The sequence below is a fragment of the Pempheris klunzingeri genome, chromosome 14 (assembly GCF_042242105.1).
Source record: "Pempheris klunzingeri isolate RE-2024b chromosome 14, fPemKlu1.hap1, whole genome shotgun sequence".
In the NCBI taxonomy this organism is placed as follows: domain Eukaryota; kingdom Metazoa; phylum Chordata; class Actinopteri; order Acropomatiformes; family Pempheridae; genus Pempheris; species Pempheris klunzingeri.
The window spans coordinates 8,049,072-8,178,264 of NC_092025.1; the positions used below are offsets into that span (position 1 = coordinate 8,049,072).

Sequence of the window (129,193 nt, forward strand, 5' to 3'; positions counted from 1 at the left end):
AATGGTCATAAATCTGGTGATTGTATTACATGTTCATACACGGACAGAAGTTTAACCTGCAATAGTGGTGTTTTTGTGGCCACTTTTTTTTAGCAGCATAACTGAGCTCTAAAAGCAACTAAGTTGATATGATGAACTAGACAGCAAACAGTTGCCTATTAACACATTCAGCAGCAAAATTAGTATTCATTTGGTATCATGTTTCTATCCACTTTGCAAATTATAAGTCCAATAGTCATAGCTCTGTTTTTGGTCTCCACCAGCTCCTGAAGGAAATATCTGTCTCTTTAGGTGCTAGATGCTCCACTGTGTCCAACATCTAGGCACTAACTTTGTCTGTCAGCAGTTTGGTGCTTGGCAAGTGGCAAACTGTAGGTTTTTAGAAATGTAATTATGATGAGCGTGGTGAAAATTAATAATTAAAATAGCAAAGATTCAGGTTGGACAACCAAAACAGTGAGCTGAAAGATGCTAAATGGCTTCGTAGAGTTGTGGGGAACTGCAGTCAGGTCATAATTCCCTGTGAATTTCTTTTCAAGTGAGCATACTGTTAGCATACAAGTAGTCATGTCATAAATTGTTAATATATAAATATCGACTGAAGCCGCTTGAAACGCTTGGATGATTTTAACATTCATTCAGATCAAACACCAAACAAGAATCAATGACATCTTAAAGATACATTCTTAATAGATTCACCTTAGAGAAGAAATAAGCAATCAATATTCTGATCATTTCTAATTCAAATTCTGAAAAGCAGTCAAACAAGAGACATTGCAGTATTTGACAAATAGACCTTTTTCACTAGACATTTTGACTTGTCGAAGCAGAGAAAGCACACGTGAAAATAGTAACACGGCTCTATTCTATGATGTGTCCCACTAGGACATGTCAGTGATTGAGCCTAGACAATACCAGAGCGCTGGAACTGGCTCACCTAAATGGAATTCAGCTATTATTATAAATATCACCTTTGCTTTTAGTACTTTGACAAGACAAAATGTCTGCTGTTAAAAGGGTCTAGACCAGAGTCTAATTTGAAGGATTTAGGACAAAGTGAACATTCTCCAAACCACATAATCAGGGAATCTGAGTCATTCCTGAGGTGATTCACAGTAACATTTGGGTAATATCAGCAAGAACCTCACTGGCGTGAACCAATCTGGAATTAAGGACTACAAAGGTCATACTACCTACTCACCTCACTTATCACTGCTGAGTGGAGGTGGTTCAGAATCAACCACGTTAATAAATCACGATGAGTTCTGTACAATCGTGTAGTTATTTGTGGATGACGCACCACTCACTGTGTTCGTTGAGGAGTAGTCAACCTGACACTTGAACACTCATCCTGACACACACACACACACGCATTGAAAGACATCTGTGAAAGACTTTCTTCCTTTCAACAGCACACAGCTGCTCCGCTGATGAAGGTTCGTCAGTGAGGTTAATTAAACAGCATGTCTCATCACATCCCCACAGTTTTCCTTTCTCTCGTCTTCCTCATCCTCCTCACCTCGCAAAGCGCAGTATTCAATGGGTTTACCTGTGGGATGGGCTGAAGGACATTCGGCAAAATATCTGTGATGGATTTTCTAAATCATAAATACTACGGCAAAGACAATGTTATTATAAGACTCTTTTAAATATTGTGATTTGAAATGACCATTTACCAAATGTTGTGGTCTAAATTATTGAGAAAAGGCAAAAAAAATTCCTTAATGTCCCGTCTACACAAAGAGTGCCGTTTTTTCCCATCTCATCCTTTGTCGAGTATTCTCTCACATCGTATTCACCACACCCTTCAATAACATTTCTTTTAGTGTAAACTCAGGAAATTAAGTACTGTACACAAGTGGTTGAAGAAAAAAATAGTTTTTGACATAATTGTCATGACATTGTTGAAGCCTTGCTTTGAGAATTTTCAAGGTTTCCTTAACTGTCAAGAGTCATGTGTTTTCAGGCAAAAGCAGAAAAAAGGACCAGTAAACACTCATAACACTTTTTTTTTTTTTTTTTTTTTAGCTTTAGTTTTGTTAAAAGCTCAAACTTGACACTTTGAAATGATGGAAAACATCAACAGCCATTTGCATTTTTATGGTTAATCGTAGTTGGTCTTTGCCTGGCAACATGTCTGTGAAGATTTTCAGTCATCTGGGTCAGGACAACATGTGCTGGTTTTTGCTGTTTAGGGATTATTCATGGTTAAAATCAGTGTCGTTCGTTTATTTTCATCTGGTTCACTCCAATGCTTCATCTACTTCTTTTATCCTGCCACTTCACATTGTGCCATTGACATGAAGCAGCGTGGCCTCTCCTTTGAAACTACAAAGAAGTTAGACAGTATAGAATTAGGTTAGGAGAATAAATAAGATTGTTGTTTGCTGTTGTTGCTTAAGGACCAGCAATATTTATTCAAACAGAGTAGTTAAAGTGACATTGTATATTTGTTCAATATATAACTTACAGAAAAGGGCTGGACAATATGACCAAAATCTATAACACAATGTAGATTTAACTTTATAGCTATAATTAACAATATATATTTTCTTTATATATCAGTGCTTGGTAATGTTCACCCTCTTGTTGACGCTCTAGTATTCCAGTTTAAGGATGTGGAGCTGTGCACTGTGGGCAGACTGACTGGCTGAACGCTTGGTTAGAATGGTTGTTGTAGCTACTCTCTGTTTTATTATATGGGACTTAGAGTATTTGATGTATTGAACATTGCTATATGAGTGAATTTAGGTCGGTGAGAGATTAATCACCAGTAATTTGATAAATTAAGAGTATTGTCCAGCCCTACTCCTGTTATGGCCGTGGTCAAAGGGAACATAGGACTAAATGAAAAGGACTCAGTGTAGAAAACAATAAATGGAACCAGTCCATGACCAGGGCAAAGCAGTCAGGGTATTAAGTAAAACCTCCTACAGGTGAATCTGCATGCAATTCTCTCAGTACACACAACAGATAGTTCAAATCTGAATGAAAGCAGCTCAAATGTACGCAACTGAATGCACAATCACAATCAACTGCTGAATTGATTAACAAGACTCCAAAGACCGATTTCCTCCAGACTGAAATTCATATAATAATGACATAGAATAAAATTACGTGATTGTGCTTTTATAACCAAAGTCAACAAATAATACAAAGACAAGATGTACATCACTTATAAAACATTAACACTGTTATATAAAATTTGAATTTGAAGCACTTCCGTGGCAGTAAACAATTTCAAGAATTTACAAGATGGCTGGTAATGACTGAATAACAATTACAGTAAAATAACAAGACAACTGACGAGCAAAGATCATGTATGGACCGCATCAAGCAGTCGTCATGGAAAACATTAGTGTAGACACTCACAACCGCCATCAAATGTGCATTCATCTTACTTTACTGAGCAACCAGTGGTTCAGGCTCCTGGAAACCGGTCGCCCAAAAAAGACATAAACAATAAACAGTGCGTCAAAATTAAGTCCATTGACTTAACAATGAGAACACGTTTTTTTTCTTTTTTTCCAACATCTAATGAGAAAATTTGAAGTACAAAACAATAGCATGTATTGTGCAGTCTTTTTCCGTACGGTAAAGGTCAGAGTCCTTCGTCTGAAGCAAATGTGGGATATTCCTTTTGTGCTCACGTCGCTTCTTAGCTTTGCAGGAACTGTGAAAACAAAACGGTGTCATACTTCTCTTCTCAGATTTCTCAGGTAACGTGTATCACAGATAATAAGAGACAAAATACACCAAAATACACCAAATAGCTGACAGAGAATTAGTAGAAGTTTGACGTTTTGATTTTACCTCTTCCACCTGTCCTGTAGGTGCCACTTGCCCTCTCTGTTTGGTCCTTGAGTCTCCACACGACATAAAGCTGGATGAATTAGTATCATCAGGCTCCCTCTGAGCTTGACCTGATGGGAAAGAGGGACGACTGTACAGAGAGATGTCCCCAAATTCTGGAGACAAGAAAGAAGAAGAGAGAACAACTTTGTCAGCGTGTCACTCAATCGCTTATCAGAAAGTTCCAAAATGTGCAGTAGAATCCGGTCACTACCTGAATGCTGTCGGCTTTTGCTGCTACCTTTTCCTCCGAGTGGAGTCCTGTGCTTGTCGGGGGCCTCTCTCTGCTCATGCGGAGCCTCCCGGACCCTGTGAGTGCCAGTGCTTCCTCGTCGACCTCGGGCCTCCCCGGAGCCCATCCGAGGCAGAGTGGCGCCCCTCACTTTATAATCACCATGGGACATCTGGTTGGAGAAATTCAGAGGCATGCAAGAGTCTGTGGACACATTAGAGCAGAGACATCCGAATGTTATTAGGAGTTATTAGGAGAGGAACAGGACGTAAATCTCTAATCACATTCTCGGTCAGTCTTTACCATCATTGAAGACATCTTTGGGTTCATAGTCCTGTTGACCAGAGTGGTTCTGTTTATGCCTCCTGGGTCTTTTATGTGTTATTGCAGGACTCATGTTGCTGTCTGTGGACATGGGGCTGCTGGGCCGCTGGTGCCGCCGGCCTGAAGTCATCACACAAATTCAGCACAAATATTAAACGTTTAGATTACATAAAAGAAGCCACATATGACATTACACTTAAAGTTTAAAGCTGATTTTATGGCAGTCATGTCTGAGTCAAACACAATGGATCAGTTTATGTAATAACAAAGTTGAGACTTTCTTGCATTAACTCAACATTCTTATACCTTTCAAACTTTTTACACAATCACTGTTCACGCTTCTTTATACAAAGTCAGCAGCAATGCAGTTTAGCATCAGCCATCAATAAAGCAAAGTGTCGTCCTCAGCTCTCTAACACAATATTTCGTATTCATCCATTTCCCACCTTTTCAACTCTTCCTACATACATTCTGGATGTCATTCAGTCTTTTGAATCATGTTTAAAACTATTCAAAATACTCAACTTTGTTCATGTTAAGGTCATTTTTTTTTAACTATTGTGTAACGAGCATTATTCAACTTTTCAATCCCATTCAAAGTAATCAGAACCATTTCATCCGTATTCCTTCAGCTGGTTCTTTGTTCAAAAGCCAACAATCTAATTTAGCACCAGCCTTTCAACAGTCAGCAATTACAATGAAATTTCTTTCTTTCATTTAGTCATGAACATTTAAAGGTCATTTAAATTCAAAGAAAAATATCTGTCCCACTGTAAATTAGAGACTGACCTTTATTTTAAAATCTAAATTTATGTGTATTTATGATTTTTTTCAAATATAATTTTTGATCATGTTCATGTAAAACTAGAACACTCAGGAGTGAGATAGAGTGAAATTAAGAAATAGTGCAGTAAAGGCTTGTAGCCTAACTCGAGCTCAGAGTGTCATGGATGAAAAAAATGTCATTGAAGAAACAGAAAAGCTGTTATTTCACTAAACGAGGTCATTTCTTCAAACCAGTAAAATGCGAGAAAGCTTAAACAAATAAAGCAAGTTGTGTCGTGCTTCCTCCTGTGGAAACACGAATGTCAACAATCCATTTGATTAGCTGTGGCCATAAATTTCAACCTCATGGTGGCACTACAGAAAAAGTCAAGGGATGACCAAAATCATTAAGATACATTGTCTGGGAACAATGAATGTCTGTACAAAACGGTAAGCGAATAATCAAATACTTGTCAAGATATTTTACTCAAAACCATAAATTTCATCCAAATGTTGGTGCTAGGGGACAAGACATGGGATCATTTTACTCAGTACAGGAGGCCTCATCATCTGGGGACCATGACTGTCTCCTCAATTTCATGACATCCATCAAATACAGTGGTTGTCTTGATGTTTCAGTCTGTACCAAAGCAGTGGACTCTGTGACAGACCAACATTGCCATGCCTATAAACATTGCATAAAAGTAGCTAATATGCTTGAACACAAACTCAAACCTTTCTTCCCTACAGGCCTTCTTACCTAACTCCTCTGGGTATCTGCACATGCGCAGGCCAACGATATCCCGCGAGGAGGCTACCGCCTGGTTGAAATCGCCGTCTGTAAAGAAGGATCCCTCTGAGGTGCTGACAACACTAGACCTGCCTGATGAGATGTTGTCCTCAGATGCTGAGCCCCAGCTGTTAACCATGGACCCTGTGACTGATCTGTCCAGATCCCCAGTGCTGGAGGCTGGGGTCTGCTCCAGCCCGTGGAGGAGCAGCTTGTGTGGAGAGGGATGGTGCAGCTGGTGTTTGTGCTTCTGCCGGTTGTGGTGCTGGCCGTAGTGACTTTCAGGGAGCTCTGCATCTGTCTCCTCTTCTGCCTCCTCCTCATCCTCTTCCTGGCCATCCGTGTCCATGCAGAGGGGTATGGAGCTGTAGGTGTGTGTTGGGGATAGAGGGCGAAGGTGGCTGGTGATGTGTTGGTGGGAAAGTGCATTAAAAAAAAAATCTGTGCAGTCTTGTCACAACAACAAAAAAAAAAAAAATGTAGCGTCAGTTAAAAATGATTGAATGCAGTGTCAGCTAAGTTTAATCTGGTTACCTGAGGTGCTCTGTGCCATTGCTCAGATCTCCCTGAGGTGACGTGATAGGTGGGTGACTATTGGACCCTTCAGTGGGGGATGAGGCTGCCCCCCTAACCGGGGGAGTAGGGCAGCCCTCTACTCTCTCCTGTGAATCAAAACTGATAAGAAAAGGACAACTGACATGAGGTAATGGCTAAAGGAATGAGGGCTGCTGGCAGTCCTGCCACATTAGTCACAGCCCATTAGACATCAATGCAAATCCCTCTGTCCTCCATAAAAGTACAAATTTCCATTATAGAAAAACGTATAAAGATAAACAATAAGCTTTCTGCACCATCTGTTTGTTTTTTTATTGCTGAAATGCTGCAGATTTTAGCAGATGGTTTGCAGGTGTTTACAGAATACCTCTAAATACACTAGTGCAAGTAACATAATATGAAATAGCTCTAATTTAACAGGAAATGTTGAGTATTCTTGATACTTTTATTAAATGGTCTGTATAACTTACTAGTTATTTCAACTACTCAAAGCACTTTACATGACATCCTCATTCACACATCATTCACACAGGAGGAATGTCATTTGGAGGAGACTATTCTTTCATACTCATTCACTCATTCACACAAGTTGGGGTTCAGTGTCTTGCCCAAGGACACTTCGACATGTTGACCCATAGGAGCTGGGGATCGAACCTCCAACCTTTTGATTGAGGGACGACCCACTCTACCACTGAGCCACAGTCCGTGCAGAGTAAAGTCAGTCAAGAAGAATTAAAGTAATACATTTGGTGTACTGGTGCATATTTTAGGAAGCTATCTCTCTTAAGACCCCACTTCATCACAACTAACTGAAGGAGCTGTGCATGCCTGTGTCTGCTGTGTATGCTGTATAGAACATGCACATGCATCTGTGAGTCTAGTTCCCCATACCTTCTTTCCATGGGTAGACTATACTCATCACAGCCCCAGGCATTAGCGTGAGGAGGAGACAAGGCTTCTCCCCAGCTGACTGCATTGTGTTTTGGGATCTTTGGGGGCCGCATTCCCTTCTTTTGATTTTGACTCCCTGAGAAATGAGAGGCAAACATCAAGGTAAACGCAGACTTATGGCTTGCTTCATTGAAATTCACCACCGTACAGATTAGCTTTTGGCCTTACCTGAGGTGCTGTTGCTGCCTCTGTCTGAGCTGTGGTGCGAGCCTGCTGTGCTGTGATCACGAGTCTGGTTGTAAGGGAGAGTCTTGGGATGGATCACTCCTTCACTTCCTTGCAGATGATCTGTAGACAAGCAAGCAGGTGGCAAATCTTCATTTTTTTTCTTTCTTTTTTTCAGAAAAAATGTGAAAAGCAAGTCAAATGTATCCCTACTTTACCTTTATTGAGCATGTTTTGCTCAATAATATTGTATTGCATCTGTGCTGCCATCTCCTTTGGTATTGGAGGGGGGTTGGGGGGCTGTTTCCAGCAGGGCATGTCCAGAGGCTCTGCTATAGCACCACCAGCGCCTGCCTTATTCTTAATGTTGGCCTGAATGAGCTGCGTGGTGGCATAGGGGATGGGTTCATATGTGGCTGCTGAGTCTCCGCCTGGACTTGCGTAGCACAAGTTGGAATTGGTGAACGTTTTAATCTCATTGAGCTTGTTGGAGAGGTTCACATCGCTGTAAATGGCCGTCTCAGAACCAAGCTGTCCACCCTGTTTGTTTTCTGGATGGTTTCCATAGTTTGCTATGCAGTCGGCTGCAGGGAACATAAAACAAAGCAGCATGAACACTGCAGAAACACCAGTTTCAAAGCTTTCGCATCGCCGGAAGCTATTTGTTTTTATTAGACACACAATATATACATCAGAGACTCCTACAGCACCTGAACTATGACATGAACTCAGTATTGTACGAACCTGGTCTGCTGTATGTTGTCATGTTGCTGTCACTGGTGCCGTTGCCGTTATTGCAGCAGTTGATGCTACAGTCCTTATGATTGGCACATGCATTGGGCCAATTGTCTGGCAGCCACAGCTGGTTCAGAGGTTCACCCATGCTGAGAAGGCCAGGCCTGCAACAAGAAGGACCACAGTGCTGTCAATCAAAACCTGCTGTTTTTATACACCGATGATGAATGAGGACAGGGTGGATGCACGAGGTTCATCTTTTACAGCAGGGAGACACCTCCCCCTAGTGTTTCCACAAGGGAAGTGTCTTTTTCCTGACAGTCTTTATATAACACAAAGGAACAAAAATATCATTCACCTGCCAGCACTGCACACAGACTCGCCTCTTTGATATGCCACTGCAAAGAGAAACAGAAAAACATTAAACCTTGATGAGCTGTCGGAAAGAGGAAGTGCCAAAGGCAGAGATCAACCATGAAAGGCAGGTAGCGATTCTAAGCACAAATCTTAAGTCATGAGTCTATATGCTCTTATCGATAAGGCTCTTAGTCCGACTCTGTGGTTTAATGTGCGCGAGGACAACACAAATAGTGGCCTTTGCCTTTATTGATCTCGGCATAACTGATTTTGAAACACTTTTTCTCCTCCATTACCAGTAAAACATTAAACAGATAAACATTCCATTGTTTCCTCATTCAATTAAATGAACCTCGTCGTAAGCAGGTGGGACTTGGAACACTATCAGCATATACATAAATGTTTATGCAAAAGCACATTGTTGCTTTATCATCAGCAAAATCAACAATTTGATTCAACAAACATACATTTGAATGCTAGTACTGCAGTCACGTATTGTATGGTTTAGTTTCAGATTTAGAGAGAAACAAATGTCACTTTATCACTTTTCGTTCAAGATCATGTTTTCAGTGTTTTATTCAATCTCCCTTCTTTTCATTTTTATTTGCTATATTCTATGTGGAAACGTTTGAAAAAAAAAACACATTTATAAGGTCCTTTAGCATTGTGCAATCTTTAAGATTTCCATTTCTATATGTAAATGACTATGAGAAACAGAATTGCACACGTCACTTCCTTCAAAAAGGATGCAATCTCATCTTGGATTTGAACAAAATATCATAACTCAAACAATGTACTTGACAAACACACAAGAGCGTCACAAACATTAGCAGATCACTCATAATGCACCTACCTGTAGGTGTAAAGGTGAATGATGGGACTGTTGGGACAGATCAAGACAGAGAAGGGGAGTACGATGAGAAAACTGAGGTCATTTCAATAAACTTTACTATTATAGTGGCTAGGTGCTAGTGCTGAGGTTTTGTTGTCTATGTCTATGGAGCTCTCTGCTGCGTGATGAGAACCTCTTCATGTGGAAAACTGATGTGTACAAATATTTAAATAACCACATGCCATCTGTCTGACTGCTGCCTCAGTCTTTGACATGAGTGTCCAGGTGAAGGTTAATGGGGGTGACAGGCAACCCAATAGAGAGGGGGAAAATAACAGTAATATTGTAGCAGACATGGTAAAGGCAGGCTGACAGGCCTGTGCTTCTAAGAACTGTGCTGCGTTGTGGAAATGACACTCTACAAATGGGCGGCTAAAGGTCAGCCTTTGACTGTCTGCGAAGCCGCAAATGGAAATTTGCTCCTGAAGTCTTTGTGCCTAAGGAAGATTAGACCAGAGTATTTTTCACACTTTGATGTGATCTGCTTATCAGCCTCTGAAAATATTCCTTAATATCACTGAGATGAAGCCCGCTCTTTAGTGTGGTGGCAGCATGTTATGGCTTGATCCCTTCTACAATCGTATCGACCTTCAACATGATAACCTGTTTTGCAGACGCACACTTGGCCTATAGTCGATGGTTACCGCCTTGAACATACAGACATCCGTCTATCTACATTCATATATTTCAGATAAACACACACCCTTGCGAATGCCAGTGTAGGTGCTGCTCAGGCCGCTCCTCTTCTTGCGGTGACGGTAGAGCCACACACTGAAAATCATGAGGACCAGCCAGCAGGTGGCGCCAATGCCAGCGATAAAGGCCGGTTGCCTCACCACATCTGAGATCTGAGACAACGTGTCTCTTTCCTCACTGATATCCATCATCTGGCCTGCTGAGTCTAACCAGTAAAAGGAGAAAGAGAGAAATCAGATATCACATGTTTACGAAAAACAACAGCAGGGATGTGCAGAAGGCACAACTGAAGATTTCAGAGTGTTCAAAAATGATACAAAAGCATTGTTGTGAAAACCTAAGAAACAAGAGAGTGCAGTCACTAGGAAACATTGTAAAAGTTTTCACCCTGAGACTGTTTTCATGCCTAGTTTTGTCATGCCTTACTAAACAAACAGGACTCTTACCTAATTGAAAGAAAGTGACATCACTCCTGACCCCGGGTCCAGCACCATTGCTAGCCGCCACCTCTACACTGTAGCGAATTCCCGGTGCCAGACTGGGAATGAGCACAGAGAAGGTAGAGCCGTCCACTGATTGGTTTACATGATACCGACTCTCATTACCCAGGCACCAGATCTGTCAAAGAGAAGGTGAAGAGATGGGATGACACTGATTACCTCGGGGACACATCCAACAACACAAGAGGCATCATCGGCCTCACAAAGATGCCACTTACATTTTACCTGGGATGTGCATGACTCAGACCGTGAGTACAGGGGAGGGTGAGAGCCTCTCCTTTCTTACCTTGTACTCCTGAATGACTCCAGCCTCCTCCTGTTCGGGAGGCGGTTTCCAAGCAACGAGGATGGCAGTCCCATTGGCATCACTCTTTGTCACTGTAACGCCCTGGGGTGCTCTACTAGGGGCTAAGACAATCAATGAAGCACACAGTTAACCATGCAGACATAAGCACGATCTCATCTGATGCTGTGTCCCTCTTAGGTATGGCCTGCGAAAAAAGCTTTTGTACTGTCACCCAAACATACAACAATTCAAAGAAGAGTTGAACTAATGTTAATCAGTTCCTCTTAACTTTTTATAGACGTGTTTAATATTGTAGAACAAAAGCTGTCAGACAGTCACCTTCTTCCAATGTCCTGACCACCTTCACCTCGCTGTCAGCTCCCTGAAATTCATCAAAGAAGGGCCGCACTTTAAACTCGTAGATGGATCCTCTCTTCAGCTGACCGATCACTACCCCATCCTCTCGCGGGGCATGTACCTCCAGGACACTCCACTGCCCCTCTGGCTGGCCATGCTCAGCAGAAGCCCTGTAAAGCACCTTGTAGCCTTGGATGTATGGGGACTGCTGCTCGACCTAGCGGAGGCGCAGGCATAAAACATGCTAAGTGCCACACCATGGCAGTGAGACCCTTTTTGATCATGAGCAAATAAGTACTTGGGTTTGAATCAAAGTGATGTGTCGCCGCACTGCAGTTTTTATTGCTGTAATGCAAGTGAAGTTCACATTAACATCTGCGCGCGAGTTGAAACAACATACATCTATGAGGTGAGAGCCTTATCATGTGTGAGAATGAACATCCTGCAGGAAGTATCTGTTAAAACTCACTTAATTGCCTTTGCCTTTAGGGTGATACAGATTAACATTTCCTCATATCTGTGAATTCTCACTGTAAACCACAGTATGAGGTCATTAATAGTTCCCCTCAGCGTGGTTCTGGTTAAAATCAAGCCAGGAGAGGACTAAGCACTTTCCATTTAAACCACATAATTATGATAAAACATGCCTTAAAAGATTTCTGCGGAGGCACACACATACCCCGAACACACACATCCCAAAAAAAAAAAAAAAAATGCTGCAAATACATTTCTGCGTGTTTGAAACAAAGCACAATGTATCACACCAGAGATAAATTCACTTCTATGTGCAGTGGATTGTTTATCTGCTGATAAATGTTAAGTGAGAAAACCAAAGGGTGAAATAAATCTTTTAAACACTTTCCTCTCACACGAGACAGTTTTGGCCTCGATGCTCTTCCTGAACTATTTGGATGTTTCGATATATCTCTGTTGAAAGTATATTTGCTCATTCATCACTGTGAATTCACACCTTCATGTTGCTTGGAAGAATAAGGGAAAGCATATACAAGGGTACAGGTCAGCTGGATAATAATCGCTGATAAAAACGCATAGAGGGTCTTGAATGTTTTAAAATCCATAATGCTTTTATATCAATTTTTGATGTACAGTATGGATGGATCTACATTTACTGGTCGAATTGCACACTAGACCTTTTCCGATGTTTACCCCATCTCTGCCATAGACTATATGTAGTGTACTGTGTGCAGGATCGTCATCGCGGTACGGTCCCCTTACCATCCAATGCACCCTAACAGAGGAGGACGAAAGGACGGCTGGTGTGTGCAGGTGGATCACCACATCTCCCAGCTCCCTCTGGATGTGACGGTGATCCACTCCCTGCATGGTGGAAGTGCTGTCTGTTGGTACAAAAGGAAGGAGGGGAGCAAAATGGCAACATTAATTTGAACTGAAATAGACATGCAGCATCTCTGCACTTTGTATGATATTCTAAACGATAAACGAAGGGAAGTCAACACACTGACCCTGTGTTCTGATGGAGTCCGAGATTGGACTGGGGTCACTGAGGCCGTACGCATTCACCGCTCTGATCATAAAGAGGTAGACAGTTGCAGGCTTCAGATTCCTCAGGACAAAAGTCTGCGTCTTTATGTGCTCGGCCAGGGTCAACCACCTGCTGCCTAATGTGTAACTGTGGGGAAAAGTAAAGAAATGACAATACACAGATACTAGGGAATTTCATTGAGCTTGATAGATAGACGTAATACACGGTGAGAATGTCTAACCTGAATGCCTCAATTAGGTAAGATGTAGGTGTTGCTCCGGTATTGGGGTTCAATTTCCATGACAGAGTGACAGAGGTACGGCTGATGTCGGTCACCTCAGGTTTAGATGGAGCACTGGGAATCAGGTTAGGGTCTACAGGGTGACTGGACTGAACAACAACTCCAAACTCTGCCACAGAGATACCAAAAAATTCATTAAAGTGCACTAAACGGGACTCTTCAACATGTAATTACAACCTCCATTGGTGTAACCTACCCTCCACCTGTAAATATGCTGTCCATGAAGCCTCTCCATTGGAGCTAGAAGCTACACACGTGTAGAAGCCTGTATCGCCCAGCTGAGGAGAGGAAGTTCAGTGGCAGATATTAGTGGGTTGGCTCGGTCCAGTGGAGTCGCTGCAACTGCTAATGACAAACTGCTGTGTCGCTCCATCTCCTACCTTAGCGTAGCGAATCTCCAGGGATCCTGCGTCTCCTATGGACATGCGGGAGTCCACCGGAGACACAACAACACCATCCTTCTTCCAGTGACTGTAGGAGGTGGAGAGCCCGCTGTTTGGCAGCCCAGGACCACTGTGCTGTCCACGGGCACGGTCTGATTGAGTGGACCCTGCCTGATCACAGGAGGGGGGTGGTCTGCCCCAGCTAAAAAAAATAAAATAAAAAAATACACACACAGGGAAGTGAAAGTATGTTAACACTTGTGGCCTTATTACATACTATATACTACATTCTGAAAACATATATGTTTTAAAACAAATGATTAAGTTCTAAGTGTTTTTATCTGTGTAGTAAAACCATAGTGATGTCTTGCTTTTCTTCTGTCTGCTTTTTTTTAATGAAATGAAAACATGACTGAATCTAATGTAATGTAAAGTTCACTGCAACACAAATTATTCATATGGGGCATAATTTATTTTCTATAATTCTTTGCATACAAAACCACTTCCACTTAAAATATGTTCAAGGTCACTTTTATGCAGCTTAAAGCATCTGTTTGAGTTTGGAGAAACACTGTGGACATTATAAGTGCAGTATGGATATAGTATGGTTAGGCACTGAAAGCAATTGCTCTTCATTGCCTAATGAGAAGATGTCAGTCTTCAATGTCATGCTCATGTGCGTTGTGTGCCTGCAATATGTGCCAGTGGTGGACTGGCTAAGACCCATACCATATAGCTGGGATTCTGGTTGGTGACCTTTACTGCACATCTAGTGATAGTAGACACGCAGGAAGAGAGACGGCTCTTCCTGCATTCTCCTGTGTGTCTCTACTATCACCCGCGAATCAAGGCAAAATGCCAGAAAACAGCACACTATCAACATTATATTATGGAACTGGAAATTGGGAATTGATGTTTGCAAAACATCAAAGTTATGAGGAAAGAGACAGAAATAAAAGTAGGAATGATGAAAGTAGAGAAAATGAAAACGAAATGCTGCCAAAAAATGGAAGACAGATAAGATGCGAAAGATATTGAGAGGCAAATTGGTAAAGAGAGAACAATGGGTTTGGGTGGCTGTGCAGGCAGTGAAGGAAAAAGAAATCAACTTTTCCCCTCCAGCGGAGAGCAACTAATCGTTTACTCGGCAGTAGGTTCTGCTGGAGCTGGCTCCAATCACAATGGCGCAGCCCAACTAATAACAATCCCACTTAGATAACAGAGCTCTCTTTTCTCTCTCTCTCTCGCTTACATTTTAAAATGGGGGCTGGGGTTCTAGATAAATAAATAAAAATGCCCAAAAAAAGGTGATGGAAACACGCTTTGAAAACTGCTGCAGGTAATGCGGACCAGTTATTTCCATACAAACGCACCACTCAAAATGACGATGAGAGGAGTGTGGTGGGATGGAGAGAATTTGGGGGAGGGGAGAGTAGGGAGAAACAAGTACAGGCGATAGAGCAGTGCTATAGACCACTGAAAAAACATGACCCTGTCCTTTTTTTTTTTTTTTTTTTTTCCATTTCCATTACCTGTATCAGATTTTTCACTGAGAGGATGCCTTTCATTTCCCTACTAAGGTGGCTGCAGAGCACATTACTAAAATGAGCAGCAGATTATCCTTTAAAACTGACAGGGCTGTGCTGAACAACTCAATGTGTAGATGCAGTAACTATCTCTTTGAGCCTGAAGCAATTATCTTCATTAATTTAATGTATGTACATGGTACAAAGTTACCCAGACACATAATCACACAGGTTATTTAATTGGGAGCTTGTAGACTTTGCTCGTGGTGTGTAATTATTGGTGTGAGCCTCCAAGCACATTTAAATTGCTTTTTTAAACAATTAACACAGTTACTGCATCACCTAGGACTTGGGTGACCTATAAACTATTTCATATGTTAATTTTGCACTCACAAATATCTACTGAAGAATAGAAAAGAGACTGTGCTGTATTAATGAAAAGTAATATTACATGGATAATATTCATTGTATTTCCCCCTAGTCCTCTTTATTTAAATTAAATTAATAAATTTAATTAATAAATACACTGTACAGTTGCAGGTTAGGGAGTTATTATATTTATTTATTTATTTTTTTAGAGGTAGGAGAGATAAGGCCAGACACTCGTTTTACACAATCACCATGGAAACAGAGCGTTTTTGAGTCCAACATGTGAACAACATCTGAAATCCATTCCCTCCTGAAATCCCTCCCCGGGCAGTTAGTAACCAAGGCTAACAACCACACCTAGAAGGGAGGCAGCTCTCAACAGTCTGCAACCAAGGCCACTTTACAGCCCAATACACCTGCTCAACAAAGGAAAACTGCAGCAGCAAATCAGTCCAAAAGATAAAACATTGAAGCTAAATATTTGCAATGTGGGAGTCCTCCCATCACTTCTTCGCTTTTACTCACAGTCTGTGACCTCCAGTAGTGCTTTGGTAATAACACTGCCGGCGATGTTGAGAGCCTGGCAGCTGTAGAAGCCGCCATCAGAGCGCTGAGCATCGGTAATGGTCAAACTGCCCATCTGGGAGACGGACAGACGGCTAAAGGGCTGGGGTGGCTGGTAAGAGAAGAGGAGACTCTGGAGGGGAGACAGAGATCACAGAGTTAGAAACCCACTCGCTGCCTTTATTTACACTGAGTAGGGATTTAGTGCGATGACAGACTGAGGGTCAGTCTCACCTCACTGCCCTCCCTCTGCCAGAAGATAGCAGGCTGTGGGTTGCCAGTGGCCTCACACTGGAAGGTGACCGTCCTACCCACTGCCACCACCTGGTTCCTGGGGCGTATGGCAAATGCTGGGGGCACTGCAGAGGAAGAGGAGCCCTAATTACCTGGCAGCCTGATACATTTTCCTCTTTCCCAGTTTTAGCATAAAAAAATAAATGTCTAAGTGCATATGTAGCAAAAAATGATCAACTATTTTTAAATAATAATAATTAAGAAAAAAAAACATCACATTTGTATTCATTTACCCATGTATAACATAAATTACATACTGTATTGGTGGATGGATTTACAGTGCAGATAGGACAATAACAGGGGTTCATGATTTCCTGTTGCTGTCTGATGGTGGATGAGGGATGGATGACAACTTACCAGTATTGACTACAAGGGAAAAGACAAAAACAGAGCAGCGTAATGAGTAATGAAGTCAAGTAGATATAGAACTACAATGATGCACTTAACAGTACTAGCACATGCTTGAACGAGTGACCACAATGGAATTAGTATGAAAGAACAGCGGACAGTGAGTAATATGGGGCTACAAGCAAAAATGTATCTATAACCACACATTGCTTTTATAGTGTTTTTTTGGAACGGACATTCTTCAGATGTCCAAAACTCTAATGGCCAAAAAACACACAGATGTCAAATGAGAAGCCATGCTGTTTCAGCCCCTATTAGACCCAGCAGACTACAGGACTGGTAGGTATGAAAAGTTTATGTACTTGCTGGTTTAACTTTCAGAGCCAGTCAACCTTGAGGCATATTTGGACAAAGATACAATCCCCTAAAGAGGACATAAACCTGTGAGGGCTGAGGAAGCAGCACCGTGTCTGGATGGGGGGGGATAGAGAAGGAAACTGCTGGTGCTGTGCAGGCATCTGCTCTGCTAAATGCACAACCCAAGCAACGACACATTTTGAGATGGGGAACCACTGTACTACTTGACATCTGTAAACTAGATTTATAGTGAAATGAATGGCTAGCGAAGCAGCTGGTTTTGGAGCTACTGTGAGAGGATGACTGCGGTTATTGCTCAGCATTTTTGTGTTCAAAGAATATCTTTCAAAAAATAAAGCATGTGATTTTGCAGAAAAGCTGAGTTGAAGCACCCCCTTCTGTATCATGTGTAGGCCATTTCTTTTCATTTAACAGTTTCTTCCAAGTCAGAAAAAATACAGATCATGTTAATGAGTGCAGTGCTGAAGAGTTTTGTATGCTGAACTCATACTTGGGCCCCTTGGCCAGCTACATCTGGTTCAAATGGCAACTGTTTAATATCAATCTATTCTAAAATGAGTCTGTGGTTAAGACTATAGCTATGATTGAGCCAAAACAGAGAGGTTTTCTTTTTTCGTATTTCATTGTGAAACACATTTACTTCAGTAGTTCTCCTCCCATGATACAACTTCTACTCATCTGCCAGTTATTCTTGCCCGTCTCCATTCCCTGCCCAAATTAGCCATGGTCCCCCTTGACGCTCGTTTTCTCTGGTTCTTGGAGGCAGAGGAAGACGATGTAACTGGAGCCATGTCATTTCCCAGCATGCAACCAGCCCTGCCCTATCTTTAATTAAGTCCTACTGTCCTCACAGTCTGTGTCACCCACTGTGCCACTGATGTGTGCGCGCGTGTTTATGTGTATAACTCTGTGAGTGCAACTATGAGAGGTGTTGCACAGCTCATTTCCTGCCCCTGATTTACGAACTAAAAGGGTGTCATTGTGGCAGCACAACCCGGACCAAATGAATCCATTTTCTGCGGTCACGTAAACATTTACTTTGCATGCTCTCCTCAGTTTATACAGGACATTACTATGAAAGATATTGTAAACAAACTGCTGCGATGTCCTATACTTGCTATGTTATTTAGAACTGGGGACTCATACATTATATGACCTCAAGCCAGGAAGTGACAAGGAAAAAAACACACACAAAAACTTGGGAGATAATTCTGCCTGTGCTGTCTTGAGAGCAACGGCAGCCTACGGCACAATAATGAAAACTAGGTCTTGATAAAAGGCAAGGTAAAAGTCAAAGCCTGCTAATTTGCGACACTATAGGACACAATTAGTTCTCCAGTTAGGCTAGAAACAGCTGTCTTGCAAAGACTTTATCCAAGCAAAGGAAATCTGAGGCTCTGAAAACAGTGTGTGAACTGCATAAGGTCATGCTGTGGTTAGAGGACATTACATGCGAGTGTTGGGTTGTACTGACCGTGTACAGTGAGCGTGGCGGATGCTTCAGATTTTCCAACCATGTTCTCCACCACGCATGTATAGGAGCCTTCATCTGAAGAGGTCACTTGGCGAACAATCAAGGTATGGTCCTCTAGGATTTCAAATCTGAAGGCAGGACAGGCACACATAATCAGAAGATGAAAGAAAAAGTTGAAATAACTGTGTTTCCACGGTAGATTAATGTGCATAGAGGCCCTTTGTGCATCACCTGCCCTTAGGCAGGTCAGAATCATCTTTCCTCCAGCGGATAGTGGGAACAGGGTCTCCTTGAACTACACAGTGGAACTCCACGCTCTCCTCTGCTAACACCACCACACTGCTGGGCCGCTTCACAAAGGTTGGGCGCTCTGGAAGGCAGCACAAGCAAAAAAAGAACAAATATCATATATAATAGATATATATATGCAGTCTGAATCCCTTACCTAAAACGTACCCATTCTTAAGAGATAATATAAGATTCTAATATTTCCCTTGGATAGAAAATCTAATTTTACTTCGACATTTGATCAACAATAACTACCAATACTGTCTGCTTCAGTCACTTCAACCAATTGCTTGAAGAAAACTGAAAGGTCAACTACGCAATTATCACAGAGATAGAAAAAGTGTTATATTAAAGTGATAGTCATCTGTTCTTCTCCAAAGTTATTTTTCATGCACAACCTGTAGAGCAATATCTCACTGCATTCAGCAGGGTTATTCTCATAGCCTTGAATGGCTTTATGAGGGACTATACGGTATACACTCACCCTCAACCAAGGTCATCTAACCATGTGATACTTTATAAGAGCTCTATTCTGATGGGAAATGTTAGGGAGAATAAGTGGGGGGTGGAGAATAGTGCCTGGAAACAAGCGTTTGGGATATGACGGTGTTGGAGGCGGCTGGGGAGCTCTTGTACTATAAGGAGTGAGGGGTTATAGCGTTGGACGCAAATGTTATTATACCCCAGACCTCACACAGCAGACTGTGATAAAATAAACCACGGTGAACCGAGAGGGTGGCCAGACTAAGTGAAGCACTGCAGCACAGTGAAATGCAATCACGGAGCTGCGCGTCGTACCTAGCACGGTGAGTTCAGCAATCTCGCTCTCCCGCTCTCCCACCATGTTAGTTCCAACGCAGATGTATTTCCCCGCATCGCTCTTTCTGGTGTTGGTGATCATCAGCTTGCCACTGCGAATCTAAAAGAGCAAGCAAAACAAATACATAAATAGATGGATAAATAAATAATTAAGCACAGGTGTTTTCACGCAAGAACTTACCATCCGTAATGTGTGCTGTGTTTGTGAGCATGGCACTCTCATAATGCATATAATAATATGGCCAAAAAGTATAATAAAAATAAAGGCTTTTTATGCACTTGACGGCACAAGAGCGAGTTGTGCTGTGTAGCCTTGTGTGCATCTCTATGCGTCTCTTTATCTAAGGGATAGAATTTGCACTGCCTTTCAAGCTGCACAGAAGGTCACCCATTATGAAATTACATAATTCATATCTAGTGCTACATTAGCACAGAACCCTGGGAACAAAGACACTGCCTCTTTGTGAAGACCTTCCTCAGATGTTCGGTCGCCCCTGCTTTGCCTTTCCCAAACTTTTCACCTTGCCTGCACTAATATCTGCACGTACACACTCACACAAGCAACAAAGAGGCGGAAGATATATGCACTACATACTGTTTTCATTTTTCTCATAGCCTCTCCACCGTACGCCCCCACAGACCATAGTAGCTGTTTTTATAGTGCTTTGAGTGTGAGCTACTGTACCTATAGTCTGCAGCTTCCCAGTGGTCGAGCTGATACCAGAGGAGCAGATGTGATCCGAAGACCTTTTCCCCTGCACTCAGACAACTAAAACCTCCTCCCAGGCATCAACTCCAATTAAACTTTGAGCCCCGTTATTATGATTTAAGATTGCTTTTCACCTCGTCACACTAAGCAATGGAATCTATTCATATATGCCTGCTAGAGACACACACAGGCTCTAATAGTGCAGATCTGTTATTTCTTAACAGAGGTCAGAGGTCAAGGCTGCCTTCGGTACTGTGTCCATGAAGCAGGCAGGGGATTCAGCCTCATGCCAGACAGCACCTGGCTTGGCGAACGCTCTCCAGTCACCAGCTAACTGTTGGAATAAATCATTAAATTGCTGCTGCAGGGATGTAACCATCAGCCTTTTATATATTAGTCAGCCTCCTCCAGGCTAACCTTCCACCGCTAACAGCTCCTTCTGTGCACTGAAAAAAAAGACAAATAAGTGTGGCCTAACTATGGCTGACATTCCAAATCGGTTGCAAATGATGTGGTTTTAAGAAGAAGATCTAACAAACTGGTGTGACTGGCGGTTGCATGTATTTTTAATACGCAACGCCAACCGCTAGTAATCACAAGGAGCGAGTGGGGAACTGGCATTGCAGATTCAGCCGTTCCTGTCAGTATTCAGAGGATTAGGTTTGAACTCGCAGTCAAGGTGATGCAAAATGTTCTATATACGACTAAAAATATAACTGCACAATTGCATACACTAACAAAGGTGTTTATGGGTATTGAGTAAGCCACGAATGATATCATTGTTAGAATCCGAAAAAAGACAGGCTGCATCTTTTTGGCAGACAATGACAGTTTTGTCTTGGACCAAAACAAACACATATTAAAATTTAAATACACAAATGTAGCTTTTTTCCACAATATAGTTTTGCGTTGCTTTTTTGCACATGGAAGATTTGAGAATTACGTGAAATTATTAATGCCGGTTCACATGGTATAGCTGCAAATGTAAATTACGGAACCTATGACATGCACACAATAATAAAGGATTATTTTCCAATTACTTGAATGTCAGTGGATAGATTCATTATTGGCTCATAATCTTAGTTTTCCCATTTCATAAAGTAAGCACTAATATTTTCAGTAAATGCATATCCATATTAAAATCAGGTGACTGAGATCACCCAGCTGAGCCGTGGATAAAGCGATTTGTGTCTTAGGGCACTTGGGGTGCTAAGTCTATGTAATAATCGGCCCTTGAAGAATCAATATCAAATTTTGTGGCGATGTAATGACGCCAGTAATGTATTCCTCAAGGACTGCAAAGATGATCCTGCTCTAACCAGTGCCATTGACCAACGCTGCGCTTCTGCTCTGCAACTTTTTTGCTGTTTACTGTAAATACTGCTGCACTAGTAACTTTAGCAGCTGATTAAAGAGCAGACCAAGAGCTTTTTTGTTTCCTGGACTGACCGCTCCTCGTTTTTAGCAGCAGTTCCATTGCTAAGAAACCCAAATGTGGTTTGTCTATCCTCCATCTCGGACACTGAAACCTCAGCTTTCGTTTCTGCTCTGTTTCAGCCTGTTCCCTTTCGTCTCCTCAGATGCCCTGAAGGCACGCACACTCTGAAACTGCTTATAGTGTGATTTACATGTATTTTTCTGTATAAAGGCACTCTTCTTTTTAAATTAAAACCCATAAATTCCTGTGTGTGAGAGCTTCTCTAAAATCGTCTTTAAGAATTAACTCATAACTTTATCTACATATGAGTATTAATAAATGATGGTCCGGGCCACAGGGGAAACACTCAAAAGAATGCGAAGTAACCATGAATCACTTGTGGTGGACGCCTTTGGTCTTAGTACAGTAAGTGATGTCTCTGAGTGAACTCTCATGGCAAAGACATATTTCCATATAGAAAAGATGATTAGGGAGGACAAAGACAAGCACGCAGGAAGTACAAAGCAAAAAGCAGCCTTTGTATTTCCCTCAGAGGAGCCTCCCCCCCGGCTCTGATCCATGCCTCTCCTTAAATCAGAGATAGCTGCTCTGTCCATCACAGCCCCCCAGAGAGACTCTACCTGTCACTCCATACCAACGTGAGCTTTGAATCTGCTCTTGTGTGTCCCTGGGAGCATGCACAGATATTCAAATAAACAAATCAACACGTACACACACACACACACACACACACACACACACACACACACACACACACACACACACACACACACACACACACACACACACACAGTCATCTGAGTTGCTGAAACCTGGCTCTGTTCTTGAGTTAAAGGGATGAGAGGCCTTTTCTTGCTGGCCTGAACCGTCACATGCTTCTGCGTCTGGAAGCAGTTCAGTGTGTACAAAAACATGAAAAGAAAAATCACTGCTGTGTACCGTATGCCACATGACAACTTAATATATAATATTGATAGCATGCTGTAGCTCATATGGTGACACTTACTAGTGTCTGCTTATTGTTTTTCTGTTTATTGTGTATTGTTGCTATCAGACATATAATCATGTATTGTCTTTGTTTTTCTGGTGCACTGTCTTATGGTTGGCATTTTTCTGTGCCTTCCTGGCATTTTCAGCTCTAGGTCAGATCTCGGAGAGGACAGACGATGCTATTATTTAGTGCTCTCATAACCACGAGGGAATTTGTCATCCAAACTCTACAAGCTTGCTTTTCCGCGCTTCAAAAGTTCTGAAGTGAGAGCTAATTGGTTACACTAAGTCAAACTAAAGCAAAGATTTACACCAAACAGCTTGTGCGGCTCAAAGTGTTGAGAAGTCATATGATTAAACTTACAAAAGCGCCTGTTTTGTATTAGTGCTAATTTTTGTGTGAACTGTTCCTTAAAAGGCAAATGTATGCGTTCACGGTAAAGTCTCTTACTGTGATGCGTTCATCTCTGTCATCTAAGTTGGTGCCGTCTTTCCTCCAGGAGATAGTGGGTTCAGGGTGCCCACGGGGCGGCTGGCACTCCAGCACTGCGGGCTCACCCACTGCCACCATAACGTCCACTGGGTTCTGTCTGAAGTCATCGCGTAAAACTGGAAAACACACAGCAGAGCAGAACAGTCAATAGAGAGAAATGCAATGACGTTGACGGTGATAAATCACAGCATTTGTTGATGTTGTTGGTGCCTTTAGGTGGGGCTGTAGGATCTCAGTGACTGATGTGGTATTCACAGCTTTCACAAATGGGAAGTTTAAAGCTTCGGAGTTCAGACGTGACGCACTGCGGTGTTTTTTAAATGTCAGAGCCCAAGAAATTTGCTTTTTATTCCTTTTTTTCCCCCTGTTGTTTAACCTGTTCTTGTTCCTACCCTGACTATGAAATACACAAAATGCTTAATTATCAACACTTATGTTCAGAGCCAAGATCAGTTCTATTGTCAGTCACCTAGCAACAGTGTTTTCTAGACTTGCGTACTTGACTTCCAATGGCGAAAAATACAACCTTACAATTGAAGAGCACATCATAAAGGACTTCTGCTCGCTCTCGCCCAAACATACCTTCATTATGATGAGCTATTAATCATTCTATCATACACAAATATGATATATTCATGTAACTCAACACTATAATACAACTGACAAAATCTGACAGGATCCGTCATGTGGTTACTCCCGTATTCAAACTGAGGACACAGTCTAGGTCTATTGAGACAAGGTGCTGAGATAGCTGGTTTTCTTAATGGACAGTAAGACAAGAAGATAGACTGCCACAAAGCAATGCAGAAAGGTGAGCTCCAGACGGCTCCACGAGCAGACAGCGGAAAAGCTACCACAGCAATTAATCATCTCTCCACAACGAGTAGGCCGAGCACAGAAAAAAAGAAGTCGCCGGCCAGAGGCTGAACCGGAGACAAAGCAAACTCGAACCCGCTCCAAGAAGCCCAACAGAAGTGTGTGATTTCTGGTGTCTACAGGCTGCGTCTTCCTGTCTCCCCCCATAGACTGTAAATAAAGGTCTCCACTGTGCAGCCTCAAGCTCTAAACAGCATGAGGAGAACATTTCTGATGAGTGGCAAGAGATTCTAAACATCAAGTGCATCAAAAACATAAACCGGAATACTGTCAGAGCTCTAAACTGCACTATGGGACTATCATTTCTAAGATTACAGCCAGAAAGAAAGTGGAAAACAGCTTGGTACATCATAAATGAAAACAACCGTTTGTTTTATATTACTGAGCGAATTTCTGCTCCTGAGGAGGTGAACAACATGTGCTAATGTAGACGCCTGTGCATGAGTGACTGCTGTTAAGCATTCCCAGTCTTAAATTACTAGGGGGGGGCTTAGAACCTGAACAAGCCAAGGGAGCTGAGCCAACATAGAGAGAGCAGAGCAACAGATCTCAGTAGAGCTGAGTTGGGGTGAAAAGACAGGAAACAATGAGGAAAAGGCATAATCATTCCCAGATGGCGGCAACTCATTCACCTCTGGCTACGGATTTGTACATAACACTGGACAAGCGGGCCTGAGACGCCTGATGAGCACGGTGGATATGGGAGAACAAATTGGGATGACCTCCTAATTGGATGTTTTTTGGCCCCGGCACTTTCTTTGAGCTCCACACTGCTGCTCTGCCCCCGTGATCCACTGAGCAGGGTTTGCGACTGGCTGACTGTAGTTGACTGAGTGCTGATGGGAAACAGCTGTCTGACGACCCCCCCCCTCCCCAACACCGCCAACACCACCGTGTCACATGATAAAAGGCATTCCTCGTGGGACACAAAAACATGGCTGAGGTTACTTCAGACAGGAAGAAAGTGAGACCATCACAACTGCGCATACAGTGCGTGTGCGTGCGTGTGTGTGTGTGTGCGTGCATGTTGATTGATTGACTGATAGTATCTTATAATTCCAATAGCAATCGGGTTACACATCTGTTTTTACTATCGTGTGAGGTCCTAATGTCTCCACAGGTTCGGAAAGCCCAGACTATTTCCTCAGATCCCTTTGTTAAAGATTTCTTTTTGGTGATAGCTTTGGAGTTAGTGCAAGAAATAAGGCAAGGGGAGATAAGGGTTAAAAGCAGAGGAAGCTTATGAAGTTTAGTGAGGAATGCTCTCATAAGTGTGCATGTTTTTGTGTGTATGTGAACACGGAGAAGTTGGCACGTTTTTGCATCTGATGCTATTGTGCCCAGTAAGCACACAAATAATCTGGAACATGTGTTTGTAACACTGGCTGTTTATATTCTCTGAGGGGAAAATGTATCTGCTTATTACGTTGTAATACGAAATTATGCATGCCCAAGTAAAGACCATGCAAGCGTACACAAACATAAGAACTCCGATTCTCAAATTCTAAGCTATGCTAAAGGCGGTCCTTGACGGGCTTGAATGCATTTTCTTGTCATCTATTAGCTCCACACAATTCATATAATTTCCGCTTATCTGTAAACATATCCTGACAAGCTACTCCCCAGGAGTGATGTTGCTGACACTGCTGTCTGACCCCGAGTCAGTGACGTTTGCAAAACCAGGCTCCATAGACAGGGAGAATGAGGAAAAAAAAAATTGCTGGATTATACTCTTAAATGTTGTACATTGATTAATAAAATGTGGACCTGCAACGACTGCCTTGATTTCAGGGATGTTTGAAGAATTATGCAGGGGACAATCACGACAAATTAAACCCTCTTTGTTAGCCCTGCTCTAAAAACTCAGCCATAATTCTTTCACAGCACGCTTTGATTGCAGAATCATTAATATTTCTCCCGTAACTCTCTGTCAACTTCAACATCTGAATGTTTTACTTTACTTTCATCTTGTTTTCCCTTGGCCTCTTTCTCTCTTGCATCTGTATTTTCATGCTTTAAGGCCAGTTGTGTTTCTCTTGTTATTCTCAAATTATACTTGTTTATTTTACAAGTTGCACACGCATGAATTTCACAGGTTTTCAGCGCCATTCGTAGCATGTGTGCATTGGTTTTCCAACAGTGAAACCCACCTCTACAGCTTTTGAAGCCAACACAGCTTGCCTGTTTAGCTGGAGCTTTGCACCTCTCGCTGTCTTGTTTTCTCCCTCCATCTGATCCCTCCAGATGAGAATCTCATAGCCCACTTCAAAGCATCAGCCCTTGGCCTCACTACCCTGGATCTGACAGTGTCTGACTTGTTGTTAGTCCTCTGGAGCCTGAGCCAGAGCTTGAAAGGCCCACTGCAGCCGAGCTCCAATAATCCTCTCTGCAGAGTCCAACTGGACCAAAAGGGAACACAATCTAACCCCACAGACAGGGGTGGTGGTGGGATGGGGCACACACAGTAACTTTATCACACTACATCACTGCATGAGACAGCCAGAGGCACTTTTTGTCACCGCAGTCAAAACTAACCCTCTCTTGTTACTCCATTTTGTATTCAAGTGCTTTTACATACTGCAGGTCCAGCTGTACAGCTATTATGGTACAGCAATCATTTGCATGTTCCTAAGTTAACAACAACATGACTGGAAGAAACTGATGGTATAATATCAGTTATAGCTAAGATTTGCCCAAAGCAGGGCAGCAGCTGTGCGTGCTTCTTGCGTCCAACTCATATCATAGTGGAGAAATAACAATTAGCAATCAGCTTATCAAAATGTCCATTTAGAGCCAGCTGACAGATTTGAGGTTTTTAGAAAGAAGAAGTAGTAGAACACTTTGGTATTTCCACATCATTACTTTGATGTGTTTTATATAGTCGTGCGTTTTTACAGTTGATCAGTACCTTCATATAACATCAAGCGGCACACAAACAAAAGCAGGGAAACGGGCCATGGAATCTAAATCACTGTTGGCTTGAAGAAATACAATCAGCAGGGTCTAAGATTAATAAGCATAATTAGCTGCCAACTGTATAATAAATACAGTTTTCTTTTTGAGAGAATTAAAGGGAGCAACCCTGTCTTTTTAATAGTAGATTCAGAATCAATGGAACAGTCATCGATTGCCAAAATGTATTCTCTCTTGTCAGAAAAGGTTTTATTTGCTTTTGTTTGTTTGGCATTTTGAGAAAGAGGATTATATACATTCTTGCTCAAGATGAGAAAATTGATACTACTAATTGGTTCTGTCCAAAGGGGAAAATCCACCAAGCAGCACCTCTAAATCTCAGTAATGAATGCATTATGTCTTGTTTGTTTAATCTGTGCAAAAACCCAATGTGTAAAAATTGCACACTGTGGTTTTAAGGGGGGTTATGTGCTGGACTATTTCTTGGACGGGAGCAGTGATTTTTTTTCCCCTCTTTGCTCTGCTGGTTGCCTGGCAACCTCATGGTGATGACAAGACTCTGGGGATTCGCAAAATGTTGAACTGTTCCTTTACCCAAAATAGAATCCTACTAAGCCAGAATATATTGTTAAAAAATACAGTAATGATCGCATGTTACCAGAGGCTGCGAGCCAAAACAGCCAAAAGCTCACCAGTCAAATCAGCTAAACAAAGAACAACTTGAAAAGCAAATTAAGCAACTCTTTGGTCTTTATTCAATGTATCGCTTTAACATTAAAACGTGAATGTCATTGATTAAATGCCATTTAACAGACATGCTATTTGAGAGTTAGTTGAAAGTATTCACTGGATACCAAAATAACCATAATCCATTGGAACTCCATACATTATTAATGAATACATGAATGATTTAATAAGCTACTTATTTAAGTATCATATACACACTGGCCTCCTCTAAATGGTTTCATAGTAAGCGGAGAAAAATCAAAAGTTAAATGAAATGTTGTTGTCTCTAAAAATGACGGTCCATACTCTAAAGTATGTTTTCATATATTTCATCAGACCATGTCAGTGATATGTAAATACTGAAATGGAAAAAAAGAGGCAGATGCTGGGATTATGGTTCCCTCTCAGTCCTCTGGCACTCCATGGACTGAGACCGCACTAAAACACATTATTCCATGAGTAAGGAGTAATAAGTAAAAATAAGTACTGGCATCTATTACACTGTCCTGAAGTCTTAATGTTTCCCAGTGCTTCAAAACATTCATTTCAACTCAAATACTAACCAGCCTTCTTTGACTGAGATATCCCACAGCACTGGCTTGAAAATATATAAATATAATAAATACCCAAAGCTAACCTTAAAATACAGTAATCATCCAACCCTGGCATATATGAAATCCTTGACTTTTCTCACAATCTATCCCCTGACCTCTCCCTACCCCCTACCTCTCTGCGTCTATCCATCTCCCCCTTTCTCCTCCTCTTCTTCTCCTCCTTGCCCTTACAGAGCTGCAGTCTGGAGAGACAGAAAGCTGCAGGAGAAACAGCCGCACAGAAAAAAAACCAATATGTGCAGTTCATGTACTGTATAGCTGGTCAAACAGATCGAAAAAGACACACACACACACACACATACACTCACGCAGGAGGTCCAGTGGGCCCTGTACCCCCTTTGCAAGCACATACCAAAGCCAATAACATAATATGAGCTGCAACCAAGCAAAACCAATAAAAACTGAAGGTCCTGCACATACAAATTAGGATACATGCATTAGCTTTGTCTCATAACTATGCCACATGAGATTTGTGAGAATACACACTAGCAACCAGTAGACAACGCACACTTCTTATAAGGGAAACAAAAATTCCTTGTCTGTCCTCCCCAAGCTCCCTTATTTGAATTTCATTTTCTGCAAAGAAATCATTACCCACAAAAGTCCCAGGGCAACCAGATTTTTTTTGCATACAGAGCCATAAATCTATCTTATGTTTGGCGAGCCAATTAACTCAACATAAAGGCTCACTTACTGGGGAAAGCTCCCAGTTATGTCTGCTGGGCCACATCTTAACACTTTAAAGTTTTTCTTTTCCTTTGCGCGCTCTCTCTCTCTCTCTCTCTCTCTCTCTCTTACTCTCAAAGACCCCCCCTGTGTATAGCTCTGTCAGGCCATGGCTTTAGCTTCAGACACATCTTTATATGACATGTGTTTATAATGTTAACCCAGAGTTGACCTGTGCTATTTGGATTTGTATCAGACATTTAGTTACTTCTATTTGGTAAATATCATGACTTTTATTTGACTCTATCTTGTGTCACTGCTCCTTTCTTCTCTTCTTCAAGACTTACACACATCAGCAGATAGACAAAAAATAACCCTGCAACACATTCGTTCACAGTAAAAACTGAACATATACATTTACCCCCACCACTCTTAGTACTATACTCATGTTCAAACTGGAATAAAGATAATGTTCCTTGTTGTTATGGTTTTGTTTCTTAGCTTTGTTTTGTTTTCCGCAAATGAATTCCAACAAACAGTCCAGTTTTGGCCTCTGAAAGTCTGACAGAAATGATGGTACATGTGCAGTGGACATACACACAACCTATTAAGAGGCACCACATCCTGACAGGGGTTTTATGTTCACCACGATGCCGTGTGAGTGTGGGTGTAAGCATGGATGCACCGGTTCATCAGTTCTTGGATGTTCTGACACTCTAATCCTGTTGATGTACGTGCAGGACACATCACTCGTGAGAGGAAGACATTAAAACCAGCTAAAAGGATTGTGTAACCTCCATTTTAATCTCCACCACTCATCTGCCCCTCGGTAAGAAGGAAGGGGAAGGAGAAAAGGCATCGCTGAGAATAAGGAGAGCGCAGATACGGAGAGACAGACGGACATGAAGCAGATTAGGAGAATTAGAGAAGAGGCAGAAGAGCTGGGTGAAAAAAGCTCTAATAGGGTTAGGAAAATTGTTCACCCGATCAAACCGAAACCAAAGATGAGTTCTGCAAAGCTCAGAAATCCATTCAGAATCTCTGTGTATACCATTATTTCATGATAACTAACAAATGAACCATTTTACACTGTCCATAACCATCAGCTATGCCTAAGTAGGAAAAGTTAACATTAGCATAGTACATACACCTTTATGCTGGAGGCACAACCTCACTCGCTTCTTACACCTTCTATGGGAGTTTTATGTGTAACCCTGTTGCTACAGAATACCAAGTAATACTTGGGTTATTGTATCTCAATTATATCCCTTATATCCATTACTTCACATTTCTGCAACAGTCACAGGCTTCCATGCAACATGGGCAATTACTACATTTGACCTGTATGACACTGGAGTGTGGGGGTAAACCTGCAGTGGTTCTACAGTGGCTCTAAATTTGGTATCCTCCACTGAAATTGAATTACATTGCAATAAAAGGAGAAATAAATTAACACTAGTCGCTCTGAATATTATTTGTGTAATATCGTTTCTTCTGGCATGAATAGAGCAAACACAATCACTAAAATCACCCGACATTTAATCACTTTAAAGCAGATTTTTAAATTAATTTATTGAAGGCTTCACTATTTCATTAAATCAAGCTTTTATTAAGAAAAGATGAATAAAGTAAATCAGACTGAAGATGGCAGCCTGGTCCATTTAATCAGTGCAAATGCTTCCAGGAACCTGTCTCCTTCCTCAGGACGTGCATGTGGAAGGACACAGTACTCTGAAATGTGCTAATTAGGTGCCAACCTTTGTATTGTCTAGGCAGTCTTGTATTTGCAATAACCGAGCACTCCCTCAGTGTTTGCGATGATGCTAGCCTTGTATTAAGGAATCTTTGTGAAGTTTAAGTAAAATGTTTCCATGAACGGGTGGTGGCTGCTCCTGCCACCTTATTTTGTAAGCAGCCTACAATTTGCCAGTGAGACCATGAGCCCTTTAACCCATTGCCATACAACCACCTCAAGTAAACAGTGTCAGCCCCACAGTGTGTTGCAAACTTAAGTCATTCAGGATGTCCTTTACTTTAAGCACCTGCCTCAAGCTTGAGAAAAGTGTGATTGTGAAATGACCTCAACATCCGATCCAGTCACACAGAAACTTATCCTTTAATTATTCCGAACTAAACTGGAATTCCTTCTGGTGTGACTGATAATAAGAGGTGAGAGTGCAAACAACTGAGAATGCTGGGTGGATGGCACTAATGAGCGGCAGGCAAGGGGACGCAGACAGGTGTATGACAGGGTGTTGGCAGCAGCAGGTTGAAATGGCAATAGAGCACATGCAATACCTGGGGATTGTTGAGCTCAAAGCACAATGACCTACATACTGAGATCTCTACTAACAATACTTCCCCATAGGGACCTGACCTTCTGCAAAGGGGTGGCTGACAATCTGGTCCTGTGGCACACAAGCATTGCATTATTACTTTTAAGGCCTGTCCCAGGTGTGAAGCGATTCACCGACTCAATTGAGACAAACGAAGACAGAAACCGGTTTGTGATTCACATCAGATGAAAACTCACAAAAAAGAGGCTATTTGCAGTGTTAATTGTGACATCATTAGCAGACACCTGAATCATTTAGATAGCAGGAAGTGTGCACCAATGAGCACGAGAATGGCACAAAACCAAATCAAGTCCTCTTCTTCTGAATAATGGAGGGAGCCGGCGGCGGTAGAAACGTGGCCCTTTTCTCTCCGGGGCAAGAGTCCCCTACATGAAAGCAGAGAAACGCCACACACACACACCACCCTTTAACCCTCTCATTAGTGTAATCCTGCATGAGAAGAGTAAATTGTCATGAATAAATCCACTTAGAAGACAGTGAATGAAAGACTTTCACTTTGAGATGCTTGCATTACCATTTCAATAAGCGCGCCATGCTGCAAAACGTTGGCAGTGTTTGACAGAGTAATTGGGAACATTAACGAGTAGATAAAATATGGTTAGTGGAGGGAAGCATGTATGTAAGTGTGTATGTAAGTGTGTATGTAAGTGTGTGTGTGTGCGTGCGTGCGTGCGTGCGTGTGTGTGTCAATTAATTTCTTGCGCTGACAAAAAACGCATTTCTAGATTTTTTTTTTCAACTAATAAGGCCAATGAATCCCGCTGAAGGAATGAGATTGGTGAGAAAGACGTTGAAAGGCTTTGTTTGACAAAACAAAAGAAGTGAAAAGCAGACAGCAGTCAGACCTTGAGACTGTATTCCAGTAGACTGGCCCACAGAAACCTTTGTTTGAGCAGTATGACCTTAGAGATGGTGTTTGGAAAATCTCCTTGGGCTAGGTTGAGTTTTAAATAAGCACCTTCTATGAACTGTACACAAAAAAAGCCAAGAGGGGCAAACTTCAGGGTATGTGCAATTACACACTGCAGACAGAGCATAAATCTGAAGCTTAGTGGGCTACTCTTTGTTTAAATGAGTATCTACCCTAATTCCTACCTGGCCTTTGTTTGTGAAAGAAGACAAAGTGGGTAGAGATAGAAATAATAAAGAAGCTAAACCCAGGAGATATGCTCCAAGGGAGGAGTGCACCCGGGTCACAAAGAGAGGCGATGGGGAAGAAGAGGAGGAGGATGAGGAAGAGCCGTTAGCGGGGAGGGTGATGTATTGTAACAAAGAGAAAAGTGAGCCAGACAAAGACATACAAGCATGGGTAGGAGTAGTGATGCAGACACAAAGAAACAAAGAGCTACAGTGAATGCGATGCTGAATGAGACGAGCCAACAGTCGCTGCACTGTAGTGTTTTTTGCTTTATGGTGAGACGGGTGCCAAAATAGGCAAAGTTAACAAACACACACATGCACGCAGATGACACACAGTACACACACTGATAGTTACAGCTACGTTCCGCATCCTAATGTACCCTGAGGTGCCCTAGTCCTTCCCCTGTCATCAATCTGAGAGACAACTCGGGGGCCCAGGAGAAAAAGAGGCTCTGGGCAGGTACGGAACGCTCTCCAGTGTGACAGAAGGAAAAAAAAAAAGGATAATACAAGTGAGACAAGGATATTCACACAAATATGTGAGACTATGGTATTATATTCCCAACCATATTATGTGGATTGACAGGCATTCACGGTGCAGTGAGATACACAACATAGCACAACAATGCTTTTATTCAACCAGGGAAAATTACATTATGGTGGTGGGTAAAAGCTGCTGACAGTGCAGGTGCAGATAGCAGAATCACATGACTCCAAGGCGTGTGTAGAGGCTACATTTGACACAACCCCATACATTACTTCCTCACAGCTGATGGATATGTGACAAGATGTAGCGTAGAGCGGGGAAAAAGTAATGAAAGATTGGCTGGTTTAGAACCATTAAATGCATCATGTCAGGTGTTTGATACCGATAATGATGTGTGCAGGCGGGGTGAAGTAGATGTGGTAAGCACACCACCACATTGCCACTACCCCAGAGCAGATGGTATGAAACAACTGTGGTTTTCAAACATTCTGTTGTATTCTCAGCTCCCATTTATTACCCTCCAAGGAGGCTTCTATATAAAAAAAAAAAATCTGAGCTTAGTGCCAACATGTATACACCACATATCAACTTCAGATAGGGTTGAAAAATGAATTAATTGACCATACACAATCATTAATCCACAAATTCAACATATGCACTGTTTTTTATGACACAAAACTACCTATAAACAGTCATCTTTGGCACTTACAACCACTTGGAGTCATCAGTCTTCAGACTTGTGATTTAGAGAAGGAACAGGAAGAGAAATCGAGTATAACGACAAGCTTGTTTGGTTTGGACCGGACTGCACCAGGGAGGAATGAATGGAGAGAGAAATGAATGAGGGGTGAAAGATGAAACTTTAATGATCCCTCCGGGGAAATCGGGTCATTGCGGCAGCACAGAGAAGGGTATAGATAAGAGCGGAAGAAATACAGGCTGTTGTATAAGTCATTAAAACAAGATAAACATATTAGGGATAACTGAATACACTGATAATGTTCTTTAACCAATTTCGATGTAAAATGTGTCCGAATGTCAAATAAATGAAAATGTCAGATGGGAGAACGTAGGAGTAGGAGCAAATGTGCATTGTGAGATGTTTAAATGATCAAAAATTGCAGATGGCGCAAATGTTGCAGAGAAAGGGAAGAAGGCAGCGAAGACAGATTGAGCAGAGGAGGGAGGGAGATGAGGAGGATTGTGCTGAAGCAGTCCCCAGCCCCTTTAATTGGTAGGAAACAAGAGGTCTCTGAATAAACACCCGCCACAAGAGAGAGCCTGGCTCATTTTCCCCTCCTTGCTCTATCCTTCTTTCCTCCTGAGTAGTTTAACTGAAGCTAACTCAGAGTCATGCTCCCCTCAAGGCTCTTCCTCCTTCTCCTCCTCCGTGCACTTCCCTTTCACTCGTCACCGGGCCCAGCTGTCTATCCTCCATCCTGTCCTGTGTATCTGTCTGTTGCTGGGACGACAAACTAAACACCATCTCAAGATTTCCAAATATAACAACAAACTCCTCTAAGACTGGCTACGATCCCCCCATCTCTGCACCTTCCACTCTACATATCCGTCTCGCTTTTTTTCCCCTTCCCCTCTCTCACTGCTGGCCTGCAGTCCTCCCCTTATTTCTGCTTTTTGGTCTTCTCCCTAATTATCTCGCGGAGGACGAGGTAGCCCCTACCATCCCCCACACCTCTCCAGCCCAGCTACTGAAAGACCCTGATGAATAATTTCACGTTTCTCTAGCCTTCTCTTTTTCTCGTCCTCAAATTGATTATTGTACAGAAAGCACAGCTAAAAGAGCAGCCCACTGGGTAATTTGTCTTTCTGACGAGGAGAGTCCATGGATAGGTTTGGGGGAGGGAAAAGCATGGGGGCTTGAAATGAGATGCAAAGGAAGAGAGAAAAACCTGATTATACGCAAAAACTGATATTGGATGCTTTGCCAAGTCTTGTGTCTGATAGCTCATTCTGTTTGATGTTGTGGTCAGAGGCGCAATTGGGGGAGAGTGGACATTTGCATGTGAAAATGTTCCTAGAAAAGTGCGCAGAGTGGGAGAAGCACATCCCTGAGAAGCATCTGTAATTACATGAAGCACGCTGGAAAATAAAGCTAATGCGGCGCCGTGTCATCCTCTGTGTTGCTCTGCAAATCTGTATCACGATCGCCGCCGTAGCCCCGTGGCTGCAAACAGTCATCTGACAATGTTTGATTCCACATAACTAAGACAGACCGAAGGGCTGTTGGACCATGCCAGCCTCCAGGTGTTTTCAATCTCCTCGACAAAAACACTCCCATTGGTTGGCGTGCGGGGCTCCAGTGATGACAGGCGCAGAGGGTATCATTTGGGCACCGCAGGAAAGATCACTAAGTGCGTGTAGAGACACCCCGCCTTATCATTAGTGTGAGGTATTCCTTGATTAAGCATCCTGACTCACTCCTCTGCAACATTAGGTGACTCACCTGACTGGATAGCAGCAAATTATCGGGCCGAGATGAGCTCAACAGTGTGCATCACTGACAATTTTGGTTGAGGCAAGTGCACACCTGAATAGTTTTTAAAGACAGTAAACACACAGTTGTGCATTTTTTAATAGGCTCCACCATGCAGCGTTCATTCTCCACCAGCACAAAGTAAGCTGAATCAGCCCCCCACCATCTCTCCTCTCATCTTGCTTTTCCTGCATGTACAGTAGTGTACACCCTCATCACTTTTCATTCTCCCTTGTGTTTTCCTGTCTTCCGACTTCAATCTCTGCTTAGTCTCATCTCCTTTGTTTCCTCTAAGCTATCTCACCATCTCTCAAGGCTTTGCTCCTCCCCGTCGTCTTTTTCTTCTCTCCTTCTTCAAACCTGCTTCTAAAGTCTTTCAGCTATGCCAGATTTCCCTCACCGATTTTTTTTTGTAGGCCCACGCTTCCCTTCTTTTTCTCTCCCAGTCCTGTTGTGCATTCTCCACCCCCCCTCCACCCCCCCCCCCTTCCCCTCCACCCTCCAATCCCACAACCCCCAAAACCCTCCTAATGGATCCCATGTCAGCAGAATACCAGAGTAAACCACACAACTGCAGTGTGGCTTCATGTCTGTCTCTGCCTCAACGTCTCTCTCTTCTGTGTATGAAAAATGCAGGGAGAAAAATGAATAGAAAAACTGCTGGCTGAACATTACAGTAAAATGATTCTACTTATTTCATAAATCCTTGTCTTATATTTCAAATAAAATCCCCTTCAGGAGTACATTCTGTTGCAGTTTAGCCAACACATATTTGTCATTTAAAGTGATCGCTTGTGAGATGCCGCTTTTGTTTATTCCGTGATTTGATGTCTTCAATAAAAGGTCATTGCTGCTGTGTTTTTACATTTTATTGGGTGCTATATTGCTGAAGTTTGAGTTTTTGTCTGTGTAGCCATGGAGGCTATCACCAAACATGATAATTACCCAGCTTTTCTTGGTTCCAAAGAAACTGCTGTTGCTTCTGGTAAACTCAGCACTTACTGTGCATGAGAGGATTTTTCCCCATTTTGTGCCACAGCATGTATCCCTGAGGAAATTATGGGGAAATGTGCTTAATAAACCATCCTGTCTCCCAGAGATGACGTTTGGTGGATGGTACTAATTTGCAGCAGCGAATATATGTTTTGTTTGAGACACAATGCTGCATGGATTACATTTTTATCAATATAATGAGGAAATGCCTCTAATTAAGGTGCTATGGAAAGTCACAAAAAATGTTGGTGCTGAATGTATTTGCTTCAACGTTGTCCAAAAACAGCCGTTCTTGCAATGCAATAACTGCTTGTGGTGACTAAAGCCTGATTAAACTTGTTGGTTATGTTTAGGCACCTTAAAGCACTTCCACTTAAGGCTAGGGAAAGATCATTGCCTAGGGTGACATGTTGAAAAATGCAACATTAACTTGACAGAGCAAGTTTACTTTATTAACATTTAACGGAAGCCACAATCATGTCCTCACATTAACCAAAGTGTCGTTATTGCCTCAACACAACCACATACAGACCTTAGTCTGCAGTGTTGCGGGTCATTATTTTAAATGAGACATATTTTTTAATTACACAGCCATGTCAGTGTCGCCATCTGTGTTTGTGTCCCAAGTGTGACACAATAATGTTCAGTCACTCTGAAACACAAAGGGCCGTTAAGTGTATCATTTATATTCAAAATAAAGGATGCACTTAGATGAATGGTTTGTCTCCCTTTATTTTTAGAGTAGGATTTTGAATGAACCTTTTAGAGGCTGAAAAGCCCGGTATGAATGAAAGCCATTACACTTGGCCAATCAATTTTAATGTCATCAACAATGTGCTGTAGCCTTTAACTGACCTGTGGTTGATTAAAAGAAAAAAAAAACATTTTGTTGAGTACAGGGGGCGCTGACTAAAGACTTTAAATTAGAATTTCCACATCAATGAAAAATATGCGCCTTGATTCTCTGTTTCACTTTTTTTTTTGAACATGATTTCACTTTTCTTCTCTCTATGGTTTCCAAGCTACATGTAGCGCTTCATTACAGCAACAAACTCAGCCAGTGATAAGATTTTTTTTTTTTCCCCAAAAGGTGTGAGGACAAACAGCAGGAAGTCAAAAAGAGTTCCGTGTCTTTCCCTTGTTCTCTCCTTTGGTGGAGGAGTGAGCCAGAAGTACTGTTTGCGGGGGGGCTGCAACAAGCTCACAGGGACGAGCGTGATAGACGACCTGATAAGACACTGACAGGGACAAACTGTCACATCTCTGCTGGGCTCTGCACTCCACAGGTACGCTGCATCCCAGGCAAGCCCGGGCAGTGACAAATGCACTCAATTTCCATTTGTTTATCTATCTGTTGTGTGGACCACAGAACACATGCTGGCCTGCCCCCCCATAAATCTTTATCCTGTTAACACAACACCATTAAACCAACACATTAGCCCTCTCGAGCAGCACGGACTAATCAAGCATACCGTCACACAATCCGTGAGGAGCGTCAACACACTGGCTGTGAAATTACTAGGAAACAAGCATCAAGCGGACAATTATAAAATCACTGCAGACAAGTGACCTCACCCGTGCATATCTGCACACACAAGTAATGTTAAACAACATTTCCTACCGAACAGTTCTGGAGAGCAAAAAGGAAGGGATGCACTCAGAGAATAAATCTGGGGCTAAAGCCACCTCACTTATAACATGATAATAAGTTTCTGCTGTGCGGATGGATGGGGCTGGGGAGGAAGCCACTGAGAGTGATGGGGTCATGGGTGAGGGAAGGCAGACATTTATACTGTTTAGATTTGATAAGGCCTGGAAATTGCTGAGAGAGGCAACCACTTCTGGAGGAAAAAAAAACAGCCTGCCATTCTGTCTCAGAGACTCCAGCAGGGTTGGCTCAGTGAGGAGGCCTCGTATGACATGACGTCCCCTCCGCTATTAACCTGGCTGACAAAAGCTTGCCTCTTACAAAGAAGTCTACATTATCAACAGCCAATCTGACTGTCCCGTCTACAAGCACAACACTAGAATTAATATTTCTTTCTCTGCAGGCCGGCCCGCTCTCCCTCGCTCCTGCACACAAACAAACTCGTTTTACAGCCTCAATCACACCCCCTTTCTCTCTCGCTGACATTAACACACACCCACATAAACTCTCCCCGCTGGTTTTGTCATATTACCTGACAGAACACCAACAGATTTTTTTGCTCCGTGCCAAGCAGCCAGCGGTGTGAATGGTTGAGCCGCTGGATTTAATTAGTGCTGCGTCCATATGGATTAGCAAAGAGACAGGCACATGCACAACCAGAAAGTATGTCACATTCCCACCTGATCAACTCTTAACATTGCCCTTGGTGGCATGCATACACAGATGCACACATGAATACACACACCAGAGGGAAAAGAGGGGGAGTTGGGGGGGGAGACGACTCTGCAGCTTTGTAATCAGGTGATTTCTTTGCTGTAAATTTAATTGGTTTTAGCAGCAGTGCAAAGAAAACGCTAAGGTTGGCTTGCTGCACCATGTGCACAGAGACAGCTGCTCTGATGGGCAGGAGGTAGGAGGGAGCAAAGTGAACATATTGCTAAATAGATTATTTTAAAAACCAGCGAGGTTGATAAACAACATACTGTCATCCTGGCAACAGAAAGATGCAGATGGATGGAAGGACATGCAAACACTTGTACCACGCTCTGTGAATATCCACTTGGCCTCTTATTAATATCCACTGAATCCCACACAAATGACAAATTTATGAAGTCTTTTTAACTTTTACATATTTACTTGTTTTCTTTTTATTGTCTTTTACATGCAATTTTAATCAATTTCTAATGTTTCATTTCTAATGTATTTATATGTAATGCACTTTGAATTACCTTGTGTCTGAATGATGCTATGTAAATGAGCTTGCCTTATCTTATAACATGATAACTATGATTACCTCACAGCCATACTGGAACTACAATCATATTGCTACGATACCCTCCTAGTATAACGACAAGCCGAGCATGCTGCTAGCATGTATTATTAATATCAAAAACATGAGATCATATCTGGTTGGGGGAGAAAATAAGGGGGATGAAAAAAATACCATAAAATACTTATGCATTCTCCTGAGAACCTTACACTCTCTCGCAGAACCTTTTCATTCAGGTCAATATACTTTCAGGTCAGATCTGCAGCATGGAAACTACGGGATCTCCCCATATTAAATTGTCCCGCATTTTTGTGCATACCCTACTGCCACGCATGAACACATGCTTGGAATGACATGAAGTGGTGCACTGGCATTCTGGCATACCGCGGCATATCCCGTTGGGCCACGGGTTTGGTAAGCCGACGCACCATCAAAAAGTCCATAAAGTCTTTAACAAGCCATCCGGTCCTGTCCGTCTCTTTACTGGCCCTCTCTGCTAGCCTTTCATTCGGGTTGCACATGACGGCGTGGTGCGTTCAGGTTCCAGGACCTCATCCGAACACCAATGCACATCCACATAATCCAATAATTCCAACTCTGTTCCAAAACTGTTTCCTTATAACCACATATACACTCATCTTTTAAAAGGAGTGAGTATGCGGAGGACAGGACTTCTTCAACAAATCAACGAGACTCTGGGCTCTTGCTCAAATGATTTCCTCCGCTAAAGTGATCATCATGTTAAGGCCAGCCCGGGAGTCAAATCATCACTCCGTCTGGAATTAGTTTCACTGATTGATATGCTACCTGAATGGGCTGTGTCATTTCTTCATTTCTGTCCAACAATACACTCAATGCATGAGCCTAATGGAGTCAGCAATGACGCGTTACAGACTGAGAAAAGAGGTGTAATAGGGTAATGGGTTTTGGTTATTATTTACCCTCACTGAGGCTACTTAAAATGAAATCTGGTATTTCGTTTCAGCTGTATTAATAGTGAATAATACATAGCAATATATGCTACGTAATGTGATGGTGGTTAAGGCATTTTGCGCAGCTAAGCTCTGTATGAATAATAGTGTAATCCGCAGCAATTATGGATAGATAGCTTATAATTAGCTCACTGTAATCCCTCCAGCTGTCTTCCTCTTAGTGGACTCAGCACTGTCTGGATCCAAATAGGAAGAAATGAGAAAGAGGGCAGTTAGGGATAGGGATAACCTTTTCTGGGAAGACATTTCTGGCATTGTCGACTTAAATGAAATGGTGTCCTTCACAGTCAGTGGAGAGAGAGCTTCTTTTGTGTCTCCTTGGGCTCCACGGAGAAAAAAAAAAGAATGACATGTACAGGAAGAATCTGGGTCGAGTCGAGGTCAGCGTTAATTATCATTTCCGCCTCAGTCTGTGGTGTTAGCGTCTCCACCTCCCACACAACAAACCACTGAGCTCCACTCGTACTCACATGGCAGCATGTGTCCAAATTAATAGGTTTGTTGTTGCACACACTGCTTTCTTTCCATTCTGTTTGATATAAATATGTAACTGTTTGGAAGAGTTTGAATGAAAAATGGGAGGTGGACATACATTTCCAGTTGTATTGAAAAAATTTATAAGGCAAGAAACAGTGAGATTTACTGGGATTGAAACCCTTGATTAGACCCAGTAGGTGTCTGTGCTGAAGGTAGCCTATATTTAATAGCATCCATTGAGGCGTACTGACTCACATGCATGAGCTTTTAAAGTCCTGGTGTTTGTTAGATTGTTGTTCTGTTCACAAATGCAATGGGAGTGACAGGGAGGGCTATTAAACATGGCAGACTGTGTGTACTGTAAACAATGTACAGCACAGTCCCTGCTGTGTGTTCATGGGAGTGTGAAGCTTCGTGCACTTTTCCCTCCCAGAAGCAATTTGGTAGTGGAATCATCTAGCTGTGCTGTTGCTCCTCACTACACACACACACTCAGGGAGGAAGCATTAATACCCATTACAGTTGTGTGTCTATTTCCAATACATCTAGGAGGATTCAATTGTGGACAAAGTGGTGCAAAAAGAAAATATCTCTGGCTTCGAGACCCTCGTCTGTTTTTTGCTCTTTCTTTTCATTAAACACACTAACTCAACATTTTCTCTCTTAACCATAGTGGTATTTAGACATGTAGATTTGTCAAGATTTTTGCTGGTATCCCAATACAATGGAGGCAAATGGAATTTCATTTGTGGTGCTCATATCATTGAAAAATGAAACAAAGCAACATGTGTTTCGAGAATGATCCCATTACTCTGGGTAATCCATCGCCCAGAACAGTTTTCATTCGAACTGCTTTCTAATAAAATAACAACCCCTTTGGAAACCACTGAGAGCATGTTGTGTATCATCCACAATAACAGAGCACCGTTTCTGAAAATAGATGCTGAACCTGGCTTTGTGCTGTTATTTGTCTAAAACTGTGTCTGGTTGGTTGAGAAAAGCAACAAAATACACAAAATATTTTTTTAAATGCTGGTAACTCCATGTAGAAAATTCAATTCACCTCCATTGCACTAGGGTGGGCGCAGAAATCTCAGAGAAAAATTTCAATGATTTTCGTGTATCATTCACAATGATAAACTATCGTTAAAATGGATGAACGGATGGTTGCAAACGTACCACTGGCCATTCAATTATCTCACACTAGGAGGATTGTGACCAGTGGAGTCAAAGGGCTAATCAAACAGATAGGATTTCACTCATATCTGCAAATAAACGGTGAATGCTCTCATCCTTTGCCCTCTCCCCTATTTCTTCCTCTCCATCCCTCCCCACTACCCAATGCCCCCTCCATCCCTCATGGCGATGTGAGGCGAGCAACAGTATCCGCTCTATTACAGGACCTCTAGAGATATCTGCCTTCTCAGCAAGCAGCAGAGCCAGAGACTGTGAAACAGATACACATGCATAACAGCACGTGCACACACACACACACACACACACACACACGGTGGACACCCTAGGTTTGAGATAATCAATGCCAACAGAGCAGCAGCAGATAGAGAGAGAGGATAGAGGCAGACCCAAGGCCAAGTTCTACTCAAACAAGCAAAACCTAGAAAGAAAATATACTAAGAGAAGAGGGAATATGAGTGGCCTGACCCAAAATATTTACAATTCTTTTGTCTGTGTGCAGTATATTTTATATGAATTCTTCATTCTTACAGTATATTTACTGTACATCGGCTTATTAAAATGATAACACATGCAGGAAAAGGCACACTGCACTGAGATAAACAAAAACCAAGAAGCGAAGGAAAAATAAGATGGCAAAACTGCAAGTGAATATAAATGAAATACGCTTCGGAAAATAAATGCATGAAAAGAACGTATAAAAACCTCTAATTAAATCAGATATGATGTCTCAGTCTGTATCTCTGGTATGTTTTTTGCTCGCTTCTTCAACAACAACAACAACACATGGCTTCGGCACACTCTATTTATAAATGGCACTTTGTGTGAGAGAATAGGTGACAGCGGGAATATAAGACATCAGACTGACAGCACTGCTACATCACACTCGCTGTCTCTGCACATGCTGTCAACAAACCTCGAGGAAAAACTGACAAGACGCGCAGGTGTCCGATGGCTATTAGTGTAAAAACTTCCTCATCTGTCAGTGAGGCGAACCAGTTAGTGGTCCAGCTGTCAATTAAACAACCACTCATCTTAGGAGGCTTCTCAAACTCAAAACACAAAGCGGATGAAAAAAAAAAAAAAAAGAATACACGCCTGTCTGCGGTGGTGGGTGGGTGTCAGCATTTTGGTGCATGACCTTCAGCGACACATTTCTCGTGGCAGATATGACATTCTAATATTTGGTAGAAGGCCATGAGAATGGGGTTGGGACCAAAAACGCCAGCATGCAAAAAAAAAACTGAAAAACGTATTCACAGCTTTGCCATGACCGGCACGCAGTGACATAACCGACACGAATACATACATGCGAACTTTAGATTTGTTGAGGTTATTGCATTTTAAAGGTGAAGGAGAAGTTTGCAGAAATCCCAGTACTCAATCAGTCCAATTAAAAGTCAAATCCTAGTTCACTTCGCTTGTTCCAAATGAATTCAGTGAGCCTATAATTAGCCAGCTCTGCTTGGAGGCCACTGGGATAACTTATTGGACCGGAGCCTGGAAAAGTATATCCTTCTCATGCATGTCTGTGAATCTTTCGTGAGAAAAATTCAAAACCAGGTGTGACAGAAGGTCCAGTTTGCTTACGGTCAACAAACTCGTCAGATGGAAATCAGACTCTGTTGAACCCCGAGACACTTAGACCCACAATGGACCGATGCATGGTGAGATCTGGTAGAATGTACATATCAAGAAAATACTAAATGGGGGATGGGACTATCTGTCTTCCCTCATATCATCAGTCTAGTAGGTAGATAATAAGTATAAGGAGATGGTGGATGCAATGACATTGAGGAACTACAATCAATTAATAAGCCACAAAGGAGAATATCTGCATATACGGTTGTGGTTATGCTTAAAAGCAAACCATGTTAGCACTCCGCAGCTGAGACAAATTTGTGCATTAGGATAGGAGAGCGCAGCTGTTATTCATCTCATAGTTTGGCTCTAGAAAATGGATGTGCCATCAAGCACAGAGCAAATAAAGCTGCTGTTTCTTTTGTTCATCATGCACAGATACTGTACTCGTTTTATGCCATTATTTCATATCCTTCTTGTTTCTTTAGTCTATATACTAATAATAGTAACAATAACAGGCATTATGCTGTCGATTTTACAGCAGAATATGAGCGGTCTGACAGATAATTTCCACTCGCACAGTAACAGGTGGCATTTGTCTCATCCTCCGTTCTTTCACTGACAGAAGTACACATATTATTCTGGTGGCAGACCAGTTGCTGACGGGTTGTCAAACAGTCAAATCAGCTGTTCATCCCTCTGACCTCAGAGACCTGGAACAGAACTGCCATTATTACAAGCCCCAGAAACAAGCCGCATGCCCTTAGCACCACTTTATCGCTGCAGGGTGGCAGTGCTAAAAGTCACGCGTGACATTCGTGTTCTGAAAGAAATAAATCACACGGGAGGGGAGCCACTATGCTCAATATAAATAATATCAGTCAAGTCCCCAGCCATTCTTAACTATGAATACATATCATAACAACATTAGTCTGATAGATGAGCTATAAGCTCAACTTTTATTGGTCGTGTGTGTGTGCACAGGCCTGAAACAGGGCAACATCACTAGATTCCAATAGAAAACAGTTTCATTAGTATAATGCACATATTTCAATGTGACATTTAAACCTAAAAGTGTTGCATTGTTCTCCTCGGAACACAACATATCATATTAAACCAAAAAAATAATTCCAGCGGCATAATAGCATATTTTTCATGCTTGATTGTAATAAATTGCCAGTAGATTGCTGTTATGAAAATGAGTTGAATCCTGACGTGCTTTGCATAACTCCCATTAAAGATATGGGCAGGGGGGACGACACAGATTTATGTTGCGAATGTAGCATGAAAATTATAAGAACAACACATCCTTGGGTGTAGGTGCATTATCTGGTTTTGTTGCAAGTGTATGAGGGGCATTTATGTGTGTGTAAATGAATGAGAAGTCCCAGTGCTGAAGGCTATATCGCTCTGAAGATCCTTTTAATTATCTTCAGTCCCTCTTCCATATCTATTGGTTTCCCTTTACCTCTCAGCTTTATCCTCTCCTTCAGCTCCCAGTGCCTCATCTCGTGCTGTTTGCGTTTGCGCTTCTTTGTTATATCTCTGCAATAGCCTTGGGAAGTCTGGGAGAAACAGTTACGGGAGTTTTCCACAGAGAAAAACGTAGCTTGAGCAAGGTTAGGCAAACAGAAAGAAGGGCTTTATTGGCAGAGGTAGTTTTGCATAATGAATTTGAAGATAGCATCCTTTCTAACATTTGAGAGAATGAATGCAATGGAAAGTGTACAGGTACGCATCTACTGTAATGTTGTTTGTATGTATTGGATTGCTAGGTAGCAGTAAGACTGAAGAAGGCTGTCATTCTAACAGCCTACGTCTCTCATAATAAAATTGAGACCTTGAAAATTGGCCTTGATGACACACCAGAAAGGATTTCAGTTTCTGGGTGTGGAACGGAGCTGCCAGCTAAGCAAACACAGAGATTGTGAATATTAATTATTACTACATCAACACATAGCAGGACAATTAATTGGAAAAATATTGAATTTTCCTATTTGAATTCTGCAATGTCAACATCACAAAAGGCTTTTGATGTTCAAAAGATAAAAGGCAGGAAAAGCACAATCCCTTAAAGTGGCAGCGTGGTGCTACAAGTCAAGTTCAAACACAATGTTTGGCACTATTTAATTATTTTGCAGGTGCTGATAAATGAACTTAATTAACTTAAATAATCAATATTCTTCTGACATGTGGAAAATTATTAGGATATACAGATATACAAAACAAATAAAAAATAGATGTGTTTTTTAAGAATAGGGCAGCATCAACGTGAAAACACAAAGACACACCCCTGTTGTACTGTCTGCCTCTGCATGCTACACAGATACACATGCATTCATGCAGTTTGTATATAGTGTATATGACAATGATCGGGAGCACATCACTGGTCATCAAAGCTTTCAGTAAGCAGCTTCAACGCAGCTACTCCATCACAAAACCTGTCTGCACATTCCCAAGTATTCCCACAGGAGAGAGATGAAGCGATGCCTCAGAAGGAGGAGGAGGAGGAGGAAAATGGCAGAAAATAGGGGATGCAGAACTGACAGCCAGGCAGGCACAGGAATGGTAGTGCTTTGGAACTGTTCATCTCATTATTCAGCTTTCCATTGTGGTAGTACCCCTCTGTCTCACTCTTTGTCTCCTGTTTTTTTGCTGGATGTTATAAATCACCACATCTGCAGCCTATTAAAGAAGATATCAGAATCTTTGGTTGTGGTGGGTAAGCAGAAGGAACAATACTGCATAAACAGTCTATTACTCTGCTGCTGCACCAGCAACCGTTCACATCTCAGATTCCAAGTATCTGTCGTTGCTTCTTTGTGGTGTAAATTCTGTGAAGCATTGTACTGAGATACAATATTCAGTGTAGTATCTCTCAGATCACCATGCAAGGTTTCTGCCTGATTTGATTGACATTGTTCATCATCCACATTATTTATGCATGGTGTGCTTCCATGCTCAAGTTCAGAGTGTAATGTTTAATCAACATTAGATTTCCATGAGGAATGTCCCAATCAAGTTTTTTGACCCTGATCCTGATCTGACTACTTTGATATTGAATAACTACTGATACTGCGTCCCGATCCGATACCTGTATTTTCCTGGACAATGCATCTTATACTTACGGTACATCAAAGTTTTTAAAATCAAGCCAGTGTCTATGCTTGACAATTAAATAACTCTGCAATGCATTAAGAAAATTCTGCATCCAATCCTGTTTTTATTTATTTGTTTATCTATTTGCAAAATAACAAAGTAAAAAAACTAAAAATATTTTCATATTCCACTTAGTGCAACATTGGTTTTCATGTGTTTTTTAGCAAAACGCCACATAACCAAAAATGATGTCTTTATAAATAGCTCTTATCAATTCCACTTAGTGAAGCATTGTAGTAAAACTAGAACACACAATGTAATACTCAAGTACTCCAGTGTTTGCTGCTTCAGTGCAACTTTTGCTGGAGTTACCTGATTGACCTCACTGTATACTGCTTTTTTTTTTTTTTTTAGAAATTGGTAGTATTGAACGCAGCTCTGTTTTCCAATCTAAAATATTTCCACATTAGAGGGCACTTTATATGCGTTCTGCCATGAACTATGTCTATGACACCTGTGTGACAGCTGAGGTAAATCAAAGGATCGGGCTTAGGTTCATGCTCAATATATCCAATACCAATTAGTTACAAGATACCTTGATCGACCCTGATACCAATCTTTGCGGTCATATCGGGACATCCGTTGTTTTAACCATATACATTTTTCAGAATAGGATCAGTTGATTACTATGCAGATGATATTAAGCTTTATCTCTCAGGTACACCAAATATTTTCTACTATAATAACAGTTAAATTAATTTTGCAGCCTGCACCAGGTTAGTAGTACAACTGCAGTGAAAATAATCTCTATATAATCCTTTATTTATTGTCAATGTTTTTTATTATTCAAAGGAAAATATTTTTGAGGAAATCTCAGAAATACTCTTAGCTGCTGGAGAAGCACGTTACATATGAAGTGTAAAAAAACTGTGGCTCTTCTGTTATTCCCTGTCAGGCTGTCAATGAGACAGTCTGCCTATGACAGAATGATTGATATTCTAGCTTTATCCAAATATGGTTTAAAATTAAGCATTTTGATTGGCTGAATGGAAATAAGTGCTCCTCTACAAAGACAGAGAACTAACAGTATTCAAATTGATTAATGCAAAGATTGGGGGGTCATCTTGAAACGAAAATATTTAACTAAAAGTTCTCTCTTTTAGTTTTTCTGATTTTTTTCCTCAAGGGGGGACCCATGACATGATGTATCAAGCAGACATGTATGCTGTAGCAGAATAAAATCATGTAATTAAATTTTAGTTGGACTTTCACTGTAAATTGGCCAGAATACATAGCCAACAATTATTCAATCCATAATTATCTATTCAACATTGTATATAACTTAATTCTGCCTTGCAACAATGGACTGAACTGACAGTTAACTGCATCTTTCTTATCTTCATCTGTGTTCAATTGTGTAATCCGCGGATTAGTGTCTTGATTTTGACACTAGCAATGATAGTTTGAGTTTAAACTGTGTATGGGACACGAGGGAGGCTCTGAGCCTATGTAGTGGATGTAACAGCAAGAGCACTGCCATAAGTGAAGAGCAAGCAAGGCATCAATTTAATGGCATTATTTTGCTTTGTGAAGCAAAGAGTGAATAAATGAAAAAAAATGTTTGCTTGTTTGCTTCAAAACCTTTTAAAAAATGATAAACACTGAGCTCAATTTCTGTGCAATTTGGCTGTCTGGTATTCATTCAGAATATCTCATTATGGTTGGCAGCGATAAAGCAAAGTGTCCACCTCTGCAAGATCACATAGGAATTATGATTAGCTTAATGATAGTCTAAAAGTTGGCATTTTAATCATAAACACAAACAATCATCAAACCACAATTACACAGTACACATCTGGGAGAGTGATCATTTTTCATTTTCACACCCCGAAGCGACTGTCAGAGTTTTACTGAACATCATTTTTAAAAAAAAATAGAATTACAGTTAATTTCACCAGGTGATGTATGAGGCAAAGCAGCTATTCAAAGAGAGCAGGGAGAAAGATTTGGCAAATGGAGACTGACATAAGGTTGAAATGAAAAATTGACATAACCTTTGACCCGGGGGGAACGCAGCATTAACCCCGAGCACAGATATGGCTGGAGGGTGTTGGTGACTGTGGCATTATGAAGTGACAGATAGAGGATGGATAAGGCTAATATCTCAGCAAACGCACAACCATCCCTCTCCTCTCAGTGACAGCAGGATTAGTCAACCATGCTGTAAGCCCTTAATACTTCCACACTGTCAAATTCACAAGTAAAATATAGGGCACACTAGACATATCACAGCTTATGTCAGTAATAGGTTTGTTGCAAGTTGAGACTTGATGATGGGTTTTCACTGTTAATTAATTTCACTTGTTGCAAACACTTCTGCAGCTAAAAACATGAATGTTGATTATTTGTCCCTCTGGTAAGCTTCTCTTGTCATGCCATGACATCAGAGTAACCTGACACAGCAAAGCATGGAGGGTTTATCGGAAATGGATAAAATCTAGCTGCATTTCTGCTGCGAGGCTGCAGGGAAATGCAACTAGCGCTGAGGTTCGGTGACGAGCGGGAAAAGATTTATTGCCAGGGGAAATTGGCCGAGGCAAACAGTGTCTCCCCGGCAACAACCAGAGCTGTATAAGTTACAGACAACAAAATAATGTCCGACATAATGTGGAGGGCTGTCAGGGCACATGCGTTTGAAATGGAGAGAAACCCAAAACCTGTGTTTAATGTCACCAACATACGGGCACATAGGAGCGTACTGGACTCAAAAGTCTCTCTTCAACAGACAGATTTGTTGACTCTCCATTGCTGCCCCCCCCCCCCCCCCCCCCCCCCGTTTCTCCGTGTGTCTCGTCTGTATCTCCTCATCAGCAACTTGTTCTCTGAAGACAATCACAACAAAAGAAAAATGGAAAAATGCTATTATGTTCTATTATGAAATGAAAACTCTTTTTGTCAGAGAAAGAGTAAAAAAAAAAAAAACCACATAATTAATGGGATGATTCAATAATGTGCCAAAGAAGGTAGAGATGTGAGGCTCGGTACATTATCTTCCTGTCTAAGTAGCAGATGTTGTTTTATATACACACACATTGTGTACACCACAATCCTGACACACTGCGCACACAGAGATACATAAAAAAAAAAAAGAAGGGTTTCCACATTCTGATACTATTGCCACACAGCCAGGAGCATATGGTCTTGCTCTGAAGCTCTTGAGCACTTCCCCTCTCTTCTCCCTTCACTGTGCCGCTGCAAGCCAAACAAACTCTTTCCCTGCGTCCTGACACTCTGGCACAAATCTGGCTCTTGGAAACGCTGAGCCTAGGGGAATATAGTGACTAAAATTGTTTAGACAATACTCGCAGTGCACTCGCCCCAGTCTCCACACTGTAAACACAAACCAGCTGTCCCCGGAGTGTGATACTTATTCACTGACTGATCTAACCATAGGCCAACTGGGAAAGAAACAAGGGAGCGGAAAACAGGATGAAGGAACAAGAGGCTAGCGCAGCATTCGCTGACTGTCACAGGCAATTGGAAATGAACACTGATATCTGACTTTGTGGCTGTGGAGGAACAGCAGTTACAGTGTGTCACTGTTTGTGTATCAAACAATATCATTCATCGTCTATATGGAGAGAAAATGACAACTTTCGTGAGACATACATCTCTACTGCCACTTAGGATCTTTTATCCAGAGTGACTCCAGCGCGATGTTGTCAGTGACAGTGACAGCCATTTGAAGTGAGGAGCCATTAGTTAATGGATAGGGGCAGGCAGGGGGGGAGCCTGACCTCTGAGAATCCGCCTCTCTCTTCGCTGCTTCGTACATCTCCTGCACCCGCTTGTTTCCCGCGTAAGATTACAATCAAAGGGGAGCGGACAGGGAGACAAACCAGGGGTCCTACCTTTAGCTGTCAATCTCACAGTTTGACAGAGCTGCGCATGTCCCACGATCTGCTTCAGAGGGTATGATGTTATGATGGCCATGTCTGTCATGCTAATGCGCTCATGTAATTACCACGAGCCATCACATCTCCCACTGGCTTTCCTTTTCAAGATATGAAAAGAAAACAAAACTGCATACATTTCATTCATGAAATATGAATGCCTCATGGAGAACTATTTTTCTTCGTACTTTTTTTTTTTTTTCCTGAGAAGCACAGATTCGTATCTGCCCAGTTGGTATCTGGTATTAAAGCGAATTCGATCACTGTTTGGTCATTTTTAATGGATTACCAAAATATTTTGTTAGCCAGATTCTCAGATGCAAAGGATGCACGCATACAAAACTCGGTGCTTTTCACGTAAAGCCTGTGATAGGGTTACTCTGTATCTTCTAGTATTATAAAGTTTTCTACATAAACCTCTTGCATTAATGTTATAATAATGTAGATCTATGAACATTAGGGATGGGATAGGGTCTTTGTTTATCCCAAAGAATCTGCATTGACATTTATATTGAAAGTTATATTAGTCAAGTTGGTGTGAAGTGTCTGTGATAGAAAATGAGAAACCTACTGACAAAAATTTAAAAAAATATCGCTTTGCCATCTTGTACTTCTGAGACAGTCCCTGACTTCAGCTCCAGTTTTCTGTGTACTGTCAAGTCCCTCACAGTGCCAGACTTCATTACAGCTTTACAACATGTGTTGGAGGGAAGGGGACAAATGTTATTACAAAAATTCCAATTACGTTCATAACACTTCTGAGTACATTATCTGCTCATATCTGAATAATATAAAGTATACACACACAGTGTATATTGTTTCACCAGTGTTGATGTCCTTTGGCTTTGACAGCTGTGTCTTGTAATCTCATGTGTGATGGGCCAAATGTATTTATATGACATTTAATTAAAAAAAAAAAAAAAAAAATGAAACTCTCTCAATATACGAGCAGAGAAATCAAGGGGCACATTTCTGCCTCTTTCTTCATACATTCATAAGTGATGAGGCTGGATTTCCGTCGTTCCCTGTGGCTCATTACTTCATCACTGCAGTGCTGTGGCCTAACCTTGGGTCCAGCCACAAGCTTCACTTTCCTCCAGCAAATGGTAGTGTCCAATTAGTTTAAGAATATCATTTATTCCTCTCCCTTACTGAACCTAAAAACAGGTCTACTATCCAATAACCTTTAGAGTACACAGGCTGTGACTTTGCCTTCACCTCAATAAAGCGCTCCATGATTGAATCAAGTGGCTGAGGTCAATAGGACATATGTTCATTTCCCAGGGTCCTCTAGGGCCCCTGCAGGAAGAAAAAAATGTGCTGAGTGTCTTCTGTGACATTTATTGGATAGGAACTAAGTTATATGTCTTTTTTCCTTTTTTTTCCCACATTTTATCTCTTTCGCTTTCAGAAAGGACTCCGCTAATCCATGTGTGTGTGTGTGTGTGTGTGTCTGTGAGCATGTTGCGCGTGCTTACACACAGTATTTCAACCCCGTGGTCACGCTTCAGGCACCAGCACATACTACATCTGTCACTGTCTCCACCACGTCACCTCAATTTTCTGCAAACAAGTTTCACTTCTGTGCCTTGAAGGACAGACACTTCCTCTCTCTCTCCTGTTCCCGCCTGTCCCTGCCACTCCTCTCCTCCTCCCATCGCTTTACATCTGTCAGCCTGTCTTTTGTCAGCCGTCTCTCCCTGCTTTTCATCATCTCTCCCTCACTTCGCTTAAATCAAAGCAGAATCAGAAATAGCTATAATACAGCAAATTCATTTAAAATTAAGTGGAGGCTTTTATAGGTAATTAATTTTCCACTGTAGCTTTCACATTTACTTTGTTGATAAGACATCAAATGACTAATGCTCTGTGGGATTTTGGTTGTCATTGTGCTGCAGTGTCCTTCCCTTCCTGACAAGCTGAGTCCATGAACTCATCATATTATATAAAGTGACAAGATATTCAAGACAGGGAATCATGTATCATGTAAATTAACAATGACTATTTAACGTTTATATTTAGGGACGGGTGCAGAGCACAGAATATTTCTTGAATAGACTAATGCTATCATATCTGATAGGAGGCTGATGGTAATGATAGTTTAGCGGTTATTTGGTCAAATACCAAAGTATTGGCAACATTTCAGATTTGACCTGATTTAAAAAAGAATGTATATAACATGGATGGTGAGGATTCAATTGATGATTATGGATTATGATGTTACAGCTGTGTCACTATATACATACTGTATATACCAATATAAAACACAAACTGTAACATGGTTACAATTTAATGAATTGCAAAAACTGTATTAGGTAGACTTTATCAAAACAAAAAGAAACAAAGGTGATACATTTACTGCAGACCAAGTTTTCAAACGCTAATGACAAGTGAAGCTCCTCCAGCCTGTTTCACTGACAAACACCCGACGAGATGTGCTCCTCAACACCAGCAACACACTGGTTTAGATTCAACATGTGCAGATGTGATGCTGCCATTTAAACAGCCTGTGCTTCACCTGTGTAGAAAACACAGGTGAGGGATCAAGTGTGCACGGTGCGCACAACGACAAAAAAAAATTTGGCGCTTGTTCTCGAGTCGTGCACACAGCTGTTGTGTTCACTGCTGCTGGTTGACATGTAAACCAACGCGAAGCAGGAGGTGTTCAGTAAACATGCAGTGCATTTTGGAGTGTGAGTCACACTGAATATTGAGAGGGGAATATTTGTTTTGTTTCAGCTTTTGGAGGCATTTGATGACTGTTCATTACAAGTAATGAAACTGTGATTATGTGCCTGGATATGGACCTATGACAGCATTTTATGATGCAGTTAAAATATAATAATACTGTGCTTAAGACACACCTATTGTGGCATACATAAATAGCACATGGTGTTATCATAATTGTACAGTGTGGCTGTTCAGATTCACTTCAAACTCTTTATACTGGAAAATTATTCCGCTCTGTTATTACAGTATCATCACTAAGTATTAATGCCTCAGTGAATTTGAGCGACAAACATAGTAAGTGGAACATGATGGGAAGTTGATGATACCTTGTGTGTGTGTGTGTGTGTGGGTGTGTCTGTGTGCAGAGGCTGTTTGTATTCAAAAACAGTAGCTTAATGTGTATCACACAAAACACTGACCAGACTGTGCCATGTCATTTTGAATACAGCTCCATTAAACAACCTCGAAGCAATTAAAACGGAACACAAAATTAACAACCATCAAATTAACAAGACTAGACAAATTATCTGACATGCTGGCCTATTGACAGAGTAAGGAGTCAATCCTCCTTTTAACACTCCCTTGCTTCTCAGTCCTCTTATAAACTCCCTAACTCAGCAGCATTTGCCAAAGGGGGTTCTGTTTTACTATCCAGCCCCAGGGTGACCCATGAATCTGTGTGACCTCTAAAGGATGAAGCAGAGAGACATAACTCATCCAGGCAGCTTCAACAAGTCCTCTCTGTGTTTCCCCTCGACCTTAAAACCTGACAGTAAATTTAGTGAACTCCGAGTAATAAACTCTCCCCCTAGAGGGCTGAGCTTCTCAGGGTTGGAGTGCTGATCAAGCATTACGGTGATACGGTTTGGCCATCTCTTTCATTATAATTCAAAAGGTGAAACGGATACTAGAGGGGTATTATTATTCTAAAACCTTTGCGAAATATCTGCCCAGGAGACCCAGCCTGGGTAGAGCTCTGCAAGCTGACACAGCTGAGCAGAGCAGGGATTTGACAGTAAAGGATGGGGGGCTATGCAGTGTGTGAGGGCACGGCTGTGGTCGTTAACCCTTGTCACCAACACTTCCTTCTTTCAGTGCATTCTTTGCTCTTGTTGTTTACCAGCTTCCAGAGGTTTTGGACGTGTTCCATAATGATTCACATGCCAGCTGCACCTACCCTATTCTGATGGTCGTAAGCCCTGACCTCTTGCCCTCTGCCTGCTTCTCCACAAGCTTCATTCCATCCCATATATTTACCCGCACATATGTTTGTATGTGCGTAGAATTGAACAGATTCCTGCCTGATATATACTGCGGCGAAAGACTGTTTAACTGGCAACACCACACACTTGACATTCTGCAACTCCACGATTCAGCGAGTTGACACTGTCACCTGTTGGGAACACACTCAGCACTTGTTTAAACCTGCAGACTAAAGCAGACGCACAGCTGCTCCGTGTCTGACAGGTGGGTCACGTAGTGAACTTCCACCTGTCCCTCAACCATAAAAGTGACCCATATTGGAACAAAAGTAACAAAACAGGCTTTTAGATCTACATGGTGTTTCGAGTATAAATATATCAGCGCACGTGGTTGAGATGAAAGCGTGGAGGCACTTGATGCAAATGAATATAAGACTGTGACCCATTTTTGAAAGGCTGAAAGTTTTCCTAACCTACAGAAGAATTTTTTTTTTGTAATTCTTGTTTCAAGATTTCATGCAGGAAATAATCAAAAGGTTATATTTAGGAAATGTTTTCCAGAGTTAATATTTTCAAAAAAAGCTGCTTACTTTGTTTGAAGATAGATATTCTAATCTCTGTTATCATCATGCACAGTGAGAGATTGAGAAATCAATTAAAATGTTTCAAAGAGCTCGGAGTCTGATTATCTGGATATCTGCATATTATGCATGGGTATTATAGATAACTTTTTGGATATTCTTGGTCTGAGGTTTAGATCTGGTAGACTTCTCTACTAACGTGCAACTGTGGCCATTTATATGTTAGGTTTATTTGCTGGTGATCACAACCTGCTGGAGTAATGTGCATTGCATCGTTTTTAAATGATCAAATTTATTGTCAAATTATCAAACCGAATTTAAACTCCAACAGAACTTACTGGCTACTTCCAACGATGCATTGTGACTGATAGCCTGGCCCAGGTAGTTTCGGGCCACACACACGTAGCTGCCATCGTCGGGCTTGCTCCGTCGCCCGTGGATGATGCGAAGGAAGAAGAGCGACCCGCTGGGCAGCAGCATCCGGTGGGAGCGGGGATTGTCGCGGTCGGTCTCAACGCGCTCCCCATCCTTGTACCATTCCACCGTAGGGGTTGGACGGCCCTCCGCCTTGCAGTTGAGAGTGGCTGGTTCCCCTTTGGACACAATGAGGTCAGAAGGGTGCTCCACAATGCGGGGAGGGAAGTCTTCCTGGCGGAGACGAGACCCTGGAGGGGAAGAAGGGTGCAAAGGTGACAAAACAAGGAGAATTAGTTCCAGTTATACACTTCACTGTCATATTAGGTACATGAGACTTACTGTATGTGGCAATGAAATACATAAACAAACACCACAAAGAGCCATAGTGAAATGTATCAAACAATCCTTCCTTGTAATAAAGAGTATTACTAATCAAAACAGCAGCAGCTCTAAAGGAATTAGGCACGGCACATTATTATTGCTGTGCATGTGCCTTGTATTAATAATAATCCAGTTTGACAATATAATTACCACACAATTGCATGTCACTCATAAAATGTTTTGCTTTTGTTTCAGCAGATGGAACCCCACGAGGCACTGAAAATTAAAAAAAAAAAAAAAAAAAGATGACATACGAAATCCTCAGGGAGCATTATCTTTCAAACCATGTCTAGCCTTAATACGTGTATTTATAAATAAATATTCATTTACAGTTTGGGAGAAAAGCTTAAAGGGTGAATAATAACGGGATTACAGTGCTATCTGTGGCTCCACCTACACAATACTGTAGACAAACTGTCATGTTCATTTCACTGGTTTAAATATTCTGTGGTTTTAAACATGTCTGAAACGAAGGGTAACAATACAAGAAAGGCACGAGTACAAGTAAAAAGTATTATGTTTTCACAGTTTCTTCAGTAAATACGGTGCAAAATCTAATTACACGACTACATGTATCAGTGTCAGTATTGTACATTTTTTTCATTGTATTTTCCATAGATACTTTCTCTATTGTACTGACCAAAAAGAGTATCCATTCTCAACATGAGCCTTCACTTTGTCTCCTTCACCCATATACATTTATTTATGACCGCCATTTGGAGCCAATTTCACCACAGCCTCTGAAATCATTAAACCAGCCATAGAAATACAAATCAATGGCTCCAAACATACTCACACTGACAACCACAAAATCACCTCTAATCCCTGATACACTGTTGATGTGTCAATCATGCCGGCCTTCTCAAACCATGCAACAATGAATCCCTGTGAGGCAGAGGACAAAGCAAACCTCCTTAATGAGATCCAGGTACACAACTCCAATGCCTCTGTACATCTTACATTCCTTCCATCTCTTTAAAATCCCCCAGCACAGTCAAGCCAGCCCACCTCCAACCCTCTTCACACAGAGACAGTCAGTCATTTTCTCTCCTTTTTTTCCCCTCCAATATTGTGTGGATGCTGGAGAATCGGGTGAGGATTCTATAACACAGCTACAACGGTCACTGTTTTGCAGAAACTAGATCTCATTTAAAATCACCTTTATGAACCAAAATGCACAAGCTAAAAACATAATATCTATCAATCAATCAATCTTTATTTATACAGCGCCAATTCATAACAGCGTTATCTCAAGACGCTTTCCATAAAGAGCAGGTCTAGACCAAACTCTTTAATGAAGAGAGAGACCCAACGATTCAGGAATTCAAAATTAAGGATTCAAGAATCCCCACATGAGCAAGCATCAGATATTGTATTGAGCAACAGTGGCAGGAAAAACTCCCCTTTAACGGGAAGAAACCTCGAACAGACCCAGGCTCAATGTGGGCGGCTTCTGTCAGGGATGGGAATGGTGGACACAATGAAGGAAATGTGGCATTAATATCACTCGTGCAACCACTGTTTACCTGTTTTACTGCTGTGGGAACACTTTTCTGTTCTTTCATGCTGCTGCAAACACTAGCTTAACCCTCCAGAGTTTTGGGGTAAAATGGCCGTTTTTTACTACTTTTCATTTTACCTTTGTGTTTCCCATTAAAACTGTTTAGCTTGCTTTCTTTGTGTTTGTGTCTTTGACGCCGACGGGCGGTCCGAGACTCTGAAGAGTTAAACAGCCTTCAGCAGGTCACACTTTAATGTGCCAATAGCCCTGTAAAGCGGATAATCACCACCGTGCTAGAGAGTGATGAGCTCCTACACTCCCGCTGCAACCAATAAATCTCACGCAGACAAGTGTTTACCCACATAGATAACACCTCAGACACTGTGAAATGAGTGACAATTTGATCAACTGGGTGGAGTGGTAGATACTTTGTGTGTCTGCACAAATCAACGTTTCCTCTCCTTTCCAAAAGCTTAATAAGGAAAATGTGATATTAGATATTGGGTATTAGGTAGAGTACAATTGCCTCACATTAAATCAGCAGCAATGGACGTTTGATAAGTGTGCAAGCTTATCATCACAAACTGAACAGTATGCTGACATTTGCATGTTTTGCATCTAAAAGCTCCATATTACCTGGATGGTAGCAGTCTAACTAAATGGACGTGGGCTGCTGAGATAAGGCCGCCCACTACCTGACTATTAAATTCTTTTTTTTTTTTTTTTTTTTTCCTCCATTTGCTTCCTTTGTCTCCTTTTCCTTTAATGCTGTCAAGTGGCTGCCCCGGCTAAAAGGGTACTAATGAATGCAAGAATTGTACGAAAAGTTGAATTGTACGAAAGGCAGGTAATTAGCCACCTAAAAATGCTCCTCAGTAACACCCCAGCCCTTCAGCACCAGCAAGAGCTTTCTTTGCACTGGCATCGTACACCATCAACAAGCCCTTATGAGTTCACACAAGTTAATTAAAAATGAACATGCTGATTAGCCAGTAGTGTTTACCTCAGTCATCACCTCAGTTTAGCATGTTAGCATGCTAACATTTTGTAATTAGTACAAAACACACAGTACAGCTGAGGCTCATGGGAATGTCATTCATTTTCATTTGGTCATGAAATAGTGGACGTGATGTGGCACTAGATGAAAAGTCAGGGAATCACCAAACTTAGGATTCCTCCACTGGGCGCTAATGCATATATGCAACAGAGTGGACCAATATTTTTGGATATTTTTAAATGCTGTGAGCAAATAAGGTGAATTGAGTGAATAGATTCTTCAACAGCACAATCTGGGAAGCTAAAAGCATAAAGCCAGGCTCTCATGTGCAGTAAGACAAACTACTGTGGTCCTGAGAGTTGCAACAGAAACAACAACAGAATTATCTGTCACATTTGATGCTGCGTTCTGGATCATTTAGAAAATGATGAAAGATAATCTTAATAAACAATGACGGCAAAACCACCAATTTAGTGGTGTGCAAAAATCCTAAATATCTTAGTTGAGTACAATTTCACATACATATCTAGACGTTTAAACCTATAACAGAACAATATAGAAAAAGTGGTCAGTGTGGCCTTCGGTAACATATGCTGTCTACCTTACTTAATTGTGCTGCGCTGATGCCTACGGGTCCAGGCAGCTCCCTAAGCTCCCTGGCATTACAGAGAGGCAATATCAGCCCACCACAAGTGGGCCCCCAGAAGACCGGGCTTTATCTGCAAAGGGCCAGCAGCCAGCCTACAATCAGTATGCAAAAACATGCCCACAGATGCACAATGGAGTACATAAATACACAGCAAAGGTCATTTGTAACACCTGTGCCCCTACAAATATGTTTTTTTTTTTCCTGTCAGTCATCCCTGAGGCGGTTCTGTTGTCTTGTGAAGATCTAGGGAGTGGAGGAGAAGAAGAGCAACAAACACAAAAGAGAAAGGAGTCTGTGTAGTTTTGTCTCAGTCAGTGAAAAAAAAGGAAGGTGGATAGAGAGTCTGTTTTCTCCACAACAGCTCTCTCTAGAGAATCAACTAAATGTGCAAGGAAAAAATGAGTAGAAAGAAATAGTATGTTAGAGTAACAAGCTATTTTGTGTTCTATTCAAGGAGGGCTGAATATAAAACAGTGAATATGTACGGTAGAAAAGAAAGCATGAGGGGGTAAATTATAGGAGGAAAGGAGGAGGACAGGAAGAGGTGATAAAGGGGCTTTAAAACAACAAATCATGGGCACTGAGATTATAAAAACACGATGCGATAAATATGGGTGTAATATGACACAGCGTTGGTGGTCTTGGATCGACTTACCCCCCCGTGTAATTTACAGTACAATACTGTATGTATTTAGAATGCATGAAAGGAGGCTTCTATGACTGTTTGGAACTGGACCAAAGAAATATACAGAGAAAATATCAAATATCACAATCAAATTAGCTTGCTGCGCTGAGGTCACACTAGCTGTCAGCTCACTATGAAAATGTACCCTTTCCAAAAGACATTGCTCACAGACTTATGTTCCAGTTTTCAACTCAGATTCACGCTCAAACTCAAAAAAAACTCCAAATTCACTTCTTGGACAGTGTGCATAACTGATTTTACAAACAGGCAAGGAAGTGGGTGTCTTTAATAAATGTGGACTGCTGTGGACTGTCACCCTTTGGTGTTTCTGACAGCTGTGTGACACAATCAGCTTGCTCAGTGACTCTGATACCAAGCCTACCAGAGCCAGAGTGGAGGAAATGGTAAATCTCCACCTGCGGTACAGTGGGATTACCTGTGCTCGAGTGCCAGCGCCACTCTGGAGGAGTATCAGTCAGGCATAGCTAATAATGGCCGGCAGATTTTGTGGCAGGCTTAAGAGAGGCAGTAAACGAAACAGCCATGTCTTGTTAAAGCAATCCCTTTGTTTCAGTCCGTAAAAGTAATTTGGTTTCTTTTTTTTTTTTCGTAATCCGCGGGACGGTGGATCAAAGTCCACACTTTTAATGGCGAGACAGAGATTTCCAGAGGCTTCCGAGTTCACAGCGGCGGTCTTGTAAGTCAAATGGCACCACATGTTTTAGCATAGCTAGATGAACAAGGCGAGAGATCAAGAGAACAAAACTAAATGAGACAATAGAAAGATTTAGAGACTAAGAGAGCATCTGAGAGACAGACATGACAAGTTACACGGAGAAAAAAAAAAACCACAGTAGCACCAAAATAGCACTGCAAGGAAGTACTGACGCTGTTTCATGTTTAGTAGTAGTCAGGAATGAAAAATGCAATTTTGAATCAAACTTGTCTGCCAGTCCTAGATGGATGTTGGCAGCTCTTTGGCCTGACATAAAGTCCAAGTTATATTTGCACAAAACTAGTGGATTAAGTATGAACGTGCAGAATGAATGTGCCTGAATTAGAAATGAGTGCCGTCAGCAATTCAAAGTATTAGTGTGACAGGTGTGTGATATTATGCAAGTGTTTGCCGTGCATCACTTTACCGCCTTTGATATTTTAAGCACATCTGATTGTACAGAAATGTCAGCAAAACATCCAACGAATCCTCCCCTCTAAGCCAAGTTCTGAGTTCTGTGGATTCAGAGCTTCGTCTAATGGGGATATTGTAGAGACTTGCGGCCTTGTTTAATAAAACTGTGCAGACTCAAATAAAAGGTTACGAGCACGCAAGAGCACAAAAGGCAAAATCACGCTCAAAGTAAAACAAATCCACAGCCTCATCCTTATCTGCACATCTTATCTGGACAAGATGAGCACGTTAACCTTAAATCTGTTAACTGTAACGAAAGTATGGTGTTAGCGCATGTTTGCGTATGTGTTCATCAAGGGGGGGGGGGCTCTTAAGGGGGGCTCTGTTAGCAGAATCCGTGTCGCTGCTCGGATTAATTGAGAGCTCCCTTTAACAGCAGAGTCTTTTCTGCCAAATCTGTTTAACCATTTGCTATAAATAGTTAGTTCCTTGACATGAGTGTCTCTGATCCACGATGATGAGTGCAAACATCCAGTGTGAATATTCATAGAAATTATTTTGCAATTGAATAACTTCAAAAGGAAAGTACTAATCCCAGACCTGAGATGTAAAAAGGAAAAACTGCACAAGTGCAACATGCAACCGTGATTTTAATGAAACACATGACGTCGCTACATTTTAGTGAAAAGCTTCTTTATATTTCTACATTAAAGGAATACTTGGCCGACTTGGACAATGCCCTTATTTGCTTTCTTGCCGCGGGTCAGATGAGAACAGTTGTGTTTGTTAAATATGAAGCTGAATCCAGGAGAAGGTTAGTTCAGCCTTTCAGGTGATTCAGCGAGCCAAGCTAGCTGTTTCCTGTTTCCTGCCGTTATGCTTAGCCAGGCCAACATCTCCTGGCTTTCTCTTCGTATTTATCGTAATGATGTGAGAGTGATATCGACCTTTATCTGACTCTCAGCGTGAAAGCAAATAGGCATATTTCCCAACAAAGACAAAAAAAAAGAACTAATTTGAAAGTAAACCATTTGTATCGCTCATCCCTCGTAAAGTAAAACAAGGAACCAATAAATGCCACACATTCTTTCTCAGGCTGTATAAACTACAATTAAGTGGAACAGTTGAACACTGTCATTCACCCAAGTATGCGGGGGAAGGAATGTGAGTGTGTTTCTATGCCTGTGTGTGGCCGGGACAAGGTGTCTGAAGCCACACTCTCTCTTTCAGTGCGCTGACAAATTTGATCTCCTTAAATTGCATTTTTACGGGTGATTTTAATCACATGGAAGTTATAAGAAACTGTAAATTAGAGGTTCTTCCAGGAACGCGGTGCACAATGAAGCTATCTCAAGAGAGGAGAGTCAAGGTCGTGGACGTGATAACACCTGCAGCGCCCAGATGTTCAGGGCAAGATACGAACTGCGTGGAAATGAATGAGGAATACGATTGCGAGCTTGACACATGACCGGCTTAAGGATTCATTTTGCAAGATGTAGAGAGAGATTTTGAGGGGATTAGAACAGCGACGATTGTTACCAATTACTCTGTCAATTAGGTTTACTATTAATCGATTAATTCAATAAAATGTCAGAAAATAGTGAAAAGTGCCCATTAGAATTTCCTGTATTCACATTAACTTGTTTTGTCTGTCTAGAACCACAAGACTTCCTTTTTCAGTTACATCAAACAGAGGCAAAAACAGCATTTTATCATGTAGTTATTTCAGGAAGTTGTCTTGCTACTTGCCTTTTTACTGGGAAATAATACAATATTGCAAAAAAAAATCTACTTCAGGTTCTCAGCTGTTAAATGCTCACTGGGGAGGTAAGAAGCAATAAAGTCCCCAGGGCATACTCGACGCAGAACATTGCTGGTACACGATAAACATCTGAGCCAACTAGGTCACCAGGACACTTCAGATGGAGAATAAATCCATCAGGCTCTCAATGACACACAAGTGGTGACTGTTCTTGGTTTGTTTTTCACAGCAAAAACAAACATAGTGGGCCAGACATATTGCGTTTTCCATCTAATATTCCTGCAATTTGGAGGAATCCAATAATATTTTGCTTTGATGCTTTGACTTGCTCAGTGAACTGCTGGTCAAGTGAGCGAGGCATTTTCCCAGTCATGCTAAAACTTATTATACCCAATTATGTCAAATACTGCCAATACACTCTGAAAGTTTTGTTTTTCCCATACTGACTATATACCCTCTATTACTTTGCAGTATGAACAGTTAAGCCGAAGTGGCCGACGGCAAGCGGCTTACCTCTTGTACATGTGATGAGAAACACCTGAGGAGCACAACTGCCTGGTGAGGCCGGCAGCCCATCTGAGAGGCTTATCCTCACTCCATTAAATGTTCACTGGAAAGTAAAGTGGCTGTATAGGCCATTGATTATTACTCAGGCAGAGCTTGAAAGTCAAATTTCCCATGAACGTAGCCAGACACTGAAGTGGTTAAGGTAGTTTGTTGTTATTAAAGAAAAAAAAAAATCCACTTTGGGTTAATTTGAGACATCTGCCTTATCTTCTCATCAGTTAAAAGTCACAATGTGGTCTGTAGTATTTAGCGTGGTCAGTTAAACAGACTGCATAATGAATGTTTGACCACCTGTAGTTAATCATGTTTCCTTCAGCTCCTCTGAGGCTATTAAGTTATAAAACGTTTTTTGCTAAACTAACAGAATTTATACATTAATATTACATTAGCTTCATGCTGTGTCATTGCATGTCAGAATTGCATGTCTGCATGACCTACATTTATTTTCGGTCTTAATTGTGCCTCTGGTAGTGGCAGCCCAGATGTGAACGGACTGTCACACTGTGAAGGGAGAGAGACTTTGCCCTGAGCACCAAACCCATTTACAAAACTGAAGCTCACAGGACTTATCCTGGTTACTGAAATCCCGCTTCATACACGTGTGCATGCAGACACAGACACAGACATGTCTAATATCGGACCGCATCTGACTATAAACAGACATACATTCATTCCAGCCTTAGAAACAAGGCCAAATTTGCCTCTAAAGTGCTCTTCCGACTCTCAATTACTGTCTCTGTAATGAAGAGGCAGAGTGAGTGGCCACAGCCCTGGATGTTTTTGGACTGCAGTGATAAAAGCAATCATAGCATTAGCTTTATAATCCAAGAGGATATTAATAAGAGGGTGCATTCAGCCACAGGACATTATAGGTTAGTGCTGTGTAGATTCACTTAAATCTGCCTGGCATAGTTAATAACCTGAGTGGTAGAAATGGAAGGCAGGTCTCACTTGGCTCCGCAATAAGCCCCACTGTGTGAGTGTAGGCAAATACCCGCTCTGTGGTATTAATAGTTGGATAACATTTGCATCTGACGTGCGACGAATAGATCGACACTCGCAGAGCTGCTCGGTGTCTGTGCCGAGAGTTTAACGAGAAGATTGATAGCCCTCGTTGTTAATTATGAAGCCAGAGCCAGGAGACAATTAGCTTGGCTTGGCACGAGTCCTCTGCCCAAAAAAAAAAAACAAAAGCGAGTAAGGAAATTTCCCACAACGTCAAACTATTCCTTGGTAAAACCTCTTTCTGACTACAAATGCAGCCTGCAAAGCACATCACACCCTCGTGTGATATTGATGTCCAGCTATCTGAGCTGCCTGCCACCTGTTTCACTTATATGTGCTTCTCGGTAACATCTGTGCACAAAGACTTCATGCAGTATAAAGAATCTCTGTCCAAATCAAAAATAGTTTGACTTACTTCTTCGTGTTCGTTCGGTGTTTAACTGTGTTCTCTTGCGATTAAGCCCTTCAGACCCTCTGATTAATAAGTATGTATTGAAGTGCAGTAACCAGAATTGGATTTCTGTGTCAAGTGTGGCATGTTACTTGTCTTTTTTTCACAAATTAACACACTGACCTGACATGGCTTATAAACAAGGAACACTCACACGGGCTTTGTTTCTCAAAATGGTTTCAAATTTTGAGGCATTAGCCCGTCTCAAAAACAGCAACGAGTGTGTCTGACACGTTGGCGACAGCCATGCCGAGGAACCAAATGCAAATCTTATCAAAACACAGCTGTTGCTGGTGGTGTCACATTGTTACCTTGGTGGAAAATACGGTCCTCATTTTAAATAAAGGATCTTATTTCGCTTGCTATGAATGGTATGCGTAACTAGAAATGTTGATGCAGCGTGCTAGTGGAGCTGTGGGATGCAGGTTCCACAAAATAAATATGACATCACCCATTCAAAGGACTGTCTTAAATTGTTGATGGGAGTATGAATCACTAACTTAGTACATAAAGCAAAGAGCTTCATTTGTAAATGCAGTGTACGAGAGGAAAGCCAATTGTTACATGCAATGTGTGTATTTTCTCAGACACCTGTCTATCAGCAGCACCTGCGGGGAGCAGCAACACTACAAGTGGCAATAAAGCACCGCAGCGGGCGCAGCCGAGAAGTCAGAGTTCAGCGTGGATGAGAACCAGCTTCTGGAAGTCCATAATATCCTGACCTCTTTTTTTCCACCGCAAACCTGCTTGTGTCAATCACTTCCACTGGGCAAATATAATTTCTTGACAAACCCTCTTTCACTTTGTTTTGCTATGAGAAACTGTGTTTTCAGACTTCAGGGTTCTTTTCTCTATGAAAGATAAAAGCTTACCCTTTGATAAGCCTTTCCATCTGATTTTTAGGAGGTGATTAAAACTGCTTATGTGGTGGTGATTTGAGAATTTATCTGTTTGAACAGCTTTTTATTTGGCTCTGTTTGTGGTGGTGCTGCTGTTGATCACACATGTTGGCACGGGGCTCTGGGGTTGTTTGTTGACGTAAGGCATACGGTTAAAGCCCAGCTTGGTTTGCTATGTTGTGTGGGCCGAGTTTGACAGTACGAGTCCAAGTGTTTTCATGATTATTGTGACAAAAATGCCTTAAGTTGTGTTTCTGGGCTAAGTTGTTTTTTGGTGCCTTCTAATAAATTGCTTTGAGTGTGCAAAACTGAGCTTACAATAGATGAAGAGAGGCTCTACTCCACTGTTAAATGTAATTGGAATGATTTGTGAAAGAAAGCTGAAGGCAACAATTTGTCATTGCTCACAGTGCCAAACCAACACTGTCTGGAATGAAGCAGCTTTAAAAACCTGGCTACAGCCCGCACTTGATACCAATCTTCCATGTCACAATAAAGCAGCTGTTTGAAGTGAGCAAAACAGTCCAGGTACTTTGGTTGATTGGAAGTAAAGTGTAAGTCTGCACCCTCGGTTCCCGCTGCAGTGGAAAATCACAGGCAATGGGAACAGAATGTCTGTGAGATTAATGACTGTCTGAAGTTTCCTTTTATCTCTGTGTTCATATATACAGATTTCTGAGCATGAGTCAATTACTGTATTTCATAACAAAGCCACCAAAGCCTGCAGATGTCACAGTGCTTTCCTCCTCATTCCATCCTGACACTATCCTTATCCACACTTTCTTTCCTACTTACTCACTCATTAACCTGAGGCTTTTTTTTTCTCACAGAAATGATAACACTGACTATCACACCACTCCGCAACCCATAGTTTTATGGACCTCCAAAAGAAGGCCTTCGGCTACACTTTAACCCAGTACTGTCTGGGAGAAATGGAATGTATGAAAGTGCAGCCCCAATCCAAGACACTTCGTTTTCTTTTCTTTTTTGACCGTGAAAGTCTTATTTACACAAACTCTAGAGCTGAATTAGGAGATGGAAAATCTGGGGATTCTTGATGACTGTGGGGAAAACATAAAAAGATTAATTATTTCCTGCGAATTGGTCAGTGAGACTGTAAAAATAGCTAAGAAAAGCAGTGAAAGCATTATGATATGGTAGGTGAAATACAAAAAAGGTTAGGATACTGCATTACTACAGTGGAATAGGTAACAGCAGATCATACTCCTGTTACATGCTGTACGTTTAGCACTTACAACATATTACATTACTTGTTTGATTCTGTATCAAACAAACTAAACACAAAAATCTATTTTACAGGTTGGAGCTTTGCTTCCTGAACGACAGAAATTGCTGTAAAATACCAAGAATAAATCAAACTGATATACACAGACTGCAGGTTTCTGCCTTGGCCAGTGTGAATTTTCATTCACAGAGTGTCCCACATCGTGCGATTCCTACATAATACAAATATCTCCCACTGGCTCTCCCGCTTGCTAATGAGGCTACATGTCAAAATGCTTGAGATGCTTTGAGAGACTGCATTCCACTATCAACCTCTGCTTAATGAAGGTAACATTAGGAAGGTCCTCTCCCTGTAATAACAAGGTCAGTCCTGAGGGCATCATGCTCACACTGGCCCGCTGAAGCTCCCCCGCTCTCTTCATCATCAGCGAAGGGCTGGGTTTAGATGTGCTCTGATCAAGGCTGTCAGAATAGAGTTTAAGTTTTTAAACCAGAATTTCAAACGAATGCCATAAAATCGTACTATCAAGCTACTATTTTAACAGCCAACTGAAGTGAATGCATCAGTAGCTCCCAATGACTTGGCTTATTGATTCTATAAGCCAAGTCACTGGGAGTATATCGATACTATTGATTATTCACCGCCTAGCAGGAGAGCAGTTGACTCACTCAGAGGTAACCTTGAGAAGCTTCTCTGAAGTCATGTTATTACTATGACCTTTGAAGCTGTCCTTTCAAAATATTAATTCTCTCAGTTACTCTCAAACCCCAGTCTGAGAGGAAAACAGTGGAGCGTCACTTTGAAAGCGCCTGCAGCACCACTTCAATCACTGCCAGCAGAGACGGACAAGTTGACAAGTTGTAAGGTCACATGGATACAACATTTTGTTTCAGAGACACAGCTCGTCAAAAAAAAAAAAAAAAAAAGGTTCAGCCCATCTTCATTATCAGAGCAGGAAACGACAGATTCACAAACACACACCTCGGATGTGGGATGTCGTCACAATTACTACTAAAATCTCAAAATTACAAAGAGCAGATTTATTCATAACAGTAATTATCCAAAGTGCCTCAGCGCACCAGCCATAGCTGGACACTGACCTCAGAACAGGAAGCTAAGGCCAAAGGAGTACAAACAGCCCGGAGAAAACCACAAACCCAAGGGAATTTCTGAGCTCAAAAGCTAGTTTATCCAGATAAGCATGGCTGTTGCTTCACTATTTAGCTTTTTTTTTGTGTGTGTGTGTGGAGTTGGGAGCAAAGATCTCGGAATGACGAGCATAAGATGTCAAAAAGAGCGAGTGAATCAATTTAAAATCACAAAGGTTCCTATTAAGCTTAATTATAGTGCGGTCTTGGTCTGCAAGCTTAATTTTGTTTTCTCGGTGTGATGATGTGATCTGTGACACGGCCACATTTTATCAGCTTAAATAACACATTACTTGACAGACTACTTGTAGGACAGAATCATTTGGTCAGCGCTGATTACGTCTAGTTGATTTAAGACATAAGTGAGGCGGCAGTGATGATGAAACTTTCCGTTTAACATTTGAAAATACAAAATGTTTTATCATTTCATTTCTCTATTATTTGTTTCAGGCTATGTTGCACCTAATAAAGACATTTCTGTGCTTTAATAAGAGTGCGTCGGTGTACAAAAAAGTGAAATAGCTGAATGAACTACGCTGTGATTCTTTTCCCAGAGATGAGTAGAAAAGGTTGAAGGAAGCAGTAGGAGTGTGGGAGGATCCTCCAGGCAAGGAACCTGCTACCTTTGTTGGCCAGACGGATAGTAATCGATCTCCCCTCAAAATGAGAACTTGTGTGTGTGTATGTGTGTGTGTATATGTGTGTGCGAATGTGCGTGCCTGTGTGAAGGTGTGATGACCTGTGAACTCTGGGCCCACAGGCACTTGTTAAAGCTCTCAGTAGCTTCCCTTCCCCAGGGTTGGCAACCGCGCTCGTCCTCACGGCACCACAGGAAACCGGCGAGTAAACAAAGGGAAGCAATCATGAATCACAAGCTTTCCGCACACAATCCGAAAACACACATTAAAAACAAGCTCAGGCTAACACCATTACATATGGATTTATGCATATGCAGTCAGACCCAAACAATTGCAGCGACGTCTGCAGGGGTTTGAGAGACAAGAGAGATACATTCTCGGTTATTATGCCAGAACGGTTCCTGGTGGACAAAGTTCCCATGAGCAGGTAATAAAACACCTGTGTCAAACAACGTTCACTCGGCATGACCTCATTTTTAACTTGGCTGCCTCTGTAGATGCTCAGTGTGACAATGAACGTGCAGTTTTAAGGTTTAAGGTGTTTTTATGACTCAACCCTCAAAATATGAACACAAAAACAGCCTATGAAGTCTAGGCCTAAATATAAATTGCTTAAAACCTAAAAGCTATTCAAAGCTGACAAACTAATGTGCGCCAGAGATGCTGCCAGCAGTAAACAGTCTCTTTAAAAAAACTAGACTAGTTCCAGATTCTCCCTCGGTGCATATGTAGCAGAGAGTGGCTGCACCTTGAATCCATTTTTAACCCTATCTTTTTTTTTTTATTTCTATCCCACATTTTGGCAGCAAAATAAACAGCATTAATTGAGATGCTTTCCAAACAAACTGATCTCCAGTGAAGCTTACCGGCCGCATTATTTCTAAGAAGGAACAGAAGGAATTAAACAATTTATTCAAACAAACAAAGGAATTCTCTTCGGTGCACAGAGATGTCCTCTCGGGCCATCATCCATGGCGAAGAAGTCCTCATTAGTGGTGGGACTCGGCTCATCACTGTCACCATCACAAAGACTACAGGGAGTCTTGTTAGCTTAGGGGATGACAAAGCAGGCCAGCTTTCCCCAATCAAGCCATTATTACTTAAAGTCCAGCGTTCTGTAACAAGTATTGTGGGTCACAACAGTCAACCTCTTGCAGCCGTGAGTGTCGGTCGCCGAAGCAGCATGAGTAAGTACGTGTGAACTCTGACCCGCGAACAGCTAACTCCAGCAGTCCAGCCAGATATCTCAGTCAAACTGGTCCCTCTAGGGTTGCTGCACACACCAGTGATGGAATTAGGCTGTGTTCTGCTGGTCTCTGAGCTCCTCTTGTACTTACCCCTCCACTAATAACACATGGAGGGTCTATAACGGTAAAATAAGTCTCAGAGGACCTTGGTCACATATTGCAAAAGTGATTATCCTTGTTATTAGCTTAGCTAGAACAGTTATAATGAAGATATTAATCCTATCAACCCTGACAGAACTGATAAGAGTTCGCTGCACTTAGAAATCCTCTAATCTATTTGATAACACAGCTCAGGGTTCCCACTGAGTCGCATGTAAATGTGACATGTCTAATGATTTTTCAGTGACTTTCCATGACTAAAAAGTTCAATTTCCATGACCTATAAAAGCTAAATCTCAACATACTTTCGATTAGGAATCTTGAAACTCATGTTTCATGTAACCATAACCAATCATAACATGTGTGATACTGGAGACCTGAAGAAGAAGATTACGAAGTAGAATTGTAACGTTACTTGTTTAGTGAAAAAACAAATTCTTATCTTTTTAAATAAGATTACAAAATTCCCTGATTTTCCACATTTTGCACAAATAATTCATTAACTTTCCCGATCTGGATCAGCCCGTCTTAACTCCACGACTTTCCTGAAATTCCTTCACCTTGCAGTAGTGAGACACCCATCATAACAGAGAATTCAAGTATCTGCCATTCTTTTATTTTCCAGTTATTCCTTTTTTTTACAGACGGTGTTTACGGACCGTAAAACAAAGCAGGTAGAATGGTGAGGCAAGTCACAGCATCGCTCTGGGGATGCATAATTTAGATCTGTGGGATTAAAGGGACAAAGCCATCTCGACAGAAGCATATGCTTTTAATGGCCATCATTTAGATTATTATGTATCACCCAATTAGGGTTGGCAGATTTATTATGCAGGCATTAAACTCTCAACGAAGGGGAGTTCCAGGTTTCCCTTAGTTCTGAGTATGATGAAGCCACTCAACAGCTCAACAGCGCAGCTTTAAGAGCTCCATGTTTTAATGATGGACCAATGTACATTTTTACATTGAGGGGATGAGCTGGTAGACATTAAACAAAAAGTAGGATGGAAAATCCATGCAGTCACTGTGATTGCAATTTGTAAAAGCATGGATCAAGGACAGGCATGTAAACCTGGCAGTTGTCCCAGCTATGATGTCTAAAAATTCTCTGCAGTCTATGGTGAGCTAGAGATGTGGTAAACACACATGCACTCACAGGTTCAAACAGGACCGTTGCCATGCACATTTACTATGCACCTTATTACTACCTCTTTCTGCTCACTAATTTTGGTTAAAAACTGCAGTGCTGGGCCCGTTCGTGAGAATTTGTCAGAAGTCTGGTCTGCTGCACTGATCCTTTGGCCAAAAAAGAGAAGGAAGAAAAGGGAAGCTCTGAATGTATAGTGATTAAGAGTGCTGAATGAGTATTCTTGGCTTCCAGTAAAGGCTGTTATTTCATGTCAGGACTCCTCCAGTGAATAACTTAACAATTAGGGGCAATTAAAAGGTTTTATTGACCCTTGAAGTCTATGCTGGCATTACAAAACGTGCCTCCCCTGCAAATTTCAGTGCAAATGAACGTGTTCCCATCAGGTTGAAGGATCAGAGACCTCGCTAAGAAATAATACAACTGATCAACATGGCCGACTTCAGGACAAGTTTCCTTGAGTACTTGAAACTGCCTGGACCATGCTGGTAACCAAGTTTGTCAGTTTGGAAATTTAGAGACAACGAACTGGAAAATTGGTGTCATGTACATTTCTGTGCTCTTGATGTGGATGGGCAAGCCTCAGTGTGTTTCCTTTTTTGAGTCACCACTGAAATTTAAGAAAAGAGCTGGTAAAAGGCAGTATTATATCCACATGTTAACACTGTGCAGCCTCTGCTGAGCTCGGAGAAGCTAGGAAGAACATTTACCGGATTGTAATTTGGGTTGGAAAGTGTTATATATAAAAAAAAAATCATCATAATATGTTAATTTTAAAGAATGGTGCCACACCCAAGAATAACGTTAAACCCACATGTATTCTGAGCAAGGCAAAATGATTTCAGCTCTCAGTGGAGCAGAAACCTTGGGAAAAAATCAGCCTGTACACTGTCAAAAGGAAGTCTAGCACCACATAAAACCATCACTCAATGTCAGACACTTATGAACGCTCAAGTGTTGAAAAAATATTGTTCTTTTTTCAGTCTGTGGCCACTGCTAATGTTACTGACAGCTGTCTTTGTCTGACAGAGTGAACACGACCGGCGCCAGAGGACAATTTGAGGAGCTCCTCAAATTTAAAAAAAGACACTTGATTTCTTATGTGCCCTCGCCTGTGGTTCCAGGAGGAGGCGAATTGAAATTTTGCAAGATTACTGGTGAATATTATCTCAGAAAAATGATAGTTTGATAACATTTAGTACATGTCTTACTTTAGGATTAAGCTTTACAAGATGTTTAAAATCTACTAAGTGGGTTACATGTGTAAAAAAAAAATATATATATAGAGTCATTATCCTGTATTTGGTGTGTGTCTCTGGTATTGTATTTTTGGTGGACTGTGATTAAACTCCTCCTCTGTAGCCCCTCTGAACTCAGATCTAAAAATCATCCAAGCTCAACCAGCTCGTGTCCAACAGATGGTGCAAAGTGCTTTAAAACAAATTCCATTATTGTTATTATCACTATTAGTAGCAGAAGTATTATAAGATATATTTATCTAATATTTGGACAGAACAACCCACTATTAGTCTATGTAGCTGACTTGCTGTAGTTAGAGCCATTATATTGTGCCTTTTCAGTCCTAATGGGGGGAGGAGGTGATGCTCCCTCTGTGGATATACCTGTGAGGGCTGCTGCTCCACTGTGGCTAACGTCAGTAGTAATCAGGGCTAAAGAAAAATGTTTGCGATCCAGTAAAGTCCGGTGGCAAATGAGTGTGTTGTCAGCACTCCAGCACAAACTTTTCTTTGCTGGTGTGCACCCCCCCCAACCTCCACCTGCAATATCAGTATAGTGTCAATGTTATTCTTGGGCTACTTTTCCCAAGACTACCTTGACCACAAGGCATGTACGAATCCAAAGCTATTATTTTTCCTCTTTCTCTGCCTCAGATTTCCCCAAGTAAGCATGATGTTCGACAATCCCTGGTTACGCAAAATGTCATACTAGGTCATATGAGTTGGCACACTCAGCAACTAAGACACTTCATTAAAAAAAACCCAAAAAAACAAGTAAACTAAAATCCCAGAGTGCATGAAAAAACTAAACATATTCAGTTAAATATGTCTTCCAGCATTAGTGGTAAATCTATAATGCTTGACACTGTCAGTGCATGGAGCCTTTATTTTACATTCATTGGGAATAACACATCCTGGTCTGACTGGTGCAGAGAGGCTGTCCTAGTGAAGCCCCTCTGTTCCTCATTAACCTGCAACTCGTGTAAGGTATGCACCCACTGAGGACTGAGGATGATAACCTGCCATAACCCACTCTGACTCTGACTCTTCACACGCATGTGGCCGTGCACTGACTTTATCATATGCATTAAACAACGTGCTCCCCCATAAACCTTTGTGTGCGTCTCTTTTTTTTTTTCCCCCTCTTCTGACGGAATAAGTTATTGTGCCTGTGCATTTCCAGCTGTGTATTAAGGGCTGCTTGATGGATTAGATGGGTCACTTCCAGCGACCAGGGGGGGCAAGCAGCATGGGCCAGGGGCCACATACAGTACAGATACCACTGGCCACACATAGAAAAGGTGACCATACGCACAGGGTGTCATGACGGATCAAACTTGAAAAAGAAAAAAAAAAAACAGACTCCTCTCACCTCTTTCTCTCTGTTCCGCTATTGCTATATACATATATATATATATATATATATATTTTGGAAACTTCTCATCCCCAAAACGCAAGGAAAGCTGTATAATAAACAACTCATACCTGAACAAATGTGTAGAAATGCCACTAGACAGTAAAATCCAGTCAAGCAGGAAGGCATCATTCAAGAGCAGCTGGAAACGGTGTAAATCCAGTTAGAGTGCGCTTTAATGTGTTGTTTATTTCATCTAAAGCACAACTTCTCCCGCAGAGCCGACGGTGGGGGGGTGGGGTGGGGGGGTCCGGGTTGGAGGAGAAGTCCCTGAACTCCGCGGTGATACAGATAATAATGTTCAGAACTGCTCCTCACAGAGTGGATTTCTGTCGGAGGCAAAGTTCAGATCCGGTCGGAGACATCGTCGCGGGTTACCCGAGAAGTAATCCACTTGGATTCTCTCCACTCCTGTCGGACTCCTCACTTCCAAATGCCGAGAACTTCGCGAGATTCATCGGTGGTCGAGATACGCTCGCTGGTTCCACCTCAGGAGAGGCTCTCTCCGCGGCTGAGCGTGGAGTTGCAGCCACTTTAATGGTTTGAATGTGGAGTTTTGCCCCGGTTTCGTGGGGCTGGCGCTGGTTGGATGAGGCGCCGCGCGTCTCTGCGCACACTGATGGTTTGGTTTTCCTACTCAGTCAGAGGCTTTTCTGTTGTGCAGAGGAGATTCCTGCGAGTCAGGCACCGTTTAACCGCATAAGGATACGTTCACATCGCTTCGAGCCCACTTATTATGAACAAGATCCAGGCTGCAGCAGCCTGATGCGCAGAGAAACATCACAGTGAGTGGAAACTGGGAGATGTGCGTGCTATAGTTTGAACATCCAATAAAAGATTATCAAGCCCCATAATTCAAGCTGCTAAATGACAGCAGCCTGCAGGAGACTGTGGATCCTGCAGGCTCTGCTTTGTTTTAAGTGTACATCATCATCAAATATGCCAAGAAAAGCTTCCTTTGAACTGCAGAATTCCCCCAGTCCAAGAATGTACTTAATATTTTAAAGGTCGTCTACTGTAGAAAGTGAAAATATTTGACCTTGCTGAATGATTTATACTATTTTTATCCTCCCATCAAGGCAGAGGGACGACCGCTTTACACACTATGTCCTTATTATAAACCTAAAGGGAGCAGCTGAGGCGGCACATGCGGTATAGAGGAAGAGTACTGTATTCTTAATGAGCCAGGGAAATGTGCCTTCATCCACACACGCCACCAGCAGCACCGTGCGTAATCTTTGGATGAGCAAAAAAAAAAAAAAATCGATACAGTTTTCACCCTCTGACCTCTTAACACACCATTGGGGAAATTAGATGGCGTTTTAAGTGCAGCAGAAACTTAATGCTTTACTTATTATGTCATCTTGGCATCAAACACGTTGAAGAAATTCAGCCTGGGTGAAATTCCACCTGAGTGAGACACATTTTGAATCGGGCCGGATTCATCCTTTATAGCTGACAGTTACAGTATTTATATCTTTGACCTGCTGAACCTCAGAAAGCTCCTCTGCTGTCTAAGCAGGTCAGCACTCCCTCTGCTGGCTGCACAGCTGCAGCACAGTCTGGTGTACGAGGCGAGTGTGATAGCTCATTGTTTCATTAAAGATTTAGTTTTTCATGTTGTATTCCCTACAGTGCGGGATTCCTCCTCAGCAACTTTGTATATTCGTGATATTCCCCTCCTTTTTTTTTTTTGTTTTGTTTTCAAATAAATTATTGATATTCAAGGTTAAAATTCTGTTTGCATCCCAATTCTTGCCCGCTCCACGCCGTGGTCTCCAAAAAATCCCCAGTGGAATAAGCAGACAGGCTGCACGAGACTACAAAAATATGCCAAGTTAAGTACGTGCATAATAAAGAGCATTCCTTCACATATCCAACAGACATTAGCTGCAAAAGAAAAGAGGCTGTAATTATGCATTTGGACAAAGTGCAATCTCGCACGCCACAGGAAAAGCAAGTGATGCTTTTGGTCTTTAAAGTCACATTTAGACTGAACAAAGTTTACTTTCTCAGCCCTCCGTGACCCTCAAATCCTTTAATTGCCCATTGTGGACCACTGGTGGCTCCGCTGAATGGAGCCTGCTTCCTACGCTGAGCCATGACAGTTGGTAAACAACCAGTAAAATGCGTTGATTACAGTCTCACCACAAGCCAATTTCTGTCTTTCTAAACTATGTCCTCCATCTTTCTTTCATTCAAGAACATCCCCTGCTCTCCTCTCTTTGCCTTCTTGCTTTATTCTCCCATTCTCCATTCAGCACGTTTCCCCTTAAACAATAGCACTGGCATATATATATGCATTTTTTTCCATCCCCCCCCTCATTATTTAGCCTTAATTCTTTGCTACATGTTGCTATTGTCTTTCTTTTTTCCTAAAAGACTATCAACAGGGGTCTCTGTTTGTATTCATTGTTATATTTCCTCCAAGTAAATATTATCCCCAGTATGTGCCCCTCTTGCAGCTCACTTGGCTCAGACTGAATGACTGCAACAGCGCCGTAGTATTGCAGAGGATAATATGGTCTTGGTCACGTAATGACTTCATAATTAGTCTCATTTCATAACACTGACAGGAATAAACTAGCTGTCATCACACTGGGGCTAAAGCACAAATAACATGAGGATAGAGGTTAGTGGACAGTGGAGCGTTTGGCCTCACCATAACAACAGGTGCAGTGCACGCAGTCTAAATGCAGGGTTTGTGAGTTCTATTGTGCATTTCCCAACTGGTCATAATCCAAAGCATCTCCAACACCAATATTTCCAGGAACAGATGGTGAAAAACGGACACAAAGGCATGCATGTGTTCGTAGCAACACAGCCCATAAAATGGCAAGGATTTCAAGGAAACTGAGCCAAGTACTGAGACCTATTTTTATTTAATTTTTTTTTTTTTTACTCCAAAGTAGCTTTCCAGTTGGTTCCAAGCCAGAGGAGAAAATATCTCCAAAAAGCACAAAGCCAAATCCGAAAAATATTTATGAAGGAATAAATAATTTGGAAGCTCCACAGAGAAACAAACTTGGCCTCAGCTTGTCCTCTATTCGTGACTGTTTAGTCCATGAAAAATTCAGACCCATTTTTTTGTCCATAACTAACATCAGGAGCAAAATGCACATTTTCATGACTGGGGAAAGTGAACTGTGTGAGCTGTGTGGATGTACGTATGGATAGCGGCGTATGTAACACGTCACCACCATTGGCTGCGTCTTTCACTATTTCCCCCCCTCAATCCAGCTTTTATTTTTCACGCTACTGCTCAACTCTCCCCACTTCCTTTTTATCTGTGACAGCTCTCTGGCTCCATCATTTCCCTCCGCAAGTTTATGTCCTTGCCTATTTGTCAGCACCTCTCACAGCACATCACTGCAGTTGCTCAGGGTCAGATAAAGTGTTGAAGCAAAATGAGAGACAGCCTTCGCGCTCACCATCTGCGGCACAGTAGGAGAAGCTGATGCAATAGCCGTGCCTCTGCTCTTCTCGATCTCCCTCCAATTTGGCGAACTGGCGGCCACCCCTATGGTCTCATCAGTCATTAAGACTTGGACATCCTTTCAACTTCTCACAATCTCACTGTCATTTTTTTTCCCTGCCGGGTTACAAAGATTTTAGCTATGAAAAAAAAAAAAAAAACAGGCTTCTTATCTTGAGAGAGGAAACAGACAGCTAAAGACTCCCTCTTTCAACCATTAGCTCTGCGTAAACTACATCAGATAGAAGCCAGTAAAAGCTCCAATTTAGATTCCATAAAAGAAAAAAGAAAAAATCATTGCATGGTGCCCATTAAAGATAAAAGGCCAAAAGCATAATTATTTTTAGCATATCATTTTCTTCTTCCTGTTAATTTTAAATTAGCTCCAGGTGTCAGAAAGACTGTGCAGCACAATTTGTCAGATTTCGTCATCTCCTAAAATCATAGAGGATGTATGGAGAATGTCCTAAATGTTTAGCTTTGTTCTATCCCACTACATCCCATGTCGGAGCACTTGCAATAAAATGTCAAAGCAAAGGGAGAAGGGGATTTAACTTTGGTTCCTTTGGACACAGAACTTGAGGTCTACAGCTGCTGAACTGGCATTAAGTGGTATTAGCGTCTTTGTCAGCAAAAGGAAACATAGCCCTCTTCCTGGGAATGGGGTTCAACACTGTATCTGTTAAAGGACAAATACAGAATCAGCACATCCTGGAGCACCATTTCACTGACTGCAGGCTTTGTCAAGGCTCATTTCAGACATTTCTTTAAAGCGTTTTTTTTTTTTTTTTTACGAGATAAACCCAGGACAAAAGTAGCAGTAGGACAAAGTGTTGCTTAGAAGTAGAACAAACAATCGGATAAAACCGATCTCTTGTTATGATTATGACCAAATCTGAAAAATGAACAAAAGACTAAACAATGTATTCTGCTTTAAGTAACATGCAGGTATAATCTTTCATTTCGACGAGGTGAAAGAGTACAGTGGGACACCTACGGCCGGACTAACGTTTAGGCTGCAGTGACAATAACGTGTTGCATGACCACAGACTGAGGAATGATTGGGAGATTCACAGTTCTCCATTGGTTTGTTAAAGGAAAGTGTGATCATTGTTTCATATCGACAGCAGCTGCACAGACCACATTGAGCACTTGGACTGTACCTTTGTATCCAAAGCTGTTGTCTTGTTCAGGTGCTGGTTCAGATGCGGGTGCTTGCGTGACGACCTCGCCACTCCCTCTGTGTTTATCTGAATCTGTTGGTATGGAGATCACAACAGTGAGTAACACAAATAAAAAATTGACCAAATTACCTTTTTTTGGCCAAACGGGGAACAAAGTCAATAAATTTCACTGATGGATGAATGTTGTGGGGCAGCCATGCCGAAGAGAGGGGGCGTTTCAGTCAACAACAGGCCTGCTTGTATGATAACCTTCCAATACTACTATTAAAGGCCTAGGCTCAGTTTTTCTATTTATTACTTGCTGTTAATTGTTGGATCAGCAGATGTATAACTTAGTATCATTAATGTGCTAAAAAATAAAGGTAAGGCAAAAGAAGAAAAAGAGAAAAAGCAATTTATGACCTTGTAAAGCAAATACTTCAGTTAATACATAATTCAAACGATGACTCATCAAGTTGAAATTAATTTGTGTTTCATAAATACATGAATGCAAAGAGATATTTCCCTTGCCACTAGATGAATACATTTTGTTCTTGGAGCACCATCATTGTAAAGTGCAATTTTTAAATGTTATCATGCAGCCACAGAAAGGTGAAGTGCATAAATGCATTAATAATGTTGTGTCACAAAAGGAAGACAATCTCTCCCGTGTAAGCAGAAACTAAATCTAATGCAATGCGCTTGTAACTACAAAATGCTAATGGGAAAGTTGCTGAGCAAGCATTAAATTTTGCACATTTTTACGACTCAAGTTGTCATACCATTGATGGACGTGATATGAAAGATGTGAATTATGCATAATATTCATTAAACCAAATGCTTACAAACACCAATCACAATTCCAATTCCATTGATTTACCCATGTTTCACACACTGGCTGTGTTTGGCTGTGGCTGTGGCTTACACTCATGGGTATTGTCTAAAGATTTACCACTAGAGGGTGCCACCACCTCATCACCTCATTAGATTTAAAGCCAATAAGCAGCAGCTGCATGTATTTAAATCATGTCTCATTACCAGGTTTGTGTTTAATGTGTTTAAAACCCATGTAGAGAATTGAAACATTTATTAATTATCAATATGCCTAGTGAAATAAAAAAATAAATAAATAAAAAAAAGTTAAAACAGCTTTTTTTCCTCTAAAGTCTTCACCCTGTGGGGATTATATCTATCCTTTCTCATCATGCACATTACTGTAATACTGAAAAGTAGAGGGAAATACGCAAAACACGTACACAAATACATGGCCTTACTCCTGTGTCCTAACATTTTCAGCCACAAGAGGACAGCAAAACTGTGCCTACGAGGCACTGAAGCTGTATTTCATGTGTGTTCATTCTCCTCTATTCCACGCAGGCCCAAAGTTGGCATAAGGTGTGCAGAATGGTAGCAGTACCAGTAAGGCAGAGAGTATTGTGTTCAAGCATATCCCTCTCCACAACATGGGAAAAACTGTATATATATGTTTTATAAAGTATGTGTGCACTACATGTTTCAGTGACAGATTAAGGTTCAAAGTCTCTCTAAAAAGAACACAACATATCACAAAAGACAGAAAAGTGAAAGAATAGGTACTCTTAACATGCTGCAATATGCATCTGGTCAGTGAAGAGACTCTCACCTGATGAAATGTCCGTGGCGTGGCCCTGCTGCAGCTGCGTGACAAAGAGCAGGCTGATGAGAAGGAACGTGATGATGGGTGATTGTACAGCCAACATGGTCCCTGATGCCCCAGCCTGCCTTCAAGAAGGCCTCAACAAACCTGGAACCAAGAGACAGGTGAAAGCTTATTACTTATTGAGACAACACACACCGTGGTTTGAAACATGAGCTGAACTTGAGACGTGCTAGAGAAACAGCGCTTGTGTCTTCCTACTGTGGGTATTGCAATAAAGAAGAAAAATTTATTATATTATTATTAACATAATAAAATCCTGTTATGGTCAACTTTTGTATTGTGTTATGGAGTTTCATACAATTCCCTTCGTGAAGTGAAATCACACAAACTCCTTGTCCACCATCTACCCTGCTGGCAAGCACCGTGTACAATCGTGTTGCTGTGTGAAATTCCACTATAAAGGAGAGGAAGGCAGATGGACTTTTCCTCTGAAACCCACCCAGCATGGAGCCAAACTCTGAGTCAGTCTTTTTCAGTCAGATCCAATCCACACAAAGAGAGTGAATGTAGATTACTGTGGCTTCAGTGTTGCTTTTCCTGTCATATTCCAACAGAAGAGTGCGCTTCAACAGTACATCTCAAACATGCTCTCGCTGTGCTTTGTGCAAATCTGTGGATGTGTACGCTTTGTGTTCAAGTGCTCCATCAAAATTTCATGCGCTCATAAATAATCCAAGTCAGACACAGTACAAACATGCTCACATTTACCTGCTGCACATCCCAACCTAAGCCCCCCAAAACAAATACACACCTCCACACACACGCACACACATACACACAACATGAAACACAACCTTGCTCTCAAGTGGGAATGGTGATGAGACACGGTGACGGCGCCAGACGAGAGGAATAGGAAGTCAGTTGTACTGATCAGCCATCTGTGGTACAAAAACAGCTTTGCAACTCATCCTAGCTGTCAGATGGACGGCCAGATTCCTGGGAAGGCCTGGCACCCTGTGGCCATCGATTCCATGCTCCACTTTAATTGTTCTAAGAAATGCACACCAACAGCCAACACTGTAAATATGCCAAAGACTTAGCAAAAAGTGAACATTCTGTACACACAGTGATGACGGGGGGGGGGGGGAGTTGGGACCATTAGTGTTTTTGCGCTTGAGATTAATCTATTAACTAGTAGTAAGGATTTATCGTACATCTTGACTGCTCCTTGGGTTTGGTTTTTGTCATCAATCTTTCATGGCGGCGGGTGAAATGGCTAAAAGAAATATATATTTATTTTGGTCTACTGATAATAAATGATCAGAATGGCTGTTTAATTTCGATCTTAATTTTAATCTTAGTCTTCGAATTAGCTGACTTTATTTTTCTTGAAGGTTGTAATTATACATGACGCATAATTATAATCCACTGTCGTGAATTCTGATGGAAATATGAAGGTCTGAAATTTAATGACGCAAGGTGGGTGAATTAATAAGCTGGATTTTTGGTGACACTGGTGGTGTGTCTCTCGGAATGATAATATGAATCTGTTGGCTGTGAGGATGGCATTTGTGGTTTTGAATTACATGTCTTAACAACTATTGGACCATTAAAATCTGCTACAGATATTCATGCTGCCTTCAGGACGACTTTTCACTTCATGACACTGTGTGAACTTTGTCCAATACTTTGGTTTTTGATCACCTACCAGCAAAACTAATTACATTCCCATCAGCCTGAGCTGTACTTTGTGTTTAGTGCTAATTAGCAAATGTTAGCATACGGACAGATTAAACTTAGATGGTGAACATCAGCATCTTTGTTGTCATCAGCATTGTTGTGAGTATGTTAGCATGCTGATGTTAGCATTTAGCTCAAAGCGCCGCTGTGCCCAGCTGCTTGAGCAGCTGTATAGACATGTTAGACATTTAGTAGTAACATTTGGTCTTTTTGTATGTTCATCATTCTGGATACAGTTTATAATAATATGTAGACATGACTGGCACAACAATCAAACCATCCTCTTCCTTTCCTTGTAAAGGTGCTGATGTTTCAAAAGCTGTGAAAGCTCCGAAACAGTAATATTACACAGTAATATAATATTCAACATGAATTACACTCATATTGAAATCTGCTGTTACAAACGTCGACACATGGATCATATTACTAACATAATCAGGGTGGAATATTGCATTCTGTAGAGTGCTGAATATTAAATGTGGGTGGCAATAATAACTCTGCATTGTTTGATGTTATCTAACACATCTTATGGGGAACACAGAAAAGAGAAGAACGGTAGAAAAGTGTGTGTGTGTGTAGAAAAACATAATAAATCCAAGATGTAATTTAAAAATATGCCAGTGGGTGAAAATAGATATGAATGAAACAGAAAAAAAGCACCAATAGTGTATGTGTGATACGCTGATACCTCCAGTGGAAAATCGTGACTTTCACAGGAGGACATCTAAAGCCTGATCTGAAAAGACTAAGAGAGGAATGGATCTAATGAAAACAACAAAAGCCAAGTCAGGGGAGTAGTCAGCACATATTATGGGTTGTTAGTTAGTTAGTTAGTTAGTTTACTTCCATGTCGTGCCACAGCTGGCCCATCCAACATGGGACACCGTCACTTTACAAAAGATACACCTTCCACTAACCTATAAACAACCACACCACATGTACACCCATATTCTTTTAGATGACATTTAAAATGACAAACATTAAATAAACTGTTCACTGAAAAGAAGTGTTACATTCCTACAGTTTATCCCCATAAAGAGCATCCATCTCCCTTTCTGTGAGTAACTGGCTAATCTAAATGTTTCATACAACCAGCTCATCCATTTTTATTATCCATATTTACGAGATCAATATCTTTATATCTTACTAAACAATACATTGCACAGATAAAGGACAATAAAAACTAATTAAATTCTCTATCTCACTCAGATATTGAACAAATTCACTTTTCTTCCTCCAGACTGGCATCTTATCATCCTAAATGTACACAGTTTTGGTTTAGTCCATATTTTATTAGCCCACTTCAAGCAAACGCAGAACACAAATATTGAGCATTTCATTACTGAGAAATGCCTCACCCAACCCTTTTGACCGAGAGCCAACACTTGGCTTATCTCATATGAATATCTTTCTCAGAAGCCTCCAGTTTCACATGTCAAGTGACCAACAGAGCTACATGTGCTCCAGCGAGCTTCAGATGATTCCAACCCATGTTCCCTTATAAAGTACTCCTCTATGCCCTGTTGCGTCCAGTATAAGTTCAGTGATCGAGCATTTTCCTGTAATTTTGTGTTGGTCTCATTAGCATTAATGTAATGGAAATAGCATGCGCACACGCTGTGGGTACATCACACTGTGTCATATACAGTAGCTGCTGTACTTATGACTGGACAAACATGCACACATGCGCACCTGGGTACACTGGCACTCAACATATGCAAAGATGCCTGTACGGAAAGAAATGACAGTAAAATATCTGTTAGAGTCATGTGCGCGGCCTCTGAGCTAATGGGGAAGAGAGTCTGCAGATCAAAGGAGACAGGGCTGCTAATTTCCCCCTTCCTTCTCCTGTCTTGTATAATCACAGCTTACCATCTAACATATTGTCAATAAGATGGAACAGGAGCTCCCCCTATATCGCCACAGACAGATCACATACTGCAGAGAGCACTGGAGCGTGAACAGCATCAGCTTTCAACATATATCCTCCTCATCTTTTCTCCCTCTTAAGTTCAATACCCTTTGCTGAAAGGTATGGATAAGAGCAATGCAATATGTTATAGCAGGCAGGCTATGTTATCTAAAAGAAGGCACAGAATAGACTTGCATTCAGCAGACACTTATTTTGGATGCAGATTGCAAGAAAAGTGAGACATAGTTCAACGCACCTGTGGCATTTTTAATAATTCAACACTAACACAGCTATTGTGTCACCCCAAATATTTTTGAAATTGTATTAGCAGGATTTTTACATACTTGAAGTGCATATTTCATGTCACAGCGCTGTAAGCTTAATGCTTTGTTGGTTATTTTCCTGAATGGCCAAATACGTTCGCATCTGTATGTATCTCTATGTGCATTGTGGGCTCAGATGTGATGGTTAATCAGCAACTCTGTAGTAAAACACCACAGGGATGCTGAGTGAAAGCAGGGGGCACAACCAGGAAGTATGATTCACCGACTATTTTCTACACAAGAACTGTGCAGTGTACTGAGTCTAAATCAAGGTAACAGTGGGAGGTATGTGGAGGAAGAGGCTTGTGCTATTGAGACAGACCCAGACATTTGATGTAGTCACAACACATAAACCACCTGCATATATTACTATCAATCAAGTAAAGTCATACTCCAAGTACTTTAACAATACACAAGGCTCACTGTCAACTCATGTAAGACTGAGGAGCTCTTATCAACACCTGGCAGTTATCTCTGACACATGGCCGTGTCTTTTGGGGAAATAGATGGGGAGACAAACGCGGGCTTTCAGCGCTGCCGCTATAATGCATTAAGGGAGCTATCAGAGCAAGACAAAGGATATTAAAAGTATGAGAGGCGATGTCTGGAGCTCTGTCGGAGCTCATAGTAACAAGTCATAGTTGGCTGAGTAGGCACTGTGGAGGAGAAAGGCAAGCCTAAGGAGTAACAGATGATCCCACGGACTAGCCACCAGCGACAGGGACCTTTGGCCCCAGAGGATGAATAACCCTGACATGTCAGCACTAAGAGCCGAGACGACTGAACATGCTGTTGGCTGCATGTGAACTTTCTATCTGCAAATAATGGAGAAACATATGTTTGAAGTGATGTATTGATAAGTATAAGCATGTGATAAAGACTTAAGGTGTTAAAGGATAACCTTTTTTTTTTTTTTTAAACCTGGGCCCTATTGTTATTTTGACAGACATGGTTTACCAAAGGATTACGCCGCAGCCATTGTAGCCCATTTGTGGCTGCCAGCTGAGGCGTTCTACTGGACCAATTCCAAAAGGTTTTTGTACCTACCAGTCATTTCAACCCCAAAATATGTAAAAACATGGCACCGCTTTAAAAAGCACATGGCAAATACAGATGACCACCCAAATGAACACACAGGAAGGCGCCTTCTGCAGCAAAACATCGTTTCATCCATTCTTAATAAAGACCTCGAGCGCACCTGAAGGTGTTAACAGATTAAGGAGAAATTTAATAGGGAATGAATCCACAGGCTCCACTCGACCTAACAAGGATTTTTTTTTTTAGTCAATGCTCTCATTCACAGTACAGGAACGTAGACTCATTGAACCTCCTCGTTGTTTGCTGGGAAGAAAACTTTTTGTCTGTTGGACCCCCACGGCCCTGTTAGATGAGCACCACTCGTCATGTTCCAAATGTTATCAACTATTTCAACCATTTGTCCATTACTTTTAGCTAATTATTGAGACTTCTTTAGTAGTTTTCACACACCTTCAATCACAATATGTAGTTCAGGTGTCACAAAAGATTCAGTATGTGTATATATGTATATGTCTCTTCATTATATCCTAATTTCCATTTTGTTAAATGAGTTGATCTACTGTACATTTTTTCCATGGACCGCCTGGTCAACTGCACCAGTACCCCTCATTGGGAATCACTGCTTTGATGGTGTGGGTATGTGGGTTCGTTTGAATGTAATTCTAGCAACTGTTACACATCCGTAGTTTAATCCCTTTAGGGTTTTCAACACCACTGAAGGATTTTCAGAATTAGAAGCCAGAGAAATAAAAGGAAAAAAAAAATAAAGGGAGAGGTAAAGCTGAAGGACTTGCATTTTGTAGAAATGCAGACTGTGAGGTATAAGTAAATGTATTAAACATTCTTTGAATATATAATTCACTGTATGAATGTCGCCATATTTCATTTCACTGCATTCGGAATAACCAACTATATTGTTGACTGAGCTTTTATTCTTTAAGATGTTATAATGAAATTAAGGTCTAATTCAGCTTTTTCATCTTTTTTCATCTTTAACACAAAGTACACTAAAATATCATTGCATGATAATTTTATGGTCATTCTATGAAACTGACTTGTAGCTTCTCTTCAGTCAAATACATGAAAGAAGAAATGTTAAATTATTAGAGGTACATTCTATTACTAATTATTGTTTATTTGGAGACTTGTTATCATCAGAATACGTATAGCTTTTACTACTCATTTCTATCAGCCACGAATAACTTTCAGCACCACAGCACGTGGACAGCATTGCTCCTGCGTGAATCAATGGGCAGGGAAAGAATTCAATTTTCTCTCTGCCAAAAACATGTGCACTCACAATAGTGAAATGACTAAATATACAAAGCAAGCCTCACTAATGTGAACAAGTACAACTTTACAACTTACCCTTCCAGATTATTCCTCCAGCATTATTGTTCCATTTTCTCCGGTAAAGCCAAATCTCTGCCAATGTCTGCTTTTGAGACATCCAAGTATGCAACAATGAAAGCAGAGACAGAAAGAAAAAAGACGACACGGTGTGGACCTGCAAAAAAAGAGGAAAAAAATCAAAAGAAGGTGCCTATGCCAAAGGAAAAGCCTAAATAATCCATCTGTGATCCAGGAGACGCTATCAGATGGGGTGCATACAAATCACAAACCTACCTCTGCAGCAACCTAGGTCCAATATCCTCAGGGTCCTAAGGCTGCACTCTTTTTTTTTTTTCAATTTACTCTTACAGATAAAGCCTGACACTTCAGACACTCAAGGACATTAGAAAATCATGAATTTCAACAATGAAATTTGCATTTGATTTGATTTTTGCAGGGTATTAATAAACAGTAAAGCGTTCTGGTAAGACAGTGTGTTAACAGAGTAAACTCTGAATAACAGTGTATATTGTGCATATTTCTACATAGTCTGTCTTACACAGCATCAACATTTTAGAGCCATATATTATTTATCATAACACGATAGGATGAGCTGTGCTGCAAAATGAGCTGCAGCCATGGTTTGATGCCATTCTGAGTCTAGTGTACATACACACACATACAAATACACAGTAGATGTATGTATATATATATATATATATATATATATATATATATATATATATATATATATATATATATATAAATATATATATAGGCTTTCCAAATGAAGCATTGCAGCTCAAACTACCTGCAGCAACACAGTGTGTGTCCCACAGGGTCTACATTCACCTGCAGCAAAACAAACCAGCCTCTTTCTCTTTCACTCTTTCATTTCAGTGAAATTAAAATGGTTTTCACCCGTTTAAGTTTTGCTACCTGCTTCTTCTCATTCATATATATATAGATATATATATATATTCATAGATATATAAGGAGACGTGCTGTTGCCTTAGCATTCATCGGCCACAAGGCACGAAAACACACAATCCATCACAGAGATAGCAAAGACAAACATATTTTACACCAGTGGAAATTTTGGATTTTTCAGTCCACGTCTTGCATTTCTATGGAACTTTACTACCTTTAGCTTTTCCATAGTCTCCCACTTGTGCTCATATCAATGGAATTGTTTTTTGGGTTGGTTTTCTTTTACAATAATTGATATTTTTGTTATCTTATTGAAAACAATGTCTACAATGACTGATGAATGCATCTTCTCCTGTGTAATGGTGTGTGTAACAAAAAGGAGAATTGATCCGCAACATTGCTCAGGAGCTATTTATTCAATTCAGTTTACAATACGGCAGAGTGATGGGCTCAGTGGATTACTCAAATCAGGCATTACACGGGTGCTGTAGGTTTAATTTCATGTTACATTCAATGCAACCGCAGCAGTTACAGCAGGAGCAGCAGTTTAATTGCATTAGGTTTAGTTTAATTAAATATCAATCTATGTTCAGGCATATTCATGTCCAGAGTCACATCTTAATTCCTACACCTGACAGTGAATCAGGGGGCTTAGTGCACGTGTAAGACCTGCACAGTGTACTGTAGACCCAAACACACATCAGTGAGATCAAGAGCATTTCTAAATCCATAAAGGTGAACATTTAGCTCTGTGGCTTTTTGTCTTATATTATATTCTTACTTGTAATCCTTCTGTAGCAAAAAGATGGGGAGCGTACAGAGTATGATGCTGCAATAGAGGTGCATCAGGGCACGTGACCCGAGACAATTTTCTTTTCAACTGCACTCTTATCAACAGCGCTCTTATCGAGATCCTTCATCTAACTCAGCAGTGCGGTTTTGAATTAACCTCAAGTCAATATCATGGTCATCTATCATGCTGACAGGAGCAGACTTGTGAGTGTGACATTGGAAAGATAATCATCTCAAGAGGAACCATGGGCTTTCTCTGGCAAGAATGTTCCTTAACCGGTCAGCGTGACCAAGTCCCTTGTGGTTTGAACCTGGGGTAAGGTGCACAAAGACAGAAAGTATGGGACAGCCCATCATAAAAAATCATGTTCTGTAATGGAAGGATGCAGGATTATCTCTTAAATGCTTTGTTACCTACCTTTCTATGGACTTACCTATCTGACTTTACACACTGTAACCGTAGGTTGATAAAGCAATTTAAGGGCAACATCATCTTTTTAAATATATCTCTGCTCTGTGTCACCTTTGATATGATCTTATCCTCACCTTCATTATCTAATTTAACTCGTTGCCATGGCTACTGCAGTAACTTTTTTTACACCATGAATGAGAGCTGTACGTTTACATTGAACTCTGGATGCGGACAAATGTTGTGTTCAGCATCAATGCTATTCATTCACTGTCTTTGCCCGTTTGCACAATCTAATTTATTCATTTAAAGATATTATGTGACCGAAAAAGTGGATGCTAGTGAGCTTTCAAAGAAAATATGGGACAATCACAACTTCAGATAATTGCTACTTCAATCATTATATGCTATCTCAATTTGATTTAGTTTATTGCGCCCACTAATATGCATTGACAAGTTTCAGTGTTGACTAATGCAACTTCAGAATCTCAAATTGACTTTATTTCTCACAATCAAAGATAGTCAAAGATCAAAGTTACTTAAAGATAGTCATACGTTAGCAGATAAACCTTTACATAGTACTTACCTCTGTGAAAGTGTTGACAAAGGGCATTTTCTGATGTGTCTTCACCCTGTCAGAAAAATAAAAAAGAAGGAGATTCGGTTTGAGGACTGAGAAACCTGTTGACTCTTGGTCCAAGCCTCTCTTTGCCCCTTTCCATTATCGCTCTTTTTGTTTCTTTAGCTGTATGATGAACCTGTCACGTAGACTGATGGCCAGCCCTGAGGTCCAAACATAATTTATTTACTTTACACACTCACCAATTAATCATTGCACTTCCACTATATTGTATGTTGATGAGGAAACACATCACTTCAATAGATTGCTCTCTCTCACACAGACACTGAGTTTAACTGTGATTTGCTCATTTAAAAATTGACCAGTGCTTATATTAACATACATTTATATGGTAATATTTGAGTCTTCTTTGGCTGAGCTGACTGACACTTCAGCATCTACACAGTCAGGAAGCCAAGCAAAGCTATTTATATGGATGGACCATTATACAAGAGGTGCACGGGGAATCTGTGAGAATGCAATTCAGGTGTCATTGCCCCTTGGTAATCTGTCTCGTCTTCAGGAATTCATTTTCTCTGCAGCTTCACTTGAAAATGACATTCTGACACCATTTACATGGAAATCACTTTGCCTCTTAGTCTGTAATAGTAGCCTGTGTGTGGACCTCTCTGAGGGCTAGACTATTAATGGACATAAAACAGTAAAGAGAAAGAAAGAAAGAAAGAATGAAAGAACGAAAGAAAGAAAGAATATTAACATAGGGTTTTAAGGGTAAAAGTCAAGCTGAGAGCTTTGGGTCTTAAGGGATGAAGAAGGGATAGAGACACTGAAAGAAAACATAATGAGGAAAATTTCTATTTCTTCGCTTAAACATGTACATCCTCTCTCTCCCTGGCTCACTCGCTCTCTACATGCCTCGTTCTCACATACAAGAAATGCAACAAATTTCCCTGGCAGAAGAGAAATCCATGAGCAAAGCATACAGATGAGCAGGTGCTGAGAGGAATGCATATAGGTGTCAGGATTTTGTTGGGTCGCAAAAATCCTGAATACAAGAATGTTTTCTGCATTTATTTGATGTTGTAAGACAATTTCTTGCCAACATCAATAAATCCTCTGCGGTGGTAATCACAAAGTAATCCAAAAATTTTTAAATGTCTGTGAATTTCTACAAAGACCTGCGTTTATGGAATAAAATCAGCTTCATTTCAATGCAATCTCAGCCATATCTCTCAAGGTCCAAAAAGGCTTGTGGGCAATGCATTACACACATCTCCATACACACACCGCACAGACTTGCAAACACACAGTAAATGCAGAAACATACGCTATACCCTATAGCTACCATATGTGGGATTACCTTGTCAAGTCATGAATCAGTGCCTGTGGTATGCGTGCGGTACGATAATGAATGTAAACATGGTTTCAGACCATACATCACAATGATTAAATTACCAGGTATCGCGTATGAGATCCCATGTAGAACTGTACTCACTACAAAACAGATGTATGTGTGCTGTCGTCATTGTGCCTTTGGTAAAAATTGCTGTTTTAAACTATTTATGTTGAATTCCTGTGAAATAAAAGGGGAGTAAAAGTGGAGAATTAGGGTTATTTGACAGGATTAACACTGCCTCCATCTGGCATTACCGTAGCACTACTTGAGCTCATGCACACACACCAAATGTGCAGTAATAAAACCAAACTAAGATCATTATTGCTCCTTAAATAGTGTAAAAAACCACCATGATCCATGTACCTTTCTTTGTCCAGCCTGCAAAATCACATCCTTTTTATCACAGTCAAATTAGTCACTGTGATTTTGAGTCAATCTTTGCATACAAGCAGGCTGAAACACTTTTTCACTATTTCATTCTTTACACCTGTGCTTTCTCTATTGTGACAGGTCAAAATGTCCTTCTTGGAAAAGACCTACAGCCCCTCACTCAGTTTAAGGTTTTTAGACAAAACACTAACATTGTTTGGTGCAGTGGAGAATGAAAAGTAAAGTCTTCAAAAGCAAATTGCAAATCAAGGTGGAAGTCCTTCAATCAGGTTGACCATTAAACTAAAAACTAACTGACACCAAGACCAAGATAAGAAGGAAATAAGCGCGTTTCCACTTCTTCTCAGGCCACCATTACTTTACCCTTACAGAGGGTCTGAGTTTATATGTGTAGCTTCGTTTTCAGTCAGGTTAGCTAAATTTAGTTATGTTTAACTGCCATTTTCCCAATAATTAAAAGATGCACACACGCTGTATTATTGCTTCTGAAAGCACAGATATGTTTGAGAATGCTTTAGCTGTCACAACCGCACAGCCAGTGGTCACAATAGAAACATATTTTATTATGTTCTTACTTTGGCTGTTGTTCTGCCATTCTGGGGTGACTGCAAACTGTGCTACTTTAAGGTCTCCTCGCCTCATGTAGAAACGATTTTAAAAAGTTGTCTTGTGGTATCATAATAATGTGAAAGCACATAGCGGCAGCTGGGATTCGTCTATGACAAATGGAGGGTGAAATCATCAGGTGAGTCATTCAAGGGCCGCATTCAAAACAGTTTTCGCTGTCTGCGATGTGATCGTTACACGTAATTCCAATGTTTTCGAGCGCCAGTAAAGGCAGCATTGTAGTCAGACGTGCCATACGTAGTTGCTAAGTTGATAGGTGGAAAATCATTGCGTCATTACGTACAGCGGGACGTCTCGGAGAAGATAAACAAAAAGGAAGGAAGCCTTCGGCCATAGAATCGCGGCAAAATCGGTTCAAAATTTCAGCTTGCTAGCCACAGTTAGCGGCTACATGTGCCCTTTTATTGCTTAGATAGTTACCATTAGGCGTTCACAATCATGGACGAGTCAATAGTGTTTCGTATGAGTGCATTTTCCGAGCAAGGAGGGAGGAAATACATGGAGGATGTTGTCGAGATAAGAATCGAGTACGAGCCGTCGCCGTCGCCGTCGCCAGCCGAAGATTATCCAAAGTCGCAGAGACATGGAGGACAGGGAAAAGCCGAGAGTGAACCTACCAAACAGACTGAAACTGAGACACATGTTCACAACGACGCCGCCGAGTCAGGTCCGGCCTCTGCATTGTGGGTAGAGAGCCTGTCTAACGAGAACAGTGGCGACAACAGTGCACCGGCGTCGGGCGAAAAAGTCGCAGAGCATGTAGTCGATACTCGGAGGTCTGTGGCGTTTTTCGCTGTTTTTGACGGCCACGGAGGCCGAGAAGCGGCACATTTCGCCAGAGAGAATCTGTGGGATTTGTTGAAAAGGCAGCGGGGGTTTTGGTCGAAGGACCACAGTGAAGTGTGTGCAGCTCTTCGGAAAGGCTTCATCGCCTGTCACCATGCAATGTGGAAACAGCTACGTAAGTCATCAAAGTTAAACGTACTCTATATGTGTTTTGTTCTGTTTTGCATTTATTGCTGCGTATCGCTCACAATTCTTGATGTCACAGCAACGTTGCATAGCAAACCGTGTCATATGAGGCAAGCGTCCCTCTCAGCTGGTATGATGATGCCCAGTCCTCTGCAGACTGGCCCATCCCATAACAAATTATCACAGAGAGCCGTCATCAGACCACGACACAGCTGTCCGAGTTGTCAGATCCCTACAGTTTAACTCCTGAATGTTTTCATCACAGCAGCACGTACAAATGGATGAAGGCTTAAAAGGGAGAAAATATGTGGCACAAACCAAAATGAATGCCAAAACACAAATACATTAAATTAGTTGCTGTGAGGTCTTAGTCTGTGACCCTAATCCTGCCAATCAAATCAGGGGTTAGCACAGAAGCCAGTCATTCAGATTCTCCATCAGTGTCTCTACATTTGACAGTGATGTAGTTTGATGGCAGTTTGATCACTGCTGTTACTAAAGAATGTGCCAGTCCCTGTTTTGTCTTTAAATATGAGAGCGTATTTGCAGTGCATACATATATCTCTGCAGAAAGAATTCCACATACCCAATGGTATTAATGTGAAACACCTGTCTTGAGTAAGCCTAATAAACCAAACTGGATTTTGCATGGCCCAATCTGAGCTGATGTGAACAGACCAGTTCAAAACTGGGATGAGAACTCATCATTCGAGGCTTTAAAACACAGACCTGAGGCATGGAACTCGCATCCATTTATTAAAAAGACAATGGAGAGAGTAAGAGACAACCGCGATGTTCACAACCACAGAGCAGCACGTAGCAAACATACAATATGAAGTATAAAATATGAAAGTGAAAACGGACAAAACAACACAGTTGGCATTTTAAGTCTGGTTGGTAGTGATGCTAAGTCAAAAAAAAAAAACCAGCCTGCTCTGCAGGGATATGTTTCTATGGCAACATGGGTCCAACCACTTTAATCCAGCTTTACGAAACAGAATTTCTCAGAAATAAGACATTTACTCTAGTAAGCCGGGCTTATGTGGTCTTCATGCTTTACGAAACAGCTCTCTGATTGGCGGCTAGCAGAATCTTTCCTCACCAGTAGTTCTATGTCATAGCAAGATAGTAGTTTGGCTTTCTTTCCTGCCATGTTTCAGTCTATATAGCCAATATATACATATATATGTATATGTATATGTACAAATACAAAACCAAACAATTCCTCACAGTTGCCCTTAAGACCATGTGCTGTGTGGCTGCTGAAGTTCATGTGCCTCTGACTCACCTGCAGGCTGAGCTAATGTTAACATGTTTTGTTTATGTGTGTGCTAGCATATCTTGTGGACAGACTGTCTTAAAGACGACATGGGTGGACAATATAAACACCTTTTATTAATAGCAGATAGAAAGACTGCTTAATTATCTTATTCCTTATATCCACGATCTTCTTATGCCTCCGTTGGTGTATAGTGGAGAACAGACATAAGTCTAGTAAGGTATTTCTGCCTATATCACTTGTCACCAAATCTAAAAGCCCCACCTTATGGCGCATTTATAGCCGATATTGTGCAGTTTTAGTATTAGTGAAGTCATGAATCATAAATAGTTCCTCACAGCTTGCTATTTTAACATGTTGGCTATGTGTTATTGCCCTTATTGATACTACCAGCAGTGTTACCCTTACAAACTTTGACCATATCTCACCAGCGGGTAACGTCAGTCATTTTACCTTTTGTTTTCCCTCACAGCGGAGTGGCCAAAGACTATTACTGGCCTGCCCAGTACATCAGGCACCACGGCCAGCGTGATTGTGATCCGTGGAGTCCACATGTACGTTGCCCATGTAGGGGATTCAGCAGTGGTGGTTGGAGTAAAGGACGATGAGTCTGATATCACGCTCCAGGCACTTGAAATAACACAAGACCATAAACCTGAACTTCCTAAAGAAAAAGAAAGGATTGAACGACTGGGTGGCAGGTGAGTTGGAGAACAGGACCGCACAGAGGACTTGCTCTGTTTCAGATTAGAATCATATTTCAACTTTTCCATCATGCTTAAAAAGTTATTATGTTGTCTTGTAACTACAGTGTAATGAAAAAATCTGGGGTCAACCGTGTTGTGTGGAAGAGGCCCAGGCTGACCCATAACGGCCCCGTGAGGAGGAGTACAGTTATTGACCAGATCCCCTTCCTGGCAGTGGCCCGATCCCTCGGTAAAAGATGACACCCAGTTTGTCGGGATTAGCAACTATGAAATTATCATGTGTATCTCTAATGAATCGTTTTTGTTTTAAATGATTCCTCCAAAAGTGATATTGTTTTCTTGTCTGTTGAAAGGTGATCTGTGGAGCTACGACTTCTACAGTGGGGAGTTTGTGGTTTCTCCCGAACCCGATACCACTATGATGACCCTTGACCCCAAACGGCATCGCTACATCATCCTCGGCAGCGACGGACTATGGAATATGATGCCACCCAAGAATGCTGTCAATATGTGTTATAGCCACGACAAAATGGTGGTGAGTAATTGTACAGCTTCTACACGGAAGCAAGTATTTCACAGTTAATCATGGAGTGGATTTTTAGATTTAAAATAGTAATAGTCATCAGAATATGATTATTTTGCTTTGGTTTTCACTCTTGTTGGAGGCTGGAAGCTGCAGGAGATATAGGATTGTAATAATAGCAAGACTTTGTGAAATTATTCCTTTGTTTCTGCTGCTTCTTTTTGTCCAGGGACCGAAGGGAATGTCCTGCGCCCGCCGTCTGGGATGCACAGCACTGCTGTTTTGGAAAGAACGCATGCTCCGTGCAGACAACACAACAGTCATTGTCCTGGCCCTACAGGAGCACGGAGGCCCACCTATCCCCATGCATCGAGATGAGATCGTCGTCGACATGGCTACTGGAATTGACCATGTCCCATACCCAGGAACTACTTATAACACATGTGAGGTCCCAAAGGTCAGCGCCATAGCTTTGTTGTATTCTACTTCTTTTGTAATGTTTCATTAGGCTGAACCATATAAATCATACAGAAAAATGACAGATATTTTCCAAATGCAGAGTTGGTCACTGCAGGGGGAAGTACCTCAGGACCACCCTGACAATGGAAAATATACTGTGCGCTATTTTTGTGCGTTTGTTTGTTGTTTGCGGTTCGCTGTATCGTCCTTTTTTATACACGTATTCCAATCCATTTTTATTGTCATTTTATTTAATGCTTTCACCAGTTAAGATAATACAGGTTTATCGTCGACATGGCTGTTGACCTAAGGTCATGCCGGAAGTGTCATGTCAGTGGACCACTGGTTTCAACGAATCACTCTCTTGTTTTCGGGGCCAACAGGCGGAGCATGAGGATGACATGTTTTATGAAGAAGATGAGATATATGGAGAAGAACATGAGGGATGGCCGTGCCTGGAGTGGTAGTGAGGTGACTGCTCAGTTCTAAAATTGCATCAAAGTGTCGGCAACGTGACCCGTCAATAATTTCATGTATCTATTAGTCAATTAGGGAGGCTCGCCTTGTTAAACCTGGTGGCACGAATTCAGCTTTTTTGGACATGACAAACTTCTGTCGCGGCTGCTTGGGAGCATCGTTTAGATACGGTGGTATTCATGCTGAGTTGCTATAAGAAAGCCGTAGAAAATGTACTTAGCTAAAGATGGTTCACATCCGTCACCATCACCAGTGCCACCTTAAAGCCAGCAAAGGGAGACAGTGAAACTGCTCATTAAAGAAAATAGCCTGAACCTACTCAGTGATGCCCAACAGAAAGCCGTGCTATGCAGAGGCACAGTAGCTAACAGCTGACATCTGACTGAGAAATGATGTCACGGGCTTTCTACCAGAGTTTGGAATCATTTTGTTTTGGTCCTTGTCATATTGCAAGAAACAAAACGGAACAGATGCAGAGATGTATTCAGTCCTAACATGTAACAGATGAGAAGACGATGACATCTTTGATGTTTTTTCATACATTACTGTGGTATTGGATGAACAAATGGCATAAATATTTGAAAATCTTTCTATGAATTCTGACCCCTCATCTAATTTTGATAAAACACAGTATCTGAAAACTAGATATTTTCCATGACTCCTTAATGAGGAGAGGGATTTTCTTTTTTCAGGAGAAGGTTAAAGTTTGGTCTCTCTTATTTTGGCCCAATAATACTTCAAAACAGACCAAAATATTTTTTTAGAAAAATGAATAGATAGACAACGGAGAGCACTGAGAACGCCCCTAGCTCCCAAATAACGCTGCTTCTGCATCGTTTTAAGTTGAATGTCATACATTTATATCTGCTGTCTACGTTCCCTACAAGCTACATTATCACTCGTGCATGCAGGACACCTAAAACTCAATGTACAGTCATGTGAGCATATCTAAATCCAGTATTGTTTAAAACACTTGTTTATTTCCATACATATTTTAGTCTTCGTCCATTTGTGACAGCTTTCATCTGTGTGTCTCATTCTGAAAGCATTTTCAAAGCATTTTCTTTTTTCTTGGAAAAAGCAAAACCTAATTTACATTTATAAATGTGTCTTATTTGCATCAGTTACTTGGATTTAATTGATATCAAATTATTCCGTTTTAATTTTATTTTTTGATTTGTTTTATTTCAGCAGAGTGATGCGGTGCATGCCTGCTCCCCATTCAAAGAACGCTCCACAGCTCTGGAGCAGGCATTTGGGCTGTATGAAGCAGCTTTCTGTGCCACGGCGCAGCTCCTACCTGATGTTCTCTCTGGGAGGGGCACACTGCCCCCCTCAGATGGTTCTGTGAATGTTTTCGAAAAGCAAGACTCCACAACCCAAATGGACTGTGCCGCCTCCGCTCCTCTTTTGAAAAGGTCTCGCCGTTCTCCGCACACACCCCCTGACCTCAGAGGTCCTCGCCGTCGGCCTGGCCGGTCCTCCAACAAAAGCTTCCCCCAGAAGGCGTCTCAAAGCGGTGTACAAAGTGAACAATCCCGTCAAACCCGTGCTCAGAAGAGGGAAAGAAGCTCCTCTGAGGAGCGTGGTATCCTACCGCAGCACCACAGCTCTGCCTTGTGTGTGTGCTGAATCTTGTCTCATAGAAACAGTGTTTTTGCCCTGAGACTGGCCGGATAAGCTGCATCGTGTCGACTTTGCTCATGTATCAGGTGTGCCACGGGCATATTCCTAGATGTATACTTTTTATACAAAGTCTTTGTTTCTGTAAATACGTGAGAAATCTGAGATTGTAAATGTGTTGCTGTTTTGACCTTTTACTTCTTGCTCTTCTTCCTGCCCCCTCCTTAAATTTTAGTGTTTGCGGAAAATTTTAAATTTTAAATCAATTCAATCTACACAATGTATTTTCATACTTAAAAGTATGTATAGTATATCCAAAAGACATATTTTAAAGAAGATAGAGGAGATCGCTACAATCTGAGATAATATGAGCAAATGTTTGGTTTTTACCTGTTGGATGCTATACCATGCCACTCTTCCCGTAATACCTCAGACCTCTTGTTTTGGAATCTTTCCTCTTTTAGATGAAATGTTAGGGGTTTCTTTTATTCTTTAAATTCCATTGTAATTATCGCAATAGAAGCCCCGGTTAGTGGTGATGGAGTGGAAGTGGAAGCAACGGTCTGAGGTAATTATCGATTTTATAAAGTATTGATTTTTAAAGTCTATATTATTTGTTTTGTGTCTTCACCAATGGCTAATTATGTACTGTCTTCATCACAATAGGTGTGTGGTATGCACAGCTTGCCGGGAGATGTTAAAGGGTCAGTTCACCCAAATCACGTTACATGTTCTCTCACTTACCCTAGTGGTATCTATCTAAGTACTGTAGATAGTAACGTGTTTTAGTGAACTGACCCTTTGACGGTACTTTGCTTGACAAATTTTTTCTTAGCCAGAGTCACATTGATGCATTCTCATGTATGATTTTGCCAATTAATGACTGTATGTTATTGTTTTCTTTGGGCCTACTTAGAAGAACATGTGTTTGAAACGGTACAATCCAAAATAGAGATTGTTCGGTAATGGTACTGTATTGGGTGTAAAAGCTAAAAACAAAACACCTGTGCCTCACTGAAAAGTGGTTTAGAGCCTCCTTCACTCCTCATTTTTGTTTGTTTTTTAACAGCATCCAATTAATTTAAAGTGTCACTAGGTATTAACACCATTTCAGTAGGTATGTGTATGGTTTACATCCATAATTTGTGTTTTAATCTGCACATAAAACACCTTTATGGTACGTATGTCAAATACAGGAAGTGCCCGATTCATGGTACGCAGTAAACTACAGAGTGTTGGAAGTTGTAACTCGTGTTAATATGGCAGCTCCGTTACTGATCTAGCTAATTTGTTTTGCCTCCTTTTTACATAAAAGTGTCATGTTTGCCTTAGCACGTGAGTCAGAGGTGCTTTTCATGCGTTTTCACGTTTGGGACTCAAAACAGATGAGAATCTCGAGGATTTGCCAGTGTGAGCGTGACCGCGGCCCGGCCTCAACCATTTGTCATGCACCTTCAGTACTACAACAATGGCGTTCCACCGTTCACACTGCAGCGTACTAAGCCTGCTCCTAAACCTGGTTGATGTTCTTCATTTATATTAGAGAGACGTTTGTTTGTTTTGTACAGTACGTCAATATGCAATAGAAGTTTGTACAGTACATTATTATGCAAAAGTAATTGGGTTTTTCAGGAGTCTGGCATGCTCAGATCTACTCTGTATGTTGTGAAGTGTCCAGAGGTAATGGATGTTAATGGGCATGTGGTTTGTTTTTGACAATTAATATTTTGGTCTGGCTTCCTATCCACTGCAGCCAGTTTTCAGGACTAACTGTATAAGTTACATGCTTTGAAAGTGACTGGATATACAATGTCTGTGTGTTGTAATAAAAGTTGTCATTTTCCAGTTTAGTGCTGTCATGTCTGCTGTGGCGTCTGTCATTATTGTCATGTTATTACAAGCATGTCTAGCCCAGTGTGTGGAATTGTCATCATGACAAGGATTAATTACTGACTTTAGCATGGTTCAGTGTTGTAGAGAAACATGTCTATCATATATTCATTGCCTTCAGCTACTGTGTAGCTTGAATATAGAGGTGACACTTAATGTATGCTCACATTTGTGCTGCGTCTACTGGCTATTACATTATATATCCAGTAGATGGCAGTAATGTAACTGGATTAAACAGTTGTGTCGCACTAGTGTCTTCGATATCTTGTCTCACACTGTTTTGATGATCAAAAAAGCTGATGTCTACACTCTTTATATAAAGTGTGATTTAATAATTAGGTGGGGTTATCTTTAAAAAGTCATTATAGGTTATTTCTATTTTTTTTGTTTTGTTCAAGGAGCCATTGCATGAAATAAATTTCAATTTCGTTACAAACAACTCTTTCCGTTTTTTCATTTTTCCGACAAGCTTTTGAGTTGCCACTGTTCTGTAAGCAGCTGTTTCCAAGATCGAGAATGATCTGTCAAGTTCAATCTTTAAGAGAACATAGAAAGGAGGTCCAAAAAGTTCTCCAAAATGTTATTTAAAGATAAACAGTATATGTCCAGCAGACACGAGCATATAAACACACACACACGCTCCTCTGGCAAACTCCATCTGCTGATGTGATAAGGTCAAACGCTCCAGGACGTCTGAGTAAGCCCACCTTGAGTTGAGCTTTGAATATATTTTGCAAGTCCTGCATTTCCATGACTTTTAACGACATGCAGCCAAAGATTAAAAGCATAAATGGCTTTAAATGTGAGCTGTCACTTCCCTATAATGAGTCCTTGGAGTATTTGAATACAGCCACTTGAATGGCTTGGCATTATATTTGATTTATGTTGAATATTACCCAGAATATGGATGGCAGTTTTGGTAATATCTTTATCATTATTTTCAACCTACAAGTGAGCATAAGGAGCTCCTTGGGCGCTCCAGTGCCTGCTGTAATCATGTTCAGATTTATTTTTTCATCGAGAAAAGTGTTGTCCTTGGATATTATGGGCCAACTGTTGGTACATTGAAAGAAATGAGGCCAGCGCTAATGAGATTATTACTCATAGCTGATTCACGTGAAGGTAAATGAAAAACACCTCTTGTAATTTTTTTCTTGTGAAGTGCTGTCCCTGTGACATACTTTAGGAACACATTTCTTGTCCTCTCCCGTCTGTTTCGGAGACGTTACAGACATCAGATCCATGATAGCAGTGTCTTGACTTGAATATTTTATTGACTGTCAGCCCAGCATCTGCTGACCTGCCTAACATGCAGCATTCCCCTCTTACGGCAGACAGTCTGTCACTGTACATCAGCAAGTGGAGCGTCACAGTGTCCACCACCTCTCCCTCTGCTCCCTCTCCTCCTATTTCCCAAGTATAAGCATCATGACAGCAAACTAGGAGGGACGCGGAGAGGAAATGCTAGTTCTGACGCCCCGTTCCTTACATTGCCAACCATGAAAAACCTTTTCTTTGACATCATTATGAATTCAGTGTGAAGATAGTTGAACATGACAGACCTCTGATCATAAAAGGTTGTAAAAAAAAAAAAAAAAGAACACACAAATACCAACACAGTTCACACAGTTTATGGTTAACTTAACTCTGCAGTCTCAATATGATCCAAGAAGCTCATTCAGATATTAGATATCATCATCCTAACATGCTCAGAATGACAGTACAAACATGTTAATGTTTAGCAGGTGTGATGTTCGCCATGTTCACTATCTTATTTCAATGTGTTAATGCTAGCACTAAACACAAAGTGCAGCTTTGCAGGCAGTAAACTAAACTGATGGACACATTTTGAACTGATGGTTGCGCTTGATAGAAAGTCGGGGATCATCCAAAGAGATTACAGTTCCCCCCTGATTAGGACATGAAAGCATGAATGAAATTTCAAGGCACTGCATCCAATAGTTGTCTATCTGAATATCAAGGCCACGGCAGGGAGAAGTCAGAGTACCACCGAAGTCATTAGGATTCATCCTGTGGGGAACGCTGAGTGAGTGCCTGTAAAATTTTATGGCAATCAATCTAATAGTAGTTGAGATATTTCAGTCTGGACTAAAGTGGGCCTCCAGGGTAGAACTGGGCTGTACTCGCTTTAAATTTTTACATTTGCATGTTTAAGTTACACATAAGTGTCGTTTCAAATGGTCTGACAATTATTAGCCCATGTTTCAGCACGTTTTTTTTGTTATAGAACATTTAGACACTTTATGTGATCTTTTTTTTAATTTGTCACTCCCCTGTTCTGACTGCTGCTCTCACTTTTTCTTCTGTCTCTATAAACCTACACAATCAACATTTACAATCTTGCATCTCCCCAAAGATTATCCCACGTAATTCTGACTGTAGAATTAGACTGATGTTCATCTGGTACCGTAAGGACAGGAGCAGCGAGAGCTGGGAGTGTGACAGTGTCTCCGCTTTTTGCTGGAGCCCGTCTAACTTGTTTCTTTCCAGGTCTCCAGTCTCCTTCTGACAGTATCGGTCGTGTTTCAGCGGGCCTGTAATGGCTTGCCCTCTGCCACTCTTGGGAGGCTCTGGAGTAAGTGCTATGAGGAGAAAGGCTTCTCCAGATGATGGGAGATGACATGCCCTCCTTTTCTCCCCTTGCTCTTTACTCGAAGGAGGCTGGCAGTATCATGACCATATACTATTTTCATCCTAAATATTATTGCTTTCATATTTCTCTCTTGTAAAAGATTAGATTTTCTCGGACACGCGATCATCCTTTCTTCATTATTTTATTTAAACGGCAAATATCCGGTTTTAATTAAACTATGCCCTTTTGGTGCTGCTTTGTGGCACTGGTGTGGTTTTCGGGCATCTTGTGATGAATCAGACTGTTTCTAGTTATGCTTGTTAGCTGATCTTGGTGATAGTTGCTGAATAGGGGGACTTGTTGCAACACAATGGCTTCCTTTTGTGGTAGGTCATGAGGTCTGGCTCCACATTTACGCCTCCAGAGTGGATGGTCTGAGTTGTTGACCAGGATCACATGGACCTTCGTGGCAGACAGGGTGCGACAATGCACACTTTTGATCAGACAAGAGCCATTAATTTAGATGGCACCTTCACCACTAATACCGTCATCCCTCTCCCATTCCGCTTCATGGCTTGCTCACAAAGTCCTGCGCCTCCATCCATGATCTCTTATCTCTGTCCTCTCATTTATTCACTCTCTTGCTAATAGATAAAAACTCAGACGGACACTTAACCCAGTAGCCTGCAGCTCCAAGTCTCTCCTTTCTGCCCATTGCTGCACATGAGCACAGTGTGAACATAATCTGAAAGTGTCATGGAGTCAATTTAACGTCCAACGAAAAAGACCTTAATGTTATTTTTCCACATTATATTCATGTAAAAAAATGTTTTACTGTTTGTTATGTTTGTAAAGCATTTGGATAATTTATTTAGAATTATGTTTTTAAAGGGAAATTTCACCACATTTTACGTTGACGTTCATCCGTGCTCTATATGCCACTCAGAAAAGAAAACTTTCTTGTTTTCTTTGCTTGTATTGCAAACTAACTACACTTCCAACAGTGAAAATGACATCCGAAAATATAAATGCAGGGGATGTTATGGAAAAAGATACATTCTAGAGTGTTTTGGCTGATTTGGACCCATTCTTTAGTAGTGAGTAGTGAGTAGTGACTGTTACAGTGACTCATTCATATACTGGGCTGTCTTAATGCAAATTTAGTGTTTGCTCATTATTACACATGCTCAATACTAGCCTTTAGCTCTGTATGCAAGCTGTTATCTTTGTAGATGCTTATGTCTAGCTTAGGTTTACCTTTGCTGTCAATGCAATATTCTCCATCACTAATCAGCCTGTTCTACTGCAGTGAATTTCAGCGTACACAGTTGTTTGTTGGATGTTGTCGCAGACAGCAACCCTGAGAGATTGGAGCACAGATTTGGGTGTCAGAAGTTTGCACGTAATGCATCCTGGTGTATGTAGGCAGCGTTGACACAGCTCTGCAAGCAAGAGAGCTCAGCTTTCTAAGCCAATATAAAATGCACTAAGGTATTTATTGCTTCAATTAACAACATTTACCATCAACCAACGTTGTGATATTTCTCTTTAAAGAACATGCACACCTGCAGGCGTTTTCAGTTGCTCTGGCTAATTAGACCTCTGTTGAAAATTGGGTGGCGCTGTACTGGTAATTAGTACACGATGTCCCCAAACTCTAAAAACAATAACGGTGTAAATTGTCGTGTACTATCAAATGCTCATGGACAGTGAGAGAACCATCAATCAAGCAGTTTGTACATTTCCCCAGCCTTGAGAAGAGGTCTGATTGGATAACATAGTGTAAGTGAAAGCACCTGTGTGGATGGACTAAGGGTGTGAACGTTAGCTTTAACACACCTGCAATGAGTGAGTTTTGGCCATAGAGGCCACAAAGACTCCAAAGCAAGCTCAGAGCTCATGCAAACATAGCCTAACAAGGAACATTATAATCCCTACTACCCTGTAAACTTAGGTTAGGCTCACCAAAAACTATTGGGGTCATTACTGCTAGATATTTGTGTTCTGCACTCTTTTATTTTTGCTCTGTGCTCTTGCAGTGGGTAGTAAGAGCACACTTGAATTGTGTGAATGGCTTGCTGGAAACAGCTGCCTGGACAATTTCACTGTCTATGGCCCCATTTACACCAGCAATTAGCATGTGATCTTTATCTGGATACATTATCTGGATGATGGCATTTACACCTGGTACTAATAAGTATTCTTTTCTTCTTCTTTCCACATTGTGCTGAGATTCTATCATACAAATTAGTTAGATGTGGCTGCGGGACTTCATCATCACTTTTTTCAAGGAAAGACCAAAGTATCTTTTGTGAATGGGTCAGCCAGACCATATCTGCATGCATTTGTGTGTGTTGTTTTTTTCTTATCAAGATAGAATATCCAGATACAGATTGCATGTTAGCAATGAGTTATAAGTGGCTTATTGCTGAGCAGAACTTTGTATCAGCTGTTGATTCTCAGTGAGTCCAGAAGTACTAGCAGCCCTTTCATATAATGTGAAGGCATTTGTATGTGTCGATTGTACTTGTGCATAAAAGTATTTTTGATCTGCAAATGACAAAATTTTAACGGGAATCATCATAGACACTGCTGAAAACAACTACGTGTAAAATTGAGAAGACAGGCAGCTGATGTCAAAAGCCGATGGTTAACAGCACTTAGGTGAGACACCCAAAAGGGAAGATACAGATGGCTTCAAGTGGCTTATTTACAGTACCCACGCTTTCTAGATGTACTTCCTTTCCCAGGACAAAGTAACTGTTCAGGAAAAGAAAGTTTGTCTATTGATCACTTAATTCTGTGCCAGGTGTAAAGATGCTCAGGTGCCACAGTATCATAACTAACATCTCCATCACATTATGTATTACTCTGAAAAAGTACTATATAACAAACCATCATCTGTAAAATGGATAACTTTAAATATAGAATGTCTGATCAAATGAGTTCATTTTACTGCATTTCACATGATTACTTGTAATGCCTCTATTTAGTAATGGCTTCATCTATTCAAAGTAAGCTGCCACACCAGACTCTCTCACAATAACATCAACAATGGCTGCATCTAATTTCCCCTTACTGCAGCGAGCCAAAAGTCAACACCGTTCTTTTAGTCAATCTCGGACAATTTTACTGTTGTGACAATAAGTGTTTCCTTGTATAGTGGGAGATGTGACCCAGGATTGTATGTTCTCATTTTGGAGCTGGATTTAGAGATTTGTTGAGGTTAAGATTCTTAGCTGCCCCCCCCCCCTCTCTCTCTCTCTCACACACACACACGCACACTCACATAAGGGACAGGTTTAAGGCAGAGTGAAATGTCCAGGTGTAAGGATGGTTTTAGCAATCTACCATTGTCTGGGAGAACATTTGATCATGCAAATTGTGGTCTGTTTTGTTACTGGAGAATTGAGGCAAGAACCAGGATCATCCATTAAAGTTTGGTGTATCTGTAAATACTGTTAATATCTTATATAACTTAAGATAGGACAAAATCATAAAACAGTTGACACTTACGAAAACCAAGGTGCTTAAACATTTTGAGGGAAAATGCATCAAAAGGTTAGAAAAACAACCCGAACAAAGCTTAGAGAAGAGCATAGATCTAAGCTATCAAACCTAAAGAGATTTCATGGGCAATTGTGTGACATAATGATTGGCTATCCAGAGTGACCTGCATAGAAGTTTATGGTGTGCAAGGGGAGTACTCCTCTTTTTGTTAAACCAGTTTTGTCACCATATGTAACCATGGAACAATACTTTTTAATCTTCAGCTAATGTGTCCTCTCAGGCCATCATTGCTCTCAGACATCCATCTGACCTCCTGTAGCTTTTAAGGCTCCAAAGCTCAAACCTCTGAAGCCTGGATTATAACGCCATAGAGGGTCATCACATGTTAACCCCTTGTTGCCTATTGTCGCGAATTCACCTCAAACCTCTTCCGGTCTGGATGCAGCTGAGGTGGCCTCTGTATCCCACTAATACCGGTTGATGCATATTCTATGTATACATTATATATACATAGATGCATACATACATAAATAAATAAATAAATATATATATATATATATATATATATATATATATATATATATATATATATATATATATATATATATATATATATATATATATATATATATATATATATATATATATATATATTCTATGCGTATATACTTGTATATTTTATTATACTATTATTATATTGTACTATTCTATGCTATGCTATATTCAAATTAACAATCTCCACTTAATTTAGCATCTGCTTGAATGCAAAAACACAAATAATTAATTTTTTAATATAATTGTAAATAAATTCAGGCAGTAAGGGGTTAACCAGAGTTGAAAAGTGTTACCCTGCCTAATTTTCATTAGTAATTCCACTGACCTAATTAAACAGTGTCAAGGCCTTAATCTGGGTCAGCATGGTGGTGCAGTGGGTACAGTAAAAATGTTCCAGGTTCGAATCCGCTGGCCGGCAGGTTTGTGGTTTGAACCTTGAACCTTTCAGTGTGGACTGTGCATGTTCTCCCTGTGCTTGTGTAGGTTCTCTCTGGGTAGTCTTCCTTCCTCCCACAGTCCAAAGACATGCAGGTTAGGTTAAAACTCAAGTCCATCATGGACAACCCCTCTCACCCTCTGCACGAGACTGTGGGGGCCCTCAGCAGCTCCTTCAGCAGCAGGCTGAGGCACCCACCCTGCAAGAAGGAACGCTACCGCAGGTCATTTCTCCCATCAGCCATCAGACTCTTTAACATCAGCATCACTGGCTGATGTTAACACACTGAGAAACAGTCCATAGTCACTACATGGTTACCAATTGGCACTGTTTTTCACTCATCTCATTTCATTCATTTCATATACCTGTCCATACTGTACATTTATGGTCATAGTGTAAATATTTATTTATTATCATTACAATATATATTTACTTACTATTGCTTATTTTCTACTGTTGTTTTCTTTTTTCTTTTTTCTATTACTGCTTGTCTTGTCCCTGCCTCTGTTGCTGCTGTAACATGTAAATTTCCCCCTATGTGGGATCAATAAAGAAAAAGTCTAAAAAGTCTAAAGTCTTAACTGGGGACTCTAAACCGCCCATAGGTATAAGTGTGATTGGTTGTCTTCTCTCTGAGTGTTGGCCCTGTGGTTGGCTGGCGACCAGTCCAGGGTGTACCCCACCTCTCGCCCAAAGTCTGTTGGGATTGGCTCAGCCCATCTGCAACCCTGAAGGATAAGTGGTTAATCTCATAAATTAGTAGCCGTGCTTTTTATGCCACTAGAAAATGTGAATTGAGAATAAATACTAACATGAGATTAGAATTCTATTCGAGTGCTGAATTCAATTTCACTGAAATATACGTTTTCTTGTTTAACTCAACTCTTGGGGCCCTGTTTTTGTAGCAGCTCAATTTTGTCTGCTGTACCTACATGAACCAATATAACGCTTCAGATGATAACACCCCCCGAGTGCCCAAAACCTACTTATAGCACTTGTCGTTGCACGATTGAAATAAGATGGTTAGAAAAAGAAAAAAGTGAAATATACTCACAATTTTAAATATTTTGTTGGAAGACACTGACAGAAAAGGTAGCCAGATTCTCAGGTGTAAAAATATGAATTTCACATTTCTATATGAAACTAAATCTGAATAAAAATGTGGGAAAAGATGAAATGATGGCCATAAATCTGGCAAGAAAGGGACAAATGGACATTCATTTTTCGTCTTAAAAGCCCTTCTTTAGTGAATGTTTCTACAAGGGAACTAATTTTATAAGACAAGCTGCTGTTGCTGTTTGTCCTTTACTGTTTTCGTCATTGTTTTTCATGCCAAATCTGTCTATGTGCACAAACAAGCAGACGCTCACAGATGCAAAAATACAGAGGGGAGAAGTGAATAGAAACAGTTGACTCATCTCATTCCTAATTCCCTGCTGGCGATGGGAGGCAGCTCTCAAGTCACTGAATTTGTATTGCTCGAATGTGTTGTCTTTTCAGTTTGGATTAAGGTGAGAGTGAAGGCGAGAGGACGTGCTGGGGCCTGGGAGCTGTCCAACGCCTCCTCTGTCACTGCCAGCGTGTCTGCTGCTTTTAACACCAACACTTTCACATACTCAACACAACCCCCTGTAAAGCAAAGCAGACTCCAACTGCACATAGCCAAGCAACACACAAACACACACAAGACTCCAGCTAACCTGCAAAGACTACTGAGGTACTGACATCGGCACAGCCTTTTGCAGAGTAGCCACAGTTGGTGACAGGGTGCGACTGAATGCGAACTGCAGTCCGATGCCACGATGGCCTCACATGTGATCTTCGCACTCTGGTAGATAATCTGAGATGACGCAACAATGCATTGCATATGTGTGTGTGTGTGTGTGTGTGTGTGAAGATGCTTTTGTATGACAATCAGGTTTCCCTCTGTTGCATGGAGATGGAGATACCAGCAACATATTTGTTCCTGGACCTGTGTATTGAAGCAATAAAGTGGTTTTAAAGAAATCAATTCATGGTTGATATGATATAAAGATTGAATACATTTTGTCCACTCTTTGATCCCATCAGGAAATGATCATCACCACACTAAGCTGCGTGAGTCTCATGAGTCTAGAGACAGATTAAGCACCTGAATGTGCATGTGAACAAGGGTTTCCTGGGAGGCTTATCGGACTGGATCTTGAGCCATATCGCGAGCTGAGAACACTGGAGGTGAAGGTGCAGCGGTGGGTTGTGTCAAATGAGTTCTGAAGCGACAGCTGACAGCAGCCCAGAAAAGAAACAATTTCAAGTTTGATAGCAGCAAGATCACATAAGAGACATTTGAAGGTGTTGTGAGGTAGTCAGATTGGATAGGGGAGCGCGAGATGCTGAAAAGCTGTCCTGACGTTTGAACTTTTCACTGATCTGCTTGTACATCCCTGTGTGATTTGAGATAATAAGAAAATACAATAAAAAAGTCCATTTTAGTTGTACACTGAATCCTCCAGGGCTGTTTTTCATGTGAACCTTCAGATAATCTTGTTGGGGGTATGCAGGGTCATCAGTGGTCAATCCTCGGAGCACAGATGCAGCCTGTGGAGCAAAGAGGGATCATCATAGGACAGATATTCAATCTGGCAAGACACAAATCATCCGGCGCAACACTCTCTATCACTCCATAACTAAATAAGATATGATCTGTTCGAATCCTTTAAGGGAAATACGCCATTCACAATCTCACTTTTGCGGATGACAACTCAACTCTGAGGTGCTTAAAGTTCCCATTCTGTAAGAGACGAGGAGCTCACGCACCTCACGAAGACAACTCGTTTTAATCTTCTGTGATCTCATTCTATCCAAGTCTGAGTAAAGTTGCTTTGCTAGATTAAAGGTTTTCCTTGCCTCACATCTCTCTAGTGGTCTGATACAACATCCACATCGCTGCGGCCCAAATCTCAGGATCCATTGATGTCAGCCCCTATTAGCCTCAGTTAGGACTTAGTAAAGCTGTTTTCTCTGTCTGCTTAAAAACGCCTCCATACATCATTAACCTTGATTAACATGCAACATCCCCACGAAGGCATCAAAGTTATAACAACACGTCTTAAAAATGAGAGAATGGCAAGTTGGGAACTAGTTACATAAGATATTAGCATAATGAAGGAATTAACCTCTTTTGCTTAATTTACTGTACACAAGACTGCATTTTCTTAGGAGATTTTTTTTTGGTATTGTGACGTGCACTGTAACCGTTCGGCTGTCAGGGCGCTCCACACAAGACTACACAATACAGTGAGATGACAGTGCTAAAATAGGATTACTGTGTGGGAAGTCAGTGGTCATCTTTTTCAGCTAAACCCACACTGCCTATGTTGCTGCGGTCCTTCAGCCTGTCATTATGTCGGACTGCTACTGGCTGGCAAAAATAATTAAGTCACCGTTAACAAGGCCAACAAGTTGAAAGAGGCACTTTGCCAATTTCTCAGCAACGTATGCACTACTAACATCATTACCCTGCTGATAAAAATGGACACACACATAGAGTTGCAAGCAATTCGGTGTTCTTGCCGTACACGTGGCGTTCTTCGTACACGTGAGCGGGCCAAGATGATATTAGAGCATAGCAGTGCCAGAATGCACCATCACCATTTTTTTTTAAGAGTTAATCAGCAAAAGGCTACAATAATGTAAATAGCTTTACTGTGAGTATGCCAGAAAGGAGGAGTTTTCCAAGACAAGTACTGCAGTGGGACATTAGAAGGAAAATATCAAAGAGAAAGGTAGTAAGTTAGGCAAATGTAAATGTGGTGCCTTATAACAGGTCGTTTTACTGTATGTGTGTTTGTGTGTATGTGTGTTTGTATGTCTATCCCTCTCTCATTCTCTCTCCCACACAAACACACACACACACACCCACACACACGTACCTGCACAGTGAGTAGCTTAAGGCACAGCAGCCAATTACATCTCAAAATCACTTCACTGATCAAAGATGTAGTAAAATGCTCTATTCAAATATCTAATTAATAAAGTTGCAGGCAGTGATTCTGCAACACACCAAAGCAGCACTTTTGGTGCCTTGTGATTTATTCATCATCATCATCATCATCATCATCATCATCATCGTCGTCTCCTCCTCTGATTTAATTCTTTTAGTCATGCTAGCATGACTGTATGGGGGGCACTGGTCTCCGCAGTTATGTGTATAAGTGTTGCAAACAAAAAGCACAGCATAACCAGTGACTGTAACACAGTAGCCTTTGTCTGTAAATGGAGCTGCTGTGCCGCGCAGCAACTGTCATGTAATATTGAGTATTGTGGAGACCTCTTGTCCTCTCCGGTCCCATCCACCCCTGCCAGATGCCCTCAGGTAATGGAGGCACGCTTATTTGGCCATGAAAGGTCCCTTCTGCTTCAGAAATAGAGCACACAGAAAGTGTTATGCACAGTAGACGCTTAACGCCCTCATAGTGCTACGAGGAGTTTTCAAAATGATTGAAAAGTGATACTCCATGAAGACTTTTAGGTGGGGCGAGGAAGGGAGGAGTAAAATCCAGCTCTACAAAAGCCTTCTGTTGGCTTTTTGTCTCTCTGATGGGACTTCTGACACTTCCAGAAACCAGAAAATGCACAAGAGTGGCAAGCTTAGGAAGACAAGGAGTAAATGATTTAATAGCAAATCTTATGCAGCAAAGCAACCAGGCAGCTGCAGCATGCCACAGGATACAAGTCTAAGCCTTTGCTACAAATGTTCTTAATCAGACCTGTTTTGTTTTGCCAAGATTATTTGTTTTTATCATGATATGGTTTTATATGATAATCACAGTATGAGTTTTATTTAAACGGCCCTGGCAAGACTTTCTTCATCACTTTGTTTTAATCTGAGATCAAAACTAAATTTAGATGCACTGTGTTGAATTCAAATGTTGATGCGTTTGATTTAACAGAAAAGCGAGAGAGCCGCATCATCTTAAGTGATACTGCATAAAAAAAAATGTATGCTGGAAGCTTTCAAAGTCGAGAGCCACACACATAGTCGTCAGTCGCCGCTTAGGCTGGCAGTCCCTCTGAAAGCCTGTTAAATTAATTTGCAGGAGAACACATCTTCCTGTAAACCCAATAAATCTAAACAAACAAAGTCACAGTGGTGCAAGACTGCCTCAACAGAGCGTCTATTCTATTAAGCTTAATAGAAGTCTGTCTGGCTGTGCCAATGGGTCAAATGTTTAACTTGTTTAGGAAGAAAAAATATTTCTTAATTCCTTTATGTGAACAAAAGATGCTTTTATTCGAAGTCCACTGGATGTTTTGTAGCTGGTGCCACTTTGCACTGTGAGGTCATGAGGCTTTAAGGTGGTTAGAATTGACTGGCGTCTCTTACAGTGTGTCTATTAGGGCCTAATTCAGTTTGGGGCTATATATTTATAGTCCCCGCAGCAAGAACAATGACTTGGCCCTCTCTTTATAATTAGTTGCGTCTCTGCCCCTCTGTCATTAGATTAGGCTGGAATCCCAGACTCTCAGAGCCTGTGCTTGGACCACCACAAATGGGCTAATGCAACCCAAAATTCATTACGACAACATTAGGTTTATCTCGTAGACAGCGTGTCTCTCTCTCCCCCTTAGGATGGATACGTACAAGAGTCATTCACACTAAATTGCATACGAATTCTAATGCTGTGAAAGCTACCTTGTTCCCTCTGCTGCAAGCTCTGAGTTCAAAGCTATCTTTTCCTTTTACCACAAACTGATGGAATGTCTCATACTGAGAATGCTACTTGTAGTGAAAGCATGAACTGACGTGAGGCCTCAGACTTGAAGCCAATAGACAAAGTGTTTGATGTCCATATAAAGGCTGCATTTTCTATGTAATAGATGCTGTGGTGTCCTGCAAAGCTGCTGCTTGCATGAATTTGTTCATGTTCAGCCAATCAATCTTTATTTATACAGCGCCAATTCATAATAAATGTTATCTCAAAACACTTTCCATAAAGAGCAGGTCTAGACCAAACTCTTTAATTATGAATCTCCTCATGAGCAAGCATCAGGTATCAGGTGACAGTGGCAGGAAAAACTCCCCTTTCACGGGAAGAAACCTTGAACAGCTTGAGTCAATACACTGTATATTGTGTGTTAAATCAGTTAGGTGTGTTTTGTAGAAGCACTGTGTCAGAAAAAGAACTATATGTTATATGGAAAGTGTTTGGCCACCTAATTTACATAGATGCACCTCTGATTGGCTAGTCGTAAGATAGTCCTACCCTGAAGCATACCCTGCTTTATCATCTGTAGTTCTATAAATGCGACCATAATTTACAAAATGAATATCATGCTTGTACTGAAGAAGATTTGAAACTCAAAGCCACAAATGTCAACCTCATGGTGGCATCAGAGGATCACCGATGTCGGTAGGATTCATCCTCTGGGGAATATGATGTAGCCAGTTTGTTGAGATGCCTCAATCTGGACCAAAATGGTGGACAAACCAGCATCTTACCTGCTGCTTACTTGTCTAAAAACTTTACAGCATCGTAAAAATCCAGTCAGACAACATTACAGCCTACAGCCTAAAAAGCAGCCAGAAATTAATCAGCTCACTGAATTGAAAAAGTATTTGTTTTGATTATCGTAGGACTCTTTGGTATTCTGCTTAACCCTTTATAGGGCACTCATTGAAATACTTAGAAATTCAAAATTTCAACCCTAGACCGTTACAAGCCCATTATAAGACAAGAGAGTTTTTCAAAAAACATTTTAATGTTATGGTGAAAATCAAGGTCAATGAAGTTACCATATACGGTTTCTTGCCGGTCTGTCATGTAGCCTGATTGTCGCTGATTGGCTTGGAGAAATCTTGTAGTTCTACTGCCTCATGGTGAGGCAAGGGGCGGCATTTTGAACTCCCACTTAAGTTACCAAATATGGTCCCTAAAGGGTTAATGATGCTCTAATTAGTACAGGAAAACTATCAGAGAAGCCACTAACATAAGCACAGTTGCTCCCTGACCCCGTGCCTATTGTATTGCGTACATTGTGCTACGAGCTTCAATACAACACACAGATAGAGAGAAAACTTCTCAGTGACACAGTGTCACATCGCCTACCCATTTTCTATACATCTGCTTTTCACTCATTGTATCATCCATCGCCTCTCTCATTCTACCATTGAGCTAAATAGGTAAAGCTGAAGTGATCCTTGTAAGGGTGGAGGTCAGCCGAGAGTAATACCAACCAGTTAGCCTTAGTGTTAATGACTTGAGACAAGGCTGATAATACTATGCTTCAACCAGGCTGCTGGCTTTCAGGGCAGAACAAAGGCTAAGTGTGTGTACATAGCATGTCTGCATGTGAAAACAAATGGGTCAGTGGTGTATGAAGCTAAGCAACCCCAGTTTTGAGTACCCTGTGGCATTAAAAGCCCTCTTGTCCAATTATGTTAGATCACCTTAATGTAAAAAGTCAGCACTTTAATGTTGTGTTAGTTCATTGTGCTTAATAACAACTCAGCAAAAAATGTGTCATTCTCCTAATACTTTCTTTGACAGCATTATGTTTGTTCTACTTTTTTTTTGCACTGAATATAATTCTTAGAGCTGCTGTGGTGTATGTCACATTTACAGAATTGCTTTTCAGGTATTCCGTGTTGAATGCGTAAAAAAATATAGATTTAGCACAAGAGCTCCAAAAGCAATGTCCATTCCATGCCAAGCTGTGCAAGCTCTGTGCTTACTGGATATGTTCCTGTAAACTAAGAAAACTGTGGGGTGTAAGAGAAGTGCATTTGTGCTCAGTATGGTGTCATTCTGGAATAAATGTTCTGGAATATTTGGATATTTAACTATATGATTGATTGATTGTTTTACAAGACACCAGAATTACAGTTGCAATATTAAAGCATTTACATGCTTTTAATTTATTAATTACAAAGTTGCAGATTATTTTACAGCTCAGTATTAAACAAAATATTCTGCCTTCTTTCCCAGGGTTTACAGAGAAAATCTGCGATAAAAAAAAGTTCCCTTCCTAAAACATAACTTTTTTCGTTTTTCGTAGTCATTCAGCCAAAAGAAATCAGCAAAAATTGAGGACATTTTCCTAGAAAAAAAAACAACTCTTGCATCCTGGACAGGCTGGACAGGCGAACAAAAATGAATCTCATTCTCAGTTTCACTTAGCTCACATGACAAGCAACGTCTTTCCTCCTCTGGAGTGGCATTAAACCTTCCAGCCTCTATGGCTAGTGGTAGTGTTACTGGACGCCACTGTACACAGAGAGGCTTTTGTTTAAATTATACTGCACCATACCTATTCTTCATAAGACAAAAAGTTCTGTTTTTTTACAATATACCCATATATATATATATATATATATATATATATATATATATATATATATATATATATATATATATATATATATAATTGTATTATAGAGTACACAGTGTGCTGTAAAAACTTTCACAAAAGTGCAATAGTGTGGTGACAGAAAGTATAACAACTCACACATGTGGGTCCTCTAAGATGCAGAACAAAGCTTTCAGCACTTAAATGCAGTTCATCTTAACCCCTTTGTGATAATGAGCCACATTAACATTCCACTCTGCTGGAGCTCAGAGAGCGAAGTCTGAGCTTCGACTGGGAAAGTGAAACCACCATGAATCACTCCGGATAAGCAAGGCCAGACACAAATGCTGTTGTAACGTAGGATTCAAATGTAAAGAAAAATATAAGGAGGCAGCGGATCAGAGCATCTTCCCCGTGAAGTGCAGGAAAGATGCTTCTAATTGGATATATAAATAAGCCTTTTTGTGCCTTTTGTGCCAACACTAAACCAAGCTTGTAGATTTTACAGTCAGTATAAACACATCCATGTGTTGTGTCTATTGTGTTACCAACATGATGTCATCGTGATTAAAACCCAACAGTGCAGAGCCCAGACAACACTTAGACCTCTCTGCCCACACTTAAGTTATCCCCCTGTCCTCTTCCTCCCGTTTTGTCATTTAAGAGTGCTCTCCAACCTTCAGATGTGATACGTACTTTACTGGCTTGCCCTTTGGATGACTTGCAAGGAACCCTCAGTGGCCTAACATTCTTCTGAATTTGTCCCAGGTGTGGACTGGGACCAGAGAGGTGAAATTCATGCACCATCACTCAGATTGATTGCCTCCTTCCTGTTCTGGCGCTTCTCTCGAGCCGCCGGCTGGAGCTGAACCAGAGAGGAATGGTGGCATGTAGAACCATCCCTCACAGTAGCGCAGAGTGAGGAAAAGCAGACCTGACCCGCTGCCACTCCTCCCCTCGACCCAAAACTCTTTGCACTGTCGCCTGGCTCTGTGAGACAGGCGACCTCACGCCATCTCTGTGAGTATTTACAGGAAGGAATGGAGAATGATGTCTTCCCACCCGTCTTCTTCCTTCTCTGAACTCTTCTTATGGCTTTGATTACAAGTTATTACCCTTCACTATCTTGGGAGCCATTCATCATTTGTGGGACCTGTGAGATCACTTCCTATCCGGAGCTTTTCCTGCCTTGTAACTGTCAAGCAGCACTCGACTTGGGCTTGCACTGATTGTAGTTCAGCCCTTGGCACAGCAAAGAGAAAAACAGCAGACTTTTTTATTTTATTTTTTATCACTACTGGCCTACGCATGGGCCGATCATTATTCACTGATTTCAAAATCCTGTGCAGAGTTATATGTTCTGTTTTAAGTGGTGATACAACAACCACAGAATACGTCACATGGAACATTTTCTCACAGATTCTTTATCATCCCCAACGGATCTATTGTGTATTATCAGTATCTTACAGAGGAATGATCACACTTTACTTTTCTCTTAATGTCTGTGTGTGTGTGTGTGTGTGTGTGTGTGTGTGTGAAGACATCATTGATAAGTGGCTTGTTTTATGACACTTTGTGAGCCATATTTAGAAAAAGAAAATTAAAAAAAAACACATGAAATAGTAAAAATGTCTGAAATGAGTGCAGGAAGACTATTGTGCCAATTCAGTTGGTGTATTCACTGATTTTACAGAACAAACGTAACATTTTTCAGTTACTTTTTCACCAACTTCTGCCAGAATATGCAAATGTGTCAGTGAAAAAAAAACTAACCACTAATTTCATTTGTTACAAATTCCATCCAATAAGGAAAAGAAAAAGAAAAAAAAAAAAAAGATTATTACATATAAGATTAGTTAAAGGGGCAGTTGCGAATTGGATATTATCATTCTGCAAGTCCTGATAGATTGTGCAACCCAGATGAGGCCATGTTATCGAAAATGTGTGTGTGTGTGTGTGTGTGTGAGAGAGAGAGAGAGAGAGAGAGAGAGAGAGAGCACTAAAACCACATCACATCACTGGTCAAACTTTGCATTCTTTGTATTTGTAATTTTTTTGTTTCCATTCTGTTAATCTGGGAAACAAACATGAATTCAAACAATACTCGACTTGATCACAAAGCTTTCAGAATTAAACTTTCCTCATCTGGTTTTGGTTTTGGTTCACTAATATGCGTGCAGGTCTAGTTTTCTACAGACATGCTGATGCTGCTGTGTAACACGAGGGACTAAAAAGGCGTCAGAGGAAGACTTTGGGCCAAACGCACACAAAAATATCTTCAAGCCCTTCTGACTTTCCTGGAAGTACAGACTCAGAGCCCAGTCACGCCTGTGTGTAAGGAGGCGTAAAGACATGAACCGTCCAGCTTCTGGTGACGAAAATGCGAGCAGGAAGATGGTTCACCTGGTTAGGAAATATATATATATATATATATATATATATATATATATATATATATATATATATATATATATATATATATATATATATATAGGAAATTTAAACTAAAAAAAAAAATAGCAATTAAATTATTTCGATTTTTCGAAGTCCAGGCTTGAGGGAAATTGTAAGAGTCCTCTAATAGCCTGTTGAATCTCCCAATAAAATCTACACCAGGTCTTTTAATATAATATAACAAAGGATAAAAATTAAAGACCAACAAAACTCTAAAATCCAAAATTAGGCGTATTTGATTTAAAAACGACTACAGGGTTTACAAAAAAATAATTTGGATTAAAACTTCTGAAACCACCTCTCCAACAAGTATAATTAATGGATGAATTATTGTAAAATGTGCATTTCATCTCAAACCAGACAGCCTTGATCTTAGAATAGTCTATGGGAACAAATCGAACTATTTTATTATATAAGAAACAGAGAGAAAAAAAAAACTCCTCTACGTGTCTAGTCATCTCTGAAGAGCCGAATTACCCAAATTTCAATCTCGAAACTCGAAGTGCTGCTTTCATTTCCATCCTCAGATGTGAGTCGTGTTCGCTGTGAACTCAGGTTTCTACTCCTGCCTCGCAGCGGTGGAGCCTGCAGGCTGCACTGGAAAGAGAAAAAAAAAAAAAAAAAACTGGAGCAGGCAACTTGAGGATTTTGGAGAGTTGCCTAAATGTGAGGTGACAGGAGAGAGCTCTTGGCTCTTTGTGGGAAGCCAGCAAACTGGCGCCAAGTCTGTCTTAATTAACAGATCCATGCACTTCCACTTAATCAAAAACCTCGGGTGTCTTCAGAAGATGCATCAGCGAATGAAGCCAGGCAGCAGCGGAGGAGTCAAAGTTTTTTTTCTGTAAGTTTCAACATGAAGTGGACTCCAGCCGCTATGTCTAGACAAGAGATGATGATACTGATAATAATTAGAATAATAATAATAATTATTATTATAGTAAGTATGGTATAATAAATATATAATAAACACATCAAGGAATGTGTACACTGCTACCCTACAAATGTCAGACTGCCACACTCTCCACTATTATGATCAGATTGATGATGATTATTAGAAATAAATAAATACATCAATAAATAAATAAAACTCTGACGTTGTAAAAAACCAAATTGTTGGCTAATTACGCATGCGGTCTCACCCACCTCCACACCCGTCCGTCTCCCCCCTGGTTGAAACCCCGCCCAGCACTCTGTAATTGGCACCACAGTGAAGCCCTGTCGAGGAAGTTAGGCTCATTAGAGTAGGGGAGGACCGGCGTGTGACTGTGGAGACACCACCACCTCTTTCCACCTCTCTGTCCTCACGCGTCGGTGCCAAAGCAGTTTTTTTTCCCCACGAGCTCCGGTTCCAAAGTGCGCAGCCCTCTCCCTCGGCGGGCCATCGTCGCCTTTCACCTCCACCTCTGGAAATTTGCATCCCCTCATCTGATCCCTTGGCCATGCTGCAGACCTCACGGCCTCTTCAGAAAAGGTTGTCTCAGTTCGGATCTCTGTCCGCGGCAGCGAGCGGGGCTGGTGTCCACCTGTCAGATCGGACGTCCCGATGAGAGATCCAGTTGACACAGCGGCTGCCATGGCTTACCATCCATCTTTCCAAGCTCATCTACCGGGTGCCTTGCCCCTGCCAGCCTTCTTCACCGCCGCTCAGCCCTCGTTTTTCCCCGCGCTGTCTTTCCCGGACGTCGCCTCCCTGTCCGAGCCTCAGTCGGAGCAGACAGCCTCCGCGGGGGGGTTGCACGCGGCTCTGGGACGCCAGCGTCAGCCGGTGCACCCGCGGTCCGCGAAGAGCCTGCAGCCAGATGAAGGGCTGGGCGATGACCCGAAAGTCACACTGGACTCCCAGAATTTGTGGGATGAATTTCACAAAAGGGGAACTGAGATGGTTATTACAAAGTCAGGAAGGTGCGTAAACCACTATGTGCGCGCTGGCTGCTGATTAAATCCATAATAACACCAGTGTAAGACTAATATTTGAGTGCCAGTAGCACAGAAACAACTCATAATGCTCATTTTGTTCCTAAATCTACATTCTATACAAAATCAAAGTTTCTAACATATAAAATACACATTTTTTTCGTTACTTCTCTGCTGCAGGAGGATGTTTCCGCCTTTCAAAGTGCGTGTTGAAGGGCTGGATGAAACAGCAAAGTACATTCTGCTCATGGACATAGTCTCTGTCGACGACTGCCGCTACAAGTTTCACAACTCGCGCTGGATGGTGGCTGGAAAAGCGGACCCGGAGATGCCAAAGCGCATGTACATCCACCCGGACAGCCCGTCCAAAGGGGAGCAGTGGATGAGCAAGCCCGTGGCTTTTCAGAAGCTCAAACTCACCAATAATATTTCTGATAAGCATGGATTCGTAAGTAGCAATCGTTTTTAAAGTGCTGTGCATGTAGGATTTGTTCCAAACTGGCTCATAGACCATTTCCAAGATGGTCAAAGTTCAGTGACCTTATCTTTCAACATTATTTAACTATGTGATATAAATTATTTGTCATTCTAGTCTATTGTGCCATTTAATAGCCAGCAACATTCATTCCTTGCCCGTCTTTATTCATTCTTTGTCTTTATTTTTCCAGACAATTTTGAACTCAATGCATAAATACCAGCCCAGATTTCATATCGTGAGAGCCAACGACATAATGAAGCTCCCTTACAGCACGTTCCGGACTTATGTCTTCGCTGAGACGGAGTTCATCGCTGTCACTGCCTATCAGAATGAAAAGGTAGCCTCCATCCTGCCCCCTCCTCCCCGTCCTGCACACTCACTCACACACATTAGACCTAATCTAGTTGCCTGCTATTTTCCAGTGATTCATTATTTTCGGGGTTGTGGGGTCTAAAAAAAGATGCCCTGGCATGAGCTTGATGGATGCTGATGTTGCACCAAGGAGTTGCATTTTTGCTGATTGTTTCCTTTTTTTTCCCCCCCTTAAGATTACACAGCTAAAAATCGACAACAACCCCTTCGCCAAAGGATTCAGGGATACTGGAAATGGGAGGCGAGAAAAGAGGTACATGATGATTTTCCATCAGGATTAATTGTAATATTAAAGGGCGAACGCAGATAGGTGTATACGTACATATAATCACTATTTGTGATCTGCAGGAATAAGCAGTTGACCATTCCTTCGCTGCACGAGAACCAAGGCAAAGCAGACCGGGACTGTGCTGATTCTGACGACTCCTGTGAACAACCCAGCACCAGTGATCCGTTTTATTCCCCCCGGGAGCTGGTCAGCAGCCCTCTGATGTCCACGCCGACCTGCCAAGGTGGGTTCGCTGTGTCATTAAGACTTTATGGCAATGTTCTGTTAATCCAAATGATTTTCTACCGGACTAAACATAATCACTGCATTCAGAGACTCTTTTACAACAGGAACGTATCCATCCACCATTATCATATCAGTGCCCCAGGTTAACAAAGTAGGCCTTTTCCACAGCAGACATTTTGACTTGTCACAGTAGGAAAAGCGTAGGTGTTCACATTAACATTGACTCTGCTCTATGTGAGTGTCTCTGGAAGCCATGCCAGTGTGACAGTGAGCCAGCATGTACAAAACCAGGACCCTGAAACTGGAGCAGCTAAATGGAATTCAGCCATCGTTAATTTGACTATTTACACACCTACTTTTCCTACTTTGACATGTCAAAATGTCTTCTATGAAAAGGGACTATTGTTGGCTTTCTGAGGTATTAACTCATTTCTTGGAGTCTAAACACTAGCTTCTTCGTCAGCTTTCAACCAATATATTGGTCTTCATCATCTAGTAAGTGGACCTTGAGTTAATACTATTTCAAGGTCAAGAATAACATTGACTAAATTCATTAAACCACTAACGAGATGGTAAAAAAACACAATAGGTTTAAAGAGTTGGGTGAATCAACAAAAAAAATCAGTTTATTTTTGTTGGCATTTTCCCTTTATTGGACAGCTGACAGGAACAGGAAACATGCAGCAAATGTCTCCCGCTGGAACTGAAACCAGGGATATTTGCGATTACATTATATGCATCTTAACCACTCAAGCACTTGGATGGCAGCAATGTGAAGCCGACAAACGTGGAGGGAAGCTGGTCCGATGTAGATCTCCTCAATCTGCTTTGTGACTTAATGTGACGAAAAACAAAAATAGTTTGCTTTAATGAATCAACTGTGCCACTCTCTGGCACCTTAGGGTGACTCACGCATGAACACTGCCTCATTCATGCCTCGGGATGTTTTCATTAAGTCATCTCTCTCGGAGAGTCCATCACCTCTGTCCCCACTGTGTTCTAATAATACACACAGCACTAACAAGGCCGAAATGTGCTCTTTTTTACTTTGAACCACAAACACATTTAATGAATATAATGATTTTTTTTTTCCCCCACACAGATGAGAACAGTATTGGAAGTGATTCAGACATTGATCTGCAAGATGAGGACTGTGCTGAAGCCAGCAGTTCCAGGACTGAACATGTGGCTGCTTTGAGTCAGAGGAGCGAGGACGTTGTTCTCAGTAAGAGCAACGACAATCAGGACGCAGCAAAAGAGAGAACAGTGTTTAGAGCATCAGATGACACGCACCCTACGGATGCTACTGATGCTCCAAAAAAGCTCAGGAGTGAAATCAAAGGTGGGGTCCTGCCTGTGAGGCTGCAGACGCAGAACTCGTCACCCCTCGGCGCTGGTTGCTTTCAGACTTTGGATCTCTCAAATGCGTACAGCCAACAGTTTCTTAAGCTTGGCGCGCCACTGTTGTTTCATTCTGGACAGTTGTCAGGGAAGCCAGAGGCTTTTTCCACCACGGGTATGGGACATCTGTTTTCTTCTTTGCCTGGAGTAAATAACCTGGAAAATGGAGGCCTTTCTTCTCAAAGCATCACCTCTCCATCCTCCCTCATGTTTCACCTGTCACAGCACATGCTGGCATCTCAGGTAGGCCCCAGCAGGAGGACTGCATTCTATCATTCCACATGTTTGAGCACACAAAGTGAACAGATAGCGTACGCTTCTTAAAGGGTCCATTCACACCCACATATAACAGCGCTCTGCGCATATTTACTCACTAAAAAACATCTGCCACCACTCTAAGGAGAATGGAATGACATCACTCCACAAAGCACTTAAAGATTACACTGAAGGTGTCTTTCCCGAAACAATGTCCTAGTCATCCAGAATCATTTTCATTCCTCGCCGCCAACAATTTTCAGTGGGACTATTTCGCTTCCAAGAACTTCCAGTGGAAACTATTAACAGTGAAGTCTGCAGATTATCCAGAACAAATTCCATATTATGGGATGGCAGCAGAAATTTCAGAGACCCTCTAGGTAAAAGCTGACCCTATATATTGAACTGGAGTGAGGCTAGCAGCCTCCAGCCAAAGCCAAAAGATCATGCTCTTAATGAGGCTCCTCAACTTTAAAAGTAATTCAACTTTAAGGCAGCATGTAGAAAAGGCAATCTGAGTATATGTGAGATCCCACCATAACAACTTTTGAGACTCTACATTAAGTCTGATACAGTCCTGGATCACCAAACCGACCGAGCAACTGCAAAACGGGGATTCTTTCCAATATTATGATCTTTGTATTGTTATCTTTTTTCAAAAAGTGCTTGCTAAAGAAATTGATTTTGAAATCTAATTGAGTTGGGGGACAATGATCCAAAAGCTGCTAAAGAAACGCCTTCATAGCCCATAAGTGCATAAGATGGAGAAAATGCATTAAGTGTCTCATGCTGTAATTCTTCCTTCAGTGGTTCAAGACAGGGAGAGCCAGTTGGCAGTAAGGCAGGGGGCTTGGAGGGTGTATTATGGAAGGCTGGTTTAAAGCTCGGGCATGACATCTCATGCACGGAGCTGGGCTGAATGTTTGGCGACAAGGCATCTGCAGGGCCAATCTGCTGCTGCGGGGGCAAGCCTCAAGTGATGTGGCATTTTGTACAGTCGCTCCAATATTCTAATCCAGGCCAGTGGTCCCCAATTTACAAGAGGCTAAGAGAGGTCACAAGATGATTAAGATTTTCTCAGTGTACCCAAACTGACATCCCTAACAGGCCTCTGTGCCATACCATTCCCACTTTTTATATTTTTAAACTTTCCCAAAGCAGAAAAAATGGTCTTTTGATGACAAATTTTTTTACTAACAAGCAATTTACTGTAACTTTACTTAATTACTGTACACAGAAAACAGTTGAAATAGAAAACATGGATAAAGTGAGCACATGATAAGTCTATTTGAAACGGTTGTGTCAATGTTAGAGACCTTTGAAGAAGTCTTGATCAATTTAGAGTAAAGCACGAGTGTCTGCTTCTTGATGAGATTAGATGAAAATGTACAGCTCTGTAAATACATTTGAAGAAATGTATTATCAGAAAATCCTTGGTGTGGTGTTACATATTTAACTATTTTATTTTTCCGTACAGGGAATCTCACTGTCGCCCTTTGGAGGATTGATCTCCCACCCGTACCGTTACATGACAGCACCAGCTGCAATCGCTCCAGCCCTCAGCCCCTGCTCTGCGTCCGCCGCGCTGGCCAGAAACCACTGTTTCCGCAGCCCTCGGCCGTGGCTCCGATTCAGCCCTTATCAGATCCCCACCTCTGTCACCTCAAGCCAAAACCTGCTCACCACCAGATCGCCTGGCGCTTCAAACTCACAGCCTGAGCTGTCCAAGTCAGGGAGCAGAGAGTCAAGCCCCCTGTCTGACAATCACAGCCACAAAACCAAGGCCAGGCAGAAGACTGCCGCTCCGAAAAGCACTGTTAAGGCTTCCATTAACGAACTACAAAACATACACAATCTGGTTGGAGGACTTGATCAAGATCAAGATAAGCCACTTCCTCCATAATAGACCCTACATGTGGGGGATGCTGGGTGATGGACACTCCGGCAAGTTCATCAAGTTGCACATAATAATAATAATAAATATTTTGTCAGAAACTGCATGTGCTGCTATTTTACCTCTCATTATCTCATCAATAAACCTACCTAGTAAGGACTGATTTGTTGTTTTGCAGTTAGAAAACACACTTAAAAGAACATTTATTAACACTAGGTTCATGATATTTACTATACTTCAGCGTGAAGCTAAACTACATGTTCAACTACATGTATAGGAATTTAACTGCTTTTGAATCAATGCTGATATGTAATGTAATCTAAACAACACTCACTCACACAACCCAGTTTAGCCCAGTTTGAGCCTAAACACTGGGCTGTCTTTAGATTTGCAAAAACACCAAATCAGTGCTTACTGGATGCTTTATATTTTAAAAAGATTGTTAAAATGCTCATTCTCAAATGCTCATGCTCACTCAAGGTCCAAAGAGGAATGCTCTATAGATGGTTAATAATAATTTGCTTTAAACATGAATAAAACTCACATTTTGAACACTTTATTCTGTATGATGGTGTAAATATTTTGTTGTCAGTCTAGTTTTCACATGATGTACGAGACACCACTGATCGAAGCCTTCTGAGACTGAATACTGTTAACTGATCACTGTTCAAACTGCCACTGGCTGATAGGAGGACACTGTCCACCACCTACTCACACCCTCACACTCTGCTGAGGTGCCAAAGCTGCACCGTGGACTTGGAGGGAAAACTCAGGATTCTTTTGTTTTTACCAGCACTTGTAATCTGGCAGGTTGTCTGCCAAATTATTCAGGACAATTGTTTTTGCGTGTTTTCTTTTTTTTTCACAATTCAAATAAAGCTCTTGTTCACATTTCATGCAGTTGTCTTAATATGTTCATTATACAGCGTACTGTACCAGTTAAACGTTTGGACACACCGAATGTCTTTATTTCTATTATTTTCTACATTGTAGAAAATAACCTTAACTAACCCCAGCACAGCAAAAGGTGGCTACTCTGAAGAATCTGATGCATAAAACACATTCTGGTTTGTTTGACACGTTTTTGTTTACTACATAATTCCATATGTGTTCCTTCATGGTTCTGATGTCTTCAATAGTAATCTATAATGAGGAAAATAATAAAATATAAACATCGAATGAGAAGGTGTGTCCAAACTTTTGACTGGCACTGTTAGATGTTACATCACCTCTGCTGCATCACATACATCTGATGTAAGACATTTAATCTATATTTGGCTTTCAAGATAAGTTTGATTTCTACACACAAGCTAACCCAACAAATATATTGGTACAAACCCTGACTGCTTAGCCTCTGTCTTTCTTTAGAACAATTTAGCTTTGTGTTAGTTTTTGCTCTTTGTAAAGCCTCTGAATGTTGCACTCTTTACAAAAGCCTTAAACCTTGCCTAGCTACTGTGTTCAACACTGGTCTTAGACTCCAGAATGGGTAACTGATTGCTGTTAAAATAAAAGTCCAGCTTTGATCACCACATTACTCACATCTCTCTTCCACTTCAAAGGCAGCGACGGCAAAGATGGCTATAAACCTAATGATCTTAACTCTGAGGTAATAGTTGTCGAATAGCAATCTTAGAACACGCCTTAGCACTGCTGCTCCTTCTCTCCAGGAACCAGTCATGACCGTGTTATTTTCAACCAGCAAAAAGTGTGACCCCAAAGTATTTTGTTTTTCTGGACTTGCTGCTTCACCTTGTTGTTTGTGCATGCTCACTGATGCTTCATCTCAGCAAGCTAAAAGTGGTGCTGCGCAACAGCTGCTGCTGCCATGCCCTTGGCTATACCAGCGGTGGCTGAGCAATAAAGGTGAATGAGCAAGTCTGTGGTCCTGTGCACTTCATTCCATATGCATGAGTGCAGCTCACTGCTTGCTAGGGCAATTCTCAAAACATCTCTGCTTGTGACAGTGAAGCCACACTTGAGCTGCAAATCCCTCGGCCCGAAAATGCTTTTTGTTGAATACATAAATGGCTCATATAGTTGATATAGAATGCTTTGTAAATGTATGTATGTGTATGACCTTTCCACACGCTACAGCTTTCACACTGTTTGATGTATGTAAAGACCACATAAAGAAGAGCTGAGTATCTTAAGATGAACACATTTTATCTGCACATTACATAGGGGTAGAAGAATATATACATATAAATATGGAAAAAAACTGAGGAAATACAGCGAAATTTTGGCTCTTTGGCACTGTTCACTAAAAATAAACTAAAAGTGAACAAAAAGTGATGTCACTTTTGGATATAGAAGCCTGAGTACACTCGTGCAAACAGCTGTAGATAGCTGCATGCTAAAGCGATGGTTCACACTATATTTACTCTTGGACAGAGGCCAAAGTTCATTATGGCGCATTATCACAATGGATACAGCAGCATTCTCTGTGGTCATCATTCACGCTGTCACGTTTCCAGATGATGCTTCATCTGTCTGCCTGACACCACCGGGGACGTGACAAAATAACCATGAGATGATCCGTAGCAAAACTGTTCCTCCTTCCGCTGTAGCTGCTGGTGCTAAAAAAAAAATCAGACGGTCTCCCATGAGAAAAATTGATCTGAACGCCCCCCCCCCCCCTGTGCGGGGCTCCTCTCGAACCTCTGTTGTGTCCATTTTCTCCTTGGCTGAGCATAGTGTTGTACTGGAAGAGCATCTCCACTGGGTCAAAAATGAACTGCAAAGTTTGGCAGACAGTAGAAAACTTCTCCCTGTAGTGTTGGAGAGATCTGAAGGTTGGAAGGAGAGAGTCCCAGAGCACCAAAAGGAAAGAGCTCTTCTCCTGTTCCTCCTCTTTAGGCCTGGTGGGCAAGCGGTAGCACACATGTGGGACTGAAGCAGTTATCTCACACTGCAAAGTGTTCAGAATACTAACTTAAAGGGCGATATCTTACAGATCAGTTAACATTTCAACCACGTGGTGCTGCCCCTGTATAATTGATCAATACATGTAAAGCTCAGATGGCATCTTTAAATTAATCATTATTCTTTGCATGACATGGTGTCAAAGCAACATGGTGCATGTTGAATAGCACATCCCTGGGTACTGGAAAAATACTAACTTTCCTCTGAAAGTAAGTGCTGAGATAAAAATGGCAGATTACCATCTACATCACACAGAACATATGAATAACACTCAACAGGCCTGTGTTATCATGAATAAAGCACTCGAGTGCGAGTGTCCTTTGTTTCAGAGCAGATACGCAGATAAGGTATGAATCCACCAGCTAAACTATAAAAATAAGGGAACAGACCGTTTTGTGTAAAATAGGCCACGAGCACATATTGTGAAAACACACAATTTATAAGACTATAGTATTAGAATTTACACAATACATCATTCCATCTCTTCCTTTACATATATGTGGAGTTATGTCTCAACTCACTTACTGTTAGCTCAGAGATCCCAAGGTTTTTTTTTAATTTTTTTTTATCTCTGCCATTGTCCAACATTTACTTGGTGATGACAACGTGGCCTCTGAAGCCATCTAGTGGGTCACAGTAGTAATACAGCATCTCTGATCACTGTTAGAGGACCGCTTGGATAGTGGATGAACTATAGAGGATGATTTCAGGGAATTGTGTACTTTTTTTGTTGTTGCTATTTTCTGGTGAAATCCTCTCCTTTCAGATTGCTGATGGCCTTTACAAGAGCAGCTTGCTCATTCATTGGGATTCTACTTTGCCTAGATCATCAAAACAAGAGACAAACAAAAGAAAGAAAAAAAAAGAAAAGAAAAAAACGCAGAAGCAAATGACGTCTTTTAGCTTCATATGTATGAAAATATGTGAATGCATTCTAAGTGTATTTTTACGTTCTTCACTTTAAACTTTGGTGAATCATCTCGTCGCACTGATGCTCTTTGGCAGCACATGGGGTGATCTATGGAAGCGGAGATGAGCACACTGCGCGGATCATTTCACATATATATATAAATACTTTGACTATTTCTGACACATTACAGACACGTAGACTCGCTCTTCTGCCTCTAACTATTGTCATAGCTGCACGAAGCGGATTTGTCATTCTAAACAGCGGCACTGTAAACATCCTGTGAAGCAAATATGTCCGCAAATAGCTTCGAGCACACGCGAACCCTTTAGGGCAGCAAACACCTGAAACTCAACCTTTTTTCTCGCTAAACACACGAGAAGTTGCGGAGCCTGATCCGGACATGAGCGCCGGTGCACTGCACGGAGCACACGCATGGACACGGACCACCTCTTCCGGGACCCGCCCCTCCTGTAACCCCACTAAGCCCGCCCACAGGAACCTCTCCGGGGTCTGATTGGCTCTCAACGAATGGAGCCTCCCTAGATATAGTTGAAATAGATCCAAAGTCTTTACTGCACTGTGAATCCTTTCTACCAGTGAGTGCAAAGTGTGTCTTTATTGTTTGATGTAAGAGTTGTTACTCTGCAACATTCACATACAAGGAAGTTTTTTTAATTTTATTTGTTTCTCTCAAGGCACGGTATATTCATAGAAATAGATGCGCAGCGACACATTCAGGCAAAAGACAACTATCACAAAACAAATGTGTATGAAGGCACTCACAGAAGCAGGGAAGACATAAAACAACAAAACATATCACTTTCAAAACGTAACTAACTTAAAACCAGGACAATCATTAATAAAAATGTGTAACAGAGGTACCTGTTAATCGACTGAGGAAGTTTATTAGTATATAATGATACTGCAATGTCTTGCCATATAAATTGAGCAGCATTATTATCACCAAATAGCAGTTAACTCTCTTACTTCTTCAGTATGTTAGTTCTTTTTAATGTGATTTGGCAGTTCA

General features: G+C 41.2%; 3 protein-coding genes across 3 annotated transcripts; 2 read left to right on the forward strand and 1 right to left on the reverse strand.

Moving 5' to 3' along the window:
- Positions 1 to 2,327: 2,327 nt before the first annotated feature.
- LOC139212663 (roundabout homolog 1-like) lies at positions 2,328 to 74,160 on the reverse strand. Its single transcript, XM_070843160.1, is given in 30 exon segments — positions 2,328 to 3,673; positions 3,814 to 3,968; positions 4,067 to 4,288; positions 4,388 to 4,528; positions 5,934 to 6,364; positions 6,498 to 6,638; positions 7,410 to 7,545; positions 7,638 to 7,757; positions 7,853 to 8,218; positions 8,379 to 8,533; positions 8,728 to 8,767; positions 9,580 to 9,606; positions 10,322 to 10,519; positions 10,761 to 10,932; positions 11,101 to 11,222; positions 11,440 to 11,674; positions 12,694 to 12,815; positions 12,942 to 13,108; positions 13,203 to 13,371; positions 13,459 to 13,540; positions 13,643 to 13,731; positions 13,734 to 13,847; positions 16,066 to 16,237; positions 16,339 to 16,463; positions 18,599 to 18,726; positions 18,830 to 18,968; positions 19,685 to 19,805; positions 23,294 to 23,451; positions 55,667 to 55,993; positions 74,020 to 74,160. Coding segments are annotated over 30 exon segments (4,650 nt in total). The 5' UTR covers positions 74,081 to 74,160; the 3' UTR covers positions 2,328 to 3,658.
- Positions 74,161 to 92,005: 17,845 nt separating this feature from the next.
- On the forward strand, positions 92,006 to 97,948 carry LOC139213542 (protein phosphatase 1D-like). The gene is made up of 6 exons (XM_070844266.1): positions 92,006 to 92,655; positions 94,418 to 94,646; positions 94,757 to 94,881; positions 95,006 to 95,187; positions 95,405 to 95,632; positions 97,303 to 97,948. The coding sequence occupies exons 1-6, from the start codon at positions 92,133 to 92,135 to the stop codon at positions 97,741 to 97,743; spliced, it is 1,728 nt and encodes a 575-aa protein (XP_070700367.1). The 5' UTR covers positions 92,006 to 92,132; the 3' UTR covers positions 97,744 to 97,948.
- Positions 97,949 to 119,043: 21,095 nt separating this feature from the next.
- LOC139213219 (T-box transcription factor TBX2b-like) lies at positions 119,044 to 124,337 on the forward strand. Its single transcript, XM_070843868.1, has 7 exons — positions 119,044 to 119,402; positions 119,595 to 119,862; positions 120,083 to 120,229; positions 120,441 to 120,517; positions 120,613 to 120,776; positions 121,881 to 122,422; positions 123,912 to 124,337. The coding sequence occupies exons 1-7, from the start codon at positions 119,044 to 119,046 to the stop codon at positions 124,335 to 124,337; spliced, it is 1,983 nt and encodes a 660-aa protein (XP_070699969.1).
- The last annotated feature ends 4,856 nt before the right edge of the window (positions 124,338 to 129,193 follow it).

What these genes read in the sequence shown, in the direction of transcription:
- LOC139213542 (XM_070844266.1), top strand. Translation starts at nt 92,133, where the DNA reads ATGGACGAGTCAATAGTGTTTCGTATGAGTGCATTTTCCGAGCAAGGA. An exon ending in ATTGAACGACTGGGTGGCAG is followed by an intron (nt 94,647 to 94,756) that starts GTGAGTTGGAGA and finishes TTGTAACTACAG; the next exon opens with TGTAATGAAAAAATCTGGGG. An exon ending in GGCAGTGGCCCGATCCCTCG is followed by an intron (nt 94,882 to 95,005) that starts GTAAAAGATGAC and finishes GTCTGTTGAAAG; the next exon opens with GTGATCTGTGGAGCTACGAC.
- LOC139213219 (XM_070843868.1), top strand. Translation starts at nt 119,044, where the DNA reads ATGAGAGATCCAGTTGACACAGCGGCTGCCATGGCTTACCATCCATCT. An exon ending in GTTATTACAAAGTCAGGAAG is followed by an intron (nt 119,403 to 119,594) that starts GTGCGTAAACCA and finishes TCTCTGCTGCAG; the next exon opens with GAGGATGTTTCCGCCTTTCA. An exon ending in TTTCTGATAAGCATGGATTC is followed by an intron (nt 119,863 to 120,082) that starts GTAAGTAGCAAT and finishes TTATTTTTCCAG; the next exon opens with ACAATTTTGAACTCAATGCA.